Here is a 137396-nt window from a genome sequence, read left to right as displayed (position 1 = left end):
CGTCTCTCCCCCTCTCCAGTGATTATGGTCTCTCATGTCACTAAGCACTTTGTCACGCTTGGCCGAAAACCATGATGGGGGCTGGGGGGTTGTTGGGGTGCAGGAATGTCACTTTCATAGATGGACTGTAGCTGGATATGCTGCAGGCAGAGCAACATGCCCTAGGTCATGGGTTGTAGTTTTAGCATACAGATGTGAACTGATGAATATATCGTGGCTGTTCTGTGAGAACCGTGCTTTTAAAATGAAAAATATAAAATATCAAATTGTCATGATCCCATCTGCACAGTAAATGCAAAGCTACAGATAGTTAGCTTAGCTTAGCACAAAAACAATCTACCTATCAATAAATAACTGAATTTGCCTACCAGCAACTCTGAATCTTAAAAATTAACACGCAATCTCATTTGTTTAATATGTACAAAAGCCAAAGTGTAAAACCATCAATTTGCCTTTTAAGTTTATAAATTTGGAGAGACATGGTTTTCACCAGACATCGACGGTATGGTAATATGTGCTCAAGATGCTACATCTCATGTAGCTTTTTGTATCTCAGCTGCCTGTTCGGAACAGGCGGATTTCTTGGCCTCCGTTGTTGTTGCTGCTTTCTCGGGAACCGCTCATCCAACAACTTCACATTAGACTCTGCACTTCTTTGGGTCCTCAACAATACACTCGCCAAGAGTGAAGTCGACCGGGTTCGACCGATTCATGTACCCAGCTGCAATGTGGTCTTCTTTGCGTGGTGTTGCTACCACAGCAGTTGGCTTTATCGCTTCTGTGAAGCAGTCTGAAAGGATTGTGTGTTTGCAAGTTCCTCAGCTGTGCTGCTAGTGTTTGGGTCATATCACTGAGTCAAAATATCATTACCGGGGGGGGGGGGGGGGGGGTCACACCCGTGCGGGGCCACCACTAAAGCTGTTAGCAGGGTGTTGATGTTGTCGCCTTTACCCCAAGTCTCACGTGCACATAGTAACGAGGCTTTCCACTGATAGAGTTGTGTTTTTAAAATGAGGAAAAGTCTATCATAATAAACAATATAGTTCTTGAATAGAAACCAAACAAACATTTTAAATATTACAAATTGATTCATAGCTGCTTTGACTCAGCCAAGCAGAGATGATAATTGGAGCTTTTTTTTTAAAAGGATGGATACAGCATGTTCCTCCATGTTACTGCCCACCAAGACAAAGATTTCCATTCATACAGATTAACATTTGCATTCACACATGCAAGCATCTGTGACACTGACAAATCATGAAAAAGTATTATACGTTCTGGCTGTGGTTCCAACACATGTATGTACCAAAAGTGCTTAACATAGTGAGCCAACTTTCACAAAGCCCTGTGTGAAATATCACACATGAGGCCGGCCTCAAACACCTCTTCAAACATTAGAAGTCCGAGCTTGCGCTTGGTGATTGTGGTGCCTCTGAGGAGAAAGCATTTGAGTCATGTTGGTGGCTGTACTCTGTGCTGTTGAATATTCACTCGGGTGCTAATGTTTTCACATCAAATGCTTGCAGAGTATAGCGTACACTAACACCCATCATACAAATTCCCCGTGGATTAATTTCCTCATACCATTAATATATTACTCTCATTCCATCGCACATTCCATTACCGAAGCGGAAGATGGATTTGAAACGCTTTATCAAAAGTCGAAGTGTGTTTTTCTTTTGGTTAATTTCCATCGTGTCGTGTTTACGGTCGTGCCGAGTCTGTAGTGAATGTAAGAAGACCTGCCAGGAACAAGTGTGCACAGAGCTTAATGGTTGATCATAAAACTCTTTAGACTGCTGTCTTTTATGGGAGATGGTGGAAAAAGCAGTAGGACTTTAAAGGGCTTTCTCTTCACAGCTTTGGTTAACTAGAGGGGCGCTGCAGGGAAACGGACTAGTTCTCTTCTTTTTCCAACAACAGCGTGAGGCATTCAATTGCAACTGAGAGCCAGATGCGAACTACTTAACTGGCTTCTAATTGGGCTGTTTTTCTGCCCCCAATGCAGCATTACAACAAGACATATATAATTCAGGACCTATTTAGATGATGATGTCCGGTAGTTCTCATTTAGTATGGCTGTGAAAAAAGATTAGCAATATGCCAGTGATGGACCACATTACTAAAAACCGCATCATGGCAAGCTTCAAGTGGCCGGTGGCTTTTGGTTCAAAGCAGACCACGTCTTTCTTGAGAAGTCATGCAGGTCTTCAACCTGTTCGGAGATATCCCCAACTACGTTTTCCACCACATTCCTCGAGTGTCATACACTCACACACACACACACACATGCAGAATCATACACCCTGCCACACACATCAGCAGGGAGCAGAATGTAGGAGTCACCCAGAAGCTGTCTTTCCACCTCTGACCTCTTTCTCCTGACCTGTTGTAGGTTGGAGTTTTAGCATCATGTGGTTTTCAGCTCCAGTATTCCTAAATTAAACACCTTTTCATGATTACTTTATGCCAGTATGGCATGACAAAGTTGAGGACAAAATGCATGACAAAATGCTAGAAAGCAGGGCAATTTGGAAATCCCTCTGTAAAATTCTGACTTTTCTTCTTTTTCTTTTTTTTTACCCATCCAGCTGTGTCAGAGCTCTCGAATTACTCTGATACTCTTTACCACAGATGTTAAATGTTGTTTAAGTGAATGCATGTTTTTTTTCCATCGCTGTCAGCATTTAGCTTCGCTATTAGCTGTTCTTGGCTGGTGGAACCTTCAGTTTCAAACTAACGGAAGTTTAGGGTAAATACAAACAGCTGATGCTTTGTGCGTTCGTAGATTGTGCATCGACTAAATTTCATATTCCACACTCTGGTCAGTAAATAACATGTGTTGTTAAATGGCATTGTGAAAAAAGCACCAAGCTTTTCTAACAGGCTTTGATCTGAGGTGCTGTTTAGTCTGCAGATGCCTGGGAGTCACCCGATGGTCTTTGATTAACGGGTTTACCCATCATGCTTGAGTGTAGCAGGGATTATGTTTGTCAGGAGTGGTTACGATAACCTGTGTGATCAGCTAGAATGTGCTCAGTTAGTTTAGCTCTGCGTGTGTGTGTGCGCGCCTCTGCGACTCCCACACTGCAGGATCAAGTTAGATCGAGTTAGGACTAGAAAGCTGTGACACCTGATAGTTCATCCTTACTTAGCTTCTTTGAAGTAACCACTGACCTTTTATGAGATTGGACTGGTTTAGAAAAGTATTTTTTTGATGTGTAATTAAAATTTTAAGCTGGAACCAGAGAATGTGTTTTGACTGAAAAAGGGCTTAAAACGATTAATTGATAACCAAAATAGTTGCAGACCAATTTTCTGTCAACAGACTTTTCAATTAACCCGCTCTGGTGCACTTAAAAGGTAAATACTGTGTGTTTCCGCTTTCCTGTAGTGAATTCAGGTTTCGCTGAATGTGAGAATTTCAACCGACCGCTTCACCTGCGTCAGTTTTCATTGTTGTTAAAAACCCTTCCTTGTACATACTTGGTTTAAACAGCTGTCGTTACAAAGTCAACACCTGTGTCGGTGTATCAGTTGGCTTGCACTGGGCTAGTTTTCTGCTCACTATGTTTCCCTTTTGAGTTGCTGGTCTTACCTACTTAAAAACAGAAATAGAGGGGAGAGATGTGGGGGGGGGGGGTTGTATTTGAAATTGTTGTTCATTACATTGCTGAACAATGAAGGACGTCAGCGAAACATCATTTAGACATAGACCCTTTTAAAATGAGTCCGTGTACACCCAGCTTTAACCCCTGCTCAGCGTTACTTAAATCTTTCCTCTTCAGCTAGTGCCCCAGGACTCAAACACACCCCATGTCTTTGCATCTGTGGGTTTCTTTAAACGAATTATGCCAACATGGGCTTCTTATGGGATTATGCAGAACAGCTGTGAGACATTATAACCAGAAAGCATGCTTATAGTGGTACACATTTCTGTCCTACTAAAGACGCTGGTGATGTGGTTTCAGACTGAGGTGCGGGTGTGGAAGGTGGAGGGTGTTACACCAGAGACCTGTAATGAGACTCTGCAGCGATCCCCTCCAACATGGTTCCCATCAGGGAGACTTGCACTTGTGGCAGAAATTCCAGCCCTGAAGCAAATTATTTGTCTGGATTCAATCAAATCAGCTTTTGTCCAGCAAACTAAGAATACCATGCACTTTAAGTTTGATGATATTCAGATTGGTTGCTTTTAAAATGGCATATTGAAAAAGGACTTTTTTTTTAAATTTGAAAGCAGCAAAAGTTGATAAGATACAGTACGGCTTTTTCTTTATCTAGTGTAATGCAGTTCTGGCACGGCAGTTTGGCTCGACTCTGTGAGCACTTAACAACATTATTTCATGCTGTGCCAAGAGACGTCAATCTACTTTATCGCTAACACTCATTTATCATTCTTGTTTACCCCCCCAATGTAGTCATCACCCATTCCTCATGTGACACTGCTGACACCCACAAAAGCTGCTTCTCCTCTCATGGCAGTGACTTTCACACTATTCCCCCCCCCCCCCCCCCCCCCCCCCCCTCAGACCCTTCGTTTCTGAGGCTGTAGTAAAACATGCTGCTTACTCAACATTCTGCTCCGGAGGAGCAGGAGGTGACGGTGGGGGGAAGAAAACTTGTATTAACGATGAGTCGGCATTGCACAGGGAGGTGTATGGCAGACGTCCACACTCCTCTTGAGGCCGAAGGGTCGACTGGCCAGCTGGCTCTGCTCGGAGACTCCATAGTCAGGGTTCTCACCTTCCACAGTGTACTTTGAAGACGGGGCCACAAATTACAATGTGCTTGCCCCATAATAATTTCGGAAAGCAGGTGTCCCAAACACCAGGGTAAAAAGATGACTCATCACCGTTGCCATGGAAGTACAGGAGCCGATGCTCCCGCCTGGGGACCCTCACTTCCTTTCACATCAGGCTTTGCTGTGTCCAGATTTCCTGTCCGCCTGAGAATTGAAGATTAGAGAGCAAACGCGTTATTTTTCTTTCTGTCATGGAGCGTGCTCTGTATCATTTCTCGCTATCGTGTCTTTATCAGGACTGTAACTCAATAAATGCATTCAGGCATTTTTTTCCTCAAGTGTGACACTTTGGAGTTTATTTTTCATTCCACTCTTGCAAAGCCTCAATCCTCCCTCCTTTATTTTATCTAAGCAAGTCCGTGAGCATGTTTGGCAGCGGCTATGTTGTTCTGAAGAAGTAATTCCTCTATAAGGGATTTCATTGTTTTATTGATTGCTCTAAATCTCTGGTTGGAAACATCGTGCTTTAACTGAGATTACCGCGCTGATCTTCCCTCGCAGCTCATTCTTTCCACATTGTTCTATATCGTTTGGGGTCTCTTTACTTCCTTGTTTGTTCTGAGGATAGGTAATGCATGTATGTGCCTGTGTAGAAATGCACACCGGAGATCTCTACAGCTGCTGCCTGGTAGCAAAGGGGTGGGTCCCCTCTGTCAGCACAGGCAGGAATGCTCTGCACACTCAGCGTTTTATACGAATATGCACACACAGAAAGAGAGAGTGTCTTACTATTATCCTTATGTGAATCTCCAGTTCACATGCTCGCATGTCATTTTTCATACATAGGTTGGACTTGCACTTAACTTACTTGTGGAGTAAACCAGCAATAACTCAGGCCTTGGTTTTGGCATCAGTAAAGACAACTGTGCTAAGCCACACATGGACTACAATCCATATAAATGATTAGCAGGTCTTTCACAGAAAAGCTATTTTCAAACCCATCTGTGCATAGTTTGATCAAAGGTTGTTGAATGTGTAAAGCAGGCGGTTTGATTTAAAGATGTAGGCAAAGACTCGTGCACATGTTTTCTAGTTCCAGGATGGAAACTCTTCTGTTGTCAGTTTGTTTTAACTTTCCAGATCCTCCTCCTCTCAATCTTTTTGTGCCTTTTTACGGTGTTTAGATTTCCCCTTGTTGCCTTTAACATCTGTACACATGGAAGGAAGAATGTTTTCAATTTGTGTTGCCTGCATATGATGAAACCTAATTTCTTACACTTTTTGTTTCTCTGTCGCCCTTTTTTTACAGAAGAGGTCGACTATGCCAACTACGGCACCAACACGATAACTCGTAGGAAGAAGGCGGTTGTCGCACTGCGCAATAATGACATCAACCGCAAGCGGCCACACATCCGCATCGGCATGCCGCAGGACTTCCGGCCCGTCTCCTCCATCATTGATGTGGACATCCTACCTGAGTCTCACCGCCGTGTCCGACTGTATCGTCACGGCTCGGACAAACCCCTGGGCTTTTACATCCGAGACGGAACCAGCGTGCGCGTGACCCCGCACGGCCTCGAGAAAGTCCCCGGCATCTTCATATCTCGCATGGTGCCTGGAGGGTTGGCTGAGAGCACCGGGCTGCTGGCGGTTAACGACGAGGTGCTGGAGGTTAACGGCATTGAAGTGACCGGGAAGTCCTTAGATCAGGTAACGGATATGATGATTGCCAACAGCCACAACCTGATTGTGACGGTCAAGCCGGTGAACCAGCGCAACAATGTGGTCCGCAGCAGCAGGATCTCGGGGAGTTCAGGCCAGTCGTCTGACAGCAGCGGATCGACTGGTTACCCGAGTTTGTCAGTGGCGTCTGTGGGGGCGATGTCCTCTGTAGCACATGGTTACCAAGACGAACTGGAGAGTGACGAAGAGACCGATATTGTCATTGAGAGCAGCCTCAAGCGGCCGTCTCAGAGGTCCAACGCTTCCCTGGCATCCAGTGCGTCTCGCACGCACCAACAGACACCGACGACAGCTTCAGGCCCAGCGGCACCTCCAAGCCCGCCCACACGTCCTTTATCGGTGGTCTCCACTGCCTCCTTTCACTCCCAGCCGAGCCTCAACGGAGGGTCCTACCACCACCACCATCACCACAGCAGCCTCAGCTACCAGCTCCACAGAGACCTGAACCTTCAGCACAACCCGCACCAGCAGTCCCAGCACCGCCATCACCAAGTACAGCCTCCGCATCACAGCAGCAACCCAGCCCTCCGCCACAGCAACGGCAGCCTGCACAAAATCCTCAGCTCCCTGAAAACAGACCCACGACACAGCCTCGCGCTGCCCAGGGGAGGGGTGGAGGAGGACGGCACCGTCATTACCCTATAATACTTATAAACACACACAGAGACAGAAACTTCCCAACTGCTCAGAGACTTAAACTGGAATACCAGGCCGGATAAATATGAGCTTTAGTGGGTTTTGTCAGATACTCATTTTGTGACTTCTGTTTGTTTTTATGAGATCATTGATAATTGGAAGTTACAAGCCAGGAAACAAGGAAAATGTATTGTATATATTTCCTGTATTTTTTAAGGTTGTCTTTGTCTTACATCAAAAGATTTGTACGTATGTATGTCGTAAGCATCGGAACAAATAACTGTTTTTAGGCAAGTCCACTGTATAGTAGAATTCTGAATGTGCCTACAGCCTAATATCTTTTGTTAGTGACCACTTTTATTAAGATCCTTTTCATTCTTATTACTGGGACCAACTTGGGGTGGCTTATGGATGTTTTTAAAGAGTAAATCTATATTTCTTATATTCTGATAAATGCTGTTTAGAGTATGATTTCTTTTTTTTTTTTAATAGTTCTTTTATGCATTGATGAATGTGATCAAATCCTTGTATCTGTTCCAATAAATTATTCTAAGTCTGCGAGCTAGAAATGTGATGTTTGGTTCAGCAGTTACATTTATGGATAATGGTTTAATTTTGAAGGTCCAGTGCTAGAGCTGTAGTGGTTTCTTTTACCGTTAAAACTACAATTTTCTCTTAGCTTTTGAAGACTGAACAGATTCAGTGATATATAATGAAAGAAAAAACAAAGTTTAAAAGGTTTAAAGTTTAAGACATGAAAGTTTCTGTGATTCAATTAGTCTTCGATTAACACCATCCTTATTATCCTCACTTTGTCACTTAGTTGTGGGTGCATAAATTCACTATATTTTGAATTGTTTCATCAAACATTTGTGGCAAAGAAACGCTTTGTCTACTAAACATACAGGAGATGCAGGTTTACAGGGAATACAAAGACAAAGTTGCATCCTGAAATATTTCCAGCTTGACAGGGTTTTAGCATCAAAACAACACAAAACGTCAAGTTCTGTGTTGTATAAGCCCCTCAGAAACTATAGTCGGAGGCTTTTCTCCAGACTCACAGCTGACAGTCAACAAAGCAAATCATTATGACAGCAGCGTCTGTATACGAGGAATGCATAACCACAAAAGATGTCGTAAAGGGGTGTGACTTTCTGGAAATTACTAGTAGTGTTATCCCCGTTCTACAGTAAACGTGTAAAGATATTTTCATTTCAGTGACTACAACAAACTACACTGATTATTGATAATATGACTATTTAAAGTTGAACTTTAGAGCACTTTTCATTCCTTATTCCTGTAATGTAAATCTGCAGTTTGTTGCAAGTTCTTGCTTGTTGAAGGCAGTAGTCAGGTTGGGTAGGATACATAGGTCAAGTTACGTCACAAAATAATGTGCTCTATAATATCAGAAGATTGACTTCCTTTATTCAGACAAAGACGGTCTTAATCGTAATCCCAGCTATTGAACATGGACATGCAGTAGCTTTGTCCTTGGGCAGAAGCCTGCCAGCAGCAGCAAACGCCTTTCACCTCTCTGCTAATGAATGTTTGTCTGCTGCGTTTACTTAAGATGCCTCACTGCTCAAACAGCTAACAGATCATTGACACCAACTGGTCAGCTTTGGCTGTATCTGCAACACCAATCAGCAGCCGATTTCAGTGTATTGGTTGACCACAAATCCCGGATGTCACACTGTCAGTCTTTGCTATCGGTGTCTTTAACAGCAACTTTAAATCATGGGAAACCTACATATAAAGTAAAAAAGTAAATAGCAGAAGACATGCACATGCAGTAGGTCCTTGTCGATTGAAATAGTTTTAGCACTGATGAGTGAAAGAATAACTATGCTGTGCTCACATGTGACACAGATGGTCAGCTGGCAATTTGGTTATCAAGTGTAGAATGATTAAAGCTGACAAAGTCCTGTTAAAGATTACATTTTAAAAGAACATCAAAAATAAGGAAATTCCAAATTTGATGTGCACAAAATACTCAAATGGGTTCAAATGTGTATTTTATTTTGAGGGGGGTTTCATTGCTGCATCTTCTTTCCAAATAAACGGATCAATTATATTTGCTAATTAGTATGTTGACAGGTGAGACAAACTTTCTTATAACCAATGGCATAGTTAATGTCTCTGCATAATAGTACATTTCAATGCAGTAATTCTGACTGCCATCTGCTGGCCGAGACTGCAACATAACATGTCATGAAATGTACAATACAGGCAATGAAAATCAGTGTCACAAAATACTGACATCTGCATTTTATCATTGATATGACCATTTTTTTCAGATCAAGACTTTGCTTCAAACCATTTTTTTTAAATAACACATCCCAACTGCAGATGAATACCACAGTGTTAATGATTATCGTTCTGTGTGTAATTTGCTTTAGGGTTTGTGCTTTGTATTTGCTTTGACTTCAATCAATGCACGTATCGAATATTTATATGAAATCGGGACCAAGAGTAAAAGTTTGCCTCTGCTTTGTTCGCGCTGCACTGTTTTGACCCTTACGAGTCACCATCGGCCGAGCAACACACGTGATCCAGTCAGTTGACAGGGCAAAACACGGCAGTTGATCAGAAAGACGAGGCGATATGGACCATCATCGGGTCGACAGGGTGGGCCTTCTGTCTCCCCTGGAGGAGTCCAGCGCTGAGATAAGTCGGGACAGCGGCATCGTGTCGCAAAGTGCGAGCAGCTTGTCCATGGTGAGCGAAATCCTCAGCAGCGGCACCGTGTCGCAGAGCCCCAGCTTTGGCGCAGCCGCCGACGTTATTCCTCAAAGCCCGAGTCTCAGCGAGGCAGCGGAACTCGGGACACCTGATCAGCAGTACCCGGAGCAGGACGACGAGGTCCTGAGACACACCGCCCTCAGCTACTCCTCGTACATCAAGGCGACGGCTGGAGAAGAGGTATGTGTGCACATGGTTTAGCTTCTTGTTTACGAAGGAACGTCAACGTTGCACACGCTTGTATCACTGCAGTGTGTATACTTGGGTAATTGATTGCTTCAGGTAACTAGCGGTGCAGGTATGGACCAACGACTGAACATGATTGGTTTCTGGGATGTGGAGACTTCATGACAGAGATGGGACAGAGTCAGTGTCTCTCAAATAAGTGTTAGGTTAAGTCTGTAGTCAAAACTGTGAAGTTCAGTACTACTCAGTCTGTGAAACTAGAGAGAGCTCGACTATGTCAATGAATACAAATAAGTAACCCAGATGATGTCATCGTGTTATCTCACTCAGATGGATATTTCCCTCCCTTTCTTGGTTGAATGCACAGCAAAGTCTTCCCGTGTAAATGTAATAATATGTGCTATCATGATTTCCTCCAGGTAACACGGTGTGATTGGATGCTGTCAGACTGATTTAAAAGTAAATCAGTTTTTTTAGGAAAAAGCTGATTTGATACACTTTGTTTAAGGACTTACAAGTCAAAAGTCAAAAGCGAAGTCACGAGAAATTGGAGTCACGACTCAAGACCGACTTACTTGAGTCCAAGTCATGTGACGTTCAAATAAAACTAATTAGGATGAACATAAATTGCCAAACTGACTGTGGGTTGATAACGATGCATGTCTTCAGCTTAAGGAGACAGTTGTCTCGTTTTTGTAGACTGACCACATTGCTGTCACTCTTGAGTTGTCAATAACTGGAAATGCGTGATACCTTGTTTTGGCCCTGTGGTCTCAATTTAAAGGCTTTTTATTGAATTCCAGCTGGATTCTGGTGTTACGGTGCACAGAAACTGTCACATAAGTCCAAAGCTGGCTCAGTTCATTTTGTGTATTTTCAGCAGCTGTGGTTTCTACATAGTTTTCGTGACTTTTCTTTTGAATGATTTCTCCTCTAGATACTGTGCTTGGACAAGAGCTTGGAAGAAATGCTGACGAGAGTAGATGAGTTTGTTGGAATGCTGGATATGGTAAGCCAAGTCAGACTGTGACACTGTTAAATCTTATGAATGCACTGTATCTCATTTTTGTTTAATATTATGCATATTTGTCTCTCACGTCCTTTTGTGTTTTTTTTCCCCGTTAGATCCGTAATGACACCTCCCAGATAGTGAATGAAAACCTACCTCAAATCCAGCAGAAGTCGGATGAAATGAGACAAATATACAGAAGAATTGATAAGTTAGAGGTAAGTGATGCTTTTCATTTGGCAAGATTGAACAATAATAAGGTCAATAATGCTACTTGAATAATACTACAAAAACATTTAGTTTGGTGTTTTTGTAATGCACACTAGATCAAGGATTCTGCAATGAATGAACCGTGAAACCTATGATGTAACTTAATGTAAACAGGATTTGTGTTTTAGTGATAATTGACTGAGAAAAATAGAAACGGATATTATGAATGAGATCATCTTCATTAGCTGAACATTTCCTCTTCCAGTAATGGAAGTGCAGTATGTTCCTGTTCTCAAATCCTAATGTTTCATACCCACTGAGGAACTAATGAGGTTACAATCCAAAACATAGTAATTGTAAGTTATGATGAAAGCTATTGTTCTCATACATACAGGGTTGTAACTTGTCCATTCATCAATTTATTGTATTATTATTTTTAATATTGGATTCTCCTTATTCTTTTTTAAATTCAATTATTTCAAATGTATTTTACGAGTTTACTAATCTGCCCTACTATTAAAAAAAAAAAGATCAAATTAAAGTTAAACTTTTTTGAGATTGTGAAAAATTGATTAAAAAGCCTGCATGGGCTTGTGGAACTATTAGTTTTATGTCGGTGTGATGTTGAATTGTCTTCAATGCAGTTTTTATCACGAATAATGCTGCACATAATCTCCGTTTGATCAGGTTGTTGATATATTAATATTATTGTGGTGTGGCTGCAGGCCTTTGTGAAGATGGTGGGGGCCAACGTCAATGCAATGGAGGAGCAGGTCACGCAGGCAGAGGGAGACCTAGGAACACTTCCAGGTGCTTTCAAGAAGATCCTCCGCACAATGAGTGTACCGGGCTTCTTAAACGTGAGCGCGCCTTCCATGTAGTTGAAATAACCAGTGGAACATGGTGTGAAACAGAGACCCTTTTCCAATAAACATTTAAAATCTACTCCAGGCAGTGCTATTGGATAATTAGGATTCATTTCTTGTCTCGTCACTCACAGAAACCGGCCAGCCCAAGGAGACCAGCGCCACATCAGCGTCAAGAGATCCCCAGCGTGTTCCAGACGGACGATTATTTCACATCCCAGCCGGAGCAGTGACACGCTAAAACGTTCAACACATCACGTGGTTCTAACCTCAGAGGCCTGTTGGGGTGAGACTGTAGAGACAACTTGTACTGCCATCCATTGCAAGAGGATCTATTGGTGCAGCGGCCTCAAACGAAGCAATAGCAGCCTTTTCTGAACAAGTCGCTGGAAGTGGAGTGTGGGAAGACTACATTTTTTTGAGTGTCATTTTCCTGGCAGTAAGAGCACTGAACTGTAGCAAAATGATTTTTAAAAGTGCCTAAATGGGTCCTATCTCTGTCAACAATGTCAGATGTCCGATTTGTGACAAGCCAGGAGGACAAAGTCATCCCACTTGCCAATATGACGCCGTAAACAAGGTACAACAGAATGATTTGTGAAGATCTTAAGATGTATTGCATTAAGAATTAACCCAGCTTTGTTTTTTTTATAAATTACATTCCTGTTACTGGTGTTTGTAAAAACGTGCACGCTGTTAATTAATTAATTAATCTGTATTTCTAATGTCTCATCTCTCTCCCCGAGCAATATGGTTCTCATCCAGTTCAGCATATAATGTCTTCCATTTTCAAAATATTTGCTTTGTTGCTAGCCTGAGTTACTGGCTATGGATGACAGCTGCCTCATTGACATGGGGCTACATATTTGATTGCACCTTTTCAATAAAAGCACACTATAGTTGAGTTGTTAGTGTTATAGTTCATGATGAAAGTTTGGGCCAGGCTTGGAGCCGTGATGGAGTTTTGTAACAATAACTGGAGGTTGCTTGGATCTGGTTCATGGGAGACGATGCCTATGAGTTGTTATTTGATTCTTTATTTGCCAAAATAGTTAGGAATAAAGATGTTTCATTTACAGGTTAAATTTGGTATGTGTTTTTTAATAACCATTAAAGACTAATTTGAGACAAGTTCAAATGGTTTGATTCTTTGAGCCCCGAGTTCAGTTTTTCAGGCAGATTTGCTTTTAGGCTGCATACAGATCCCGCCTCCTTTCCTGGGATTGACGGCCCTAACATCCAACCATCCATATCAGGCTCAGGGCGTTGAGCTTGTTGGAGATGGGACAAATAGGTGAGAAAAAGCTCCTTACAGACCAACAATATACATTAGACTTGGCCTTCATTGGTCAGCTGTAATCGACGTCATATCTCCGAGGAAGCGGGAATGGGGAGCTGACAAAGAAGCATTACTATATTTATTCAGGGCTTTGATGAGAACTATGGATTATGGTTGCTTGGTGTACGAAGCAGCAGCAAAAAGTAATCTCGTAACATGAGAGACTACAATACAGAGCCATAAGACTCAGTTTGGGAGCAGTCAAAACCACACCCATCAATGCATTGCTGGTGGAATCCAGATAACTGGCATTACATCTGAGGAGAACTAAGACTTAACGTAAATAAAGCACCGACTGTCCTGTACAATTGTTGGGAGTACTCGACATTCTCTGGTAAAAGCTTTGGATGGGAAACATTTCAAATGAGATATTATACGACATAGTCCAGCAGCACAACCCAAGGTAAATCTACAGATATTAGAAGAGAGAAGAGAATGGACTGAGTGGAATGTTCACATCGAATACTTGGTTCAAGATTACCTGAAGAAAAGCTATTGTAGTTATCTAAATATTTTTACAGATGGATTGGAGTACATACATTCCAGAGTTCAACAAAGGAATTGTTAAAATAATTAGTGTACACAGCAGAACTAAGCAGTGATCCTCAGTCTTCAGTGGGTGGAGGAGGTTAAACCAATGAAAGTAGCTGCAATACAAAGTTTACAATCCGGGGAAACCGTACGAGAGGATCTTTTAACTGAAGTTTATATGTCTGAACTTCCATCATTTAGGAATAGATGTGCATTTCTGTTGGGTACCGGCTCATGTTGGAATAGAGGGAAGTGATGTTGCAGAGCAACTTGCCAAAAGCGCATTAAACAAAAATGATATTGTAGAAATTTGTTTTGGGAAGTCAGAAGCAAAATTAGTAATACAGCACAGAATAATGACATCTTGGCAGGAAATTTGGAATACTGACAATAAGGGTAGAAATTAGAACAAAATTCAGACGTCAGTCAGAAGTGATGGAAGTAAATGTAGAAAAGAAGGTGTTGGAAAGAGAAAGACTGAAGGGCAGTGTGGTCGCTTTAGGAAGAGCATCAAAGGACTGTTAGAGACAGGAGACAAACAAGTTCAGGTTAAAAGGGTTTTATTTAAATGTTTTGAATGGAACGGGTTTAATATCCAAAATATAACTTCTGTATGAAGTCTTTTTTTTCTTTTAATTTATTTAATTTATAATAATATTATTGTGTTTAAATAACACAATAATATTGTGCAATACAAACAATTATTCTATCGGTATATATAATATTTTAGTTATTGTGGATCTTTTAATTTTTTACTTTACTGTTTTATTTATAATACTTACTTTTGATATTGTTTTTTTCACTATGCCTCTTGTTTGTACTACACTGTATGCTGCTGTATTCCTGTACATTTACCCGCTGCGGGACTAATAAAGGATTATCTTATTTTATTTTAACACTTGTCATAAAGTCCTGATGCTACACACCCCGGTACACTAGGTGGCGCCATGCAGTTTAAACGTTGGTTTGTAGTCCGCCAATAAGCTGAAAACAATGAGAGGAAGCGGGAACTCCAGCAGCCTCGATTGGATCCATCTTCATGCAGCGGATTGAAAAAGTAAACTGAAACTTACGGACACGGTAAAAAAAATACTGTTTAAGTAAAGCTTCCCGACAACAAGTTCTGATAACATGTTTTTGTTAAGACGAGTACAACGAAGATAGAATAGCAGATCTGTGCGCTAACGTTAGCAATGATGTATTTGTAACGCTTCGCCATGCTCAACAGTGGACACGTTTTGGGGGTTAGTTTTTAGTTTGACAGTGGCTGTAGAAGCTAAACCCCTAAAGGCCCAGGCTATCTCGGTAGTACGTTAATTTTTGATGCACCCGAATCTGTTTCTAATCTTTATCGAGCGCCCTGTTGATATTAAAATGGACGTGACTTTGGCCAAATGTTTACTTCCGTAACCTCGAGATGTTCTGACCAGTTTAAATCTGTTGTATCGTTGCAACCGATGAAGAAATAAATGTTAAAGAAGGTCAAACGTTTCTCCTGATGTTTATTCGCAGCTATATCCCTCAGCAGGAAGGACGGCTCATATAAATGTAACTAACTTATATGTCAAACCACTTTTTGTTCAAGTTGAGGTTTGATCTGACTAACTATAGGTTCGCTCGCGATGAACAGCGCCTCGCCTGTGAAGTAGACGAGAGCAGGAGGCGGCAGCAGGGGGCGTTGAAACTGCTGTCAAGTCGGACAGTTTTCAGCCTTCAAAGAATAAACAGGAAGTCACAGAAACGGATACTTCCTGTTAGATCTGTAGGCTACTTGTAGTTTGCAGACTTCGTTTGGATTTATTCATGTGTGTTTGTAAATGTATATTTATGTGAAAATGTGCGTGTATTGTATGTTATCTTTTGTTCTTTTTATGTCTGCCTGTGAAACACTTTGTCGCTCGTTCTGATATGTTTTATAAATAAGCTTTATTATTATCCATCACACAATATATGTTTTTAGATTAAACCTTCGTCGTATAACAAGCGACTAATAGCCAACAATCGAGCATTAAATATTACAATTATACAGTAAATTAGGATTTTCTACAAAACGTGGTGTTTGTTGTCAAATCTAAGAGCCAACCAGCTCTTTGATCCGGAGACAGCCAAGCGTTTCCCATCATGCATTGGGTCATGCAGTCAGTGGAGAGCAACTCTAACGAGCCTATTCTCAAGTCCTGGGACCACCATCACCACCTCTGTCCAAATCTCTTAGTGTTTCTCATCATCCCACAGTTTTGTATTAATTTTCTGATGTCTATTCAACGCAATTGAAAGTAATTGTACCGAAATTCACATTGAGTTGTTGGTCTTACATACAGTCGTAGAGTGCTAAATGTAGGGTCACGTGAGACTCTGAGGTTTGGTGGATTCTCATTAACCTGCAGCAGAATAGCTTTTTCCTGGCTCTCTTTTATGAATACATCCTATCAAATTGGGCCAAGACTTTAGTCTGAGCTTTGCTCTATCGTCAGCGATGCCATGAATGTGTAACTAGGATAACTCTTTTCCTTATGCAACACAGGGTTGCACACAAAATACAGTTGCAGCCCATTTGCTACACATGGAAAACAAAACAAAAACAGTTGTGCATTCTTTTTTGAACTCAGGAGGAATGCAAACAGCAGAGTGACATATTTTACCAACTAGGGAACGCTAGTATCAGACAAATACTATGAAGTTAAACTCAGTTTAAACTGATAAATAAATACAGAATGGCTGACAAAAAGATTGCAGACTGTGAATGCGTAAATTAATAGGCTTATAATATCACCGTCCCATCTGGGGCACAGGTTGATCATACTATAATTACATGTCTACAAATAGTATAATACTGTTGGTGTAGCCTAATCTTTATCAAGTTTGAATGTCAATGTTATGAATGAAGTTTCCTACCTCCCAAAGTCTGTTTCACACCGCCGGGGTTGCAGCTGAAAGAATATGGCAAAAAAATTGCCATACATGCCTTAAGTAATAACGATCCACGTACCGAGCTTTGATTGGTCAGTAGGCGGTGCTTTTACACGAGTTGATCTCTTATCTTGATGATCGTCTCACGGTCTGCTCCCCACAAATTAATCATAATAATAATAATTAATCCGATCTCTAAGCTTCTTTCCCCGATGTTGTGTCTACATGAGTTCAGTGAATAGTCTGCAGCCTACTGCAACTTTGACGAGACTCTTCTCTTTTTTACAGATCCAAAGCTTCACAGATGGCCTGCGAGAAAGAAATATGGCAAAAGATTGGAGAGAGCTTTGTCCAAGAATATTACAACCAGTTTGACAATACCAACAGGACAACTCTGGGAAACCTATATGTAAGTTTTTAGTGTCCATTTAATGGTTGCCTGTTTTGATATACACGTGGTGTCAACACTAACAAACCAAATGTCATCACACTTGATAACCACAGTTGTAAAAACAACATTCATGGTAAAAATATATATGTATATATTTTTTTATTTGTGTGCATGTGTTTAATGTAAATAAAGGACTGCATTAGCTTGAAACCTCACTCGTGGATGTACTGATATGTTGCACGTCAGGGAGCCACAGTGTGTGGACCTTTTTTATTTCTATCAACATTGCCGTCTTGTTTTTGGTCACGTGCCTTCAGTGTTTTTTTGGATGTGAGCGTCCGCTCTACATTGCTTTTCATGTACTTAATGTTAACATGCTTTTTTCTTCTTAGAGTGCTGATGCCTGTTTGACGTGGGAGGGTTCCGTTTTTCCGGGGAAAGAAGCCATTTCTGGCAAATTAGCAGTAAGTATCTCTTCTTACTCTGTTTATATTTATCACAATCCACAATATATTTGTTTTTAAAGTACTACAGGTTAGTAGTAACAGAATAAAGTAGCAGAGCCGTGTGTGTTTTATGGTACATTTTATTAATAAATGCTGTTGTTTCCAATCCACAGAGTTTGCCATTTAAGTCTATTAAGCACATTATCACAGAACAAGACTTCCAACCCACTATAGACAGTTCTATCTTCATCATGGTGTTTGGACAGTTGAAGGTAAGCTGGAACATTTTAGCACAAACTCAGTCTGGCTCTCTTTGGGTTACCTGGCTTCATTGAGGGTAACTGCTTAGCTGGTTATCAACGGGCTGTCCTTGCTAATTGTCTCAAAACATTTTTACTTTGAATATTACATGTATGATAACAAAACATTTTTAAATACACCCTGTGTGATGTATGAATAGTACATTTCTGCTTTAGCTTGCATCACAACTTAAGTAATCATTGTGCTAACGGATGCTTTCTCTGCAACAGGTAGATGATGATCCACCACTGGCCTTTCATCAGGTGTTTATGCTGAAGAGCATGCCGCCCACATGGGTCTGCACAAATGATGTGTTCCGGTTGGGGATACACAACATACCAACGTAGCAATCTGATTTTTATTGGTTAACACTCATAGAAATCCGGCACAGAATTCATACAATGGTTAAACTGTCATTGAAAATACAAGGGATTATATGCAATAGTCCCTCCGTGTTTACAATAAGCATGCTAATTGTATTAAATGTCAAATTGCATTCCTGATAAAGAATAAAAGAGTTTCTGTCTGAACATCTGGCTGTATTTTCTTGTTTTACTCATTGTGTCCATGACAAAGACTGCAGTATGATGAAGGGTAGTGAGTGGGTGTCAGCAGAGTCTAGTTTAGTCATGAGGGGGACTTCTACCATTTGACTATGTAACGTGAGATTGTGAGGTTTTTTTAATATAGCAGGCCTAGTGTATGAGCACTAGAGGCGCTGCACCTCTGTGTGGTTTAAAGGGTTTAACCAACAAAGCTACCGCTACACACACACGCACACAATGACATGAGACAGACTACAAGCTGGAAAAAACGAATTCTCAACACCGAGACTTCCTGAGACTTCTCCCCGGGAAATGGACGTGATGAATTTAGATTTACGATCTGATAACCTTCAAGAGTCGGTAAGCTGTTTCAATACACTAACGTGACTGTGGTAGAGGATACGTAACGCTAGATAACGAGTTAACTTACATGGAGGCGTGTTAGCTTTGAGGTAAAGACTTAACTAACTAAACGTTACATGCGTTTCAAGTTGGTACAGATAAATAACAAACATTTGAGCTGTTGTTAAATGTGGCCTTGTATGCGCATGTGACGTTAAGCTAGCTAGCCTAACTGTCAGTGACGACGTTGGCGGATGCAGTTGAGAAAATAAAATACAAAATAAACATGTTAAATTGGGTTAAGCAGTTGATATAAAGTGACGAAATAGAAACGCTAGCAATTATAATTACTTCTCTAAATAAATAAAAACGAACTTATATTCGGCATGTCCCTTGTTTTGGATGTTTACTTTTAGATTTTAATACAATTTGAAGGAAAAAGTCCGTTGAGACACACGATAAAGTACCAATAATGTGTGAAATGATGTGTACGTATACTGTGTCGTGGCTCTTTGTAGAATGGCTTCAAAGATAAAGACCCAGAATGCCCAAATGTCTCCGAGAAAGAGGAGGAACCTCTGCTCCGAGAGAACCCCAGACGGTTCGTCGTGTTCCCCATCCAGTACCCCGAGATCTGGAAGATGTACAAGCAGGCACAGGCCTCGTTCTGGACGGTGGAGGAGGTGGGTACCAGCTGTTCTGCACCAGGAAATATGGTTATTTTAGTGTTTATTCAGTTAGTTTAAAGGGGAAGTTGTACTGCCCAAATGTACCACGATGAGAACACAAAAACACTTAACAGTTTCATTCTATTTGAGGTCGAATAAATACTAATGAAGTAACAAAATAAGAGTATGCCCTCCACAAAAACACCAACAAAACTAAAAGAAACACGGAGTCATCCACCTCACCAACCTGAACAATCTATGAGACAGACCGGTGCACTGTTGATGTTGTCTTTCAGGTTGATCTGTCCAAAGACTTGCCACACTGGGATCGTTTGAAACCTGAGGAGAAACACTTCATCTCCCATGTCCTGGCCTTCTTTGCTGCAAGTGACGGCATCGTCAATGAGAACCTGGTGAGAGATTTCACTCGGCTGTAACAGATGTTTTTTGGAGATTGTGTGCAATAAAAGAGAAGGAACTCGGCCACTAATGGATTGAGATCAGATGATAGTTTATAATAGAATAATGTGCCGGGGTACTTTTGTACTGATGTTTCCGTCTCATCTGACAGGTGCAGAGGTTCTACCAGGAGGTCCAGGTCCCTGAAGCTCGCTCGTTCTACAGCTTTCAGATCCTCATAGAAACTGTTCATTCAGAGATGTACAGCATGCTCATCAACACTTATATCAGGGAACTGAAAGAGAGGTTAGTTTTTCTTCTCTCTTCGGTCAAGTCCTCATTTCTGATGCTCAGTGGCACTGGTTAGATGGTAAAGATTGTGTCCCTCGGTGCCTTTAGAGCAAGTGCAGAACCATACTCTGACAAGTTCTCCCTATATATCTAATTTGATGAAAATTCAATGTACCTACAGACGAGGAAGGCAACAATTTCATCAACAGGCTATTCATAAAAAGTATTTTAACTCCATCTTTTATTGTTTTACAATATGCATTTTGTTTTACACGTTCAAATTCAATTCACTGTGTGGTCTCAAAAAAAACAAAAAAGGCAACAGTCTTTTCCTAGTTAGACAACTGTATTTGTTATGCTGGTGCTAAATGTCTATAGCTAAAGAAGGTCATTTTGTATTAATTATGTGTTTCAGGGACCATTTATTCAATGCCATTCAGACGATGCCTTGTGTGAAACGAAAAGCAGACTGGGCCCTCCACTGGATAAATGACAGCAAATCCACATTTGGTGAGGAAGATTTTAGCGACTCCTATAAATGAAAAACCTGTTAAGAGGCTAAGTAGGCTCTTAACTGTGTTCACACAATCCATACCAAGTCCAGATGCGTTTTTATGTAAATTCTTAAAACAAAAGGAATTACAAGCACTAATTGAACTAGACGGTCAACAGAAAATATCGGAGCCTAGCTCACCATCTTTGTCTGTATCCCGCCGTTTAAGTGAGCAGATTCATAAAGTGAAACCACACCCCTGTGCCAATTACCTGAAGTGATCGTAACCAAAAGAACGTGTGCAGAGATGCAACATCCAAACATATTTTAAATCACATGATGATGAGAAACGCTAACCCAGAGGAGCCTTCCATTATCTGTTCTTAATAGTCGTTTTGACACTTTTTGCCCTCAGGGGAGCGGATTGTGGCTTTCGCGGCAGTGGAGGGCATCTTCTTCTCTGGCTCATTCGCTGCCATCTATTGGCTCAAGAAGAGAGGATTAATGCCCGGCCTTACCTACTCCAACGAGCTGATTAGCAGGGACGAGGTGAGATGAATTCACAAACAAACAAAAAACACCTGTAGTTTAATCTGTCAAAAGGACCAACAATTTTGACTGCAGCTGGAATAAATTACAGTGGTGTGCAAACTGGGGATTAGGACTTAAATTGGATCTCTGGCTACAAATCAGAGCCAGTTCATTGGGGAACTTTAAGTTATCCGTGACATCCTGCAGCACATTAGATAATACACCATATCAATCTTGAAAGTCATTGCTCTTGCATAACACTAAGGTAGCTATTATGTTGGGACACCTTTGTTTGACACACCTGTGTAGAGGTTAGGCTGTGTTTTGTATTAACCCTGACATATATATATATATATATATATATATATATATATATTGATGTGTTTCCTAGGGCCTGCACTGTAACTTTGCCTGCCTGCTGTACAGCTACCTGGTGAATAAACCATCAGAGGACCGGGTGAAGGACATCATCACCAAAGCTGTTAGCATTGAGCAGGTGAGCTAATGTTGGATTGAATATGCTTAACTCTACACGACACATTATACATTTTTGCATGGTTATTATTTTACTTTGTATATATCGACTCCCATTGCAATAATAGACCAAAAGACCAAAATCTTGATAACTCATAGCAGTTCTGTTCATAAACACGTCATGTTTGTTGTTGCAGGAGTTTTTGACAGAGGCCTTGCCAGTGGATCTCATCGGAATCAACTGTTGTCTGATGAAGCAGTACATCGAGTATGTAGCCGACCGGCTTCTCGCTGACCTCGGACTGGCAAAGGTTATTATCATATAATAGAAATAATGAAAGCAGAATGGTCATTACTCATTGAACCCCTTTATACTGCTGTAGCTGTTATGTTTTATATAATTTTTGACAAAAGAAACACTTTATTAATAGTTGTTAATGAATTGTATTTTCTGTTTGCTGTAAGTGTGAAATCTAAGTAATCTTTTCTTCTCTTCTTTAATCAAAGGTATACCAAGCTGAAAATCCATTTGACTTCATGGAGTCCATTTCACTCGAGGGGAAAACCAACTTCTTTGAGAAACGAGTAGCAGAGTATCAGAGATTTGGGGTGATGTCGAGCATGAAAGACTGTGAATTCACTCTGGATGCAGACTTCTGAAATGGAGACGACATACTGTTACACAATATTTAGATCTATTTATTTACTTTGAGCAGTTACTGACAAAAGTGTCTTTACAATACTATCACAGTATTACAATGGACAAATGAATGGTTGACAGGTTAATGCTTTTAAAGGGATTGAGAATTAAGCCTGGAGTTAATTAGCAGCCAGTTTGCAAAGTGAAACGGAGGAAACAAATGGATCCTTCAACCACTTCCCATGGCTGTTTTTCTTTTTACTGTTACAATGCAGATATGTAAATAACATAAAACACAAGTTTTGGTTAAATATAAATATCTTGATTCTTCTGTACCTAATTGGGTATTTGAAGATGGTTAAAGTGGCAATCTCAAAGATTTTTTTATTTAAATAAATGTCTATGCTATACACACAATGGTGATTGAAAAAAAATGCTGTTCTGTTTAATTTTATTGTACACACAAAAAATAGAAAAATCTCAAATAGAAATTTTAAATCAAGCAAGACTGAAATCTTAAGGATTGCCACTTTAATATCTACACTATATTTTATCAAGTCTGCAGCTCTGGCAATGGATTGTTTTGTCATTTTTTATGTACATTAAAAATGTTTTTACCGTAATTAAATAGTATTTGTGATGAATTATTGCTTGTTATAGATATTGTTTGTATTTACAAACGTTGGTGACTTAATTCAGTTATACACACGGTGTTATTACACGGTTTAGGTCTGATTTAATCCACGAAACTGGCTGATATTGTCGACTTTCAATCTGTAAGAATAAATCAGTGGTTTATAGACTGTTGTAAATTCTAGTTTTGTTGTGATTCTCCCAGCAGTCAGATCCGATTAGCCACTCCTCCGTTAGCATTCGGACGCTGCTGCCAATGATAGCTAACAGTTAGCGTTAGCTTAGTGTTATCGCGATTTGGGGAAAGATGGCTCGGGACCTGCGAGGTTTTGCGCTAGAAAAAGCCGAGCTGCTTTCCAGCCATTTGAAGGAGCTCCTGTCTTCGGGACAAGGATATGTCCGGGATCAGTTCGGGGTGGATTTGGGTCTGAAACCTGACGTGTATCCGACGTGGGTCATCCTGTCCACGGCCGCGGCGGGTCTGCTGCTGCTGCTCGGTCTGTCCTGGGCCGCCGTCTGTGGCGCTCTGTCCGCCGGGAAAAAGCGGGGATCCCCGGGCACCCAGGGCAACAGTGAGCCCGTCAAGGAGGCCAATTTTGCTCAAACTGCCAAACCAGAAGAACAAAAAAAGAAGAACAAAAAGAAACCGCTTGAGAAGGTACCGTGAACGAGTTACGTACAATCACGGCTAATCAAAACAAGTGCGTCTATTCATTGACGCGACAAAAAAAACAATTAACTTCGTTTTAACGCTTAACAGAAGTGTTTATTCAGTTAACATTAGGCTTATATATATATATATATATATATATATATATATATATATATATATATATATATATATATATATATATATACACCCTGTGTATCCTCATTGTTGTATCAAAAAGTTATATGTAATGTTAGGTAGCCAGCTTTGCTGCCTCATACACCATTAGCGTTACAGCCCACTTTGTTTAAACAACAAGCTAACGTTACTTAAGTACAATCAAGTCAAAACTGACAAACTGACAAAAATATATCAGTTAACGTTAGCTAATTATACAATGAATCACGGCTTCTTGCTGAGAAGTGGATGCTATCTAGCTAGCTAACGCTAGCTGTGTGTAAACGTATCCGAATGACGAGCCATTAGCTAATGATGGTTTATGCTAGCGAGTTAAGACGTTATCGTAGGCCGACACCTGAAGTCTGATGAATGAACTGTGGCCTACTTTAACCGTGGAAATGTCACGGTTATCACACATCTGCGAACAAGGTTTACCGCTTATCAAGCTGATAGTCGTCACTATCGCTGAACCATAAGTTCAGGACTAACGGTGCGTTATTCAGACCACAGCCAGCTGTCAGGTGTAACCAATTACCCAGATTAAAAGTTAACAACCATCAAATGTGTCCCGTGTAGTTTTAGTAAAACAAGTAGATGTTTCCTTTAAAAAACTTTAATGGTTTAAATATAATGTATACTACAAATGTAGAATTCAGATTCACCTTGAAATGAAAAGGTAGTTAGATTATTTTGCTAATTAAAGCTGTGTGAAAGTAAATTTAACTGTCTTATTTCCCCTCAGAACACTCAATCCAATGGACAACCAGTGGCTGCAGCTCAAGATGCAGTTAAAGCAACAGAGGTTGTTTCCAAGCCAGCCCCACAGATCAAAACCGAGAAGGTATATGTTTGAGCAGCTGCTGCCAACATTAAGTGGTTCTTTTGTAACCCCCGTACCTTATTTCAGTATAACTGTGGTTTCTCTCTATCCACAGGTGCATGAGGTACAGGCCCCAGTGCAGGTGAAAAAGAACAAGAAGAAAACCAAGACCAATGTGAAACCAGTCCAGCATGTGTCTACAAATGATGGGAAGGAACACGATGATGGTAAGATTCAACTGTCAAAAGGGAAATTTCACAACAATCTGTTTCACCAAGTACACACCCCTCCCGTTGTCAGTAATCACAACCTTTTTTTCCTGTCGTAGCCAGCCTCTTAGTTAAATAGTCCACCAAATTTCATCCAGAGTCAATGATCTAAAATACTTCTTTATCGTTGTTGTGCACATGGCAAGTCACCTAACGATTTTATGTTGTTGTTTTTTCTGTCCACCAGGTGCGTGGGAGACGAAAGTCAGTAACCGAGAGAAGAAGCAGCAGCGCAGGAAGGACAGGGGCCCCGAGGACTCTGGAAGCCCAGGAGGGGTGGAGGCTCCCAAGAGCAATGCAGAGGCCCCCGCGGCCACAGCACCTGCCAACACCAAGAAGAACCGAGGAAACCATGGTATTCATCAGTGTGATGGACATTTATTTAGCATACAGTGTTGCCAGGGCTAAGCTTCCACTGCATGGAGCAGCTCGATGGGATCAGTTCACTCATGCTTAAACGTGAATTATTTTGTATTATTGAAAGTTTCTCAAGCTTATTGTTTTCCCACACTTGTTTCAGAGTCCTTGCAGTCAAGAGCCGCTGGAAAGAGGGAGACAGCTAGTGGAGCGGGTAAAGACAAAGACAAACCGTTACTTTGTGTGACTGAGATGGGGAAACGATTCAACGGCTCTCTTTTATCTTGATTTTGTTTTCTTTAGTTTCCCCAGCAAAGCTTTGTCTAATGTTAAGATGAGATGTAGGATATACATGAAGCTGTCTTCCTGGGTTTGGTAACTGAACAAGCCTGTATACACTGGTTTTATTTTGGTCTGAGCTCTAAAATACAGAAGCTGCTAGACTAAAGAAAGCTTCCAGTCTGACTCCCTATCCTCCCTCAATGTGTGTCTCCACAGTGTCCTCCAGCCGGAGAGAGGAGCCTTCAGTCAACGGTGGAGGTTGGACTGATGTGTCACGTCAGATGGGTTCTATGGAGGGAACCAAGTGGAGTGCCGGCCCCACTGCTACACATTACAGGGCCCCACCGAAGCCTCAGTCCTGGGGACAGGAGACACAAGGTACCATCTGGACCAGGATGAACCTTCTTTTACACGGGGAATATAGAGTATACAGAGTCTAAACATTGAACAGGGGGATTGATCAGAATTATTTAAATGAGCAGCAGGATGATCAGGGATTTTCATCCTATAATATCCTATAATTTATCCCTTTTATCCAATTCAACACAGCCAGTTTGACTGCTAACATTTTTATATAAAAAAAGAAAAAAATCTAAATAAGATTGAATTTCACTGAAAGCAAAGTCATTTTAAAAAATACATCCAACTGAGCCATCTGCTGGGCAGAAGTGGTATTGTAAGATAAATTAAAAATGCAAACATTTGTAAAGGGGCTGTGTACGCAGGAGGTGGAATCATTGAAACTCTTAAGTTGAAATCAACTGCTAGCTCAACAAAGACACCCACAATACAATATGTGCTTGATTTTATAAGCTGACATAACTTCAGGTATTACTTTCTGGAAAAGTGTCGAGTGATTTACTGTAAACGGAGCAAAGCTTTGCAGCTGTCATATGAAAGCACTGAATATGGGCATAGGGAAATAATAATAATCTGTGACAAAACCCTAAATAAGGCCTTGTTTTTATAGTGATGGAATATTTTTGACTTTGGATGGCGTTTTTATACTTTAATTGAGTGACTGACAGCCCACGGCGGTTCTCTCCATCAACTCTTTGAGTGTAGAAAACAGAAGGATAAATATATTATTCTTTAAAAAGCTAAGCTCCACTGTTTGTCTGCCAGAACAGCATTCCAGCCATATATAATCAGGATGTGTGTCTGTGTGTTCTCACCAGCAGCATGGAGTGGCATTGATGGCCGCATAAAGACCGACCTCAACCCTGTGACCTTCTCCATGCTGGGACTAAACACCACAGGTTGGTGTTGTGATCAACAGTTCGCTTTATCACCCTGTCACACACCACACTCTACCTCCAGGATGCAGCTTTTATTAAAGCTTCCAGTTGTTGTTTTTTCTAAACAATGACTAATTTTCTTCTTTTTTTTTTCTCCCATTCACTGTCCGGCTGTCTTCTTAGACCCGACATCAAACTCCATGGAGCTGCAGTGGGCGAGGCTCCCTGATGTTGATGATGAATGGTCTGGATTCAGTGAGTATTTCAGCAAGTCATTCCAACGCAGCCTTCTGCATAACAGCAGATTATAAACAAAGAAAAGTACAAAATGTTCCAATGGTTTTGTGAGGTGAAGTGTAGTTTTGAAATGAAATACACGAGCAGCAGTATCCATTCCAAGAGGCGCGTAAGCTTTTGAATTTGTGATGTTGTATGTAACTGCCATCCTGATGATGTGGATGATCTTAGATGGGATGGCAGCGGGGGACCCCAGCTCTGACTGGAATGCCCCAGAGGAGCACTGGGGAAACTACGAGGAGCCCCCTGTGTTGGTGACACCAGCGGCTCCTCTAAAGGAACAGCCTGTCCCCAACAAGGTATCACTGACACTCACCCACGTGGCTTATCACATCTCTTAGACTTTTATAAATGATCCCTTTGCAAGGCCTAAAAGTCCTTATAACAATAAATTAGGCTTTTTAGATTCTAGATTTTATTGCCTTGTTTATTTATTTTGCCACAGGCAACACAATGCCTTTGATCCTCCTTTAGGGATTTATATATTCTTGTTGTTTTCACAAAGTCCGTCTTCTTTCTACCACGGACATCACTGTTACCAGAACTTGTTCATGTCTGTTTTTCTCATGGCAGGTATCGGAGGATGAGAAGGACACCGACGATCCTTCCGGCGGAGCAGACAAATCCAAGAAGAAGAGGAAAAAGAAGAAGAAAACAGAAGAGGAGGCTGCATCTGAGGCTCAGGCAAGAAAACAAAACAAACATCAAGCTGTCAGATTAATATTTTGCACTAAAGTATCCATATTTATTCTATCTAATTGTACATATTCACATTAAATGTAGGCTTCTCTGTTTTGTAATGTCATTGCGTTTCTTTGATTGTAGACGGTGAGCACAGTGACCCCGGTCAACGCAAAACCCAAACCCCAAGAGCCTCCTGTCATGGCCGCCAAAAAGCAGAATCCCAGCACATCGTCCTCTCAGAGTAGGTGGCTCACACTTTAATATTCACTCACAGTGAGGGGGGAGAGTCACAAAGAGGACATGCCCGTTCCAACAGTCACGTAACAATGAGATGGTTGTAAATGCAACTCTCTTTATTTTTCCTTTTGCATCTACTTGCAGAGAAGTCCGAGCAGACCGTGGAGCCTCCGAAGGCCTCCCAGAAGAAAAAGGTCCGAAGGGAAACATGAAGTCTCACAGGTCCAGAAGACGCAATATGCAAATGATTGTAAAACGTGTCACATGCAATAATTACCAGGTACAGAGTTTCTTTTCTGAGATACATTAACAGTTCTTTAGTTACCGAAACAAAAAGAATAAAAGCGGTGGCTATCGCCTGCTTGGCTAAACATAGTGATGAGCTGTGGTCCTGTGGACTCAAATCTTAACTAATTTGCACTATTTGCTACAAACTGCAACCAGATTGGAGTTCCTGAGGGAGGTGGAGGTTTATGTTCATTTAATTATTTTTTATGGCATCAAACGTTTTTTTTTTGTTCGTTTTTTCCCGTCCACAAGAAAATACAAAACGGGTTTTAATTTTTTTGTAATATCAAATGTTAAATTTACAAGAGAAGTTTTGCTCCCCAGAATATTGCACTTTCTTTTGTTTGCCTTGCTTCTGCCCCGCTATCAATAACTGAAACGATTTTACAGAGTGATGGCCTTTAGATTAGAAGACAAAATTGTGTTATTGTGTCTTTATGTTTTCCCTCGTTCTCTGGCCGAGGTGTGAGGACTCCGCCCTGGCAGTCGGCCATGACAAAACCCTGACAATAAACCTACATGTGACGGCCGGGACAAAGTTCTGATTTGGCGAATCTCAAACTACTGACTTACTCTTGCTCAGAAAAATGCATTTTGTACCTTTTTTCTTTTTTTTACATTGTCGTCACTGTAAGAAAGTATTACCACACGGAGCCGGTATGGACATGAGAAATGACCTACAACTCTTTCAACAAACAGATTACATGTGAGTGTTTAAAAATAGGTTTGCCTAGCCTTTAAAGTAATACCTCAAAAACATCTTTCCTTCCAGTACAAACACTGACTGCCTGTAGGCTGTGTGTTTCTAAAAGCTCCTTTATGAAGAACGGCAGCTGTTATCAGGTTGTTTCTAAAAAAGTATTTGGTCATAGAAACCTAACTCCACTACCATCCCTGCAGCGTGATCCACCTCTTCACTGTCCGTCCGTGTGTTTGTATGTTCAATGTTTTGCCACAACATGGCTAAATACACTACTGCCTGAGCTTCAGAGCAGTGGGGGGGAGTCATAGCGAGACACTACAGCAGTGTATTTAGCCAGATCTTCTTAAAACTCTTATCAATTCGGGAATACACTTGACAGCTGAAACGTAACTAATTTATCAGTTATGGATCGGATCTTTTCTTCAAAGAAGACACTTAATTATGAAATTTGGATTCACACTGAGGACTGTAGAGCACAGTAACTGATATGAACCACCAGGAGGCAGTGTAATGTGAAGTAAAGGAGTCGGGGGATCATCCCATAAAGCAGTAGCACTATTAAGTATTGTCCCCCTGCTTTTATCATCATTCACACCCTGAGTGTGTGTCTGTCTGTATCTGACTAGACTGTGATGACTTTCTAGAGACTTAACTGTCCCCTCTGCACTCTTTTTTTACATTCTTTCCTTCCAGTTTTGTGCTAGAGAAAGCCATGCCATATGTACAGATTGTAAGGGCTTTTTCCAGTTCTGTGATTGCACTGTGCAAAAAGCTGTATTGAGTTCCCTTTGATGTTGATGACTTGTTTTTTACTACCTTTTTGCAGAATGTGAAATGGGGACACCCAGGATTTATGACGGGGGACTTTTGTTTTTAACTTAAACAGAATGAGTAATACATGATGTAGAGCAGCTTTAATTCCACATCAAAGTTGGTTTTAAACAAGACACACACACACACACGATTACAGACAAATATAAAAGGAATTTAACTCCGTTGCCTTAACCTGATGTTGTAAAGAAAGTGCATTGGCATCCTTTTTTAGTTTCCAACCAACTGCAAGTTTTGATGTCAGAAATTAATTTAATCTTGCATGACTTTGATAATAGTACTTGTGTACATGAAATGAATGATCTCTTGCTTTAACTGTTAGTACTTGGTTCTGGAGTACCACTCAGTGTATATACTGTAATAGCTTTTTTTTTTTTAATGAGACGAATTGCAGCTTTTCTGTTGTCACCCAATTTGGCGGACATGACCGGGACTCTGTTTTGTTGTAAGTCAAAGAGCCTCGGTGCATCCAGGTGTTGATCGGCTGCTGGTGATGCATAGTTCTTAGAGCTGATGGGACACGATGATACGTCGCTGTGGCTTCAGGCGTTTAATTTCTACTGATGATTCAATCAATGTATTTATATACTTGTCTCTAGGACATGGTTATGTGAATGATTTTTCTTTTTTTGAGGAGATACAAAGGATATGTCTGTTTGTTTGGTAAAAATTACAAATAAATGAGAATTGCTTGATATTACCTTGTCATTGAAATGCATTTTAGTCTCGAAGGCACACTTACTAAAGCGATGGTTTGCATGATCCATTTATGTTTTTTCTTGAAGCTTAAAGCTTAAAAGTAACATATATATATATATATATATATATATATAAAAGATAGAATATCCTCAAGACACACTGATGATTTTACCACCTTTTAATCTTTTTAATCCAAAATAACCTTAAAGTATGAATTTTAGGCATATCTTTGCAGTGGAATTGCAGACAAGCACTACTGATATAAATGATTCTTTCTCCCTGTCCTCTGGCATCTTGTTTTCATGTTTTCCCTCAAACTAATCCCAAATCTGTGATTAATACAATGAGGATTCACTGTGTCACGGAGCAAACCGGTGTGAGCAGCCAGTGTTGTGATCGTCCTGAGGCCAAACCGCATGGTACGCTCCCAGAGCCTGGCCTCCTCCGTCTCATCAGTCTCTCCATCTCTTATCTGTTTATTTAGGATTTATCTGTTTTTAAATCTCTCTCAATCTCTGGCTCACTGTCCATTCACCTTCACTTCACAGAGACATCATGTTGTTGTTGTTGTTTTTAATCATTCTTCCCTGCCAGAGGATTGTTGTACTCATTAGTCCTGTGTGTGTGTGTGTGTGTGTGTGTGTGTATGAAAGGCCGCCATGTTAAAGGTCACTCTCTAATGGGTGGTACTGCAGTTGCTCAAACCCCTGCTATGAAAATCACTCGCTAATGCTGTTTGAAAAAAAAAAAGATCAATCCAAAGTCCCACGTGTCTGAAACCCACAGGCTTCTCATATAGTTCTATCCTGAAACAAGTGGGAGTGTATTGTTCTGCGGGTCTGACAAGAAAGGATTATAAGACTTTGTATTTCCAGTCCTTATGTCAGAGCTCTCTCTCTCTCTCTCTCTCTACGCATACGTAAATACATCTGTTTAACATTTCAAACGCTTTCTTTTGAAGTAAATTAAATGGGAAAATGTTGAAAGCTGGAAAAAATGAACCATCCGTTTGTTAAGTCCTCTTCAGATTGCGTTCCAGCATTTATAAGAGGTGGCAGTCTGGTCAGTATTAAGTCATGGCAGGAGAGGAAAATCCCCTTATGTGACGATGATGCGGTCCACCCACCAGAGCTTAGAGCTGTTGTCACCGGCCCATCTGTCAGGCTTGGTCCAGGATGTCTGCACAGAGACAGAGTGACATGAAATGAAACGCCTGTTTTCTTGTTCTAACACTGCAATAAAACGCATCAATCTTTAGTCACTATATTCAGTTTGAGAGTTCCTCAAAAAGAGAAGAACAATGCTATCGTGGTGACATCTCAGTATACTGTAGGTCTCGATGGGAATCACCTGGTGTCAAGAATAGATGGAGCTAAATTAACATGACACTAATTGGGCCTTATTTTTAGAGGATGTCACTTGCTTCATGCAAAGTGTAGCAGCTGTATTGGAGCACGGCCAGATTAACCTGCTGTGGGTGGGGGGGGGGGCAAAATGGAGCTCTATTGCACTCGATCAAGGTCCATAATTCAGCCCTGCACTAGAGACAGGCATAGGACTGCTTCCTCCGGCTAAATTAAGTCCTGTGTCCATAGTAACATATGACTTATACATCTGTTTAATCACTGATCACAAAAAAAGTTATGTTTTCAGGGCATGTTCAAGGCTACATTTGCCAAAATTCATGGGATTTTCTTTGATGTGCAAACGTTTTCTTCTGGCTGGGGTTTGGAAATGGGAGTCAAAAACAGGAACTCTGGACTCATGGCTCCCAGCCAGTTTAACTTGTGACTCGAGTCAGGTGATATCGACTTCTATCCCTGAATACCAACTGTGAGAAATTCAACCCAAAAGTGGCTTTACTCTGTCTGACTTCTCAATTTAAAGAGGTGTGGTTTACTACCTTTTATCTGCATTGTTTTTTTGTTGTTTTTTGTTTGAACTTTTCCAACTCCCAACATAACACGACACAAATCACAACACACCATATCTTATACCAGTGCTATTGAAATAGTGATGATCTCTTCCGATGACACTGACTTAAATTGAACATACTCAACACATACGTGAACAATTTCTCACTCTATCAACCAATTACATTGAGGCTGTCAATGTGTTGATACACATGTTGGGGAGCTCTCTCAAATCTGTGAAGTAGTCCAAAACCATTCAAATGATCCCGATTAAGAAACCAACACTGACGAAAAGGACTTCAGTAAAAGGGTTAAACCGAAAAATCTTGTGCGATTATAAATCATGTGGCATCCGTCCCTCGGATTTTGGTCAGAATACTCCCCCCCACCCCCCACCCCCCTGGTCACGTGACTCCCGGGGATGAGAGAGCCAGATTAACGCTCCGTGTTTGTCAGGAGTCCACTCGCGGAAACAGGACAAACATCGTCTCTAACATACGCTGGATGTGGCGGTCCGAGCACCAAGGACGCCGAGTATTCCACCTTTTTTTTTAATTAATTTTTTTAGCACGTAGTAGCTTTGAATAATTCATTTCTTTCTTTTGGTGGCATTCGTTAAATAACGTGAACATCGTAGCAGGATCAACGATGATTTCTCCGTGGGACCGGTGGTACTCGACGAGCTGCTGCCTGTGCTGCCATGTACGGACGGGCACCATTATTCTGGGGATATGGTACATGGTAAGTGCAGGTTTTCATTCGATGTCAGGCACAAATACGGCTAAATATGTACACTGTTAGATTGAATAATTGCTCAATATCGATTGAGTTGGACTGAAATAGCTCAAATAGACAGCGAAATTACTGCTGTTTTTCATTTGTTTTTGTCATTTGCCATTTTGAGGATGTGCTCTGGGTTTTTAGTGGATACATGAAAACTACAGTGTTAGTGAATCAACCGCCACTATTTCCGATCAAAGCTCTTATTTATAGTATATGTATTTTAATCAAATATAGCATCAGCACATAAGATATATAGTAGCACAGGTTGTAACGTTATTCATTATAAAGCTACCGTTAAAGTTAACGTTCACTTATTGTTGTGCTGAAATAACAACTTTTACCAGCCCATCACATTTGATTTGTTCTATATTTGTAGCGGTTTAAATATAGAGTTTGTTCCGGTTTTAACCACGGGATAACCTAAAGTTTTAAACATAGTTCAGTAAGCCTGTTAAATCCCCGACCTTTAAGTCTCACTCTCATAGGTGACCCTACTACTAATCAAGTAGAAGTCGTCCAGCCAATCGCAGGAAAACAGACCATAGTGTTGCCTCCATGAGGTGTTTTGATATCCGAAGCTGATGTACAGGATCGTGGTCATTTCTTCTCATCATGCTGGTTGGGAAGATGCTGCACTGAACCTGTGCAGCAGTTCTACAAATATTAATTTCACACATCAACAGTAGTGCTGAAACAATTGGTCAAGTAATTGATAACTCTCTAGCACCTGATATTCTGCTTTTCTCCATTTTTGTGAATTAAATGTATTTAGTTTGGGGACTAAGTTGCGCAAAACAAGCACTTTGAATATGTGGCCTTTGGCTTCATGACATTTTCATTGGTATTTTTGAGACTTTCTCTAATAATGAATCAGCAAAAGAACCAATGGAGTACTTAATAATATGAATAATAACAAGTTGAGCTGTTGGCCTGCATCATATCATAAAGAGTAACTCATTCAAAAACCTGTCTAAAACTTTGTCATCTCAATTACTTTTATCACACTCCAAGAAAAAGCCCTGATCCATCTGATCAATTAATTCAGGAGGTTAACCCAAGAACCTAATAAAGGGATAACACCAATGTGAAATGTATTGTTGATATCGATCTTTATTTCCCCCACAGCTCATCAATGCGGTGGTCCTACTCATCTTGCTGTCGGCTCTCAATGACCCAGTTCAATACCGCTACCACCTTGCCAGCACTGAGCTGGGAACTGACATCGATGTCATGGACGATGCAAGTGAGTGCAACGAATCCCCTCAACGCTACATGTCTCACGTGGCATATCTTGGATTAGATGTCCTCAATGAGGCCTGCTTGTTATTCCACATGAAAAGAAGAAAAAAATACCACCACAATAATGCCAAAAGACAATTTTATTCCATGTTTATTGCATGGTGCACAATTTTTTTTGCTCTGTATGACAGTGGCCGTACAAATCAACAGCACACACAGCCCCGTGTGTTTCTGCAGCTCTAAAATCACCTCTCCTTTCTGCCCACCACTTCTTTTCCCACAGTGCTGCTCTCAGCACAGAGACAGCTGAGTAGGCTCGGCTCCATACAGAACACATCAGCGTGAATGCGTATTTTCAGTATTTTCCCCCCTCCGGCAGCTATCATCGTCACAGTCGCCTCTGGAGCACCGCAGACCCCGTCACTGGCTACTCTGATTTAAAAAACAAAACAACGAGCTCTAATTCTCTATCGGATTTAAAAGGGCCGTCTTGACTGATAGCGTCGTGTGGATGACTTTTTTTATTTTGTAGGTGTGGGGTGGCAGTGCATTTATTTCTGCATGTGTTGTTTATATATAGTATGTGTTAACATCTGTCCTTGTATCCAGTGTGTGTGGCAAGGGAGGGATTAAGATGGAAGGTTGTCATCATTTCCTGGGTCTTAACACGGTATCAGTTCTGTTCAAGGCAATGTTGCTGGGTGCTCACCAACAGTCACGATGATGTACAGACGTTGCTCTCAGTCCTTCATGAGTCAGAAAAAAACCCCACCAGGGATGTATTGATTCCACTGTTTCACCGCTATTACTGTTTCTGAATACCAAGTTTGATAACTGCCGCATGGTGCATTTTGGATCCCTTTCACCATACAGGACACATGCACATCTCCTGTTTTTAACTTGTACTCTGCTTCAGGGACACTGACAGGCATCTCATCTGTCAGTTTTTACGGCTGTAACGTGAATGTGAGAGGGATGTATTTAGCACGGCTTGCATAACAATTACCCACATGCTGCTGATCATGTTTTGTCCAAGGCGGATTGCGTGCTAAAAATAGCGAGGTTACTTAAGGTGCTTTTGTTTTGTAAAATCCACGTCCTCGTGAAGACTTTTGGTTTACGTCAGTGGACTTCAGAGTTCACGTGAAATATAATTGCTGTTTTTCCACTCAACTAGATTATCTGTTCTCACATTGTTGTGTTTGTTTGTGTTTTTGCTTCCACAGATATCTGCATAGCCACCGCAATATCCCTGCTCATGATTCTTATATGTGGCATGGCGACATATGGCGCTTACAAGGTAAATAAACAAACGATCTGACCTTGAAAACCAACAACACCCTGCCCTTGTTCTTACTGACTTTCTTCATCTATTCTCAATCTCTCCCACATAGCAACATGCGGCTTGGATCATTCCATTCTTCTGCTACCAAATCTTTGACTTTGCCCTTAACACACTGGTAGCCATAAGTGTGGTTGTTTATCCCAACACGGTGCAGGACTACCTCCAGCAGCTGGTGAGAACGATTTCCCTTCAACAGCTACTTTTAAAGACTATACCTACTACTACTACTACTACTACTACTACTACTACTACTACTACTACTACTACTACTACTACTACTACTACTACTACTACTACTACTACTACTACTACTGTTATATACTTCTGCTATATCGTTTTGTCTTTTGACTATATATATATATATATATATATATATATACATATATATGTATATATATATATATATATACATATAGTCAAAAGACCAGGCATAACACAGGTCTTAGATATGTAGCTCAGGAGTCCATTTAAGACTTGTTGCTTGTTTAGGACTGATGGTTTTGTCAGGTGCTGATTTGTAAAAGGACACTTCCTGTCTTTTGTTTATCTTCCGACATTTATTCATGTGATTTATAACCCTCCCTCCCTTCCAGCCGGGGACATTCCCTTACAAAGAGGACATCATGTCCACCAACAACATGTGCCTAGTTTTTGTGGTCCTCCTCTTCATTGGCTGCATCCTCTCCTTCAAGGTAAGCCCACAGAGTCTCTTTATCACTGCGGATTCTCCCAATCTGCCCATCTTTGGCCTTTTTGTAATTGAATCCACAACATCCCTCTGAATGACGTCTAAACAGATGTATAGCAAATGAAAATGAATTGATGATGCAACACATTACACACACACACTGGACATTTGTTCCCTGAACTGCCCTTTTTTAATATTTTTACTCATCATATTGCAACGTGATTAAGGCAATTAAGTCTCGCGCTGTGCACACCTCATGCATTATGAACCATATGGCATGTGTAATGAAATCTGCCAGTGTGAACAATCCCATTAACAATGTTCTTCATGAGATTATCACACAGTCAGAGAGCAGCAGGTCAGGGATAACGGGAAAACAAACTCCTGTCAAGCTAACTCCCCCTTAATGCATGGGTGACTCTCTAGGCGTAGCTATGCTCTGGGGCGCTGGGACGAGATGGGACAGGAAGTTCCAGTCATCTGTACAATCAAATCAGGTCGTTTCTTCTGCTCTTGACGTCCAAAGCCAGAGCCGGGGTTTTACGATGGAAAGCAGCCACTGGAAGATGCACTGCTGGACTTACAGAGAGAAGAGTTATAAAGGTCATGTCTCAGGCAGAGAGAGCCTTGCTGCACAGAGTACATGGGGTAGTTGAACTACTTTTTTGTGTGCTATAAACATAAATATAATCCGGAGGTTTGCCAAGCAAAGTGAATAGAATCCCATTTTTAGCGATAGGCTGCACGTACAGTATACATTGGCTACCGTGCTGATGATAGTTGAGTCAGTTCCCCTGGAAAAAGGCCAGATCTGAAGCCTCGGCTCTCAGCACAGAGGCAGCACCTGCTGAAGTTCCTGCCGAAGCCAACATCCTCCACTTGACTGCACTTAGCATACACGACAGATAGAGACAGGCAGGAAGAAGGAGAGCTGGAGAGAGAAGGGAGGGATGCGGCAGATAGAGAGACGCACGTGGACAGATGGTTGGATGGATACAGAAACGGGAATTATATGAGCAAGATGGTCAAACTCAGACTTTGTGGCAATGCGCAGCGCCAGCCTAGCACATTGTCGTCGTGATTGAAAATGTTAAGAGAGTTGGTATCACAGCGAAGAGGTCAACACAGCAGATGGTGAAGTGATTGGCGAGCAGGCAGCCTGGTTACTTGGTCGGTCGGTTGCGCTTACTGCTGGCGTAGGTACCGACACAGCGGGCTACTCACACACACACACACACACATACACAATGAACCTCCTGTTCTTCTGCCAAGCCAGACGGACCTAAAGCCCAGTGCTACCATAGCTTTACTGAGGGCAGGAGATGCCTGGTGAGTTGCCTTTGCTAAAATGTTAATGGTCGACCAAGAAAGGCAACATTGTATTTGTACAACTGTATCACATTTGTCATGTATCCCTGACCTTCCTTGTTGCAGAGGTAGCTAATTTATCACAGTCTGCATCACATAGCTACGTGACGCATGTCTGCCGTCAGCATGCCTAACCTTGATGAATGGGTGACATCACAGCGAAGCAGCCTCAGTAATAATGAAAAGTGGAGACAATGCTGTTAAAGGTCACTGTGTGGTCTTTGTTTTTGCACCTCTCTGGGGACAGGCCTACCTGATTGGCTGTGTGTGGAACTGCTACAGATACGTGAGCGGCCGGGGCACCACGGAAGTCCTGGTTTACGTCACCACCAATGACACCACGGTGAGTAATCGCATCCACCCTCTAGTTCCTCAGCCTCAAGGACACACTGCAAATCACCCTCACTCACGTCATAGCATAATTGCATTTGTGCAGCATTGATTTATTTTGGTGGCTTACAAGCTTTCGGTTCATTTCATAAGGGGAAGATAACTTCCATAAAGGCTTTGAAGTGTTTTGTTTTTTTTATCACTATGCTTGGAGATAATTGGGGCGGCGGGCCAAGTTGATTCCAAATTCTAGGTATTTGTCCCATTGTACACAATCAATGGGGCAAAACAAATGTGTGGTTGCGTATGTAAAGGCCTCTAAATTTCAAGCATTGGGGCAAAAATAGCCCCAAATGACCCTGTTTGGCACATTAACTTTATTACAGTCTATCAGATTTTATGTTCAGCTGTGAACCAAATTTGCTTTTGTATGTAATTGCAGCTCAATGAGTTGATACCTCTATATGTACAAGGTAAGGATCGTAGGCATTACTTGCACCATTATGATTATACAGCGTGAATTGTGCTGAGAGCAGCAATTTAGAACCTGAAAGATTGAGATTTTATTTTTATAATTATTAAATGCAAAATTCTCACACAACTTGGTTAACCTCATCCTCATATTTGAGAAGTTAAGTGAATCCATGTAACGCAGAAAGACAGGAAGGGATTTTTTGTTCCGCTTGGAAAATAATTTCACTGACAGACGATTTCATTCAACAATTAATCGACTGTTTCAATAAAAAGAGAAGAAATCTGAGCTTTTATCATCTGTATCCTCAGTCTCTTTATTTACATTCTATATGTTAAGACAAATATAAAATGTAATCAAAAAAAGTATTTTATCCTGTGCCTGTGTATATCGTGGCAGTCAAGTCATTTCCCATATCAAATAACTTTTCCGTTCCAAAGAGGTTCAGGTTAGTGAGGTCCAGCGATAAAATCATATAATATCTCTCATGTCACAGCCCTTACATACATGTACAGGTGAAGATGCTCTGTGTAGTATTTTAACCGTTAATTAATAATTGCCAAATAAGAAACGACACCAGATTGAGAGAAGTGAGAACCTGCAGTTAGAAATGTTCAGGATTTTATCAAAATGATATACTATATTACCTACACATATCACTTTAGGAGATGCGAGAGGTGAAAGCAGTCCATCTCTGTTGTGTGACAGTCAGCGTATTGACGTTGGTGCCGTGTGTAGCAGCACTGTAGGTGCTGTAGGTCGTGCTGAGGTGTGATTGGCTGGCTGTGTAGAGCCGGTTGTCGTCCATCCCACTTGTCCCCTTCAGTGTTGACTCATGGGCTTTCTGAGAGGCTTTAGCATAGTCACGGTTCCCATTTGTCTGTCCGTCTGTAATCCTCCACACTGATACATAAGACATTAATCTGTTTCTCTCAAGCTCTCGTCTCAATACATAGCACCTCATCTGCATGTCGCTTTGTCCTTGTTGTTGTTGTTGTTGTTGTGGCCCTGCTTCACACTGCTGACGTTTTTCAACTTAAGAAAGGAAAAAAAAAGACTCTTCTTGCCGGAACGAATCCAGTAGTGATATCATGTCGCCAAATATCGTGTATTATGTGTCAGTCGGGAATCTTATGAACTTAATATTTTAGCAAATGTGTTTTGGGCCAAATCAGAAACCCAAGAACACACTTGAATTTAAAAAACAAAGCGGCCGAGGCAACTAGGTCAGAGCGAAGGCCGCAGCACAAGCTGTGCGAATTTTAATTGGAGAAGAATTTAAATGCGACAAATAATCTGCGGCTCACCTTTTTACGCAAGTTAACCTCATAGAAGCACGAATAGTGACGACGTGGTTTTATCACTGCATTCCTTCTCTCCGCACACAGAGCTGAATGAATAGAGCGCCCCATCTATTTCTACTATTGGAGAGCCAGCAGTGTGTCTAAATGGCTTTTTACTGCCTCTAACATCAAGTACCCGGCTGCTTATCTGCCGTGCTTTTATATAAATGCCATTAAAATGCACAAGGGTCATCTCCCCCCCCACCCCCCTCTCTCTATATATCTCTGTCCATCCTCCTCTCTTCTTCTGGACATGTTACATAATTGTCTGCTTGTCCGCTTCATTTCAAATCCTCCCAGTGATGTGTTTGGCGGGCCTCCCTGGCTGCTTCACAATTCCATCCCCTCCGAGCATATTCTCTCTCTCTCTCTCTCTCTCTCTCTCGCTCTTGCTTGTTCGCTCTCACTGAATTAGCAGCAGTGCTGGTTTTATAACACCATTTACAGAGAAAAACCCTCTGATGGAGAGAAGGCAATCTGGCCTCTAAAGCCCAGGCATGTGTGTGGAAGTTATCCTTGCAGCTAGAAATAACCTCTGTTGGGATGGAATAAAGATGTATGTAAGAATGGAAGAAACCTGCAGCAGTTACTTGGGCTGTGGCTGAAATCACTTCCTATTTTCAATATACATTAACTGTATCTTAATTCTGAGTGTGTGCATTTCTGCATTTCATAGTGTCCTCACAAAAATTGCCCAATCATCAAAATGGATTAAGATGTATTCGAGGTATGCTTTGAAACTGAAAGACGCCTTCTGGTTATCCGTTACATTTCAGGTTCTGCTACCACCGTACGAGGAGGCCTTTGCCATACCGCCGAAGGAGCCCCCTCCCCAGTATATGGAGGCATGAGCGACGTCCTCGCTGCTGGACCCCATACCCCCAAACTCATACCACGGCTCCCTCCTCCGGCAGCAGGACCCCAGCGCTGGCCGGAACATGCTGAAAACAAGAGAAACGTCTTAGAGGCTGGTTTCAGCTTGGATTCCTGCCAACCTTTGATTAGATTAGGCTGACCCTGAGCCAGTATTGTCATCAACTGTTCCCCTCCACCACCACCACCAACACTCTGGTCGTTGTGACGTATTTTCCTCGCCTCTCGTCTCCTCTGTCCTACTCGAGGACAGTATCGCAGCAACTCCAACCGCTACCGACGCTCCCTCTCTTGGCAGCTGCCGTCCCCTGGCAGCATGTCAACTCTTGCACCCCCCCCCCCCCGAACACTCTGTCCCAACGTAATTTGCACTTTCCTTTAAGTGAAACGTGCACCGGTTTGGCCACCAACTGTTAATCCCCCAATACTGTGAATCTCCCTCACGGTCTTTGTCTAGAAAACAAACTACCTGGAGAGAGAGGGAAAGTGACAGAGAGAGGGAGAGGGAAAGCGACATACATGATCAGTTATGCAAGAGCACTTTTTTCAGAGATTGACAAATTCCTTCGTTGAATGTAATGTCGAGGTATTTTTGTATGACATTTTTGTATAACAGTAAAAAACTGAGAGAAAAAGGAGTGAGTAGTGAAAGGCTTTCCTCTTGTGATATCGTACGTGTACTGATGTCGCTTTGTAGGAAATCGTTTTGTAAAAAGGTTTCTCGACCAGTATCAACACCGTCTTCCTTTTGTATCCATGTCTGTGAACCTGTAACCCACTGACTGCCAGTGAAAAAGCTTCTTCACCCATTGATCTCAATCACAATATTCCAGTTTGCCTTCCTGTCCATTTCCTGTCTGTACCGAGATCTCGAAAAGCTGAGAAAGACGTCTGTGTAATTTGAAGCACTCAAACGTAAATGTTTCTCACACGACAGACTCGCACCCAAAAAGGCAATACACATACTGTAAAAATCTAACATGTGCAAACATTAGTGTGTGAAAATGTCTGTCTTGTGTTCCCATCGAGCTGCTCTATTGTGTGTGCTTTTTTTTTTTTTTTTTACATGGATCATGGTGTATAATCTGATCTTTTTAGTTGAGCTAATTTAGCTGGACTGAGGGCATTTTCCTATGAAGGCGGCGCAACATGCTGCTGTACATGCAGAGACCGTGTGTGTGTGTGTGTGTGTGTGTGTGTGTGTGTGCGTGTGCGTGTGCGCCTGTGTTTGCCTGCCTGAGCGCTATGTGTGACGTTATAATGTACCTCCTTGTACCTTTTATATGTAGTAACATTTCCTTTGCACATGCAGTGATATAGTGTTGTTGAGATATTTCCTGTGCTGGTGATCTCTTTTGAAATTAACAATGGATGGGAATCTAAAGCACTGATTTAGCTTAGCATAGTAGCACAAAATCAATATACAGTATATGAAGCTAGATGCTTGTCTTTTGCCTAGAACTATTCGGACAATTATCAGAAATAATAACGGAACAAACGATATTAGATAAACCTAATCCCATTCTTTCCAATAATTCCTGTAGTATTTGCTGTCGACTTCAGACTGTGCATTCAACAACTGATACTAATACTGTAGTTCATAATGTAGCCAGCCATTTGTTGGCCCTTTTGTCATTTTCCCTGTGTGAATTTTGACCACTGCTTTTGCAAATCCAACAAAGCTGAACATTAAATTGCACTTTAAAGTCAGCGTGAGCTCACTGGGAACTGATGTGTTTTTGGTTGTGTTCACCTTCAGCACGGTATGCTGTAGCTAAGTGGTTCTAAATATGACCGGCCGCCCTCTTCTGGATGGTACAAGCTTCTAAAACACAACATCAATCTATGTTGGCATTGTGTGATGCGACTGAAAAGCTGCAGATTGTGACAGAAGTGACTGAAGGAGGATTTCAGCTGCAGGGTTTAGAGAAGAGGCTTGTACAGTATCTGGACCAGTGGATGGCTGACGTGTCTCATTGTATTAGAATCACTTCAAGACTGTTCTCCATTGCTTTCCATTCACACACATCCTCTTGTTGGATCTGCATGAGCTCATGTCTTCAATTGTGAATAATAAAAAGCAAAATCAGCCGCTGTCTGCTTCTGGATTCATTAATTGAGTCAACAGTTTGTTTCTTGAAAAGAACCAATACAAATATTCATAAAGTTACCAGGTGAGAAAAGGGCATATTATTGCCACAAACTTTTTTTTCATAATGAGTCTATTGTTCTCCATCTTCTTGTTTTAAATCAAAATTAATCCTCAACATGGACATCTTTTTTCTTTCTTTTTTTTACAGCAGAGACTTTGACACAGGTGTCTCTAATAACACTAACGATGACTCCAGCACGCACAATACCAGGACCCTAAAACCATGGAATTCAGCCGTCGTTAATTTAATCATTTACACCTGTGCTCTTCCAGTCCTGCCCTGTAAAATGTCTTTGCAGGCGTGGACCTGAGGAAAACCAATGTTTGCTGGTTAGTGTGGAATGCGTGTTGGCTAAACTGGGATTCAAAATTGTCCAATATGGAGTTATGTAGAGCTGACTGAAGCTAAAATGCTGTTCTCATTCAAATTAGTGTCTGTATCTTGTGATAAGGGTGTTGGCATTTTAGGAAAAAACACTCGATAAAAATGAAATGCATCTCATAGGTGGAATTAGGCACAGTGGTTCACCACAGGCTGACTGGGTTGATTCAATGCCAAGAAATTACCTCTAAAGCCACATCTAATGCTAATCCTTTGGCTTAATTAAAGAATTACATTCATCACATTCTCTCCTATTCAACGGAAATGATAAATAATCCATACAAATTGTACACTTAATCTACTATATATTACCATAAAAACAGTCAAGTTTTGAGACGGTGACTGCTGATGCTGATGTGCGTGCATCCTGCTGCCCTCAGAAATCCAGCATCCCTCAGTGGAGAGGAACAAGCTGGCAGATCAACAAGGATTTACCCGCATGCCTCAAAATGGACGCTGGCATTACCTTGGGTCTGACAGCAGGCCACCAGACAGACACGCTCACCTACTTTCTCCCACTGGGACGGGAAGGGAGGGGGGGGAGGAACCCAAATGGGTCACACTCTGTCTCTTTTCTTGCTTGTTGGATGCAGACAGAGGGTTGTACAGTGACATCCGCTGTGAGAGGACACAAGAGCCCTAGAGTGTTTTTGTAAAAATCTGTCTGCAGGCTTTGTATAACCCGGAGAGCCTTCAAATTGTTATCTGAAATGTTGTTATAACTAAATACAATATCTAGAATATGAATAAAGATTACAGATATTTTTGCACTCTTAGTTCCCAGTAATAAACCGACTAAATGTGTCCCATGAGGATATAAAACTTTCTATGTAATTTCCTGTCTGTTATGACAATGAGAAGTTTATGATCAATGTTGTGTGAGAATATAAAGCACTTAGCGCCCTGTAAATGTTCACTGAGGTGAGAACTGTTCAATACTGACTTTACTCTAGTGAGCAACACGGCCAGACACTCTGCTGCCTTGTGATCGCGATTGATTTTTATTCAAATTACTTTGTTCTAGATAAACTGGAAATAACATCATTTGAGATCAGACAAAATGTGACACAATCAGTAAAAAACAAAAACAGTAGAAAACAAAAATGAATGTGTTGGAGGACGCTGTACAGCCCTCAGCAGGCTTTAAGTTCTATTTATGGTGCAGATTGTTTACGCTTGTTAATTCAAATCTTATTCTACAACCGCTTTAGAAATTGTCCTCATTCGGTGCGAGGCATCTGCCGCACGTGAAACGGATCATCTAGGATGATTTCATTGGATTTAATTGGGAATCAAGGAAACAGCTTAGGGAAGCAGTGAGTGGAAAAACTGGGACAAACCACTGGATGGGTGATGGACAGCTTATATCTCCGTCTCTGGGACGATGCAGTTTCAAACTTAGGCCAATGGCACTGACATCTGGTCTAGATCTGAAGTTCCAGTATTATATATCTTGTTGGTGTTCAGGTTGTTCCTAGTATTCATTTGCTGTAACATTCATATGAAGTTTCCATCTTAAATTAATTTGAGGTTTTATCAAATGTAACCAAACGTATGCGTAAGAAAATAGCAAAATCAGATGATTTTTAGGCAAGATCCTAAATGATATTTCTAATCACATGGTCCTAATGAGCACATCTTTCTCAGTCCTCATGGAGCTGTAGGTGGACTCGTTATTCTGAGGACTTCTTGTCCATTTAGGCTTTGAAGTTAAGCTTGATATGGTGAAGAGATTAAGTTGACCTTGAGTGGAGATCGTTTTGTCAACTAGTATTCAATTATTTTCTTTGGAAAAAGCCCAAACAGGCTTTAGTTAGCCTCCATTTTATGTCCATCAGCAGTTACAGATAAGGCTTTATCAACCAATGCTACCAAACTGCCCTTCAGCAAGGCAGTCTTTCACGCTATTAATCACTCTCTGAAGTTATGTATTTAACAGAGTTCCAACCCATTCGTGGTGTGAACACAGCCTCTTTCAACATAACTGCTTTTAAAAATGTACAGCAACCATGATTTGGAAGGACTGATTTTTGGCCATTCAATTTAGATTTATGGCGACATTTTTCTATTATTTAAAGTCTGCTTGGCTCAGAAACTAAACATAAATAGATCCAACAAATTCGATCCATTTTATTATTCGTTTACATCTTCTTAGTATATTCTTACACTCAAGCCAGAGGACTTCACCGGCTTGTGTGACAGAGGCAGACGTCACACTCTAAAGCCTTTAATACCTCTGAAAGGAGAGTCCTTGCTTCTTTTACACCCAGCTAATACGGCCAACCGTCATCCCCGAGGTTTACAGAAGTTAGAAAATAAACACTCTAAAAGATTTATTTGACTCTCAAGATCAACTGTTTAAAATCTGGTGTCCAGAATGATTTCTCCTACTCTTCTCCATTTAAGTCCCATATTGTAAACAGTGTTATAGAATTGAGAGGAAATCCCTCACACGAACATTGAAATTGTTAATTGAACAACGTCATCTGACAAAGTCACGGCAGCGACACTGATGCTCTCTGGTGGACACCTGCAGGATTGTCTCTGGACAGGTGTGTCATGTATCTCGATATCAGAAAAGAAATGATGGCAGCATGAACTGTTAACGCCGACTTTATTTATAACAACGGGGTGGGGGACCAGCTCTACTGAGGTGGCTGCTGCTGGTCTGGCATGCTCCTGATGATGTCAGAATCGCCTGAAGAGGAAAGGAACAAAAAGTCAGCAGAGCAAAAGAAAAATGTCCACATATACAATGCAAAGACATCCAACTATATCCCTGCATAAAAAGATTTTATATTATGTCATATTAGTACATTAAGTTAGCAATACGGGTAAAAGTACCCAACTGAGCATCCATGAACTGTCCACAAAGCACTGATAGACTTGACGAACCACCAGTCCTGACCTGGACCATAACTCATGAGCAGGTCCCACAGCACAGAGGAAACCAAGTGATTATTCAAGCGTTTTATCAAACCTCAGTTTAACCCGTAACCCAAAATATTTTAAGTTCGGTCAATAGAGACATTTTTGCAGTGTAATTTGTTGAGCTGCATGTCAAACACAGAACTGTTTCACATTAGAAGCCACTAAATTACATTAAAAACACAATGAATCTCATGTTATAAACATTTTCATCTGACCTCTCTGTCTTGAATAGATGTGTTGAATGCCATTGTGTTGGTAACAGAATACTAATATGCATATAGGCGAACATGTTCATTGTATGGAAATGCATATTCTGTCATGAATCACTTAAATATAGTGTTGTAGTTGAAAACTTTATTGGTGTTTTTAGAGGTTACGGTCTGTCAAACAGACTCGCTGGGACCACTCCTCAGAGGACAATATCCCAAAAAGCTCAATCACAAAGCTCAATGTTTGTGCGAAAGGATAAAGTTTAGAAATGAACTGCACCATACTGAGTAGGTACTCACCAGGGTCAATGATCGCCAGTGTGCACACCCTGAAGTATTTGCCGCAGGCTGTGCCGAGCTCAATGTTGTTCCCACTGTAGTGATGGACACCAGTCTTGGCCAGCATGGCATAGTACTCAATCTCAGATTTCCTGAAGGGGACAGAGACGAGGGAAACATGTGAGTCAAAGCAGCAGACACAAATACAGAAACGTTGCCCCCCCCCCCCCCCCCCAAAAAAAAAATGAGTCAGTGATTATCAGTGATTAACTGGACACATTTCAATAGAATCAGCCTTTTAGACCTGTGGTGCTTCACAACAACGGCATTGAAGCCGACCTGTGAAATGGCACCGATACCTTAACAGATAAATCAGACTAACTGGTTTAAAAGTTTTGAAATCGATCTTTGAACATGTAGCATAACTTTACACAAGCACACCAACTTGTAAAGCAGTGTGCTAATAACACGTTGTTGATGCTACATAATGACTCATTGGTCACATTAACACTCTGGTGCAACTACTTGCTAACAACTAACATTAAATATAATTGTATACATTAATAGAACAAATATGAATGTATTGATGTTCCTCATATACCTGAGGGCTGGGCAGTTGTTGGCCAGGATAACCAGCTTGGCTTTTCCCTGACGAATCATCTTCTGGGACTGTTTGTAGCCCAGGACGTATTTTCCACTCTTCATCACCAGCTGGAGACGGGAGTTAATGGACTCCATGGACTTTTTCTGAATAAACAGATATACATACCTCAAGTTAGTGACAGCACACAAGCTATGAAACGCTATCTAACCTGCACCTTTTGTTCATCGTCGTGTTCACACTACACCAAACTGTGGGAATACTACATTTACCATTTAAAAAACGAACACAAGGAGGTCAGCACATTTAATATGTTGATAACGTACAATTAGCAGGGATTGTTGACACCATATTGACATGTTTCTGTTAGATATAGCAACCTAGCATTAGCTAGTTACACTGCCGGTGTTACACCGTTGCAGTATTACAGCTACAAATGTTAGTCGACGAACAGACGGTGGATGCGAGTAAACGAAGACACGGTCGATACATGCTTTCATATATTTGCAGTGGGATTGATTTAACACCAAAAAATATACATTTTGAGTTTAAATAATACGTTTACACGGAGAGCTACATTGCTAGCTAGCAGGCCCTGACAGAAACACGTCTCCACGTGAAGCAGCAGCCTGGCCATGAAGCAGCGCGTGCATTACGGGCCGAGCCAACGCCACTCACCGTTTTCTTTGCGGCCACCATTTTTGCGGTTTAGTCCTGACCGGCCAACCTGCGGGCGAGAGGAGGGAAGGAGAAGACTATCGTTAATGTCTGGATGGTAACAAAATGTTAAATTTGACAAATCCTGGTCACTTTTAATCAGAAAACTCAGAGCTCGTCTTACTGTAAGTTAACTCCAATATGGCCTCGGAGAGAAAGGAAGTCCCATGGTGCACTGCGCTGCTATCGTTCCGCTGGCCTGCGCAGACGAGTACTGCGCAGGATACTCACTGCAGATGGTTCAGATAACTTTAAATCGATATAGGACTATTTTAAAATATATAATTACAACGAATGAACAACAGTCTACAGCGAGAATTAATGAGACAAAATCCCCCCAAAGATCTCATACTAAAATATATATACAACAACAACAACAATGAACATTTTCAGAATAATTGAATAAAATCAACTTTACCAAATGCAACGTGGACACTGATTAAAGCTAAACAAAAAACACATTAAGGCCTATCTGAGTGAACCGTTTACATTACATTTCTGTAAAGGCAGGGATCTTTTTAAAGCTGCATTCCATCTATCCATTTTACACACAAAAGATACTGTTACTTCTAAAATATACATTGCCTTATTGATTTGACTACGAATATATACGTAGGCTTTTTAAAACGACTTAAAGTAGCTACAACATTAAAATGCTGAACGGTTATGAATCAAAATTAACAACCCAATAAAACACTCTAACAGGGGCCCTTCTGATGCTTAATGGTGACTATTTATACTTTAGGTTCATTTTGGTTTTGTTAGGGATTTTATGAATCATTGACTTTTACTTCCCATGGAGTATAGTGTGGTATTGCTACATTTAGGATTTCAATGCTTACCAGTAGATTAACTCTGCGAGATTTTGCTCAAAGGCACGTCAACAGTGGGCCTAGTTAATAGTTTTTGCGAGGCCACAGGTTCCCTTTCCCCGCCCCAAGAGGCTGCACACTGACTGAATAATGTATTTTTGTCCCTGCGCCAGCCTCCTGGAAACTGCCTAAGTTACAGTACACAACAGAAGACACACTTCACCGGCATGCCCAACTGTTTCGTTACGTGTAGCCACAAAACAAATAGCTGAACGCGTTTTTGGAGAAAGAACCATGATGCGCATTTACGCACGGGACTAAAGGAATTTTATTACCAGCGTGTCTTTTTGTTCCCCTCCCGGGGATTATCTGTCTATAGTTTTGAGTTCTCTCCATTTACAGAGACGATATCTATCCACGACGTCATCAGTGCAGTTACAACCTCTCCTCAACTCGTAACTCTGAAGTTGTAACCATTCCTCTATGTGCACAGAGCAGGATGGGATGCTCCACCAGTTCTCAAACTTCAGCGATAGATACGACTCGACCCAGTGCTAAGCCCGAGGAGAGCAACGGAGCCAGCACAACAGGTGACGACAAAGCTTTACACTCATGCAATGTAATACATATGTTTGTGGCACATGTGGGAAGTACACATATATGTTATGCAGCTAGGTAGCATTCATTGCAAGCATGTTTTAAGTGGCCACACACAGAACACTGTACATTAATACCTGAAATAATGCTCTCAATATAATATTATGATGTCAAGGGTTCATTGGAAGCAATGACTTCCCAAAAAGAATTTTGACATGGACCTTTAATAATTTGCATGTAAAATAACAATAATATATTTTTGCATAGTGTGAAATTATCCATCGCTAAACATTTAAGCAGTAAATTATGACCAAGCAATATCCCTGGCTTCACTTTCAAGATGGTAATGGCTGTGACATATCTGTGTATGATGAAACCATTCAAAATGTGTGTAAAATGATTATTGACATCAGATTTATTACTAAAAGCACTTGTATTTTATTGTATTTCTGTTGATGCTATCTAGCCTAGTAAAATGTTGGTTGTAATGGTGTCATCGTGGAAGTTCACTGCCGTTTCCAACTAGGGTAACATCATCTATATAATTATACTGTGGCGAACGCTGCTCTGATAAGGACCCAGTCCCAGTCTACATGCAAACGATCACCGATGTATCTCTGTGGGTACACTATCTGATGTCTGTATTTTTAGAGAGCCGGAGCTCCACAGTCACAGGATGGGAAAGTGTATTGTCATTAGTTTCTGGCTCTGTCCTCCCCGCGAGAGACAGTGGCATGAAAGCAGATTTGGTAACGGTCTACGGTTTCAACAGGAAATGGAGAAGCCGCTTTGGACACTCCGTTGTTGTGGGTCCGAGATGGCCCGGTTGTGGTGCCAACTAGCACACATTTCAAGATAAAACACCAACACTGGATCCTGTGTTTGCATTCAGCAGTGTTAAAGGAGAGTAGGAACTTAATTTACATTCAGAGGCTGTCAAATGTGTATATTGGCTGAATCTGTGTTGTGTGCAATTGCAAGTGTTTGCAGTTCTGCCAGCTGAAGAATTATTTGACAGAACTCAAAGACGAAGCAAGTGAAAAACTGGTAAAAGATTCACTAAGTTGGATCGCCTCTGAGCAAGTGCCTCTTGCTCTGCTTCTCTCTTTGCATTCCTTAAAGAGATATTACAGGCCAATGCAATGAAAGCATGGCGACACATGCATGCATGCTCACATAAGTGAGTATGCTGAAATATGGAGACTGTACGTATGACTGTGCTTTGTAGAGTGATATAGTGAGCTGAGGAACTGACACTAATGTGTGTTCAGCCTCATGCCCTGCAGCTGACACTGACCTCTGTCCTCCCTGAAAGAAAGTTTCAGAGTTACTCTCAATAAAGTATCTCATCATTGATGTCAACAGATAATGGCAGAGCCTCTGACTTTGCTTGCAAACTTCTCTCCAGGTTTATCAGCTGAATGGCATTGACCAGCCAGGTGTTCGTCGTCTTAGAGGTCAGATGGAAATGTGTCAGGGAGTTTTCTTCTTTTTGCATCAGGCTCATTTCCTTCACCTGAGGCTACTTTTCATCCCCAAGGTAGAGAGATGACATCCATTAACCCGAGGTTCATTTATTTAAACGTTTAAAGAATGCAGTCTCCTTTAAGGAAAGTATTGTGACAAATATCATGCAAAATGAAAACAGAAAAGGTATCTCATTTATACACACTTAGACGATCGACAGTCCAGACTTCTAGGATCCATGCAAATACCTGCAATGCAAATCCAATAGACAAAATATACGTACAAGGTAGTCATGCACAGTATCAAATACACAGCAACCTGTCCATAGAGCTGTGAAGTGTGCAGTATGAGGCTGTCAATGTTAATTAACAACAATCCACATAATGATTAACCCTCTGCGTGTCAGTGGGGGGTCTATTTATTCAATTTTTTACTTCCTTCCCAATGATCTGCGGCATGTAGCCAAAACATATGTTTTATCATTTTCCCAGTCATTTTAAGGGGGAACAGTTGATCATATATGGTTACGTTTCCCGAAAAGTGTACACATTGTTGTTGCTCTTTTTTGTTTGGTCCAGCAGTAAGAGACTGGAGTTTAATCCTTTGATGTTAGGATTTAGAGACTTACATTTTTTGTGGGACACTTTTATTACAGACAGTAAAGAGATGACAGGAAACAAGGGGGAGAGGTGCACCCAAAGCAGACAAAATAATATCATTCGGGGACATGTTTACCATAGGTCACCCCAGAAAAAACAATTACTACCTTGACCTTTGACCCCGGTGTCATACTTCTTCTCACTGTGTTAAAAGGTCCTGTGCTTTATGCAAACTTGATAATGTTTCTCATCTTTATTACATTCAAAGATTTTGCCTTCTCGATCGTGATATGAACAGAAACAATATGATACATAATTCACGCACTTGACTGCAGACAAAGTAGTAATTTGAACTAGTTTTATATTTAATATATTAGTTTTACATTATCATCACACTGTCTGTTTGGATCATGTTTGTTTTTAATGCTTGTGTTCCTCACAGGGGCGGCCAATGAAAATGGCAAAGTAGCTGAGGACAGCGAAACTATTCCCGACCAGACACCAGCCGAGGGCGGCGATGCGGAGCCAGCAGATGAACCCGCTGCAGCTCCACCTGCAGGGGAGGAGCCTCAGCCTGCTGCAGAAGCAGCTGCACCTGCAGAAGCAGAAGCAGAAGCAGCAGATAGCTCCTCAGACCCTGCAGCTGCAGCTCCTGAGCAAGGTAGGTCGGAGTCAAAAACATCATTAACCTGAACCCAATACACCCAAAAGACTGCAGCTGCAGACAAACATACTCAACTTTGGATTCAGTTTTCCTTTAAGTCTTCTGCAACATCTTTAGTTGACCATCCTCACTTTATCTCAGCAAAACGACCAGTTTGAAGCCGTTAGCAGAGCCCTTAAAAAGCTAATTGTAATTGTGAGCTTTATTTTATATACACTATCTCACCAATTGAACACTTCTCAAAGGTGATAAGTGTGTTTGTGTGACACATCAACTTGTTTTCTGTAAGGGGAAACATTTTAGAGAAAATGTTACAAGATATAATTTCCTCTGTGAAACTGGTCATTGAATACTGATAGTCACAATGTGGGAAGGGGAACTTATTAGGGACTAAAGTACAATTGTTATTGTTGACCGGCAGAAACCTGAGCACCGCTTCGCCTCCTGCATAGTGAACCAATTAACGCGGGCTGCCACAGCGCCCAGGTACATAATGTCCCTTCCGCCCTTCCCTACAGTCCCACTGCAATGGTGGTAACCAGGCGGTAACCAACAACACACAGACGTGGCTTATAAGGAACACACCGAGACGGACCATTCAAATGTGTTTATAAGTCACAATCTGATTATTTAGTTAGAATTTAACTATCTGTCTCAACACTGTGAGTATGGGTTGAGTTCACCTAATCAGGTAACAGTCTATCATCAGATTGTGCTAATTGTTTTATAAATGATATTATTTTATTCAGGTGTGGACTTACAGGGGAGTCTGTTCACTGAGCTTCAGTCCTGACAATGTATTTAGAATATATTCTTCCTAAGTGTACACCTGTAGGATGTATAAAGTGGTGCGGTGGACTCACGGCTGAACAGTCTGTTGATCTATCACTAATGTATGTTGTTAAGGGCTGTAAACCAAAGATTTTACTTTAACTAGTAGGCGCAGGATTAGCTCCTGATTTGCGTAAGTTGTCAGCACAAAAATGGTTGGAAGGCATTGAATTACAATTGTCTTTAGCCAAGACAGCTCTGTTGTTAAGGGACGACATTAACACTTCCTCCCACGCTGAATACATGATGTAGTCAGGATACTTTTAAGCACATGGCATTTGTAGTCTCTTGAGAAAACACGGAACCTGTTACCTCTCCTGGTGCTCTGGTAACAGGGGAATATGCTAAATTACAAATTAGTGAGTGCAACATAACGATCCCTGCTCGAAATTCCAAGAGAGCTCTTCAGAGGGACTAGTGATGATCTCTCTGCACATGTAATGATCATCTAAACATGGAAGTGCTCCGAGGGGAGCTGTGTGACACAGTGCTGCATTACATTGACTTCCATCAGTTCACTTATTGCTTCATGATGCAAATGACAAGCATGCCGATGGGTTCACAAGATTAGCTCTTCTTTGTCTAATGCAAAGTGTCTACCACTGTGACGCAGGCCATTGAAGAAAGATGGATAAGGTAGCAAAGCCAGTACACTGTGCGCTTATGCAATAGGAGAAATACAGTACATTGCATCCTTAAGATTACTGCACATTGCCTCCAAAGATGCTGTTTTTCTTTTGTTGTGGTCTACCAATACATTCAAGCATTTATTCAGTCAGTCATCCTCTGCAGGTGCCATCCCTTCTATAGTGCATACAGGTTCAAAACTCATCAGCAGCTTATGAATTCATTTTAAAATAGTCAGGACTCTCCTTGACCTTTGTCTGCACTTGATCTCGACCCCCCTTTTGGGGTCCAACTCGCCCTCTTGGGATGGCCTGCATGCACTTTGTGTGTTTGTCTTGCCCACATGTTGTTGTCATCGTGGTCTCATTAAGGTGCAATCTGAGTCCACAGAGAAACTAGAGCATGCCAACACATACTGTATAGGGCTTCCACTGGCCACCGACCACGTTGGTGCCTTCGTTTCACAGCCAGTGGGGGGGGGGAGAGAGAGAGAGAGAGAGAGAATCGAGTCTCACATAAGCAGAGCGGACATGGCAGCTCATCCACCTCTGGATGTGTTAGTGGTCAGGGTTGAGATTCCAGTCTGTTCTCTGAATTATCCAGAGTAACAAGGAAAGAGATGCTGCTGTTGAATGTTTGACATGTCCTTTATCTGGGAACACCCCAGGCGAACCGCACCTTTAAAATGTGATTGTTTGTTGTTCCCATGTACAAATCCTTCTCTTTCTTTCTTAACAGAGCAAGTTGAGGCCACAGCGACAGAGGAGGAACCAGGTGAGTGGCGCTACAATGTCAACACAGTGACACGTGACCCATATAAAAACGTCTTCGCCACCTAAATGTGCTTCCCCTCTTTTCGTTTTCAGCTCCCAGTGAATGAAGTGCAACATGAAACGACTGCACAGATGAGTTTGTTGGAAACGTCGTACCTTGTTGTTGTATGTGCGAGTGAAAGCATGTGTAGGTGTTATTGTGTGAAAGACATCGCCTCGTTGCCAAGATGCAGACCCTGTGATAAAATGCTTTCAGTCAGGGTTCCTCAGCCATCACTGAGCCTTGTTCCCCTCATGACGGTGTATGGCTGCAATTTCTGCTAGCAAACTGTACATATACAGAGTTCTACGGCACTTAGTGTTTATTTTCAGAAGATGACATCAGTTCAGGATAGCTTAAATGATAAACTCTTTGAAATGTCTTTCATTATCTTATAGAAATTTATAGTCGCAGATTTTCTTGATTTAACTTTTCCACAAACGTATAATTCTAAAGGAAAACAAAGCCAAATTTGATTTATTAAACTGTTATTTTTGGGGTAGCTGGCTTTGATTTTACAACCATGTTTGTAATGAATATGAAGAGCTTTGAGGACTGTAAACATTAATATAAGAGCACAAATGAGATAAACGTATACATGAAAAGTTTGTTTCTGATGTGTCAGAATTTCTTACTGGAAGACGCCCTGAAATCTGTAAGAAGCTATGAACTGTCAAATAATTCAAGAGGCCACCTAAAAAGTGACATCTAATACGTGTACTTTCTTTGATATCTTAATACAGGTTAAATACATATGTCGGTGATGTTTTAGGGCAAAATAACCAGTCTGGGATCAGAGGTTTATTGGGGAGAACTGCACTTTTATAATGTGTTAACAATACGTTAATACAGACAATGAAAAACCAAAAACAGCACAAAGAGGAAGTTGATTTGACCCTGAACCACTGTGACCAGGGAATGTTAGACTGGTTGTACAGATACAGTCACACAATATCATTACGTTTTGTTTTTTCCTGGTGAATTAGGTGCTGCTCTATTGTTAAGGGTTTGAATCTAAAGTGTTATAATACTGACTTTAGTTAAGAAACTAATTAATGCGAAAACCTGAGAAGTTAACAAGATCCTAGTTTGGCCTTTAACGTGTCATCTGGAAGTACATTAAGGCTTCCACGGTACAACTATAAAGGTCACGTGATGGTTAGACTACAACTTGTTTGCGATGTGGCCGTCTAGTCAGGAGTCTGAGAGAGGACCGACAACAGCAACCGCCTCAATTTCCACCAGCCCACCCTGAAGACAAAAAGAAGGAGACAATGAGGACATAGGAAAGGAAGGCATTGTGGGTAATACAAATAACATTCGCTAATTAGCACTAAACACAGTACAACTGAGCTGATGGGAATGTATGAATTAGTTTTGCAGGTATTTTGTCATAAACAGACCTGATGATGCCACAATGAAAAGTCATGGGATCACCAAAGTTATAACAATTCATCCCGAGGGGACCATGAATGTCTGCACAACAATTGAATGGTGATCCATGAAATAGCTGTGTATATATATTACAGTCCAACCAAACAATACAATATGCTTTAGCACCACTTCCTACTCCGCTCATAGTGAAAACAGCTGCACACGGATGATGGAAAACACATGGAACGGATGGACGAGCGTGCATCTAGCTACCACGAATCTCCACAACACCATGTGTATTGATGTCTATGAACGATACCACAGGGTACTGCAGCTCTATGTTGGTGTACAGGTTTTGTTTGTACTTACTCTGGGGAGAGCAGCGACTTGGTAGGCAGCTCTGGCTGGGAAGTTGCTGATGAAAACTGGAGTGAAAACATTTACATTACAACAACACCAGGTAAATCTAGGACTCTATATGCAAATGGGGTATTTGGTTTCTGGGTACAACTTTCTAATGATGCATACTTCAACAACAAAACTAAAAAAGGACAGGAGAAAAAGATTTAGGATCGCATACGTCCTCTCTTCAGGGTCAGGGAAAGTTCCCTGGCTGTGGTTTAGGGTTGTGTCAGGAGGGAGGTGGGAGAGCTCGGAGACTATACCCGAGGGTTAATGGCCCGCGCTGCAAAGCCTGCTGGGAGGCTCGAGTTACATCTGTGTGCCTGCATGGCGGTGTCCATTTACAACTCACTGGGCACTGCAGCTTCCATTACACCTGTGTGTTGTGATCCAGGAGGGAATGCCCAGACTGAGCGGCCTGCGAGAGGAGGCTGCATTCATACAGCAGAGGAAGGGCTGAATGAGCTTGTCTGTCAGGTGACTGCTTCACCTGTCAACCTGTCATCTTCTCAGAGATGTTGGGTGAAATATGAGACACCGCATGTATGCATCGTGGAGCGTGCCGCTGGAATAATGACAGACGTTCCCAGTGTTTTATTGTAAGTTTTCAGTAGATTTCACTTCATTAGGTGGAACACGTTTTACACATCCTTCAGTTTAACGCAATGCTTTTACAGCATGGACCACACTGTATGTTTTGGTAGATGGAATATGATTTGTGTACACATTAGCTAATGGAATAACAAAAAGTTTAATGTGAAAGATTATTTTAAAATAATTTTGCCATTCTATTTTAAATTTAAAAAATGAATTAATCATTTGAAGTCATAATAAGGGAGTAGAGTTATAAATTGGCAGATTTAATAATCTTTTCATTAAATTTACTTTCAGTCTTATAATGCAATCCTGCGATTGCAGATTTGATGAATCAAATCAAATTATTAAAGGATTACAGTAAAGGTCTACAGTTATTCTGGCTCCATACATAGGAAGATGTAGCATGACCATCAATAAAGACAATTTGAGAGTATTTAGATTATAATTTCTCTGATCATACCTCCCTCCACAAAGCAAACGGTCAGCTAGGCCAGCCAACATGCCGGCTTGAATCCACTTCCTCTCCTTTAAGAGCAGTCTCCTTAACCACAACAACACACTTTATAAAGAAGAAAAGGGATCGGAAGGAACAAGCCAGCGATCCATTTGATAAAACAAAGTGACAACCCAGTCTCACGGCAAACAGTGACTCAGGTGTTTGTGCAAGTGGCTGTGACCACAGCAGTGATGCTTATATAAAAAGGAATAAACTGGGCTGCTTGTACAGGTGACATGGCTGTAACAGCAGCTCTAACAACGTTAGTTAAAGGCTGCCCCTGTGTGGCTGCTCTTATATATTAGAATAGGAGAGAAAAAAGAAAGTATTTCCTTACATGTTTTGTAGACCTCATTGACGCTGTTGAAGTCGTTGATGTCAGCGAGCAGCACTGTCGTCTTCACCACTGAAATGAAAGAGTTCACTCCGTCTGACAGTTTGTTTTGTTTGAACATTCAAAATCATATGAAAACAAATGAGCAGCAGCCGAGTTCCTGAACAGGCGGACATCTCACCGTTGGTGTAGTCACAGCCAGCAGCTTTAAGGATCTCCCCCATATTGACGAGAGCCTGAGGGATGAGACATATTGTGATCAGGTCTGTGTACGTTTTGATAGTTTGTTTTGTGGAGGTCAAAAGCATGTGGCACACATCTGAGCTTCTTGATTATCTTTCAGTTACTTATAATGTTACTACTCTGGCAAATAATGTCACACTGATGACTGAAATGGATAATCTGTCCCGCCTCACCTGTTTGGCCTGAGCCGTCACCCCTCCATCTACCAGCTGACCAGAGGCCACATCCATCCCCAGCTGACCCGAGATGTACATTGTCCTGTCCACAACCACAGACTGGCTGAAGATGAAACACACACACACACACACACACACAACTTAGATCTGGATACTTTATGTGAGAGAAACACATAGCGAACATAAATTGCAACAAAAGAAAGTATTCCTTTTTTAAAGGAATAGTATTGATTAAATAAAAGTATGTTGTATTATGTTTTGGTGTATGTTCCCACTGCTACATGTACTGCCGAATAAATTAATATTGTGTTTCCTCATTTATTAATGGGAAGCATGTAAATGTGCATGCTGATATAGTAATGGAGACGACATAAAAATGGTCACAAAAAACGTTTTTGAAGAAGCTTTTTCTGAAACTCTATCTGCACTTTAAGTATCTCAATGACCTGGATTTCATTTCTAAACCCCACATCTATTCTGTGACACGTTTTTGTGGTGGTTCATCAAGTCAAATGTTATGACAAATGAAAGACAATACGACAATGTCACCACCAGACACCAACAATGGCTAAGTAACCTTGAATCCTAGAATCTAAAATCAGATAAGTCAGAGGCCATTCAGTCTGAAGTAACTCCACCCACTGACAGCCCATTGGCCGGAGCAACAACACCCCTTACATTGTGCACAAACTGAAATAAACAAGAACACACACTAAACTGCTGTATTTGTGTCAGATGATTACTGATCATTTCAGTTAAATTGGTTTAAATCAAGTAGTTATGAACCCAAACTGTTTTTTTTGTTGTTGTTTTTTTGCATTTCTGTAGATAAAGTAAAGTATTTCACATGATATTAATCTCACCTGTAGATCCCCTGTCTAACAGGGGCTTTTGAAGTGTAGGGGGTTTGTCGACGAATAGATGCCATTTCAAGTCAGCTGTCTGTCTCTACTCTGCAGTGATTCTTCTGCTCTGCTGAAAGTTCAGCTCTGACACTATTTTTTTTAATGAGGTCAAGTCAAGAAGGTGAGTTCATTGTACACCTAAGACCCGCCCCGGATCAAACGTTGGACTGTCCCTTTGATTCCTCCATTCATTGAAGCATTTGTAAGTAGCAGCTTCTGCACGCCACGTGTCGCTATAAATAAATAGATATGCATGTTGTATTTTGTAAGTTACCTGTAAGGACCGATGGCAGCCGGGGCTGATGTAGTGTTGACGATCTTTCTCTTGAGGACAGACATGTTTTCCTGATTTAGTTTGACGAACTTTCTCCACCGCAGACTGGCTGTGACTGAAGGGAGGCGTTGTGCAACAAGTTGCAGAGAAAGCCGGAACAGTTGCCGTAAAGTTTACCGTAATGTCTGCCAACAGGTTTTTTTCTGGAGAAACATCTTTGTGAATCTCGTGCAAACGGAAAATAGAGGCGTCCATAGTAGAAGAGTTACGGTACGACAGGTGGTCGTTCATGGAGGCTTCTATTGTAGTAGAGTCCATCTCAGAGGTTCAAGTCTCCTTTTATGATCTCAGAGATAAGATGAAAAGGATTCCACTGCAGATATGGTTAACTATAAGTAACTTTTATTATTTCTTGCACCTGTTCAAAATAAAGTATTACAAAGAAAAGATAATAAATTAGGTGGTTCAAACATTAATGCTTACATTCCACTCTTCACTCTCGAGTCATTATATTGCAGAAACAGAGAAATAAATCATATAGCTACATATATCAAACCGTGATTTCAGATAACTACACATACGATGGCAGATTCTCCGCAGTGTCATGTTTCAGATGGGGGCTTTTAAAAATAGTACAGAGCAAATAGTTTCTGTTAAAGCTGAAAATCCAGCTTCCATATTAACAGCGCTCAGTTAGAAACATTCCACTAAATAGCAAACACAACTATAAACATGCATAGTCTAGAAAACGCAGAAATCAAGCCATATTCGACAAAGGGCAGAAATATTAACAGCCTAATCAGCTACCATATTTAAACCAGTGTCACAAAATGAAAAGTTTGAAACACATTTAATAAATAAATTGTGAATGCATGTGTTGCCAAAGCACCGCAGAATTAATTTATGACAAGAAAGTTAATGATTTCTGTGAAAGAGCGGGTTTAAAGAAAAGAAAGATTGGATTCAAGTGTTTTAAAGTTTCAGCTCATTTTAGCCACATTGTCCATCAGATACGCAAGATAGTGTAACAGCTCTATTCATAAGATTATATCAAAATGTTGATTAATATGCAGCGAGTATGTGCTGAACCATAAAGACTGCATATTAACATTCGTATGTAACAGCAACCTGCAGACGTATTGTACATGTAGTCAAAGTAAAAATCCATTCAAAGGGTCATCGACAGAACTAAACGACAACCAGAACAGCGCAGTTTGTTTCCCTCATGAAGAGTAAGAGCTTTCCATTTAACATTCAAAATAAAGTCCAACTGACATTGTTTTTTGGAGGCCCATAATGACAATATGTGAGAGCTGAGAATCAGATTCCAGCAAATATGTTTTTTGAAGGATAAGCACAAGATAAACTACCAGTTTGGATTTTCCCTTAATTTGCTTCAGTAAAAACAGTCGATCACTGAAATCAACAGTTTTGTGTTAATCTGTTAAAAATGAGCATAAACAGTAACAATATCTTCATTCCTTCATCAATAATCACACCTAAATGTACTGTGGAAAACAAAAACATCACATTCTCAATCATAACTGATGAAACGTTGATATAAGCTGCAGCTGATTAAGTCTTTAATATTAAAAGGTGTGTCTGCAGCTTCTCTGTTTTTCTAAAAATAAACAGCATCAGTCAGACACTTGAGTCTTTCATCTTAACCTGGTGTGTTTTTCTTTCTTTGACTACAACCATGAATCCGTTCATTGGCTTCCTCTTTCTCTTCACTGATGCTGTGCATACGAGACGGCTCCACACATTTTAGAAAGTTATATTGCAATCTGAACTTAATCAATGTGCGGCACAATAACAGAAAACATAATTATTACAACCGTGGAATAAATCTGCAGTGTTCTGGAATGCATTCGCTTGCCCTTTTCTTTTTTTAAACTTCAGAATTAATTTTGGTGCCATCTCTGGTTTTAATTTGTGTAAAGTGGATCATGTTGTCAAGTTAAAGCTCTGACTTTTAAACATCAGGGTAAGTGGTACAGGTGTGTTATGAGGCACCGAGATGCATGGAGTCAATATATAGAGACAGTGCACTGGATGTTTAAAAGAAGCCCCCCAAAGAAACGTAATTAAATAAATGATAAGACTAATAAAAATAGTTTCAAATGTTCTGATCCAACCCTGAAAACATGCATGATCCGTTCTTCACTACCGCCATTTCTCTCTCCGTCCTAACAGCTTTCCTCAGTCCACTTCCGACTCATCTCCAAGTGAGGAAATGGATTTAACCACCTGACCGGTTTTTCATTATTTTAAGGCATTCTCCACTATAAACATCATCTTGATTGTCTTTGGTCATGGACAAGCCTCCACAGCTTTTTGTTGCAGGCATTTCCAAACTAGGCTCTATATTATATTTACATTGAAAGTGAAAAGTCTGAGGAAAAAAAGACCACATGTCATGGACCGCTGTGATTACGCTGCTGCTACTGCCTGATAGGCTCCCTGATGTGATGACGGGGGAACTCATGCTGTGACGTTCAGACGTATAATAGCCTTAGTGCTCTCTTTGGCCTCAGTCCTGAGTATCATTCATGGGAAAGCAACTTTACAGGAAGTGTAGAAACAAATATAAGACTTCGATATGGTGCAACAGCATCTAGACGAAGTGTGGAAACAAGGCAGACGAGTGTAGATTCCAGGAGCCAAAATGGATGTAAGAGAGGCACCTAACTTCATTTAGAGGCCAGTTAGCAGGAAATTAGAACAGCAGACAAAGACAATACGGTCATCTTTAGTTCCTCTGAGTCAATGGGATGTAAGTTTTGTGGTGAAGACTAGCGCGAGAGGCACTCAGAAGTTCTGTTGTCGTCTCTTCTTGGCATCCATGGCATCCAGGATGGGCTGCCTTTTGGCGGTGTAGCGCTGCCTGAGCTCCTCAATCTCCCGCTCCATCATGGGATCCAAGGCAGTCAGACGCAGCTGCAGCTCCTCAAAGTCCAAGTTCTTTAGCTGGGCGACAGCACACAATTAGGAACACAGACAATGAGTCATATTTAGTGTAAGAACTGCTGCTGAGGCACTGCTGTATATACCATCACATGCTCACAGAAGACGTTACTCACAAAGTCAAAGTCTCCGTCCTGGGGCACCTTCCAGTTGTCGGGGAAGACGTTCTTGGACTGGATGTGGTAGCCGGGCTGCTCCTGCGGCTGGTTGTGGTTGTAGTTCTCCTGCTGTTGGGCCGCCTTGTTGGAGTCCTGCTTGTCAAAATAGTCCATGAAGGACGGCCGTATTGGCTGCTGAGAGGTGGCGTGTCCTGTGGAGGAGGGAGAGGTTTTCAACTCTTAGTACCCTGCATTTGCCATCCCCATATGACAATATTACAGACAAGAAAAGCTAATAACATTAACACTCTCCTGGTGGCTCGAGCATTTATTTAGCTGTTGTAGCGGCAGCGGATGTGCATCCCTTTTCTCCCCATATCTGAATCAACATTATGTGTGTGCTCACTCCTCATGGATCCCTGGTCTTCCTCCTCATCATCATCATCATCACTGTTGATGACCATGGTGCCCAGGTCCGACTCCAGCATGGTGCTGCCGTGTTCAATCATGGTCTGGGCGCCATCGCTCATGGTGCTGGTGGCCCGCATGGTTCCTGCCCCCTCTGAGCCCGACTTCACCATAGTGTGAGAGTCCACCTCCGTCTCCTCATCCTGGAAGACATTCGGTCACATGGCCTCAACATACAGCCGTTTAATTAAGTCATTAACACAAACTGTATTGTGAACGTCTCCGCGTACGTACAGAGTTGTCGTCCTCCTCCTCCAGCTCTCTCTGCTGCTCCTGCTGCCTCTTGGCTTTCATCTCCATGGCCTCAGTGATCAAGTCTCTCAGGATTGTGACCGGCTTGGCTTGGTTTATAAATGAGTGCTGGACAAAAAGCAACAAAACAGTGTAAACACAAATGGAGCATCCATGGTATTTTGTTCACCTCTTGCATGTACTTACTTAAAGTATTCCTACATCAGAGTGTCACTGAGTGCGTACACAGGGGTGTTTATGTTCTGCTCTTACAAGTTTATATCTGCGTGTGTGTGTGTGTGTGTGTGTGTGTGTGTGTGTGTGTGTGTGTGTGTGTGTGTGTGTGTGTCCGTCCTTCCTCCAACCTGTAGGAGCTGCGTGGCGGTCGCTCTCTGCTCTGGATTCTTGACCAGACACTTCTTGACAAAGTCCGTGAATTCGTCCGACCAGATCTCCGGCTTCCTGAACGTTGGAGGCGGGTTGGTGGGGATCATGAAGATCGCCTGGAGGAAAGCAAAGAGGTTTCAAAAAAAGTCAGGTGGAATCACAAAAAGTCCTGCTTCGGGTCTGAGCTGTTTCTTGAACAAACGTGTGTACACTCACTCTCATGGGATGGATGTCAGCGTAGGGAGGTTTGCCCTCGGCCATCTCTATGGACGTGATGCCCAGGGACCAGATGTCAGCAACACAGTTGTAGCCGATCTCCTGGATCACCTCTGGGGCCATCCAGAAGGGAGTACCGATCACAGTGTTTCTCTTTGCCATAGTGTCCTTCGGAGGAAAAAACAAAGCTGGAATCACAATTATGAACTTGAAGTTTGTGAAAGACTATACATTCATAGTGGAAGTTTAAAAAGAAGAACATTCACTTTGCCGTCACTGGTACAAACCATCAAGCCACTGCTATAATGTTACCGTTAGCTGTCCGGCAACTCCGAAGTCGGCCAGTTTGGCGTGTCCCTCGGTGTTGAGGAGGATGTTTCCTGCCTTGATGTCCCGATGGATCTTCCTCATGAAGTGAAGGTATTCTAGACCCTTCAGCGTTGACTTCAGGATAGTGGCAATCTCCTCCTCTGTCAACTAATGTGAGAAGGAAAGAGAAAACACGTGGATTAAATATGATCCAAAAGTAAACGAAGAAATAAGACTAACCCGGATATGTAAGGAAAGTGTGATTTTAGTACAGCCATGCACACGCACCACAGATATCTCTGTAAGCACCCACCGTCTTGTTGCGCAGTCTGATGATGTCAGACACAGAGCCGGCTCCACAGTACTCCATGACAATCCACAGGTCAGTGTTCTTGAAGTAGCTGCCATAGTATTTCACTACATACGGGCTAAAAGGAAATGCAAAACAGAGTGCTTATCAAAGGAGAAGCAGAGTTTCCGTTTAGAACGAAAACAGCAGAAGTGAGAAAACGCTCGTAGATCAAGACATCAGAGAGCTGTTCAGGCTGCAGTAGCTGACTAATGCTGTTAAAGCAAACATCAAACTTAAAGCAAAGTGAACTATGGAAGCAAATATGATCCTTTGAAGACAAAAATCTATGTGGTGAATTTGGAAGTTTGGGGGAAAGCTGCGTTCTCCTCTAACCTGTCACACTGCTGCATGATGGAAATCTCCTTGATGATCTCCTGCAGATCCGACTCCACAGGAACCTGCTTGATGGCCACCACCTGGCCGGACTCCTTATGGATGGCTTTAAACACGCTGCCATAGGAACTAAGCACAAACATTTGATATTATTAACAAATAAACGCACAACACAACAAAGGAGGTGCATCTTTAAAAAGTACAGATGGACTTAAAATAGTTTCAGACAATGGCACACGAGTGGAAACAGAGGTTAGTCATGAGAAAAACATCGTACCCTTCACCGAGTTTCTCTAAAACATCAAACACTTCCTCTGGCTGCTTGGTCAAGCTGTCCTCACTCAGCTTTTTCAGCTTGCTGAAAAGAAAAATGGAACAAATCAATTGTAACTTCAGTATAAATGTTACTTAAAAAATAAGTAGTGAAACCAATCTAAAACACTATACCATTGCATTGGAGCATCCGAAATTTAAAATCAGGGTGCTTTCCAGCACCTAACATTCAGTAATACACATTCATTAATGATTTTAAGGGAATAATTCATTCAAAATAAGGTGTTAAAATGTGTAAATAACAAATGTTTGCATATGTGTTCACTTTAAACAAACACTATATCATATTTAGGATGAGTAATATGGTCTCTGATGTGTAAAATAGTTTCAACTCACACAATTTATTTATTTGTATTTTGTACTTTTACATGTCCAAATAATAACGTAACGTTAGATCAAAACGCTCAATAAAAGGCAGTAACGAACATTAACAGTTACCCTACAACGAGACAGGCTAAAACATAAGTAGAGGCTTTAACACTGGGCGTGTGACTTTGGTTAAGAGTGAGCTCTATAATTGTTAACTCGTCTTAATTAAGTAGAATGTTTGACAGAAAACTGGTAAAGCTAACTCAGTTAGCATCAGCTAGCTGAGCGACAGCTACCGCCTACGTTAGCCTTTTAGCTAGCTAGTTAATAGCTTGCAAGCACGTTTTAAACCAGTCGGAACTATACAAACCTTTTGGGCGCAGACTGTTCCATGGTGTATAACTTCAAATAATAAAAAGCAAACGGACTAATAGTAAGTTATGGCAGTGTTGGGGCCAGTAGTCAAGATGTGAACATTGTCGACAGAGTCGTTGTTGTCAAAAACTAGCGGAGGGCCAGCTGAGTGTTCGTCAGATGATGGGCCGTTTAATGGAAACACATTCCGACAGCGCCCTCTGGTGGACCGGAGTTTAAAATAAAAATACCGTCTGTCCTTCGAAACCTAGAAACAATGAAAAACCTGCAATAAATAAACAACAAACACCATTACATACCATTGCATCTGTCATGTATTCATATAATTTACGTTGTCTTTCAAAAAGGAAAAGAATACGCTAAACGTGACGCAGAATCTTCTGACCAATCACAGACCACTTTGCTCTGAGGTGGACGACGGTTGTACGCATGCGCACATGCAGCAGTGTGTGTGATGTAAAAAGAGAGGTAAACATTTAGCGTGTTAAAACGGTGAGATGTCTTATTTGTTATCTTCACCTTCCCTGTCTTTCATATGTACTATATTCATACAGCATTTTGAGGCTTCTGAAATACATTTGTTCACTATTCTTCCAGCTTTACACTTGTCGGTAACGTTACACACCATGCTGTTTCTGTGTTAGCATGCTGTAACCACACAGATGTGATTGTGTCAACATGGCTTCTTCTGTGTTTTATAGAAACAAAAATGGATCCACAGAAAGATGCGCAACCGCCCAAACAGCAGCCTATGATCTACATATGTGGAGGTATCATTATATTGTAGCTTTTGTTGGTGTTTATTGTACCGTTACAGCCGTCACCGCTGCTAACAATGCTAATTTACCATACCTAGAGTACATACGTCTTCTATCACTGCCAGTACGTGTACGTGTGTGTTATGCATTCAGCTCTGCTCAGGATTACAAGACACCATAACATTTATGAAAACCTCACAGAAAAAGACTCACAAAGAGTCAAAATATGCACACCCACGTACTTTGTCTACAACAAAATAATAAATGCACTGCCAGAACTGATACTGTATAGATATGATGTAACCTCAACATAAACAAATTCACTTTTCTGTACACAAAATTATTTTGTTGAGTCACTTCATGACACATTGACAAACTAAAAATCCTCATATCACATTACAATAACACAGTTCACACAATCTATTTTCCTTTAAACATTTATGAATCTGCCAATGTAACCGGAATTAAAATCACTGGTTTCTAAATAAGCTGTAATACATGATTCACACTTTAAAAAAAAAAAAGTAATATACATTTTTCATTAAATTTTTATTTTGCATATAAATGAATCCCCATCAACCAACCAATCCACACCAGGCTTCAGCATGAACTGAACAATTGCATAGTTATTATAGCCTGTCAGATACTCCATCAATAGGGATCCCTTAGATGTTTTGGGTGTTGTTGTTATTGTTTTTTGAGAAATGTAACAAAGATGCGTTCATCTTGTATCTCTGGTGGACGAGCTATGTAATAGAGACACTGTTTCTAAATGACTGCAAACCTTGTTGTGCATTCCTGCTCTGAAATTTCTTGTATCAGCCGAAATGTACTCTGATACCGACGTGTGTGCAGAAAGCTCATAACGATTATCTTCTAATAATAATGGATATATAGGATGTTTTCTGTAATATTCTTTTATTGTTTGCAGAATGTCACACTGAAAATGAAATTAAGGCCCGTGATCCAATCCGGTGCAGAGAGTGCGGTTACAGGATCATGTACAAGAAGAGAACAAAGAGATGTATCCTTTGAATGCAACATCCTGTGATGGCAAAATGATTTTAATAATAAATTATACGCATCAACTGAGAGCTATACCTGTACATTTCCTTGACTCTTTGATTTCAGTGGTTGTCTTTGATGCCCGATGAAGACGAGGAGATCAGCCGTTTTGATAATTGTTTTTGTTGTGTACTATTTTTGTAGTGTATGACTATGTAAATAAATTGACTGACAACTCCATATGTTCTGACCTTCAGGTCTGACTACAGATTTCTGAATTATGGTTGAAGCTCAACATTTTCATTGCGACACAAGTAGTGCGGTTTTTTACCCAAGAGTAACAGATGAAAGGTTTTGGTTTATTAAAAAACAAGATTTTCACTAGTCTTGACTGTGTTGACTTTTTTTCTCATTTCATCACACACATACACTTAATAACCTCAACAAGTCAGCAAGTATCACCTTTGAATGATAACAACTAGACTATGTACAGTCATTTAGAAATGTTTTAATAAAACCATTTTCTCAGTTCTTCTAGATTAACATTCATTTTTTTACACTATGTGAAATAATGTTAGCGTTCATTTGTCGAGACCCTAAGGTGTTGCATATGTTTACTAGTTGTCACCAGTTGAACTAATGACTGATTCCTTCTTAAAACTATTAATTAAAAGGCTGAAAGGCCTTAAATTATCTGGAAATTTGCTTTAAATAATGCAAAGATGAGAATTAGGTTTGAAATAATTTACTTAATTTTGTGAACCTAAATCATTTCTTTGGTTTCTGAGAAATACCTATATAATATATTATATAGGGAAATAGTGTTTAATAGTGTTTAATTTGGACACTGACTCTTTTTGAGGGCCCCAACCCCTAAATTGGGAACCACTGGTTTGGTCCAGTAACATGTTAAAAAACAACTACAGCCCAAATTATTTCCTTCATATTCCTTTCAGATTTTTTTTCACAGCAGCCACTGTGCCATGTCCAGTAGGAGAAGCACAGGTGCTACTAATAACATTAACGATGGTTCAGCTCCTTCCGAGTCTGTCCAGCAAGCACAGACCTGCAGCAATTAATTAATTAGATTATTTACAGCTGTGCGGTTTCGACTTTGAACGTCCCCTTAATAAAGGACATTGGAAAAATTTCAAAATGTATAGTAGAAACAAAGCAATGCTTTTGTTTCGTAAGGGTCTAAATCTAAAGAGCATCATCATAGACAATAAAGAATAAAGAAATATATCATAACAATTGTTGTTTCCCTCTAATTTGACACGCTCATTCAGGTTTTGGATTTGTCTGCCTGTATTATGTCACCAGCACACCAGAGCCCTGTACTCTCGTGTCTAATCTGACGCTGTCCCATCAGAGCTGTCCTACTGCAGCACTGCATCGCTGTGGCACTTCCTCCCCCTCCGTTACGTCACAAATAACATCTCATCCAAGGGGGCGTGTCCTACAGAAATCCCCAGCAAAGGCTCAGACGTAGCTGCTGCTCTGCGAGAGGAAGAGTTTGAACACACTGCGGAGGGAGTGCGGCCATGGGTAACGCACAGGACAAGCCCCCGGGTAGCGGAGGAGGGGGAGGCCGATCGCATCAGGCCACAGCGGGGAACGGGACGAGAAACCGGGGCGGAAGCGCCGCGGAAAAGCCCCAGACGCCGAGAGCTCCAGGGAAGGGGGTGGCCAACGGCGCTCGGAGGGAAAACAGCCCTGCTGGTGGACAAGAGGAGCAGAGCAGCCCTGCAGCAGACACTAGTTATCTGGACGCCCCCGCCGGGGCACTTCCTCCTCACCTGGCCCGGTTCAAGAACGCAGGGAACCACCTCTTCAAAAATGGCCAGTTTGGCGATGCCTTGGACAAGTACACACAGGCCATTGATGGGTGTGCTGAAGCAGGTGAGGAGGATATCAACAGTGTGCGTATTTGATTAGACAAGTCACGCCTCATGAGCAGCATTTGATCCTGAGGAGAAACACCTCTGTTGATTAGAGACATTTAGGTGACAAAATACATTTTACTCTCAGATGTTTCTCAGCAGAAACAATTCTGGGTTGTTAAACTTGACATGCACAATATGCAGTACGACCAAGAAACTGTAATATCCTAAATTGACATTGGCAGTGGCAATATAGTTGCATGTCACATGAGATCTTATGTCAAATTACAGTAAGGAGTTGGAGTTTTTCTTATCTCTATAAATCTATTTATTGTTTGTTCTGTAAATTGTTAGAAAATAGGGAAACTGGCCCTTACAATTTCCAAGTTGACATGTTGACATTGCGTATTTGTCTTAACAATCAATCACCCAAAGACATTCACTTTACAATTGTAGAAATTGCAGAATTTCCCACAGTGAATTTCTGGCATTTTTTTTCCGAAAACAATAAAAAGACTAGTGTCATGCAGTGAACAATAATGTGCCTTCATACTGTACCCTATACTATATTCATACCTGTTATAATGTACCTGTAAAATCATCTTTAGTGTAAAAAAATGTTCCCCTGCTGTGTTTTTTGTTGAAGAAAAGACTTCTGATGGCAGTCAAGCCACTAATGTAGGAACATCAACACTTTGGTAGCACAGAGTGAGACAGAAAGTCTCTTGTAGCATCTGTGTACCAGCCCCTCGTAAGGGTATCGGATACAAGTTGAGTGTCTTCTGGGTCCACAGTCCACAGTATCCCATGTCAATTTTGAATCTATTATGCTTGTGATCGCTGCTCAATTTCTTTTCCAAGTCAAGCCTGCATGTGCTCATAATCGTACGTTATGATTCTAGTAGAGGGACAATTTGTTTTTGGACCTATCACCTGTGTGGATCAGTGATCACAAGTTCTTAGTCTAACATCAACAAAAACTGCAGTTGAGACTCGAGGCGTCGCTGGTGATTTGTGAATGCAGTGTTGGCACAAGACAACACCGCTGACCGTAGATAGAAGTCATGTGCGGGGTGCACATGGGGGGCTTTTAGGTGGGATTGAATGTCATACTGCACCTCAGCCAACTTTTACTCTTGTGGCTAGTAAGTGGAGTAGCTTTTTTTCTGCTATGCTCACTGCAAGACACAGGACAAGAGTCGACTAAACGGAGAGACTCTCAAAGTAAAGCACGGGAAACAATGTGGGATTTAGCCTTTTTATGATTCGTAAACAAATGTTGAGGAGTATCAGCAGCACTGTTGTCATCAGTCTTTGGGCACTCGAGCAGCACGTGATAACTGATGCTGCGCTGTCAGTTGTGAAACTGCAGCGGAGGCCAAGAGGAGGAAGGACATTACAGAAAACGACTACAGCAAAAGTCAAAAATAACTGTTCTTAAAATGAAGTACTAGTCTGTCTTTACGCCTATGTGTTGTACTGAAATGAAAGATGACCGGATTGTTGTTTCACCATTCAGATAAGTGCGTTTGTATTTGTTTCCCCTGCAGGCATTGATAGTCCAGAAGACCTGTGTATTCTCTACTCCAACAGAGCAGCCTGTTTCCTGAAGAATGGAAGCAGCACCGAATGCATACAGGACTGTAACACGTACGTGACACGTGTCGGCTCTGTGCTTGTGTGTTTCTTTCGGATGATTTCGGAAAATTAACCCACTAATTACCCACAATTCAATGGGACTGGCGACTGCTGGGGGAATCACAGAAGGCTTTATATGCAGTTGCACTTCCCTGCACTTGCAAACTAGACTTTGATGTGTCAAATCGGTGCAGTTCCCCTTTAAGATAGCGTTTGCTATTATTGCGTTTGCCTTTGTCTCACAATGAAAGATATCAGCTTTTGTAGTTAAATGAAATTACCTTTTTTAATATTTCAGCCTAAGTAGAGTTAAGTAGAGCATGACTTTCCTCACATGCGTAATTGAAATAAGACTAAAGACAAGTCAACCTCTTGTTTTGCTACTTTTGGTGACAAACATCATTTCATGTTAGCTTTTCCATAAGCCTTGTAATTTTTGTTCTATAAATGATTCCTGTTTTATTTTATTCAGGTTTATTTTTACTCTTTACTCTTGACACACACTATGTGACTATTTGTGGTGTTAGGAAGCTGCAGGAGTCCCTCTGTCTCAAGCAAAGACTCGCATGTTTGTGAATGGAGCGCTACGGATCAGACCAGTTACACCTGTGAGTCACAGTGAGCAGGTGTAGACGGTTTGATCCTCTGTCCCTGCATCTCTCTGATCCTCTTAGGGCTTTGGAGCTGCAGCCGTACTCCTTGAAGCCCCTGTTACGCAGAGCCATGGCCCATGAGTCACTGGAGCGCTACAAAAAGGCCTACGTGGATTATAAGACTGTCCTGCAGATAGACACCAGCGTGCAGGCGGCTCACGACAGCGTCCACAGGTCAGCTGAAAACAGTTCAACTTTATAAACGGTAGCAACTCAAAGTTGCGTCAAGAAACCTAGAGATTTCTAAGTTAAAGTTAATTCAAAAGTGTTGTTTTTTTCTGTTCAGTATGTACTTGTTCCATCCTTACACATATAGTTCTTATGATATTTTGGTTAAAACATTTGACACCATTCTTTTTATGGCTTCATGTATAAATAAATAGTCCAATATGCATTTAATAAGAGTTGAAGAACCAATTAATCTTGTGCCATCAAGGCCTGAAAGTTTGCACATCTTCATTCGGCCAAACAGCTCATTTCACTGACAAGGAGATTTTCCTAATTATGTACCACTTTCAAACTGTATACAGTATGTGATCTTTACAGTGTGCTGATTTTGCAGTTAGTATACAAGAAATTAACATACTTGGCTGTCCATTTTTATTCTAATTCTTCTAGTCGGATAACAAAACAGCTTTCCAATAAGTGTATTTATTGTTCTTCTGTTGTGTTCTTTGTAGTCGTTTCACCACCAGCCACATTAACTTGACTTTATTCGTCATGTTTCCCGCCTGTATACACTACAGACTCAATGCAGCATTAATCTGGCTAATTACACTGCATGTTGTACTCTCTGTGCGTCCTCTGCCAGGATCACCAAGATGCTTATCGAGCAGGAAGGTCCTGAGTGGAGAGAGAGGCTTCCGGAGATTCCCGCCGTCCCTCTGTCCGTCCAGCTGCAGCACAGAGACAAACCGATCAGCGAGGAAGTAGCTCAAGCCCGAGTCGCCCGGGCTGCTCAGGACGAAGGTCAGTGACGTCGCTTCCTCTGAGCTTAGTGAGGAGTTGTACATTTATAATACAAACATGTGCTAAGTGGATTTACAACCTTCTAGTCTTCCCCTAAACAAGTCACAAGCACACGCACTCGCACTCTAACAAGAATAGAGTGCGAGAGCATGTGCTTCCTGATCCAATAGAGTTTATAGCATTAAAGCTATCACTATGTATAACTGTGATTTACTTGCCGTCCAAAGCTTTTGTTCTGACATAAAAGGAATCTGCCGCCTTTTGTTTTTTTCCTACTGCTTGGACAAAATAGTTTATCTCCTCAGATAGATGCATCGTGAATTGTGGGTGGAGAATTTTTAAATAAAACCCCTTAAATTATGGAATAATAAGGCAGCATCAGAAGTCGGTCAGTGAAAATCGGTGTGTAAATGCCGATGAGCAGTGGTGAAGTCACTCCTGCTGTAAGATAGTCTGTGCGTGTGCGTGTGCGTGTGTGTGTGCGCGCGTGTGTGTGTGTGTGTGTGTGTGTCTGGGTGGATCATCAATAATGCAGAAAAGCGAAGGCGATCCACACAGACTGTAGCACTGCTGTAATGGAACAATCCAGGTCAGGTTTCCTGTAGGATGCTCCTGCTCACACAGACCAGAAGGCTCCATATATATTTATATCATATATTTAAATATATTTGTATACATGTTGTGTGGTATACCATTATAGAACACACACATACACACTAAAAGATAAATAAATAGCTTTATTTGTATGCTCTGCATAACATTTCCATACACAGGACTTTAATCTTACACAGATAAAGCACCTGACCTACACACACACACACACACACACACACACACACACACACACACAGATAAACACTTGATGAATATAGCACATTCACATTCACAGGGCTAATCTCTGAATAGCACACTGCTGTTGCTGGGGAAACAGATGGGAGGTGGTTCAGCATGATGTCAGTTTTTAACACCTCCCATTTATTTGTTAAATCCTGTTTGGTCACAGCAACATTTTAAGTTTTTAAAGGATAAAATACCATAAGATACCAACTTCTTTCTGCCTCTGTCAGATGCTCTTTTATTTCCCACCTGCTCCAGTATATATTGTATATATCTATATATAATATAGTGTGTATATTATATTGGATGCTTAAAAAAAACAAGATAACTTAATACATTCAAACTGAAAGAAAAATACTAGTGTTAGTGTGACATTAAACTATGTTTTTATCAGCTTCAGAGTCGATAGATCAAGAACACTGGTGTTTTGCTCATCAAGTTCAGCTACGGAGCAGTTTTGGGAATAAGAAGTCTGACTGAAGACATACTGTCAATGTAGTATTAGTTTTGACAGACTTGTCAGCCAGAGGAAATAAAACCGTGGGGACATGTGTGGCAAGTGTGAATTTCAAGCCTTGATGAGTCAGTTTTCTCGTCTCACTTGATAAATAATTTAGAATTGGGTACTCTTGATAAAGGCCAGGATTATCTGTGTGTGCGTGTGTGCGTGTGTGCGTGTGTGCGTGTGTGTGTGTGTGTGTGTTTCCCCAAGTCTTCCTCAGCACAGTAGAGAGCTCAGTAAGCAGGAGTTGACTCATCCCCTCTGGTCCATTCAGACTGCTGCTGATGGGATTTATTGATCACTCTTGAAAAAGTTTGTGCCTGGTGGGGAAAAGCTTCTAGAAAGACAACGTTCAATACAGTGCAACATATCTGTAACCTCAATGAAACTGAAGACGGAAAAAAGGTTTGAAGGTTGTCTGTTTTTTCTTTCACCTGTTTCGGTGTTGCATTGTTGCTAAATTGCACATTTCTGTCAACAGTGAGGAGAAAAGACGCCTGCTTTACTTTATTAAAACGGGAAGGCAACGATCTGGTCAAGAAAGGCCACTTTCAGGAGGCTCTGAAGAAGTACAGCGAGTGTCTCGCATTAAAACCTGATGAATGTGCTCTCTACACAAACAGGTAGGCAATCAAACAACCCGAGAGCGATCAACTTTAGCAAGGTGGTCCCTGAATTACACTGTGAAAGAAACGCTGTGTGCTTTAGTGTCACAGGTCGACACTGTATAAAGAAGCAGAGCTTAGGATGAAACGTAATGCTGATTCTAACCCTGGCTTATGATCTCCTTTAAGGACAGTATAACAGGAAAAACAGTAGAGGGCACCACATGATCATCCATCTCCCCAATCCATAACCTGTAGCAGTACATAGAGTGCTTTCCCTGACCCCTGTACTCTATTCTACTCTAGAGCCATTTGCCTCCTGAGACTGAATCGCTTTGAAGAGGCCAAGCAGGACTGTGACACTGCACTGCAGATGGAGCCGGGCAACAAGAAGGCCTTCTACAGACGAGCCCTGGCTTATAAGGGTCTACAGGTGCCCGTCTCTCCCACTTCATAAACACACGTTTATTTATTTGAAGCCGTTAGATTAGACAGGTGGTGGCTTTCATTTATCGGTTATATTTTGTCACCCACTCTCTCTTGATTTTATTTTTTCCAGGACTACCTGTCGGCCAGCAGTGACCTCCAGGAAGTCCTCCATCTGGACCCAAAGGTTCAGGAAGCAGAGCAAGAGCTTGAGGTGGTGACGAGCTTGCTGAGACAGAGTCTGATGGACAGTACTTCACACACACCAAGGGTAAAAGATTGTTTATATGCACACACACACAAACATCAAGAAGTAATTCAGTGATTCTCGAGGGACAAAACTGAAAAGCTTTTGAAAGGAAATCATCGTCAGACTTAATATTGTGTTACCATGATTGAGTTCAGCAGATATGTTATTCACCTAAACCATCTTTCTAACCTCATTTAATGTCCAAGAGATCAAATATAACGGGTTTAAATAATAACTATGACTGTGTTGGAATTACGTATAAAAGAAAGAAATATCTTGCACTGAAATTACAATTTAACATGTCCAGTTTTTATAACCATAAGATGTAAGAAACATATCGTTAAGGATTTAACATGAGTGACCTTTTGTGTTAAAAAAAACAAACAAGCAAGCCCTGATATATTGTGCCTTGAAATGTTTCAACAAACCAAAAACATCAAATTACTGACTTTTGCTCATTTCCTCCAGGTTTGATGTTTGTGGAGGAATGAAACAGGTATGCGCACGTACTGTTCTGTAGCAGTTATGGAGGAAAAGGACTCTTAAAGCCATCGGTTGCAGTAAGTACGACCTGTAAAAAATGAAATGACTGGCGTTGACTTCTGGGACGGGCTCCTTGGACGACCAGCTTTTCAGCTCTGCACCATCTGCAATGTGTGCAAACCACTCCTGAGTACACAGCCTTACATAACGGGCAGCTTTATTTAAAAAGGCTAACATCAAAAGGTACTCATGACCTGCTTGCACTATAAATCATTCACACTATGACGTAATGTACTGTACATACAGATCGATTGTAACAGGCTGCGGAGCGCTGTTTTGTGGTGGAGTGAAACGGGGAAGTGTAAGAGTGTATTATGTGTGCCTTATTGAGATTTCTACCACAGTCAGCCAAGATTCAACTTTGATTTGTTTTATTGATGTTGGGTTTGGTTCCATTATGTTTCAATGAGCTCACGACCCAAAGCACTGACAGAAACGGATACAACTCAACTGTATTGTGTATATAGAGATGAGGAACTCCCGGAAAGATTTTAAAAAGTTGAAAAAGTCATCTGGTTCAATCTTTTTTTTTTTCAGGGTTTCAGCTATTCCTGCTACATCTGTCACTGTTTACATGTTTTGTCAGCTGCTACATTTTAAAAAAAAGATGAGCCAACACCTTACTATAAAACATCTCTACAGCTAAAGACCCCGAAGAAGTGATGCGTTAAAACTATAATTTAAGATGCTAAAATAAGGATTTATCACGGTTAAAATATCCCATGAGCTCAGTGCTTAAGTTGTTGTTGATAATAAATTGTCACTTCATTGGTTTAGGAAATATCCAGCAACTGAAGGTAGCATTACTTAATCATGTACTGTAAGAATTGTAGGTCTCAGGTTCAATCTTGAATGAAAATAAGATGACTGCATGCGTCTTTGTGTGTGAATAGGTGTATAGTATTTACGTTTGGAAAGACTCTTATCAGAATAGTTTTAATAGCTTTTAACTCTGGATCTGTTCATAGAATCCCTCACAGCCTCCATTCAACAAAAGAATTAAACATGCGTGGTAGAGAAGTAACCTGCAGGGTGATGGATTACAGTCGATAGCAGTTCAGCCTGATAAATTGATTGGTGTCTGGCTTCTCCATCAACTAGTTCAAGTCTCTTTACAAAACAAATGTTTGGGGTGCTGCAGGTTGGAACCTACACGGCAACAACATAACTCTCCCGTAAGATTTTCATGTTTGTATCCAGACTTCAGGTCCACATTTGTGAAGCCCTACAGCCATGATCCACACACGCAGGTGTTTTCACTTTATTTGCTAATTAGAGCTCCCCTCAGGTCTGTGTGGATGTCTACAGGCAGGTGCTTGATTGACACACCTGTTCGGTAACGACTATGATTTGTATCACTCTAGCAGACTTCAATAGCTGCAGAGGTCCAATTAACTGAAAACACCGGCGTTGGTGTGCAGCACATTTTAAATATCTTTCTTTTAAATCTCCCATTCCTATGCTTTGAAACGACCCGAAAACAATGTAAATCTTTGAATAGCACAATGTGCCACAACCTTCATTTCTTTCATACTTTATTAATTAATATGTCCAACCTTTTTTTTCCCCTTGTATTGTCTAAATAAAAGCCTAAAAATCTCAACTAAATGAAAACACCTGTTATGAGGCTTGACGTGTTGCTTTGTGGAATGTGAGAGCATGTACTGTATGTAAATAGTTTGGATGCAAATGTAAATAATAAACTGCTATATGGATGCTTTAATGTGCCTTTTGTTTCTGTGGCTTGATTGTAGGGAAACAACAACAAAAATACTGCAACAAAATTGCCGATTGCTGCTCACTCGGCACGTTATAATAAACTTAACCCACACCTGTTAAAGCCGAGCAGACCTGATGTCATACAGTCGACAATAATTTTACAAGGCAGCATGAAGTGTAACTGAAGACACTACAGAAAATCATTTCCATGTCAAAATATACAGACAACAAGCTTGATTGCATTTCTTTTTATTGTTTAAGGATATGCATTTACATGCACATAATAAAGCAAATCATTTGGGAATATGTCATTTCTCAAATAGCACAGGCTTCTTTTGACCAAGTTAGAAAATAGACCTGTCACTAGTCTTCAAATAATAATATAAAACTCACAGGAATCATACAGGCATATTTAACAGAAGGGAATATCCTGCAGCTGGAGGCATGTGAGGTGCACCACAACTCTTTCAGGCTCCTGCTGAGCTCGGCTGGTTGACGTCCCAGCAAAGTAATCTGTGGTCAGGCTGGAAATTCACAACAGCTGCTGAACACAACGTCTGATACTCTGAATGCAGATTGCTTCTGATAAACGGGGGTTTATTGGCAACAGGGGCCGACTGACAACACGGGAGGACTGACTTTGGCTAATTGAGGGGAAATATGTTTAAAATATTATTCCTAAAACATAACCCCAACAAATGTTTTGGTATTGAGATTTATAGTACTGCCCCAGAATCAGGTTTAATGGCCTGCGAGCAGTCTTTGGTGGGCTAAACAAGCTAGTGTGACAGCTAATATAATTCATTCTCTCATGACTTTTTAATATTAATATTTGAAGACATACAGAATGAGGAAATAAAAACACTATACAAATTATTTTTCCCCAAAAAGGCACTGTGGGTCCAAAAAAATAAAATAAAAATATTTGCAGTAATCATTTGCGAGGATTTAAGAAAAACAACATAAAACACACATTGTAGTTAAATACACACAAAGCTCTGAATCAAAAATTATATTTTGATTTGGATATTACTGAGGGAGAATCAAAAATGTAACCCTGTTATCATCATACATTCACTACTGAATATTAAATCACTGATAGATGTATGTGCACCTTTATCTGTGAGAGAGTTTGTTTTTGCTATAGTTAGTGAGTTGATGCGTGAATAGTTATTTAAAAGCTTATTTTTCTTATTGCAAATACATCGTTTGTTTGACTTTCCAGTTTTAGTGAATGATCACTAAAACAAGCCCAACAAAAATGTAAGAAATGCTACAGCTTCAAATGTAAAGATTGGGCTTTTTCTTAGTTCCGTGAACAAAGAATAACTTAAAATTCCCTTTCTTGAATATACCTTCTAAAAACTCCACAATGTACTAAACATTGTAGTGATGGTTACATTTGCACAGATGCAACCAAAAACACACAAACTATTATTTTACCAGTGCAGACAGAGGCTTGTGAAGATGGCAACTGTCTTAAATCCACTTTATTTAAAGAGGATCTACATTTTGAACCGTTGTCAACACATCATCATACTAAAAACAGTTTGGACCCAACACAGGGCTTCAACATTAAAATCAACTTTCCCAAAATGGAAAATAAAAATGGGCAAAGACGAAAGCACGAAGAATCATGAGTCACATTTTTAAACATAAGCAACAATACTATTTTTGTTTTCTTAGAGACGATTATGGAAAAATATAAATTTGCTACTGCACGGACTGGTCCCTCTCTCAGGCTCAACAATCCTTTAGCTGTGTTGTTTCTCACGCCGTTTTAAGAAGTCACAGAATGATGGTGGCACAGCGGTGGACCACAGTGATGACGTATCCATCCCCGATTCATGCAAACCAGATTTCTGCAGATGTCCCGAGGGAGGATAGGTTCAGGCTTTATAATAGCAGCTCAACTTAGTATTGAAAAAGAGTTTAACACATTTTACTTGCTACCTATTCCGCTTCGTCACTTTGTAACGGGTCAAATCTGCCTCAAGCTTGTATTTCAGAACATCATTCAGGGGGTCAGACTATGCAGGTCAGCCCGATAACCTACTTTACAACCTGTCCACATACATTCAAATCCACCTGCTAAAGGCCTTGTTGCTCCAGTCGACGTTTCAACAGCAGGCTGAAACTTCTGGTTCACACATTGCTTGTTCTGTCACTGAAGAACAAAACCCACTGATCTGCTTTCGACTTTACTATGCTCCCGTTTAGTATATTCACTAAATCTCTCTCCAACTCTCTCCCCCTCTGGAACTGTATGGACTGACATTCACACAATATTCCCGCCTGCACCCACAGCAGGTAACAATAGGACTAGATTTAAACGTATAGCTTCAAACTCGACCACCAGCTTCCCAAGATGCATGGCGGGGCTTCGCTGAAGAGTGAAATTATGTGATAAGGCTAACTGACGCCCACGCCCAAAGAAGAGGAGAGCTTCTTCAGATATCAGTTTGTATACAGCGGGTTCTTGTTGGGCTTGCAGGCTGCGCGGCAGAGTTTTTGGTCTCTTTTATTCTCTTGTCCTTCTCTGGCTCCGCGTCTGCGATGGCGCCTCCACCCTCCTCGCTGATGTGTAGAAACGTCCCGCTACTCTCCTCTTTCGGTGACGCGGGCGGTGATGAGGACAGCACGCGGTGGGCGAAGGCTGCGTGGCTACTCTGAGGTGGATAATGCTCCAGGCGGTCGTTCTCCACCTCGGGCATGGGCGCGATGGCGATGTCATTGAAGGCGACGGCGGCGGCGGCGGCGGGATGATGGAGGTGGGGGTCCGTTGGGGCGGAGCAGGACGGATGAGCCGGTCTGGAGGTTTCAGGGTCCGAGCAGCTGAGCTCCGAGGAGAAGTGGCTACAGTGCGAGTCGGCCACTGAGGGCAGGCTGCCGCTCAGAGACGGCGAATCGAACTCGGAGGAGTTGGTGCTGCGCTGCTCCAGAAGCTGAGCCTCCATATCTCCTCGTGTCTCGCTCATCTTTGCGTCTCCTTTGCTGCTGCTGCTGCTGGCTCTTTTCCAAAGCTTTCCACTCCTCTTCTTGCTTCCTGAAGTGGGGGGTTCCTTTGACCAGGGGGACGAGGGGCAGCAGTGGCTGTCATGCTGCGCACAGCAGCAGCTGGCGGGACATGAGCACGTGCCGCCGCTTGCACCTTTAAGGCCGGCAGCGCTGCTGCTACAGCTGGCCTCATCCAGGCTGCTGCTGACGCTGCAGTGCCTCACCTTCTCCTGTTTGGACTCCGCGTCTGTCTGAACATCCAGACTATTGTCTCTGCAAAACAAGGTCACTCTTTTACAACAACTATCTTTGGCACATATGCACATTTATGGAGAAGTAACTGTTTTTATGTGCTTCGAGCATCATTTTCTACTGATAAAAACACACACTGACTTTCCTTCAAACTATTTTACGACAAGGCTTCTGGCGTAAGGTATTCCAAAAACTAGGACAAAAATAGGTCAGAAATGTGCTGCTGCAACAAGCTCTGACTCCTCACCTTTCCAGAGGCATATAGGCATTGAGGATGGATCCTGCCATGGCTTTTGTGCTTGCGTTGTCACTGATTGTCCCAAGACTGACGGTGGCCGACTCCCCGCTCAGACTGCAGCGCTCCTTCTGGACATCAGCCTGCACTTCCATCCTGGAAATAACAATTGAAACTAAATATAATATATATATATACTAAGTCAATACCATGAAATCTATCCATTAAGCCTAACCGAATATTATTATCTCAAAAATAATCAACATGGACGAAGACGTTTCTCCAGGTCCGTTACCTGTTGTAGCAGCTGCCAGAGAGGCTGCCGGTGATGCTGGTCCCGGCGAGGGCCGTGGTGCTGGCGTTGTCGCTCATGTTGTCCCGCTGAGTGGAGCTCATGCCGCAGCGCTCCATGTGGCTCCCACTGACACTCAGGCCCGTCAGGCCACCGACGCTCGCTCCATCTCCGAGGCTGGGATTGTTGAGCCGAGTCTCTGCCACGGAGGTCGTGTCTGAGGAGAAAGGAGGGGGGGGGGGGGGGGGGGGGGGGGGGTTGTTAATTTAGAGAAGCTTTTAACTGACAAATAAGAGTAATAATGTGCAGCGAAGAAACCAGAAGGAGAATGTCATGGGTAAAAAGGAGGAGGAGGGAAATACAGATTGAGTCAAAAAGAAGAATCTGGGCAATCGACTGGACAGCAAACAAAAGAGATATTGAGGTCAGGGGCGAAAGTTCGTTCTTCTGAAGTTACATCTATCGACTTTACTGACTTTTATCCCTCTTAAAAGGTGAAAGTCCCTGCTGTCATTTGGATTCATTATCATCATTCACAGTGTTGACTGAAGCTGTGAGAAACACAATCCCTTCGCCCTAAACACCTCCCGGGAAAGCAAGAGAAGCTCGACCCCACACGGCCGCCAGCTGACAGTGAAAATCCTCCGTCATTTCACACCGCTGCACATCTAAAACACTCGTCCACCGTTTTTTGCAATTCACGGGCTATGAATAACCCATATGCGTGTACACACAGAGGCACTGACTGGAGGTAGGTGTACTTCAGCAAGCCAAACTGCTGCCAGCACACACAGCTACTACAATATAAAAAGGAGCTAGACATAAATCAAGATGATTGTGGCAATAATGATGACTCATAATTCACTCTACAGTGACTGTATGACAGGAGAGAACGTGTTTATAATATATAAGCACATTTTAATCATTATGGAATGAAGTAATAAAGGTTTAACAAAAACATTTGATTGTCATTGACAAAAGAAGAATCTAATCTAATAGGAAGTTTATTGATACTCCTGTTTGCAGTCTTTCAATCTGAAATGTTTTATGGTCTGTTGAACATTAAAAACTCTCTGGATGTACATTGTTTAATGTGTGCTAACTGTTTTACATATTTTGATTGTGTGTATTCTATTTTTAAGTCTGTGTTCACTATTTTAACTGACTGAAAGACAAGTTTCCATTTGGGGACGATAGACTTCATTAAGTTTAAGTGTTTAAGTGGCTCTTACTATTCATTCTGAGTCCTCCTGGGAACACGTAGGAAATCTTTTTTTTTTTAAGAGATGCTCACCTGTGGCCGCTGCCCCGCTGCCTATGTTGTCATTTTCGTCGTCAAACTCTATTCGCACCCCTTTGCCATTGCCAGCGGACACTCCACAGCCGCCGCTCCGGCACAGTGAGATTGGTACAACTCCGTAGACGTACGCCAGCATTATGGGAACACCGATACCTGAACAACAACGTAAACACACACTTAAACAGAGGAAGTCTTAGACAGTTCAAAGCAGAATACACAAGAACAGCATGTGACGAATGTTTTAGGATTTCCAAACCAGACGATGCTTTTATACGGATTTATACTAGCAACCCACGAAAACAACAATCCTAAATATTCTAAATATTGTGGAGAAACAGATGGTAAAATAGAGTCATGAGGGAGAAAAACCTTCTTTCTTACCAACGGTGACTGCTGCTACCACAGGCGACACGATCACAGACAGCGTCACACCACCTGCTATTACCAAGTTCCTCTTGTGTTTAGAGATGTCCTTGCCCTCGTAGCGATTATGGATCTGAGGAGGAAAATCATTGAGAATCACCTCACCCTCTAGATGACATACATGTGTATCACATCTCACATTGTAGCTCGACGAAAACGTTGCTTTTGACCACAACTGTTCCACGTCACTCCTCAGCAGTCTGCTGTTAGCTGCTCACCTTCCTGCCCACGTAGACCGGGATGCCAATGATCATTGCAGGGATGGCGATGCCGGCTATGAGGGCGATGCCCACGGGCGCACCCACCAACGTGCCGAGCTGCCAGAGGATCTTCTTCTTTCTGCTCCAGGGCTTCTTCCCCCAGAATGTGCAGCCTGATGGACTGAGGGGATAGGAGGGAGAGAGAGAGAGAAAGAGAGAGAGAGAGGAAATGGGTCGTCAGGGCAAACGGAGAGAGTGAGAGATGAGCTGAGTTCTTTCTACCGTGCACTCGTCTCACCTTAAATAGTGCAGGTCGGAGATCTCCTTCATGCACAGCCAGCAGAACTCACAGCCGCAGACGGCACAGGTCATGTGATTACAGCTTCCGTCGTTCATCTTGATGATGTAGGCGGCGCAGCGAGGGCACGGCTTGATGTCGTCACCTGGTGGGCGTTGAAGGTTGAGGAGAAAGCAGAGGGAATATTTTTAGCGTACATTGAGGCTGGAAAAGGTGACGGGGTGTGCTGAAGGTGCAGATGAGCGCGGGTGTGTTTTTTTTTTTTTTGTGCGTTTACCTGCGGCTCCACTCTCTTGGCTGTAGCTGAGGGAGGAGGACCGGAAAGTCCTCAGCCGGAGGGTTTGGGCCCTTTGTTGCCGCGCGGTGTCGCACGTCTGGTTGGGATGCCACAGCTGTTTGCAGTGGTAGCAGAACTCGGTCCCACAGCCCTCACGCCCGCAGGTGATCTTTGGGCAGCTGGCACAGCCAAACGCAATGACTGCGTAACTGAGAGAGAGAGAGAGAGAGAGAGAGAGAGAGAGAGAGAGAGAGAGAGAGAGAGAGAGAGAGAGAGCGAGAGAGAAGAAGAAGAAGAAAGAAAAATCAGTCAAAATGGTGGTTAGTATTTGCTGATAGAAGAGCATGGATGCAGTAGTTTAGCACAACACTAGGGGTCAGCAGGGATGAAATTACTAGTGTAGGGATGTTCAGGAGTATAAAAGTAGAGACTAAGGAGCAATTTATAGTGTTTATCTGTACTGGCGCAATCAGTTCTGCATGACTGCATGTCTCCACAGTAACACTCGTCAATCATAACAGTGGTCTGTTCGAGAGCAACTGAGAAGCAAACGGCAGGATCGAGGCAAAGTTAGTTAGTTAACAGGACACTATAAAAACTGTTGCAGCAGACATTTACATCCCAACACCATTACTGCCTCAATAAATGGAAATAACAAAATGAATTGTAGCAATCGTCTCCCCTTGCTTGTGTCTCCGATATGGATACAATGAGACATTAATAATCATGTTGTTGAAAGGAGTACACAGCACCTGGAAGTATATGCATGAGGAACTCGGCTTTACTCTGAGGTTAATCACATACAGCCTGACATCTTTATTTATAAATGTAATTATCTGGAGCAAAGCCTCCAGCGAGACCGAGCTGCGTCTCCAGTTAGGCACCGATTTCCTAAAAGCCATTAAAGCTCAGAAAGAATTGGAGCGTAAGCTGATCAAACGCACACACCATGACTGTATGTTGATGTACACAGCTGTTTACGTACTCAAAATGAGATAGGTATTTAATCTAATAGACATGCTAACATCAGCTGATACCAAAGACACAACAGTGACAACGTTGTGGTAGTTATAATGCCTAAATTACTAAATTACACCATTTTGATAATCGATTCATTCAAATGTGCAGCTTTTCCTGCATTATAGTAAGTTGAATATATTTGGGCTTTAGACTAAACACTGGGCATTTTCAGTTCTTTATGTTTTATAGACCAAATGATTAATAAGGAAAATATTTGGGAGATTAATTGATAATGAAGAATAATCATTAGTTGCAGCCCTTGGACTTGACAAAAAGTTCTTAATCTGTTTCCCATGCAGAGATCCAATCTAGTTGACCGCAGAGCACGGAGACGAGGTTCATCAAAAGTCTTTCTCTGCGTGATTGTTGTTAAAACCTCCAACACTTTCACCCTCACAGGGTCTTTGTTTGAGGCAAAGTTAATAAAAGGATGAAAGTTGAAAATGAGGTCATGGCATCCTTTCACGATGCCCTTTTCATTAATGTTCCCTAGAAACTGACACACAGCATCAGGCGTACTGTGTGTGGGCACCATACACCTGCAGACCATTCTGTCTAGACAGTGTCCCCTCACACCTCGGTGAGGCAGAAACCACAGCAAATGGTGCAGAAGTCGTAAAGTGGACGGAAGAACTCCCAAATGGACCTTTTGGTGTGTGCACTGTGGAGTCAGGGCTCTCTCTTTACGTCAAATACTTCTTCAGAGGATTACTTACATCTGACCCAATATCTTGCACCAGTAATTATACAACAATTAGGAGCGACAGCGTTTACCGGCGGAGAGTGTGACAGCTGAGCCGGAGCTAAACTGATTAGATGACGAGAGCAAGAAGAGCTGAAACAAGCTCATGAAAGAGCCATTATTCTTACAGACAGGGTCAGCAGTGTTGATACGCAACAAAGAGAGAGAGAGAGAGACAGAGAGAGAGAGAGAGAGAGAGAGAGAGACAGAGAGAGAGGGAGAAAGAGAGGGAGAGGGGGAGAGAGGAGTACAGCCATTAAATGCAGATGAACAGTAGAGATTCTGCTGCATACATGGAGGTTGTACCTCGTGAGCACACAGAGCATAACGTCGTTAGCTTCAGTTCGGGCCCCTGAGAGCAAACATACGAGACCCCGACCTGACCCTCAACGTCCCCATCGCCTCCTCGCGAAAGACTGAAACCAGAACTACCATCTCCTCCTCAGAGTTTCAATAACATATTTATTTTCATGTAAAGCCCTTTGTAACTTTTTAGAGAGTGCTTTACAGTCAACAAAATATGAAGGAGCGGCAATGATTATCATCTTTAACAACAGGCCGATCACTCCCAGCTTTACTCATTATGTGGTGAGAAGAAATGCCAGGTACGCTCTGACAACAATAGGCATCATCATCATCATCACTTGCTGCCTTTTGGCTGACTCATGAGGCTGACAGAACAAACGGGTCTATTACTGCTACGAGTTATTTATAACTCGGGCATCAATGCAGAAGCCGGGTGAACTTCAAAAGGCCAGTTTACAGCCTTGGAGGTTTTTGAATGCAGCTGCTTGCTATGTTATTTTGGGACTTTTGTATTTGAAAAGAAGGAAAACATGAAGCGCACCTCAGGTAACCGAAATAGAAGTTGTAGCTTGTGTGGAAATAATCCCACATGCTTGATGTTTTAAGGGTAACTGGCTGTGTTGCCATTAATCGCTCTCCCCTCGATTCGGCTGGAGAGTCATATTTCATGTAAAGAGCGGGTTGTCCTCACGCGTTCATCTGTCAGTAGCAGATATAATCTCTCACGCTCTCCTTCTTACCCACAGTCGGGGGCCGGGCACCAGCGGCAGTCGGGTTCGGCCACCAGCCACCTCCTCAGCATGAACTCCTCGTACTTCTCCATGACGGCTCGGTCGCCCAGGATCATCTGGATGTCGTGGGGGTTGAAGCGCTCCGAGCACTCGGGGCAGCAGATGTTGATGCGCGACTCGGAGATCTCGATGCGCAGGTACTGTCGCAGGCAGTCCGCGCAGGAGCGGTGGTGACAGGTCATGATGTCCGGGAAGAGCTCGCGCGCGTGGCGCAGGAGGCACAGCGGGCACTCCAGCAGCTCCGACGAAGAAGAAGAAGAACCCGCCAACGACGAGGTCGATGCTACGGCCGGAGCGCAGGGGGCAGAGGTTTTATCGTGGACCGGCTCCGACTGGACGCTTTCGGCGCTGACGACGGCGTCCATGACGGCTCCGGCCTGCAGAGGCCTGGACTTGCGCTTGGGGTCGCGGTCGCGGTCGGGCCGACGCCGGCGGCTGAAGAGTGAGTGGAGGGACAGGCGGCGCTTTTTGGGTGTCTTTCTAACCGACGGGAGGCTGATGGAGGAGGCGGCGGAGTGGAGGTCTCGCTCGGAGCCTGTGCTGCCATGATGCTGCTGGGGCAGGCTGCTCATCACGCTAGAAGGGTGGTACGACCAGATATCACCACATCAGGGGGGGGGGGGGGGGGGGTGAGGGACTGGGCGAGGGAGGGAAATGTAGAGAGGGACTTGGGGTTTTTAAAGGACAGGATGGTCGGGGGAGGGGGCTGTGCTGCTGTTAGCTAGGACATAGTGGCCGGAAGCTGGTCCGGAGGCCTGTAGCGGTCCGTCCATGGTTTAACTCACAGTGACGACACACCAACCTGACGGGAGACAGAAAGAAATGGAAAATCAGGTACAGCGCCAAAGCTGAATGCATTAACTTTTAATGTTCTGCAGCATTTGGATGATTCAGGATGCATAACAAGAAGTGGAGATTCAAAACGGCATAAAAAAACAACAATCTGACAAAATGTAAGACACGACAGCTCTCATTGAAGAGTTTTCTGGCCGGCTTCAGGCATCTTTTTAGGCGCATCTTCTGTGTTTTGCGCGATTGCTTACAAAAAACATCTGCAGGCTTTCTCTGGAGAGCGCGTGTTAGTCATACGTATGTTTTTTCCCCCCATCATGCATCTCAGATGTGGCCACACCTCGTCTCAAGTGCTTCCACATGCTCTTGTTTTTTTACACAATATGAACAACTAAAAGCATAACTCTTCATCTTGGAGAGCAAGTAGTTTACAGCGGATGTGAAGGATCGCTGTTTGAAGGTGACGCCACAGAAACCAAACAAGTGTAAGTAGTTAAAGTAGTAGTGACTTTCAAGTAATGAGAAGCACATTTCATTCTGAAATAAACCAACACAGTTTGTGTGGGTGTGGTGCTATGCAAGCCTCCATAGTTGACAGATCCAGCTGATGAATTTACATGTTTTGGATAAACATCTCTGCCTTGGACTCATTCCTAAAAAGGGACCAAGTAAAGCAGAATAAAATGAGCGCTAATGTGTCACTATTTGCATTTCTGTGCTGCACCTTTTTATCAACAAGAACACCCAGTGGTAATAAAAACATCTGGATAAATACGTGGCCAGTAGGGAAATAATAGATTTGAATGCTTAGATTTTTCAGTCCTAAATCCACTTTAAAAATCAGCTTAAGTGAAGAAACTTGTTTTTTTTTGGTATTCGTGTTTGGAAAACAACAAAAACAGAGCGCTGCAGAAAAAACGACTGACATCAGCAAGAGGTGCTGCAGCTGAGGGCTCGAGATTGTTATTAAAAAATACTCTCATCCCCCAAGTGTTTGTAGTTTTACCGCGAGAGACACAATTTAATATGTTGGCTTATTAGTTCAACACGTTACCGCTGTTCAAACACATTTAGTGCCCCGGTTTAGACATCGGTTCGATCTTTATTTTAACTTCTCACAAGGTTTAAACCACAGGACGTTGAACTTTCACTGAATCTGGATTTTTTTGTGACAAACCTACAAATATGAGATGAATATCAATCCACTGCGAGACTTTGCTTTTAAGCAGAATACCAAAAGTGAAGGAACAGAAGGATTTCCCTCTTCTGAATGCTCCAAACTTGTGTCTTGAGTGTGTGTTTGTCATGAGAGACTCATTTCAGGAAAATGCCAGAGGGAGCCAAGAGGTGACTAATTAACTAGTCTGCCGCAAGTCTCGATTGGGACAGAAATCCTGCAGAGCACAGACTCTCATAACCTAGAAACCGTCTTCTGACTGGCTGCGGTTTATCTCCCCGCACGACGACAAGCAGGCAGCAGTTAAGTTTTACTACAGCTACTTTAGTGTTTGAGCTGCACGGCTATAAGCCAGAGTCTAAATACGTGACTAGTCTGCACGTGTTTAGACTCTCCTTCGTCCTCCACATCAACCAAATATTCTAAGTTGAGATAATTCAACCAGTACTGACATGCATTACACAAACCAACAAGAAGGATTTGGCCCTTTTGGTGCAGTTTATCGTCTCATCTTACTTTGAAAATTCATATTAAATTGACAATCGTGACGACTTTTTCATAACTGACCGATGCCAACTGGCAATCAATGAACAGTTCTTTCCCCGTAGTGTTTACATTCAGTCTACTCCACACACACACACCTTGATCATAACACAATAATAAAAGAGCTATAAAATGTGGGCAGTGTAAACATCAAGTCCTTTTACCTCGCTAGAGGTTCACATTCAGAGTATCAACATTTATCTGATTACAACGTAGAAGTAACTTTAAAGCATAGTCACCAAAAGTTTAACTGCGAGTCATTCAGCCATTAACACGGCAGCCATGCCGTAAAGAATAAAGTGTTTTAATTGCTCGATCTGATAGTTTTAAGAGTCACAATTGAAACCCAAAGCCTGCGTATGACATCTGTAATTCAAGCTACACGAAACACCAGTGGGTAAAGCGACATGAGGTGACGTGAGACGACACATCAGACTTCCTTGAGGTGTGTCACGAAGTGGATATCCCTCGAAAAAATAAGGGCACAACATGATGCCACCCGCTCCGAAGACATACTGCTGAATTTGGAGACATGGCACACTACTGTAGCCTGTTAAACACTTCTGTGAACTTTGTCTTGGACCAATAACTTTTAGCTTTTCTTAACCTAATAACTTCCACCGTGAGGCTGAAGTGAAGTCCCGACACTATAATTCCACATTATAACAAAGGCCGATGATGCATCGGGTCAACTAGCCAAGTCATGTGAGCAAGAGGAAAACTTTTAACGAGACAGAGAAGCAATTTCAAGCCAACCCTCAACTCGATGTGAAATTACGCTCCCAAGGCGTAATTAAAGTGGAAAAGCCTGCCGCTGCACTGTGCACAGAGTGAGCGGGACTTTCCGTGCGACTGCGGTCGTGCATTTGTGTTCGTGCACATGCATGTGTTCAAGTCCTGTTGGCTCAAGGCCAATCACACATCACATGCTACCACGGCTCTCACACACACACACACACACACACATACACAGTGGGATGGTGTCCCAGTTCCTGAGACAACCCCGGGGGGGGGGGGGGGGGGGGGGGAAACCAACGTTTTCCCCCTTCCATCCGCTCTTCAAAAGAAATCACTGAGTTTGCATCAGCTGATGCTACAGCGTGACAACCACTGTAGTAGGATCTACATTCGCAGTTTCCTCCCGAGGAGAGATGGGTCATTGTAAGGTTACTGAATCACACTTTAATTTGTTTCAAGATGTGTTACTTGGGGCCGCAGTGGTAATGGTTTTAACCAGTATGGCTCTCCAGATCACGAAGCAATAACGTTGGCTCTTGCATCGCAGTGAACTAAATAAATCCAGGTTTCCATCGGCTGTAATTTTGCAGAGACAATTAGGTACATAAGCAGACTGCAATGTTTTATTATACAGGTCGGTATCGCTCACTGTCTCAGTGCTGGAGAGAAAATGTAAGTGGTTTTCAAAAATATCAGCACACACACCAGCGAGATGTGTCGTCTCTCAGAGTCTAATCCAAATGCTAATGGTTTCACGGTACTACAGACATTAAATGGTGTAAAACTGAAACGCCATACTGGATGTTATTTCAATGTCAAATGTACTTTTAAGTCAAAGCCAGAATTAATCGCAACCGTTTACTCGTTCATGCTGTTACGTCTACCAGGCAGATACTTTGGGCCACTTTCGTAGCACATAAAGAAGCAAGTGTTTAAAATGTGTTTGTCTCTTTGGAGTACAGCCATACAGATACAGTACGACAGTATAACGACATACAAGCCAAAGTCACATTAACATAGAAGACACACAAACTATATTTTTCAGTGTGCTAGTTTGAACTCTCAGCTTACAATAACACCCTTTACAATGAACATGCGTCAACATTTCCTGAGCATTGAATTAGACTTTGGGTCTTTACAAATCCACGTCTCCTATTTCTGACAAAGCTGTAGTTGAGCCACCTCCAGTTTATCACATCGCTGACGATGCCGCAATTTCCGGAGGTGCACATCGTTTGGTTTTAGGTGAAATGGAGTGTATTTAGAAGGAATCCCTGCAGTGTTTCTCAAAGCTGCAATCCAAATCTAGGGATGGATGATGTAAACTTCCTGGGATTTTGTGGGTTCGGTGGCCGGTGCCCGCCTTCACAGACGTCCCACGTGCAATGATCGGCTTCCATCGCTGGAAACGAGAGGCGCAAAGTGTTCCTCTGCAAAGTGGTCGTCACGTACGCTAATTTCCGGTGACATTCCAGGGGACAGACTTCCTGGTCGTGACAATGCATTCAGTTATTACAGCTTGGGACAACGTAACAGCCCAGAGACTGGGTGACAAACTCAGTAAAAGCAGTTGTCTGCAGCACCAGTCATCCGTCTGAAGCAAATGAATCCTGGGGAAAGTTATTGTTAGACTGCGAAGCATTAATCAGCTGTGGGTCAACTTTCTGTCAGCTGGACATCGGAATAACCCAGCATAGCTTAATGAACCTCTATTTAGCCTATTATCTGCCAGCCAAAGTATAATAATAATATCTGACGTTCAACAGAGAGTGAGCGCCTCCGAGGCGACTTCCAGCACTATTTACAAAACAGTGTGATTTAGCCAACAGGGTAAGCGTACTTTTCCACTGCATCTGGTTCACTGTGAGGAGCCCGAGCATCTAAAGATGCAATAATTAGGAGGCAAAAAAATGGTTTATTTATTTTTGCCATTTCTCCATTCAGCACCATGGAGACACATGACGAGGAGGATAAAGGAGAGTCACATCACGGATGTATTCTAGGAGTCTAAACTCTGCTGCACATTCATTTCAATCACAACTTCATTCCTGAGCAAAGAGTTTCTTGCACTTCCTGCTTCCAGGACCGCAATCAGTAATGTACAAACATTAGTGTGTGTCAATAAATATATAATTATATTATCAAACACTGCTCTATTTTCTGATAAAAAATAAAAGTTACTAATTACAGTTATTGTTACATTGCAGATCTAACCGACAAACATCCTGGAATAAGCAGAGGACTAAAACAGGGTCTGAAAACACAAAATGTTTTCAGACATTTATTATCTATAGACATACTCTTGACACTTTGAGTACAATCTCTTAAAAACACTTTGTTTTATCTGCATCCACATGGTCGTAAATTCTTTGGAATTACTCCGAGATTAACAGAAATACCAAGATAACGGTGATAACGCAAAAGGCCAAAAGAGAAACCAGAACAGCCATCGCTCACAGTCTAAAATGATGTCAACGTGTTCCCTGGTGCACAAATGTTTGCTCGCTCGTTCATCAAGCCAGAAGGAAAAGTCAAGACAAGAGTCAACGTTTGTAGAACGTACTATTGCGGAAAAAGCAAATGTTTTCTTTCGATTCACAGCCCGTTGGTGATGGATCATGTGTCACAGGTTGCTGTCTCTCAGTCAGTTCTCTCCAATGATTGAAGGGGGACGATCGCTTGATTATACAACTACATCTTAAAATGAAATGTTTTTGATTGTCTATATATACACGATGAACTTAAAAAAGGAATATCAAGCAGCATATCTACCGGCAGTATCAGACGGGGGGCTCTTTCTAAGGAACAACAAGCATTTCTCACATTTAAATACTATTTTTTGTTCTGAAAAGAATAAACAGGACTGACACGTCACATAGCAGAGCTTATGATCATACTCAAACAAATATTTGAGTACAATCATAATGTTGTCCACTGCAAAACTGACAAAATGTAGGTAAGGTAACCTAAAACTAGTTTAGACTGGAGAATTCTTGCCCTGATTATTATTATTATTATAATTCAGGGGTGATGGTCCACGGCCTTGTGTCAAGAAGTGACAAAAAACACAAGAGTAGCTTCCTTCAGCACAAGTTTACTCTGTTCTGTTATGTAAAATATAAAATATAAGCTTTAGGATATAGGAGATGTTAGAATTTGTTTAAAAATAACAACACAATTTTGATATTTGTGTGTAAAGCTTGTGTTGAGAGATGCCACTGACAAGTAACTGAATCATGGCATGAGATGAGCTTTAGGTAATGCAACTTCAACATACACGTGCGTCCCAACATGTTACCAAAACGCACAAACTAATTTAATTCAGTTTACATTCAGAAGTTAAACAGTAACGAGCCATGAGGAGAAAGCAAAGCACTATGACTCACTGATCGAAACCTTCCAGTGAGGACGACCTGAATTAATTTAGCAGGCGTGCTATAAAAGTAACACATTAAATAAAGAAGGACTGTGCCCAGTAATTTAAAATGCATCTGTTCCACAAAACACTGTTGACTGTGCTATAACAGCTTGATGACAGAAAAACATTGAAGGATATTATTTCCATTCACTGAAGGGTGCCTAGATGGGACAAATAACACTAAATGACTTCACGAGAAGACCAAATGCTGCAGAAATGTGAAACAAAAATAATTAAATTAGCAAAATAGGGCACCAAATGATACACTACAATTGAGTCGATTATTAGAGCTTAAAACACATTAAACCATTTGTTAAAAACCCTAATCCTGACATTGTGAAGCATGTCTATACCACAGTCAGCAGTCTCTGCAAATAAATACAGGATAATGTAGTTTCGCATTAATAGAAAACCAAGTACATTTACTAGAAATGCTTTGTTTGATATAAATAATAGTGGCAACGTTAAAATAACCCACAAGAAACGAAAAAAGACCAGATATTAGTCATCTGAAGCTCGGCACAGGAAGGACCTCATTCTGTTTACACTTTCCACCAGGCTAACGTTAGCATGCTAGCTAACGACGTCTAGTAGGAAAGATACTGCCTAACTTTAATCTGCCCAGAGAGTTCATGACTAAAGCTGAGCTGTGATGTTTGCTGACTCAACGGACAGCTGACCATATGGTTTATATAAGAAAACAAGCTGAACGACCACACCACTTAATCTGGTGCCAGCAGAGGCTTTGTGCCCCCCGTGTAGTGTATAACGAGGAGTATATACACAAGCTAACAGAGCTACTAACTGCTAACGGTTAGCTGCTCGTCAGCCTCGCAGAGGAGGAAGTTGTGATCTGTGTAATATTTACTAAATTATAAAGGTTATCCCCGCGCACACTTACCGTTACGTCTACACCGGATCTCCTTTTTAATTCACAACAGAAGTGAACGCTGGTGTCTCCATCTCCCAGTAAAGCCGCACATTTGTTGCAGAAAACTTCGCCGGACAGCCTGGATACATTCCCCAAATGATATTGTTGTCAAGCCGGTGGGCTACAGACAACATTGGTACTTCCGGTCAGAGGTGTCCACTTTTCACAATAAGATGAATCCATCCGTTTCCAACGGATAGATTGCCAACAGCGGAAGAAGTACTCACATTCTTTACTAACACAAAAATAAATAAATACTCCATTACTAGTAGAAGTCATTTGAAAGTGTTCTTAAAGGTGCTGTATACTGAATCCAAAGCATATATGCATTGCCTCCACATAGCTCTCAACATGGAGCCGGGGGTCAGCATTTAAAGGCCCTTTCAGAAAAAAAACCCCACAACACTTTGTGCTCTGAAACCCATTATTTCTAATGGCTTGTGCTGCGCCTTCATTCTCTGCTCAGGTAGCCATTACTCCACTATATTTACATGGCACATAGTTGTTTGCTGCTTTATTAATGCCAACTGAAACGTGGTGGATTATCAGTATAAAATAACATACATTTTCCCCATGATGTGTTTGCTCTAATTGGTGAACCACGTTGTTCAATCCGAACAACTTTTCCTGATAGCAGCTGTTGACTTGACACGTTGCCAGAGAAGCTCATACAGATGTTTAACAACATTCTTTACACACCAGACCAATAGGTGACAGCAGCAGGGATGCCAGTTGCCCTCCAGCGGTAAACAAAGAAACCGGAAGAGGTTGAAATCAGTCCATGAATTGTATCCTCTGAATTTAATTATTGGGCCATTTGAACTTGCTGTTAAGCTGTCTGTTGAAGTCAAATAAATACAATTAGTAATTTTAAATGGGCTTTTAATTTGGACCATTGACATACAGCATTGCATGATGGAATATGCGTCTTTTTTAGTCAATTGAAACGTAAATAATCTTTGCTAGCCAAACCTGGTACCAATGTGTTTCTATTAAATTCTTGTAGATGATTGTGCCTTAATAGGTTTCTGTGTTTAGCTTCATTATTCTGAAGATATGAAATGAACTGTTAGCACATTTTTTGTTGTTGTTGTTTCACAGTCTGCTTTCTGCTGACATATCAAAAGAAAGGCAAATAATCTTAATATGACTGGATTTCATTTTCTGTTATTATCTAAATTATTTGTTCGTGATATCACATATACCAGTTCCAGCCAGTGTTTATCTAGCAGTGGAAATACTGCTGTCCTGTGGCCACTAAGAGTAGTTTTATTTCCATCATGAATTATGATCCTGCCATCTTGTAGGGACATTATACTACATGTGCACAAACACACACACACACACACACACACACACACACACACACACAAACACACACACACACACACACACACACACACACACACACACACACACACACACACACACACACACACATACACTCTCTACATGCTTTTGTCACTTAGGTATACCTGTATACCAAAAACCACATCTTAACCATAACATATAATTGTTTAACTGATGGGGAACAGCTTTTTTGCCCCCAAATGGAAGCATGTTCCCAACAAGGGCCCAAAACACACACAGTCACAAACTGTTTTCTGCTTTTTGTAATGTCACATTGCTCGCCGGCAGATATGTGTGTTTTTAAATGTTTGTCACATTTCCTCAGGGCTTCTTAATATTTGTCAGTAGTTTGAAAGAGAACATTGTCTTCAACTTGTGTTTTTCTGTCTTGTGTAATTCGTTCTCACAATATACTCTGATAAAGCCGGCTGATAAAGAGACTTTGTATGTATGGAAGCAGTAATCATCACTGTAGCCATATCACACATAATGTATCTTGTGTCACATTTGCCATGAATTGCATTTTTATGGCCAAATGATTATGAAAAGTAATAATCTAGATGGCTTCTTCATCACTTCCATGTAATTCAACATAATGTATGTCACATTTCTTGAATCTAATGTAAGGGTTTTCAACACTGCCGGTCCGTACAAGGTTGTTGCATGCTGATTACCGCTCTCGTGGGGGATCATCACATCACTGTAGGTGTCTTTATGTTTCAGGCATGTTAAAACATGTTCACCATTCAACCTAGTTTTTAAAATCACTGTTTATTTTCAGATATTTTATGGGCCAAATTATGAATTAATTAACAAAAATAAGAATAATCTTAATAGATTTTTTTGATCACTTATCATTAAATTGAACAACTATAGCTCTAACAGTTAAACAACATAGCGATCAAATGTATTAATACACAAGAACGTTCTCCCAAAAAAATACGTGTTTATAAACACGTATTTTTCTAATATAACAAAAATAATCTACAGATTTATGTGGTGAAATCATATTATTTTGTATTCCTCACAGAGGCGCTCTAGACAGTTGGTGATGGTTGTTTGACATCTCGTGCTCAGTGAATATCTTTGCTGTGTTTGTTTTTGACAGCCACCGGAGGACCTCTTTTGGCGCATGCGCACACGTCGCTCCTTCAGATGTCAACTGCACCAGCGAGATAACGGACAAACACACCACAGCGTTTAGACAAACACTAGCGAGAGCTCGTTAGCTTAGGGAAGTTATTAATCCTTTCGACAAAAAAAGCTCCTCCAGCCTGTACAAAGTAATGAGGTAGATAGTCGGACAGCTAAGTACACGTACCTTGATTACAACAGACTGGCACTGCCACGGTGAAAATGGACCAGGATTTTGAAGACATAGATTCAGAGGGCCAGTGGCAAAAACTCTACCTAGTAAGTCTGTTAGCATAGCTAGCACGAAGCTAACACAGATAGTACCTCAAGCGCGCATTAATCTAGCAAGCTAACAGGCTAGCTCATCAACTGTCCGATATGTAACCTGTCATTTATCGACAGTTTCCTTCATATTTTAGTTTTCTGCCGGTTCTATTTATTTTCAGCGTGTCTGCAACAACTAAATAAATACGGTAACGTGAATGTTACCGTTAGTTTAGTCGGTGTTATGGTGCATGTGGTTGTTGCTCACTGTGATTAGCTAACGTCTACATTACATAGAGACTTTATACTCTATTACTAGGATCTTATTTCGACACGTTGTGTAATGGTCAGTGCTGAAAGTAACTATGTATTTATTGGACAAACGCATCTCAGCTAGGTTGTTACTGGGTTCCTGCTTGCTCATATCTAACGCTAGTTTAATGCTATTCTTGTTTATAAACAATCTCACTGTCGTTTCCAGGAAATAAGGAATCAGTCCGACGAGTGCTCCTTCAAAGTGGCTAAGTGTCCAGAGAACCGCAACCGAAACAGATACAGAGATGTCAGTCCATGTAGGTACACTTTTTGGTGGAAACTTGTTCCCAGTGTGATGTTTTTTTTCTGCTAACAGTGTTTGGTCAGTTTACAGCCAATCTTATAATAATGAACGCATCATTTTCCTCTCATTGTTGCCTGCAGTCGATCACAGCCGGGTGAAGCTGGAGGGCACGGACAACGACTACATCAATGCAAGTCTGTTGGTCATGGAGGAAGCCCAGAGAAGTTACATATTGACTCAGGCAAGTCCCAGGCTTTTATAATACATATATAAATATATTATATAGCGTTTATAACCATAACACCAATGTGACGTCTTCAGATTGTTTGGTTTTGTCCAACCAAACAGATACAGATATACAGATGAATTATCATTTAACTGATCATTCAGGCGCTGAAAAAGTTCACCACTAAACTTAACAAAAGCTACATGAAAGTGTATATGTTATTATTTAAGTACTGTAATATAACGTGTTAACGGCACAGCGTTAATTGATACATTCTTGCCATTACTTTGGTGTAAACTGTTCAGTTGGAAGTCTGTAAGGCTCGTTAAGTGTTGTGGCAGATATGCCAGATAAGTAAATAAGTGTAATAAATAATAATAATACATTTTATTTGTATAGCGCTTTAAAAGGTACTAGATTGGCTGAGCAGCAGGCCGGTTGTTGTTCTCCAGACTGCATTGTGAAGTATGTGTGTACATGTCATGCCACTGAGCCTGATGGATGATAAGAAGTGCTTTTATTTACCTAAATCATAAGTGATGTGTAAAGCTTCTGCATCGCTGTGAACTGGAGGAGTGTGTGTGGTTCTGAGACACATTGTGTGTGTTTATGTAGCTACAAAGTAAAGTACATCTGGTGAGAGTGTGCTCTCTCTGCTGCTCTATCTTTGATATGTTTAGTAAATTACGTAGTAGTAGAAGTAGCCTGTTTAATCCTGATCTTTCTTAACTTTGGTATTCATCAATAATGGTTATTTATTATGTTTGTATACATACAAGCACATAAATTCATGATATTGTGATTTATTTATTTATTAATGGAAATATTTATGTAAAGGTCACACAGTATTTTGTACCTAATTATTTGCTACATTAATCTATAAACAGTTACACTTATAAAATTGCAACCTTTGAGAAAATGGCGGATTAAAATTATAATATCACCATCATGGTCTATTTTGTATCCTTTTCTGCATAAACTGTAAAAAACAATAATACCAAAACTAAGCAAGGTGATACATAATTGAGTGATAATTAAATCTTTTTTTATATGTGTGTTCTCACAACACCCTTGCCTACAGACAGTGTTAGTGTTAGCCATGAACATATCAGAATATATGTTATAACTATCCTTATTAATCAGGCCATAGATGTGAACTTTAACGTACTGAACAGAAACCAAACATCGTCTTCATCCCACACAACTTTGAACATGCTCATGTCTTCAGCAAATGAAAGGACAAAATTTACTTTTTTTCATGTAATGTTTTTTCTTTCTTGCCTGCATGACCACAGAAAACTGAGCCTGGGCTGATAAAACTGGTTCTTGCTCACCATAAACTGAATACTGTGTCATTAGTTAAAAGCCACAGGAAGTTTGCTCAAGTCGACGTGACACGACAGAAATATCAAGTTTCTTGCGATATTTGTGGATCAACAGGCAGACATTTTTGGGATGTTATCTTGCAAAAATATGAAAACCTTCTGTGCAAAAATACTGCACCATTCATCCGTATTTTGTTCAGTATTTATAATGGACCACAACACTGATAAGAGACGCTCTGAAATTCATTACTTATCAGGGTTTGAGTATTTCACAGTCCTTAAGTTTATTACCCTACGTGATGGCGTTTTTTAAAATTCCTGTTACATTTTATTGAATATACAAATGACAAAAAAAGCAACAAAAGCAACGACTTGTTGACAGTGTCTCAGCATTGCCTTTGTGAACGTTATCTATTCTGTGTTATTTGAGAGACATTTAAAGATATCGCGCCTTACAGAGTGACATTTTCTCATCTCAACCACATCGTAACCTTTAGCAGTCTTGGCCTTTTAAATAACCACCTGTTAGTTGCACAGTTATCAGATTAATTATGGCTTAATGTTATCAATGTTCAGTCAGGCTGGAAAGATTACACACACTTCAACTGAAAATGATTTCCCAGTGTCCTGCCGTGTAACTGATTAGTGTGTGTGTGTGTGTGTGTGTGTGTTTGTTGTCCACAGGGACCCCTCAGGAACACCTGTGGCCACTTTTGGCTCATGATCTGGGAGCAGAAGACCAAGGCGATCGTTATGCTCAACAGGGTCATCGAGAAAGGTTCGGTAAGTACACGGTAATAAAACGGCATCACATTGTCTGGGTTGACATTTGTCTGGTTTCGTACACACCCACACACACATAACACAGACAGACAGACTGCCGAAATAATGAATAGACCACAGAAAGACTAGTCACACATCGACCACTTTATCCACAGCAACACACGCATACTTTGTTGAAGTTTGCAGCCCGCTCACAGTGTGAAATCATTTCTACATGTTTGATTAAATGGTCGACTGTGAAGCGTCCCTCTCCGGTCAGCAGGATAACAGGAATTCACTGTTTTCATAGTGTGTTCACAGATGTACGTGAGGAACTAGGACGCAGCCGAACCTCTCAACTCCTTTTAAATCCTCTGATCCTGTGATGTGCTGATTAAACACACACACACACACACACACACACACACACACACACACACGTGCGCGTGCGTGCTAACACTCCCTCAGCAGAGCAGCTGTGATCTCTCTCTTTCTCAGTAAAGCAGCTGGATTGGATCTCGCCGGGTCATGAGATTCTCTCGCTGAGTGTTTTCTTGGAAATAGAAGATATATAAAAAAAAAAAAAAAGTACCTCGTCCACGAATATGATAAACCTCACAAGGATCCTTTTATGTAGGCCGACTCTCCAATCCTACAGAGGGACGGTTACATGATAGACGTATCCTGAACAGCTCTGGCTGTTGTCTATTTACTAAGAACAGACTGCATGGTGACGTGTTTGTTGTAGATATAACTTAAAGATATGTCAGAGTATTTGACCGCAGTACTGACAGAAGACTTGCTCTTCCCTGAATAATATTAAGTGTAATAAATCAGGAATTGTTTTGGAGTTGAGTCAAACTTCTCATCTTAACTTTATGTGAGGAAGATTTCATTGTTTCCATTACTGGTTCATAACAATAATAATAATAATCATCATTTTATATATATTTCAAGAAATGAGGTTTAAAGTGCTTTACAACAAAAAATAGGTTAAAATACTAATAAAAAGAGGAGGGAAGTAAAATAATAAAAGTTAAAAAAAAAAGTATATTATGCGTATTTTAGGATTTTTTTTTCTTGTTATGTTACAGTTTGGTGTAAGAACTGTAATCACAAAAATACCTAAATAATACTGTGAAAACAAAATATATGCAAAACATAGAACTGACTCATTTCAATTTTAGATTATTATTATAATTGCAATGTGACAAAACACAAAAAAAATGACCTAAATTAGAACGACAGATGCGCAACAAAATAGATAACAGCTGTAGCACAATGAGCTGTGTTTCAATATATTCGGTGTCACAAAGCAGAGGTTGGATTCGGTATAGATGTGTAGTTGTTTATGTTAATAGAAAAGCAACATATTGAGAGTGCGAAAGTGTATTATTATGTAAGTGTGACATGAACTGTTTGTGTGAGTAACGTGTGCAGGTTTGTGGGGAAGAGAGAAGACAAAGAGGATGTTTATCCGAAGCATTGTTTGATTTATTATCCAGCTTTTCGTCTCAGTGGAGAGGATCAACCTGTCCTCCTGTTAGTCGTCAGCTGCTTTACCTCAAGACCAGCATCTGCTTTTAATCCGGTGTATTTTGGTGTCTCTCACCACGTTTCTCTACTTTCTCCATGTGTGTGTGTGTGACAGGAAAAGTGTGCTCAGTACTGGCCCACAGCTGAGGAGAGGGAGATGGCCTTCAGAGACACTCGTCTGTTGGTCACGCTGCTGTCAGAAGACACCAAGTCTTACTACACCACCAGAGTGTTGGAGCTGCAGAACATTAGCGTAGGTTTTCGTTTACTACCAGGGACTTTCCCTTTTAAAGGTGTCAGAGAAGAAGTGAAATGGTTCACGGGTATCACACCAACACGTGTTTTCTGAGGCTTCTTAGAACTGAAATCACGTTTTCTGTTTTAACCGACGGATTAAACCGTTTTATATTTCCACACATCCAAAGTATTTTCAGTGTATGTGAGCTGTAGATTCCACTATGTAAAATACACAGTATATGCTCTAACTACTATGTTTCTCCTGTTATGATTTTCTTGAATCCATCTTTCTTATTAACTGTCAAGGTGGTTTTAAGAAAAACGAGCATGAGAACACGGCACGTGTTTGATGTGGCAAGCTTTCAGAACCTGCTTTTCTTGCATGAATTGAAACTGAAACCGTTGGAAGTGTTTGCTTAGTTCAGCTCTCAAACACTGGAATAACCTCAGCTCACCTCAAACAGAGCTGATAAAAATACAAAAAAAAATAAGCACTGACAAACTGCAGATAAATGAAAGCTTTGTACCCGCTAATGAGACCTCCGTGTGCTCTCACAGACCGGGGAAAAGAGAGAGATCTTCCACTTTCATTACACCACGTGGCCAGATTTCGGTGTCCCCGAGTCCCCGGCATCCTTCCTTAACTTCCTCTTCAAAGTGCGCGAGTCGGGAGCGTTGGGGGTGGACCACGGGCCCGCCGTGGTGCACTGTAGCGCTGGAATCGGACGTTCGGGGACGTTTTCATTGGTCGACACGTGTGTGGTCCTGGTGAGTCCTTTGTTCGTATCAGTGTTTACATATTCTGACTCAGGGGAAAGATTCGCCTTTTGTTGATTCATCATTTAGATGTGTGTGTGTTAGTGCCAACACAGACCAGGGAGCACGTCACCTTTTTATTTAATGTTATCGTCCTGGTTAGCTGAGCTAATGTAGAATTCTTTCCCGTCCAGATGGGGAAGAGGAAAGAGCCGTCATCAGTGGACATCAAAAGCATCCTGTTGGACATGAGGAAGTACCGCATGGGCCTGATCCAGACCCCGGACCAGCTGCGCTTCTCCTTCATGGCTGTCCTCGAAGGATCCAAGCACATCACGGGAGACTCCTCCGTACAGGTAGCTGCACCACACACACACACACACACACACACACTAATGTGTCTAATTCTGTCACTCAGTACACTAAGGACTTGTTCCTCTCCGTGGTGTCTCTTGTTTGATTGTAAATCCAGAAGCACATGATGTATATAAGATCAAGATCAAACACAGACTGTACTAAGTCTGTTTGTGAGTTTATCCAGGCTTCTGATTACATACGAACACAAATAGAAACTGCTGTTTAATTGATGCAGTCAGAGAGGTTAGAAGCTGACATGACTGACATTCAATTGACATTCAGGTTTATTTTACGCCCACGCTGGAAAACCATTGGCCGAGAAATGTGAATGTTCTTTCTAATTGAACTTACCTCCATTATGTATTTCACCCATTTGTCTCTATAAAGAGCAGTAATTTCCCTTCATGTTATGAGTTCCTTACCTTTTACCATTGTTCTGTTTGTATTTGTCTTTTTGTCTCTGCCTCTCTTTACCGTTGGCACTCATAGCAGAGTGGTTTATCTTAGCTTAGTTACTTTTGTGAAGGATGTCGGAAGTACCGAACTATAGTGCAACACACAAGGACACACATATGCTAAACGGGGCCACAGCAGTGGCTGAGCCTCAGGAATCGGAGCAAGAAAACATGTTTATCCATCAAACCTCAGATTGTGTCAGTGTGCTGTCAAAAGGACTCTCAATTTATTATGATACGCAACCTTTTACATCCTTAAGGACCACAAACATCCTGACTCTTGGACGTGGAGTCCCTTTACACTGATATTGATCATAATGATTGAACGTTTTGCATGCCTCCTGTGGGACAGGTCCCACAGACACTTTGCCTCTTTGCTTTAAGTGAGTCGATAAACTACCTTCCTCTTCTCTCTGTATTCCCTATTCTTCTCCCTCGTGTAGAACCGGTGGCGGGAGTTGTCCAGAGAAGATCAGGAGCCGGCAGCAGAGTCGCCCCCCTCCACTCAGCCCCCAGCCAGGTGTGCAACAGAGCGACACAACGGCAGCCAGCGGGGAGGTCAGCTGGAGGAGGGAGGCGACTACAGACAGGACAGCAAAGTACCAGCGCAGTCTCCTTGCAAGGAGCAGGAGCAGGAAGGCGGCACGACACAGTCAGTACACCGAGTCCGTAATCAGCCGATAGAGGCTCTGAATAGCTGAGAGCCGTTTACCTATTTTCTCTCTCTCCTTTTTTTTTTACACAGCAAACGACGCAGGGAAGACAGCATTTCCAAATCAGGCACAGCCAAGACACCCCAAAGCAAGCCCAGGGCGAACGACTCGGAGAAGAAGAGAAAAAGGTGATTTATATCTTTCGGACGAAACCACCTCATTGTTCACACGCAAAGCATCAATTTGTTGTCGCCTTCCACGGTGATTTGTGAAACACCGTCACAAAGGCCACTTTTGTATTCATTTACATCCTGTAATTTGTATTAATCAACACTGACCGACCATATCTAATCCACCGCAAGTGTTAAGACAGAGAGCTACTGTTGGTTCCAGACGTAGAAAATCGTCAGTGCGACATCATTTAGCATGCTTCCTAAGTTTCCTAGTTCCCTTTAGACCGAAAAGAAACGCTGCAGTTCTACTCAACAGCTCCTGTAATGGAAAAGAGATGAGTCACTTTTCAGCTTCATTTCTTTTGAGGAAATCCAGGTAGGCTTTCCCAGTGCATGACTCATCCTCCTATTGGCACCAGTTAGACTTCATACAGAGTTCAGCCCTCCCCCTCAACATTCTCAGTCATTTAGTGTGAAGCCACCTGTGTAGCTAGCTGACATCGACTTCACCTTCTCATGAAGGCAGGACGCGTTTGCCCCGACGAAGCACTTTATTTCTGATGACTGTGCACCCGGCAGAAAATGGCTCACCAAGTCATTTCCCAGCAGCCCTCCTTTTGTTGTGTGACATGTCGGTTGTTGTTCCAGTCATTTCGGCCCAAACTGCACCATTTTCTGACGAGGTCTCAACTCTTCTTCTCGGACAGTTTGGGCTGCATTTGCTGCACATGACAAGGGCTGGCCTGTCCAGCGGGGGGCCGCGTATCTTTACCCTCCCCCTCCCCCCTCTGTGACAGCAACAACCTCGAAGAGCTCATTTACAGGACGAGGTTTACCCACAGCTTTTAAAACGAACGCCCCAAGTCTTGTACAAGGAGGTGTGAGTGCACTGCTGGTGTCTGCTGTGTTTTTGTTTCTGTTGAGGTTTTTGCTCTTTCCTTTCATGATTTGCTTGGTTCCTGCGGTTTGGAGTTCGTTTTGGCTGCATTTCTAGCATGGTGTGTGTGTGTGTGTGTGTACATTTGTGGTTAAAGTGTTGAAGCTCTGAAATGTCAGGTTGGGTTGGAATAATGCAAGGCGCTAAGTTATGCTGTGCACCAAAGATTCAAATTTTTCAGTCTGTTCAGTCCTGTGAACCACTAAAGCTTTCTCCTCACTAAACAATTGCTTTGCACATGAAAGTGCTGCTAGTTTGTGATGACAAGCGTGTGTTTTAGAACAGAGAATGTAGAATCATTGAATCAAAAGAAGTAATTAAGTACTACAGCAAAGAAGAGATACTTCTTGTGAGTTTGTTGCATGTTCCTGTGTTGTTTCACGAGGTTGTTACGTCAGTTTAGCTAATTGGTTTGTTGGTGTTAAACTGCATCAGTTGAGTTCCGGCCTTGTTAAAGTTTGAATGGATGTTTGGAGGTTTCGAGATTCATCAGGAGAGTTATGGTGAGATCTAGGAGGGCCGTCGAGCAATCAACAATTCTGTAGTCTTTTGCTGTTTTGTATTGTCCAAAACTCCCCAAAAATAATCCTTTAATTAACGCGTAAAACAAAACAGGAATGTTTGGTATCTTTTGCTTTGAAAATGACCGAGAGAACAATTGAAATGATCAAAATAGTAGTTGATTAATTTACCTTCGATCAACCTATGGTGTCACCGCTATGCGGTCTTTATGCGGACCAATCAGTGTCCTGTGAGGAGCAACTGGCAGCTAGGGGCGTGGCTTAGGTGTGTCAAAAATAACAATGGCGGCCCCTGAAGAGGTTAGCGCAGACGCTGCAATAGCATCCGTTTTATTTTAATAACTGTGAAGTATTTCTTCATTGAAAGAAGAGCAGAGAACCGTACTGAAGGCTTTTCTCGATGGAAAAGACGTTTTGGCTTTTCTTCCGACTGGCTTCGGCAACAGTTTGATTGACTGATGGTTCATCCAATCACCTGCCAAGTATTTTTTTTTGAGAGTTCCCGCCCTTTTCCAAACACTTTCCAATGATGGCTTCTCAGATGATCAGGTTACATCTTTTTTTTGTTACAACAGATAAAAAAAAAACAATAGATATTCAATCTACATGATCCAATTGAGAAAAATAGAAAATGAACCAGAGAATATTTGTCATTTTTGCTTGATAATTGACCTGTTCATGAACTAATCAACTTATTGACTAATTGTTTCAGCGCTACTCTCATCAACAAACCCTCCTACATCACACTTGGATGAGTCTTAGTTCCACTCCCAGATAATCACATTTAACCACGTGTTCTAACGCTCTGCAATAACTAAATGGACGTGTAAATGTTGCAGCTGAGAGCATCTGAACACCGTGTGACGCATTGCTCACTAAACATTATTGCTGCTTTCAGCTGCATCTATACTCAATCTACTGTTGGTGTGATCAAAGTGATCCGAGGCATCGTGCCACAGCTCCTGCTAGCAGCAAAACTACCTTTTATTTTTGAGATTTTCTTCCCCGTGGTTGAGTTTGATCTCGTAAACTTGACCTGATTGTGTGGCACGACTTTCCTTTGATCACTTTTGAGCTTCACCGACACTCTGGTAGAAGATCGTGTCTCGAGTTCAACCTCTTTTAAATACTTTGTGTCTTGTGACAGGGCGAAAACCAGCGACTGCTAACTACCACCGCCTGCGGCCACGCAGCTACAGCTCTGGCAGCGAAGCCAACAACCGGCAGGGATCTCCAGCTCTCTCACAACCTCTGTGTCCTTCTTCCTCGACTCCTAACCACTCTTCCTCTCCTCCACCGCCACAACCAGCTCTCCTCCCCATCGCTTTGATTTTATTTTATTTTTTTAATGTCCCAGCCCTGAAACATTATTCAGCCACCGCTCATCTCCTTCTTCCTGGTCCCGTTAGCCGCTTGTCACTCCTCGGTCCCTTCACCTCACAGCCTTCCCTCGTCTCCTCATCCTCTCTAAACTGTTTACAGCCGACACTTTGACATTCTTCGAAGACAGCACATTTGAAAAGACAAAACACACCAGCGCTTTCTCCCCCCAACTACACCTCAAACCACAGCCTGCGCTGCTTCTGGAGTCAGAAAACCATTTTATTTTTTTTGCTTTAATGTTATTATTTGCAGCTTTTACATTCTATTATGAGTCTTTTGCATTTATGAATATCGGACTAGGGGCTAAAGCATTGACGATTTGTAATGCTGTTCATATGTGTATTTTTAGAAAACCTTTTTTTCTTTTTCCAGAGGCAAAAATAAATGTTCTATTTTTTTATAAGAGATTACTTGAAGTTTTTCAGCAGTGATGGGGCAGGGGGGAATGAAAAGCACTGCCTCCTCCCACGTGAGAAATTCAGTGGCATGTAATGTTTCCATGATGTACATAGTGTTCTTTTTAAAAAGATGTGTGTAAAAAAAGACATATTTTTGCTTGTAAAAAAAACAACAAAAAGAGACGAACGACGGTGTTACAGATTTGAATACAGTAGAAACCTGATTTGATGACTTGTTCTCCTTTTGAACTGAAACTGTCTTAATTTTTCCCTTTTCTCTTAGAGTGTAATCTACAAATAAAACTGGTATTATCTAGTTTACATAACAATCCGTCTTTGCTCTTTTTCTGGTTACTGGTCACCACAAACCTGTTAGTACATTTGTCATAAGCAGCACTTTTAATACACACAAAAGGATGTAACTTTATGCAATAATTTTATATTTTGACAAGATTGGGCCTCAACGCTGGTTATTTACAGTTATCTGAGTTAAGGAGCGTTAGCGGAATCTGACGTGTCGCACGTGTACGAGAACAAGTAAGTTTATCATACAGACTGGAAACAAAATCCATACAGGGGTGTAGAAGTTGGGGTCTAGAAATTGCTGCTTTCTTAGCAAAGACAGTTCAGGACGCCATCCATGAAACAGCAGCTTATTTTAACAAAATGTTTTTATTTTAAGGATTTACCAAACGAGATATAACGTGTACATTCTGAGCTGTAGATGAAGGTGGATTTTTGTTACCCTGGAACAGAGCCAGGCGAGCTGTTTTCACATTTCCAGTCTTTATGCTAAGCTAACAGTCTTCTGGTTATAACACTAATGTTAGCGTAGCAATTCAAACAGCATGAATTATGAATTATTATCTAAAAAAAATGCTTTTAGGGTTGAAAGAGTGTTAAGATCCCCAAAACTATTTTTAAGAAACTATTTTTACATGCGTGCCAGCAGTACTTTTCTAAATATAGACTTTTTCAGAACAAAAACATTCATTTGATGGTTCCCTCTTTAAAAAACGCTGTCGGGACATTCTTCCCCCAGAAGCAGTCCTTCACAGAATCCACTCAAAACAATGATCCAGACAGAGAGGAAAAACCACAGACTTGGCTGAACAGCTTTCACAAAGTATGAATCAGAGTAGTGTGTGTTTTTTTTTTTCACCGTGTAACTTGTTGTAACATGTTGGTAAGAAAAGAATCAAATTACAGAGGCGGTACTGCCAGGAAGACGCTGTGGCACCGAGCCAACCACTTTCGGTTAAGCGGGCTGAGGCCGAGGTTTCAGTGAGAGTTACAATCAACGTCTTGATCGTTTCAGATAAATTCACAATCTTTTATTGGGAAAAAAAAATAAATCTGTCAAACGCTGCAATACTTGGAAATAGTATGAAATTCCTGCACATGACAATGTTTGTACACACAATAGATCATTGCCAGAATAAAGGAAACTGGGATAAATGTTGGAGAGCGAGAGGGTTGGGTTGTTGTGGGGTCAGTTAACAACTCAATATAATATATATATATATATATATATATGAGACGTTGCTGCTGTTCCTAGAAGCTAATTATGAGCTAGAACTAAATATGTAGGTATCAGAACAGTGCTGGAGGAATGCCATTGCCAAAAAGAAGACTCCAGGAAGTCGGGATCTTCCACTTGTTGGGCTTTTGGCTCTGAAATGAGAATCAGGCAAAACAATAATTAAGAAGTTATAATCTGAGTAGTAGTTAATCCGAGTCTTAGTACACCGACTATGGATGAAGATACACTTCAAAAACTCTGAACTATCCCATTAGGTTCACAAAATATAGTATATTAACAGTTCTGAATCAAACTAATCATTTCCACTATGATTAAATACCATATGGAGGCAAATGTCTGTTATCTGACGTGTCACTTACAGGATTGTCCAGCAGATGAAGCCAGTCGTTGAGGTGGTTGACGAGCGTGAAGGCGTCTGGGATGTTGTCGCCTTCTGAACAGAAGAGCAGCAGCACAGCCAGCGGGAGGTCCTCTGCACAGCTGAAAGCACAATGTCCAGAAAACAATATATTATAGTCGAGAAATTGTGTTTTGATATTTTCATACTAAAAGATATTCTGCAGGTTTTCCAGCCACATTGAAGTAGGAACACACAATACTATGTAACATGACATAAAAGGTCATTTTACCTTTTAAAGTGTAATTACTGAAATGAGTGTGATGCTTTAGAAGCATTAGCTTTTGGGATTCAGCATGTTTTTTTCAGTGCAGTATGAGCAACTTCTCATAATTAAAAAGGTAGGGTTGGTAATGCTCTTCAAAAATCTTTTTGATAATTTTATTGACATTGTCATTACATCCTGACAGCAATCAATGAATCAAACGTCTTTCGGGTGGATCATTTAAAAAAATCCGGCGTACTCTTGCTAGTTTCTCAACATTACCGACCTTAGCCTGAAGAGAAAGAATGAAGACGTGGTTAGGTCATCACATGGTTACACATCACAAGCTTCTTTCTACACACAGCTGGTGCACAATTATGACTGCATCTAATAAGTAATGAATGCTGCATGCATAACCAGCTCAACGTGTTGCTATAATTGGTGAATTATACAGAACCATGACTCATGTCTCGTAGACAGAGGGCAGTTACAACCACATTTTTACTTCTTAAACTTAAGCACATAAATAATAAAATGTTTTCTTCCTCCTTGCGTTCAGTAGGAAGTGGCCAACGGGCCACTGCAGCTCTCGCTTCGCTACCTGTCCACGTAGAGTCCTTTGGTTATGCCTCCTCCGGGGACGTAGAGGCGCGGGTCTGTGTCGGCGTCCGTCAGTCCCGGGAAGGCCGCCACCCGCTCCATCTCCCTCCAGCCGAGCTCCTCCAACGCAACCGCACTCACCTTCAGCAGGGCCGGAGTGACCAGGTACCTCAAAGGAGTGCTGACATTGACACATAGTCGTTAGTAGAGATTGTAAAAAACGCTCAGGCAAAGACATGCGGTGATGGCGTGCGAGTGCGTGGTTAGGTACCCCTTCAGCTGTTGGTCGTCCCTCTGGTAGGCGTGGCTGCTGGACAGAACCACGGTCCTGGAGAACCCGCTGGCTTTGATCCAAGACACGAGCAGCTGACGGAACTTTTTGGATTTTGTCTGCAATCACAAACACAAAGGTTAGAGCTACAAATGCAATAATGCCAAACATCATTCTAGGTCCATGGAACCACAAACTACATCAGCGTGGAAGATACAAGTTGTAGTTAATGATCTCTTCAAACATCACAAGTAGATAAAACTGGATTATACAATTTAGGCCATAAACACAAAAAACACTCCTTTGGACCATCAACTCCTGCTGCGGTTTTACCTGAATAATTGGCGCCCTGATTTGAAGAACTGCCATCTTCAGTTCTGCTGCTGTGTAAACTGATGAAGAGAAAAGGTTGACCGATTTAATGAGCTGTCTCACAGTTTATTCAAAGTGTGCCGATACCAACTGAGACCATGTTTTGGTCCATTCAGTAAAGAAACGGGATTAATTTGTCACATTAGTCCTCGAAAACCAATTACTTGGAGAACAGCGTCACTACTGTGAGTACAAACTCACAATAATAAATAAAGTTAAAGATGAGTTTGACTGATAGCATTGCCATTGTTACTGTTTTAAGTTCTCCATCTACTTCACAGGTGCTCATTTAGACGGTACCTTCTGCAGGTGTGTGCAGCTCCTCAGCGTCGTCTTTACAGGTGGTGTACGGGTTGTTTCCAGTCATGGGGATGAGACAGTCTGTGTGTATGTAGCCCACTCTGCTCATGTTGAGAGTGGACACAATGAGGTCCACGGCCAGCTGGCCCACGTTACCAACAGCCACTGCTGGCTGGGGGGCAATAAACAACAATAAAGAGCAATTAGCAGCTATTTTGAAAACGTATTATTTTTTTAAGTCTTTTGTTCCAGCTTCTCATGTGAGGATTTGCTGCTTTTCCTCAATTCAATTCTTTATATGTTTGGGCATTTGTTGCTATTTACTGACTTTATACAAACCAAACAATTCCTCTAATAACTGAGAAAATAACCAGCAAATTCATCCATAATGTAAATGACTAATCTCAGCACTATTTAAAAATAAATAAAGGGTAATACATAAATGTAAATACATGAGTATTAATGATATAATGACATGTAATAGTACAAGTTGCCATTTACCTACATTGAGTACTTTCACTTTTAAAATGCAGGACTTTTATTTGTAATTGAATATGTTAACAGTGTGGTATTGGTACTTTTTCTGAAGTACAGGACCTGAAGACTTCCTGCACCAATGCAAACATGTGATACTGGGTTATATATCTAAATAAAAAGCTAGTTTGGTAATGTTTAAAGAAAGACATTTGTTGTAAAAATCTGTTGAAATTCTTTGTATTCCGATAGCAATAAATCTAATGTGTTGACCAAAGAAAAGGAAGAAAACAAATCTAGTATCTGCCTGTCTACCTGCCTGCGCGCACTCCGCCCAACACTCATTGCGCTTGCCGTAGTTGGTCCTCTACAGCCGTTAGTACTGACAGCCATGTTAGCCGCTTACCTTCATTATGATGCGTTATCGTTCATTATAATAACTTTGCTAGAGTGGCTTTGGAAGGAGGCTTAAAGAGACGGGGTGCTATGGGTGCCGATTTGGCGACATTTAGCGACTTTTGGAGCTAGTGGTGCTAACTACTCATTGGAAAAGCGGCTGCAACACTGAACGTTACTCTTGCTAGTCTCAACTTAACCAACCGTAGCTTTAAACAGCACAAGTCTTAAGAAACTAGCACTGTTAGTAGTAACACAGATAATACAAGGCAGCAATGTCTAACTTGTGAAAGTGAAAGCACAGACTGATGAGTCACTCACCAGGACGAGTGTGAAGTCTTTGAAGGAGGGCGGTGGGTTTTGTGAAGAGATAAACATGGCGCCGTTTAGCAGAAACAAACGTGTACCAAGCAAGAGACTTAAGTGTAATAATATTTATCTACAAGTATTTTTGCCCGGCTTCTGTTTTCATGCCTGTGGGGTCCTTCTGGTCTCTCACTCTTTGTCGATTGTGGATGATTGAGCGGCTGTGGTATCTGCTGTGAATGCCTGAATGGACTCTTCTGTGAATTTATTTCTGATAAAAATATTTTGTAATGGTCTGTACCGGCTGTCACAATCGGTGCTTAACGGTCTATATCTCTCTTTTAGTGTACATGTATACTTAAAATAGAGTTTTAGGAGTGTATATTATAATCAGGCATATTAAGAGTCAAACTGCAGCTCCGCAAAGATTTCCTGTGCAGTAAAGATGTGGAACCCGTCCCTTTGAAATCTTAAACACAATGAAAGTTACAATACTACCAACTACTACTCAAATAATATTATAAAAATAATAGAATGAAAATACTTATGCAACGCTGCATTCAATTTAGCCAAAATGTATACGTACAGATAAAGCAATAGAATCGCTAGTATATACAGTTTGAATTGAAAGTAATCACAAAATCCAAAATATGAATGAAAAGTAAAACAATTATATAATAATGCATGCTATAATAACAACATTTACTACCTCTGCAAATGATCAACAACAGATAATGACAGTGGTGCAACATATCCATTCAGTGTGATTTTAATTGAGCAACGTGATATTAAATATTTGCAAATGTATACATTAGGTAGTTAATAGTAAATAATGTTTATCACAGTAATTATGGCAGATTGTTAGACAGAAAAAACAAACAAGTAAAAATTTCATCTGTACCGCTTCTTGCTTTAGGTAAACACTTCCAACTACAGACAGTTGTGGTACCATCAATGAAGTCATTTTGGTTTGACTTCATTGGGAATAGATTGTCCATTCAGTACAGCCAAAGCATTGTCTGCCATCTTCTGCATCATCTTTCTTGTTGTAGCGTAAGTGTTGGTGCCAACATGGGGTGTAATTAGCACATTAGGAAGGCCAAGGAGAGGATGATCCCTGCAAAGAATGAAGAATAGGAGGAGTTGTTAGGAGCCAGCAAAGAGTTGGCAAATGTTAAATTCTGCTTCAAAAGGAAGCAGAATTTAATATTTAGATGCTAAAACTGTCTTGGAACATACAGAGCTGTATGGGTGATGATTCTCTGTATGTCCATAACTTCTATGGACATCTTTCACATAATTTATATGCGTAGTAGAAATACAAGTGGTCAAAGAGAAAACTAGACTTCTGCACGTCCTCTTGACTCAGTTTTCAGGCTTGAGAAAAATAAGCCAGTGATGTCAATTCAGAGAGAGGGCGTTTCTATTGACTGTTCTGCAGATACAAATGCGCTTGTACGTCCCTTTGGTGTGAAGTTAAAGCGAGGAAAGAGTGTGGTGAGACCTTGGTAATGGTTCAGGGTGAGTCACATCTAATGCCACCGCACAAATTGTTCCAGACCGCGAAGCTTTGACTAAAGCATCCTGGTCCACAACCGGACCTGAGGCATGGAAAGTCAAAAAATAGATTAAACATCAGTGTTTCAGAATAACTTCACAGTAACTTTTTTACCATCAGTGAAGTCATTTTGGTTTGACTTCATTGGGAATGGATTGTCCATTCAGTACAGCCAAAGCATTGTCTGCCATCTTCTGCACCATCTTTCTTGTTGTAGCGTAAGTGTTGGTGCCAACGTGGGGGGTGATTAGCACATTAGGGAGGCCAAGGAGAGGATGATCACTGCACAAGATAAAGAAGAGGAATTGTTGGGAGCCAGCGAAGAGTTGGCAAATGTTAAATTCTGCTTCCTTTGACGTTTACTAGCTAGCTGCCTGCTACTGCTGGAAACATGGTGGATGAGAGTGTAGTTGCAGGCCAGATGAACAAAGATGGACAAAGTCATGGCAGAGCTGTACAGAGCTGCAGGGTGATACTTGACTTTATGTCCATAACTACTAGTGACATCTTTCTAAAAGACTGTCTTGACACCAACATTTAAACACTTGTATCTCATTTTAAATGTATGAATGATTCACAATGATCAACTATGATATACATTAATAATAGCTGTCCTTTTACACTGCATGTAAGATGCTGGGGTCCATGAACACCTTGTGAACATGCTGCCTTCCTCTGTGATCTATTGGTTTGACGAGGTTCATTGTTGTACAGTTGTACAGAAAGTCTATGTTCCTTTTGCTGGGAATTGAATTATTATGTAAAGTAAGTAAATTCTTAGTGTTTTGAAATGAGCAAGAGTGTGTTTTCTTAAGCATGGGTACAACATTAAATTCAAAGAGGAAGAGTGCTCTTTCAACAGTTACATAGTTTCACTTCAATGAATTGTGATTCTGGGTAAAGAGTGTGGTGAGACCTTGGTAATGGTTCAGGGTGAGTCACATCTAATGCCGCCGCACGAATTGTTCCAGACCGCAAAGCTTTGACTAAAGCATCCTGGTCCACAACTGGACCTGAGGCACGGAAAGTCAAAAAATAGATTAAACATCAGTGTTTCAGAACAGAATCTACGCACACTCGAGAGCACAGGATTCAGATTACATTGTTTCTAACACTTCTACATTGAACAAGTAATAGCATCCCATGCTTTTTGTGTGTGTGTGTGTGTGTGTGTGTGTGTGTGTGTGTGTGTGTGTGTGTGTGTGTGTGTGTGTGTGTGTGTGTGTGTGTGTGTGTGTGTGTGTGTGTGTGCGTGTGTGTGTGTGTGTGTTATCTTATATCCACTACGCTTCTGAATATGACAGTGGTTTGAAGTTCACTTCCTGCAGAAGTAGTTTTTTTTTTCACATTTAAAGTTGTAATAATATATTTCGGTCCTTATTGACCAAAAACAATGCATGATAAAAATAAATACCAACAAGGCATTAAAGTAATTAAAGGGAAAACAAAAAAATAAGCTTCAACTTATACCTACCCAACAGGCCTTAACCCTTTCACTACGAGTTAAAAAAAAGAAATTCCACACGTTTCATGTCAAATAATTAAAACAAATATGAATATATGTTTACCTACTTACTTTTAAATATTAGTATGAAATACACATTCCTTGTTTTAAATATACCTATTCCCCTAAATGAATACTGTCTCACTAGAATTTTAAACAACCTCAGTTGCACAATGTTTAAGCTCTCTTCTGTATCATGAAAATTGGATTAGTGTTGGTTTTGTATGAGTTTGGCCATAATTCCACACAGTAGGTAAAGTATGATTCATATCTTAAGATTTATACAATGTAATGTTTTTTTAAACAGGTTCATACACTGTGTATTTCAACATTATTTATCATAATTTTTACTAGATAATTGATCTGCCGATTACCAAACATTATGAACTTTGGTTCGGGGGCGTCAACCTCTTTAGACTTTCATTTGGGCAATCTTGACTTTTCTCTTCAATTACTCTGTGTGCAAACAGCCCTGCAGTGTGATGCCACTTCATGGGAATTAGCAGGGCGTTTACCTATGCTAACTCGGCAATTTCAGAACACTAGTGAATCTGAAATCTCTTTCTCTTAGGACCTCTCTCAAGAAGAACTTTAAGTACAAACTTTGGAAGATATTGGTGAATGAGGCCCATGGTTCTCACCTCTGCTGATGTTGACCAGAGTTGCTGTGGGTTTCATGAGGGACAGCTCTCTGTGGCTGATCAGGCCCGTGGTTTCTGGGGTCAGGTTGACCGCCAGCATGACAAAGTCAGACTCTTTCAGCAGGTCGTCCATGTTCTCCCGGTAACTCGCACCAACCGCCTGCTCATCGTCAACACTCCTGAACAGCACAGAGAAAAGACAAAGCTGACCATTAACATTGTCTCGTTGATTTGTTGCTTTAAAATATCTGGAATAGTAGTGAGAACTGAAGATGGCAAAGCATTTTTTGGTCCATAATTAGATATTGACATATTATATCTATTATATGTTATAATTGTCATTAGTCATTTAGCACTACCTATATCTTTTGGCTGTACAACGGGTATAGGTTCAAGTACAACAGGTATAGGTTCAGGAATTATTCCTGTATTTGATGTGAATTAGTCTGAAAATGTAACGCATCGACTAAGATCTCACTAAGGAATTTCAAAATGAACCAAATGAACTATTATGTCATCAAACATTTACCTCCTGTTCCTGTTGTGATACAGGATCTTCATGTCAAATCCTTTGCCTCTTTGAGCAATTTTGCAGCCAATGTGTCCCATTCCAATAATCCCCAGAGTCGACCCTGTGACTTCAACTCCCATCAGGTTTTGCGGTATAATGACAATGTTGGGGTCTGCAACCATTTGGTGACCTGCAGATAAACAGGACATAGCCTCAAACAAGCTGAAGGTTTATTTCATCACCAATGCCCCATTGAGGCAATTAACACAGATTGTTAAACTCTTGAAAGAAATATATGATTTTGGTCTTTAAAAATAAAATTGGCTTGACTCACCTTCAACGATCCTGCGTGCCGATGCCAGAAGCAGACCCATCGCGATATCTGCAGTGGCATCGCTCACGACACCGGGCGTGTTGGTCACCTTCACTCCCAGACTGGCGATGTACGGCAAATCCAGGTGGTCAATGCCCGCTCCTCCGTTGGCGAGTACCTTCAGCGAGGGGAGCAATCTGAGCAGCGAAGGCTCGGCTGCTGGGAGATTCAACCATATTAATAGGGCCTGGATTTTTGGCCCGTGCACCAGAGAGTTCTGAAGGAAGTCTTTGTGGCAGATGATATGGAAGTGTTGTTTCAGTATGTCCATGACCTCTTCAATGTAACCTTGTTCGCCCACCTCTGAGATCAGAGCCCATGGTTTGTTGTCCTCCATTACCTGAAATTAAAGCACTTACACACTTGGTTCATCTCATATCAAAGAGGAGTATATGGTGTCTGTAACTGCCCTGGCCCCCAGACTCTCAGGGGCCAAACGTCTCTAGTTTATTATTGGCATTGTAGGCACTAAAACACATATATTGAAATATTAGAAGCATTACAAAATTTGACATTTGGGGAAATATGCTTATTTGCCAGAGTAGAGGTGTTTTCTCTCTGTAGCCTGTCACCTCTTTAACAAACTGCATTGAATATAAATACACAGTCTGTGGTATTTATACTGTGTTCTGTGTCCCGTTTATTTCTACCGGCAGAATGCGTTAAATTATTTACGTGTGTATGTTTTGAAATTCTGAAAGTGATGTCATTAATTAACCCAAAATATGATTATGGTTTCTCTTGAATACTGGAATGACTTTATTAGGCTCCATGTTTCAGGTTAAATTTAAATGATATAACTCATCAAACCCGACACTCTGAAATGATCAGCCTCACGTGACTGAATGGAAATGATTTTAATTGTATTCATAATAAACGTTATTGAGGGAAATATCAGATACAATTCAGTCTACAATGAACATATATTTTAACCAGATGGTGAAACTAGAGTTTAATCTGTGATCTGTCTTCACTCTGGTATGAAACTCCAGAGATATTTAGAAAAATCAGATCAGTCCGATCGGCTGCAGCGTCCAATCACATAACTGATGAACAATGAGAGGGCGTGTCGGCCGGTAAAAACAGTATGCAAGCTGCGATTTGGAAAGCAGTGTCTGTTCACATGTTGAAAAGCACCCACAGTTTCCAAGATGGATGCCTCTGTTTACTCAAATCCCTTCTCATTAATCACACATAAACAATCATATAATCATAACCAGTGGTGCACTCAAAGGTCACCTGTGAATAGTGATGAATTCAGTAGGAACTTAAAAACGTGTTCTCACGTGTGTTGTTTTTCTCTGCTTTTCAACCAGGAAGAACTACCAGTTCACAGATGTTCGCGCAGCTTTTGGTGTGAACACGGCGGAAGTCCTCCATATGTGGAGGACTTCAAAATAAGAGCCCCCCCCCCCCTCCTCAATAACAAAACTATTGCTCCTAGTCTTACTCATTCTACTATTTCTACAATTACCATTTAATAATAACAATACTACTAATAATACTTTTTATTGTTAGCAGTTTTCAGTATTTCAAAAGCATCTAGGCCATGGATACTTTTCTCCCTTTGTAATTCAGCAAACTTTGTTATATTTGTTGACATTTTCTTTACATCCCAACAGCTACCTATAAAACTAATGCCCGTCCAATGATTTAATTTGGCCTGAGCTAAATGATTGGCTGGGCCACCTGCCTGCCTACTTGTGCACACTCTGCCCGTGCACTCATTGTGACATGATGCAAGTAGTACTCCTCATGACGGGTGAACCGATCATGGAGAGTCCCTTAACTTGTATTTGGTTGCACTGAACTGATATAGTTGCATACACTAATTAAAATAACTAAGTTTGTGTTTCAATATTATCATTTGTCCAGATAAGTCTGGACCATAAATCAGACCTGAACCGAAAACTCATCTCTCCCTCCTATCCCATAACTGTATAATGTTACATGCTTAATTCCTCTGCGACCACAATGATTATATGATTATAAGACCTCTGATTTTAAGCCCTACACCCAACCCTTTCTTACCCAAACAAAGTTTGTTCCCTTAACATCCCCCCAAAAAACTCATAAATTGCAAATTGGATAAATAGGCCTACCTTTTTGTGTTGCAGTTGGCGTGAAGATCTGTGCATGTTTGTCACTTTGAGAAGCCGGGATGATTGTACTGGACCCCACAGTCTGCTCACACACCGGATGTAGCAGAGACTTTGCATTCTGGCTGATATTGTCAATATAGAATTGTATGTTACACAAAAAAATAGGAGCCTGGCAGTGATCATTATCTGTGAAGCTGAATAAAATATATTCAAAAGGCAATAAATAAAAGAATCAGCAAGAGAATCAGCATAAAACAGAGAGCGGTAAAGTGTTAACTCTACAACTCTGTATGTGTAATATATGTCAAAACGGGCATGTAGTTAAAGTCCACAGGTCAAATGGCTATGAATAAATTATTAACTTGTAGTTCAGCTAAACAATCCCAAATAGGTGCATGGAAAGAAAACGCATGAAATAGTCTAAAAAAAAACCTTGATGTATGTAGTGACAGTTTTAAATGGCATCAAAATTTGAATTTACTTTTTGTTTGTTTCGTCCTCACCTTTATTCTTTTCCCCCCAAGCCTGTGCCTGCTCCTCACATGAATGAGTAGAAACTGAGGGTTAGGAGGGAGGGGGTGAAGGAGGACATTTAGTTTAGTGGTAGAAGATTAAATATTAAACTTTAGATGTTGACCCAACAGCAAAGAGAGGTGAGGAGAGGAGAGGAGGAATTCAATAAGCGTAGTGACGAGCAGGCAGAAGCTTCAGTGGTGATTGCACAAGACTGCACAGCGACCAATGGGACACCCACCCGTACATGAAAAAGAAAAACATACCTTTTCTTGGCAGTTCTCCTCCTACGCTAAATCATAAAAGGGAAGAGTAATATGAACAACAGAAATATTTTGGTCACATATACAAATGCTAACAATAAGAACGATTATAAGAAATTATAACAGATTATAGAGACATGCGTGAACTCACAATAATGAGTGTCATAAAAAGTCAATAAAGTAAATGTGTTGCTGACAATTTTTTATTGGGTAGCAGCCACACATTTACACATGTTCTATTACACTTGCGACGGTCATGGAAAGTCCTCCTACAATTCCCGATCCTTCCACGAGCACGTTAAAGTTACCTGTTTGCAGCCTGCAGAACGGGGCGGCATTCAACCCACCCACCGGGATTTGATTGGTTTAATCTCTGACGCCCGCTGTCTACTTCACTCACAGCATTTGTCCATCGCGCATGTCAATCATGACGTCTCATCCGCTTTAGCAACAAAATATGTCAGAAAAATCAACATACATTTTCGATTAATTGTCGATTCATAAGGGCAGGCAGTGATGGGTGAGAATAAGCAGCATATTTATTTAGGTCACTGCAGGTAACAGTGAGTATCGTAAAACATATTTACTGTTAACTTGTTCTCATTTGTTGCCATGCTATGGGTTTTTTTATCATTTATTTGAGAGGGTGATCTGCTGATTTCTTTCTAACAATCGGAAGTGGGCCAACAAAAGGTTGAGATTGAGAACCCCTGCTCTAACCTACATTAGGATACAAATGTCAATTGATCATGTACCCACTAGATGGCAGTATTACATCAATCTGTGTCTGTGTAGTAGCACAGTGACTTCACGTGTTTGAAAACAACCTGCCTGCACTTATGCTGCTTCTTTTGTGTGGGATGGACGACCCCAACCACCGCGAGTTTTTTTGGTCTATTAACAGTTGCATATCAGTAGAATCAGCAGACAACAACAATATTGTGAAGGACATTGGTTCCCCACCTTTTTGGCTTGTAATCTACATCATGTGACCCTTTAAAGTGAGGAAATATGTGCAGGTTATGGCCTTAGTGTGGACATGAGAGTGAGTTCATATAAAGTTTCATCAAAGGGGTTTTTACACTCCTGAAGAGGTGGATTAATCTTGTACTTATTTCACAAGATCAAAGCAAGACTTATGGAAAAGTTACAAAAAATAAACATAATTTTGTGCAACAATTCTTTTACTCTCTCTCTCTCTCTCTGTTATCCCGTTAATCATCTTGTGACCCGCCTCGGAGCGGCCTCTATTCTCAGGTTGGGAGCCATTCTGTTTAATAGGCCTTTCTCACGGAAGACATTTTGATTTGTAGTAGTATAAAAAGCACATGTGTTCGTAATAACTCTTACGATGGCTCTGTTTTATTCAGGTGTTCCAGTGAGCAAGCCTGCACAATAACAGGAACCTGAAATGTAAGCAGCTAAATGGAATTCATCTATTATTAATATCATTATTTACACCTGTGTTGTTCCTACTGTGACAAGTCCAAATGTCTTCTGTAAAAAATGCCTATTTTAGATGGCCTTATAACACAGTTTGTTTTGAAACAGCTTATTTTAACTTTCAATGTATCATTCAGTGTTAAAATACAACTACATTGTGGGATTTAAAACACATCTATTTGGACAGTGTGTCTTTTTTGTTTTCATGTGGTAAACAGTGTGGAGACACTAATTCTTTAGTAAGCCAAGGTAGTTAAAGTCACATTTTTGTATATTAAGCCTGCTTTTTAGATTTCCAGACAATTCAAACAAAATGTAGATCCATTAAGATTCTCTGAAATCTTAAACTTTACCAAAGTTTGTTAGAGATATTTGTTGAGCATACGTTCTGCTTTTCATTCAGCTGCATGCATTCGCACCTGTAATCTGTTATTACCACTTTTTGACGACTGTATTTCTGAATGACCTGACTCGCTGGTGCTCAGTGAAGTTTTCACTCAAATGATTTGTACATACAAGCAGATGAGAGACCCTGCTCAGTCACAAGGTCACCTGTTGAGCTTTTAAAATGCAGCTGCCCCTTAGATTTGTCAAAAGTTTGAAATAAGGAGTTAGCGATGATGTGGTTGGCCTTAGAGCATCAGGGAGTGCCATGTGGGCTAAGCAGTTACAGATCAGCAGCTTACCTGCTTTTCGCCGTTATGTAATCTCCCCACTTGAATTTAAAGTGTCTGCTCCTCCCTCCCCCCCCACCTGCCTTTTCACACCTCCTCCTCACCTGTGTCTCTCGCTTCTCCTCGCCTCCTCCCATCTCTCACTTCTTGCTCTACCTGTTGTAACAGCCAGAGTTGTGTGATTACCGTAATGCCCTCTCCCATCCCCTCTGATGCCTTCTCTTTGTCTCTCCTTCGTGCATCTTCTTTCTTTTATCTATACTGGCCAGGAGTCATATGGCCCGTTCAGATCTCCGGACAAGCTTCGGTTCGATCCGACAGCAGGTGGCCTTTCAGCAAAGTGCTGACTCGTGTGGTAGACACAGCAGATATATACTTGCTTGCTCAGGCAGCATTTTGAATATTGTTGACAATGCTCTTCTCCGATCAAAGGAAGTATTATCCGTGTCACATCAGGAGGTCAAAGGGCAGTCATGTATGGCTTCAAGGATGAACTGATTAGATTTTGGTGGTCAAAGGTCAAGGGCACTGGGAACTCACGTCCGGTCCATTCTCATGCAAGCAATATCTCAGAAACCCTCCTTTAAAAACACTTTACATTATGACTCAGCGCGACATAACTTATTGTGTTGCATGTCATGGTCTCATGTTGGTGGACAGGTGGGGACATATACCTGTGGTGTCACAGCTGTCATGGTAGAGCACAGAGGAGACCTGCTGACGTAAGTCCACAGCCTCATCCTGACTCTGCTTATCATAGCTCTTTGAAGTCAAGTGTAGTTGCTTTTCACTCTGCCTCTTCTGAGTGGATAAAAATAAAACTCCAACACAATGCACATGACTTTGTAGGATTTTTGTAGGAGGTAAATTGCAATGAAACAAGACAGAAGGATTTATATATATATATATATATATATATATATATATATAGTAACTCTTTTCTACTGTTACTTCCAGAGACAAACTAATAAAAGTGATATAAAGAGTCCGGAATAATGTAAATTATCTAATTTAATGGTTCATTAAATTGCCTTGGTTGGGGTGCTTGCATTTATCATTTTAGAAATGTAATTTAAGTTGAATTTTACTCACTTTGTGGGACATTTTTAGGTTGTTTTTTGCAGACGATGCAATCCAGCACAGCCAGTTATCAATAGGGCTGACCTCTTAAAAAAAATTTAAAGGACAGTTCTGTAAAAATGAGTTTCTCCACTAAGAATCCACAACACAACAAAACAATCCACAAAAAGCACCACTATATATACATTTTTCTGTTTACCAGAGATGTGCTCATAAGTTTCTTGGAAATAAGTCAGTCAGCATGAAAAAGCTAAATAAATGACTAATCTACTAAAAGGATCTTAGTAGAATAAGACAAAAACAATCAATTAGTCGACTAATAAACAGTAACAATACAACAGTTTAAAAATAGTACATAAGTATTATCAGCAAAATGCTCTTAAAGTATCCAAAGTAAAAGTATACATTTTGCAGAAAAATAGCCCCTGTGATTGTTTTATAATATCATATATTGTATGAAATGTTTCCTTCGAAACCACAGGAAACATCTAATGACGACATAATCATCTATATACATAATTGTATTACATGTTTAATAACAGTGAAGAAAACTGTGCATTGCATGTTTATGGTTGGGTTTGCGTGCCTTTAGCTTTCATTTAAATTTGCGTCAAGTCACACAATCATTCACATTATGTTTTATAATGTAAATGTTTGTGTGACTTGAAAAGTTTCCTTCACGGTGTATTCGCCACTGTTTTCATGTTTGTGCTCACATCTCGTGGCCAAATCCTGCTAAACTTGCTAGCGGACATCTGCAGGACATTGTTCTAAACAATAAACTGGTTGGATGCTGCGCTATAAGAAGTGCATGTCGTCAGTGACTCAGAGGTTTATCCTCTGGGGATGTTGCTGTACAGGTTCAGAGGATTTCCCCTCCTGCAGGTGCTGTTTTCTTGCAGAAGTACAACAGAGAGTTCACACCTGTGACTGCCTGTTTTGAAGAACCTCGTCACGCAGCTGGTTGGTTATGTTCTGGTTGAGAATAAATTCCCCTGTTGTGTAATCCAGTCAGCCTGAGCATAAGTCTGCTGCTCATGACGCACTGGTCGACTAGAGTACTCCCTGTTCGCCGACTGCTGGAGGTTCAGCTGCTCATCTCTGATGTCACATATGCTTTGTCTTTTGATATGGGGGACACCTTCAGTAACACTAAACTCACTAAACATCTATAACCACTCCTCCAGCAGATCACCATATCACATATTGTTCAGTAATTTCGCAGAGCAAGTCAAAACTTAAAAAAGGAGAACTGTAACAGAATGAGTAACACAGATGCAGTCTTCCTTTTTTCTTGTGGAGAACGTCTGAATGTGTAACTTGCAGAGACCTTTCCTCAATAAAATCACTGTCCTCTGCCAGAGAGCTTAGCTCACCTCGAAACTTCGTCCTCGCTCCTCGGTGGATTCAGAGCAGCACAAAGTTAGCTCTGTGTGGTTAGATAACAGATAATCGCGGAGGAGTTTGGTTCTCTGCTGTGCATCTCAGTAGCTTCTCCATCCAGCACCAGCTACTTAACCTTGTCTCTAAAGCCGCTGTTACATCAGAGCCTGTGTAGAGCCATGGACTGGCTGATTTAGAAGGTGGCTCTCTAGTTCAAAGCCTCTTGGCGTTTGAGCTGTGGCCGACCAGGCCTCACTGGTGCGTATGTGTGTGTGTGTGTGTGTGTGTGTGTGTGTATGGATGAGTGCGGAGTTGGGGATTGCTCTCCAGTCAGATCAATGTTATGCAAACCTATTAGTCAGAGGTTGCAGTGCTAGCTCCACAGTACTCAGGGACTCTCCCTGAGGGTCAAACTCTCACTGATGAGCCCTCACTTCTGTTAAGAGTGAACAACAATCTCGTCTGCTGCTTAAAGTCAATAACAAAGAATCACTGCATTACAATGTGAAAAGATGATGCATGCATGTGTCCCGAATGCTGTCAGACATGCATTGCTTCTCTGTTATGTTTAGTTTTTGAATTCAGCGAATCATTCTATCTGTCAGTGGGGTCCGGGGTTTGCTGACTCAGCAGGCAGGAGGCCTTCTCAGTGTACTTTGTAAGGCCATTTAGAAAGTGCTCCCTGGAACACTGGGCTGAATAAGCCCCGTGGCTTTGACTTCCACTAATCATCTTAGGCAAAGCATGGCTCCCAATGTTCCTGCAAGGGAACACTTGTCCTGGGCCGCAGCAAATGCATGGTGGTTATCGTCACCATAATCTCTCTCATCATTATCATGCAATAGTCAGTAATAAATAAGCTTATTATATAGTTTCGCTGCAACAGATAATAACTAGAGGTAATATAAGGGAATGCAAAAGAATGTAAACAAAAATAAGTCTACAACTATTTAGCTTTATCATTTGAATCCCTGCAAAGCACTCGTTTGCAAATATCCCTCATTATGCAAAATAAAAACATGATGCAAGCAAAAACTATGGTTAGAAAATGACAAAAACGTTGGCAGGTGCACTGCACAAACAACTACTAGTGTATTGAACTTATCCTCTATTTTTACATTTTAAAATGCTGCTTTAAGGGCTTGTAATTGTTTTTACTTCCTATCAGCATCAAGTGCTGCAAAATAAAATATATAAAAGATAACACTTTATTCATCCTCGACACAAAAAGGATTAAACAGAGGAACGGAAATATAGAAATTAGGAGATGCACACCATAAATGAAATTAAAGCTATGAAGAGATAGTAAACAAATACAGGAGAGTGTAATGTATGTGGAGAATAAAACTAAAGCCAACAATAAATAGAAATAGGAAAGCTATATACAATTGTATGTGCGGTAATAGTTAGTGTATGCCAAAATAAGAAAACGGTTTCACTGTTCAACATTACAATTTCCTAATTCTTTGAGTTATTTAGGAAGTATCATAAAGCACACCAACTTTACTACACTGACAGTCTTTAATTCTACATAACTACAAATATTTCTGTTAATATTATAAACATTGTTTTCACGAATTTATTCTTTAGTGTTAATGTTTGAAATGTTAATCGCACGTCCAGGTGCCGGGTTCTTGTTGCTAGGACGACGCGGCCTCCCATTGGCCGCCGCCGCGTCACGTGACGAGCAGTGCTGACGTCAGCAGGAGGGTCTGCTGAGCGAAGCGGCGTCCGTGCTGCAGAATAAGCCCCGGTAGAGTTTACACCGAGAGCAGCCACGGAAAACTACCGCTCCTGAGTGGCTCCTGCAACCTGTTGCCCGCCTCGCCTCTGCAACTTTTTAACCGTTCGCTCCGGTGACGCGGGTGTAATGGACGAATAGAGGCTTTTTAAACAGGCCCCCCTCACAGGAACTTTAAAGTGAGGTAAGTTGTCGTGTCGTGTCCCCGTCCCTCCCTCGCTGTTTGTCCTCTTCCTGTTACTTTTTCTTTCTCTTTTTTTTGTTTCGCTTGCAGCTCAGTGGAGATGAGTTTACACGTTGACGCGCTCACAAACACTTGCGTAATATAACAGGAATACACTTTGCAGAGCAGCAGCGTTAACAAGACACGCGCAGCGGATAAAGCTCTACATAGATTTATTGTCGAGTGAGGATGCTTCCTCTGTCCTAAAGGAACCATCGGAGGAGCCCGGTAGAGGCGCTTGTCGTCTTCATACATTTAAATGTACGAGAGAGTGCAAGAAGTGAAAAATGAGTCCTCCTGCAACCACACAAGGCTGAGTGAGGAAGGGTATCTGGTTTCAGCGAGTACACGTCAGTCAGTCAGTGGCTTTAAGTAGAGAGAGAGGAGGCAGCATTATTGGACACTTGGTCCAAAGATAAAGTGGTGCTTTATCTTGACGAGTGAAGTGTTTGCTTCACTGTGGATGAACGCCTGTAGTAGACGTGCTCTCATTATATAGTCAGTGGTCAGTAAGAGTGTTGTAGCAGTGAGGTATATGTTTTCATTATAATGAGCTTAACAGTCTTGAGAGCTTCAGGGCATTACATGTTATCAAACAGGTACAATGTCAGACATTTGCAGGTTACAACTTCTTAAATATGAGGATTTTTCTTTTTTTGACAGCCTTTCCTTGTTTTAAAGTAACAAATACTGTAAATGTCTTTACAGGTAATCGTTTATATAAAAAAATAGGGACCAAATAAGGCCCGTCTTAATTAATTGAGCCCGAGTTGAGGTATTTAAATGATCGTATTACAACAACAAAACACCAGTTGCTACATATGTTAAATGAGAAGTTTTACAATTCACAGATGTTTTTAACTAGAGGATAAAATAATGTATTCATTCTCCTGGGCCCAAGGAGAGTCTTCAAACTGCTAGTTGTATCTACAACAGTCCAAAGATACATGCAATACAAAACACGCAGTGAAGAAGCAATTCATCAATAAACAGTTTATAGTCAAAATATCAAACATTCACGTGTTCTCAAATGTGAGAATTGTATTTTCCGCTATATAGACTAAATAATTAAACCAAAAAAAACAATCGACATATTCATCAATAATGAAAATAGTCATTAGTTTCGACCCGACATTGAGTTGATTCATCGGCGGATCACATTGGGTTCAGGTTTCCATGAGCCAATCTAAAGTAAGACTGAAGGACTGAAGACCTGCTGCCTCTGAAGGTGGCTTGTAGAATTAACAGGCCCTGTGCAAATCATACTTATGTTGCGGTGGCTTGTAGTAAATGAAGGCCACTGGTTTGGCTTTGATGTGGGATGTAAACAAGAACCTGTCGAGGCTGAATTTCCTCTTGCGGAGTGATCCGAGTTGGACACTGGCTCCAACACGACGAGTGGTTTTGCTGTCTTTGAAGCACCGTGGCTTCCCGAGTGCTTCAATATGTTTTTAGGAAATGTCAACCGAAACAGCAGTGAAATGCTCCAGTCCAGCTCACTCTCCTCGCCTCACGCGGCCGACGCAAACACAGCAGGAGTGTTTCAAGACCTGCGGAGGTGCTGACACGAGGGTGGAGTCGAGATAATAGCCCCCTTGGTGTCGAAAGCGTCCCTCCAAACAGTTCAAGATGCCGAACTCTGACAAACGTGCACTAAATTTAAACTGATGTTCTATTTTCGTGTGCGTGGGTTTTGTTTTGAGGCCAGACTGACCACACTGGCAGCATCCTCTGTAGTTATGCTCGTCTGAGCAGAAGTCGGTGCACATTTTAATTGAGTTCAACCTTCTTTTTTTATTTTATTTTAGAAAAAGCAGACGGTGAGAGTGTTTTGGAGTAAGCAAGGATTAAACTGAAGGAGCAAGGAGCAAGAGAGAGCTTCAAATGCTGCGATAAAGACACACAGATACTGTTTTTGGATAGAAAGACACATTTCACACATGCTGTGCTGCAGATATCGGTGGCAGAGAGGGCGGGAGCTGTTCAGTCATTGGACAGATTGACATTTCCATTTCCATCTCTGTTGTCTTTACAACAGGCTGTTTTCCGAGCGAGGCACATTTTAGACATTCAGTGCAAAGTAAACAGCACTCTCCTCGAGCAATCAGTGACAATTCGCTGCGAGTGAGTTTGTGTGTGTGTGTGTTCATCCTATCCTATACTGAGTGTGTTGCAGCTCTGTCTGCCTTCTTGCAAAACAAATCTTGTTCTCATAATGGCTTCTCTGTCATGATTTTCTGCAGCGTCTTGACGCACGAAGCTCTCCGGCTGACAATGGGAGCTCATGTGCGCTGCATTATGATGAAGTCTCTGCCTCTGGTTTCTCAAAAAGGGTGGCTGAGATTTAGAGGAGGGAAGGAATAGTTTAAGGAATTCTCACGCAAATAAATCCCATTTGAAGACTGCTGGAGAATAAAGAAAACAAAACCCTGTCAATTGTACCTTTTAATTGAGTCGTATTGACAGTTGTGTTGGAGAATTTACCAATAATCAGATTCCACTGATGCTCATTGAAATGACAGACGGAGGCAGTAATGAAGTATTATGATAAACACAAATATTAAGGAAGTTGTGGCTGTTTTTAAAGCTGCTATGAATGTTTGTGTTTTAATCCTGCTTTGACCTCCAGCCTCAGTTTGATGTGAAACTGTCTTATGTTTGCATGTAGAGGAAGTCGATTATTTTCCATTATAGACCAATCTGGTGATTATTGATTTTCCGAGTAATTGTTTCGTTTTATTTTGAAGTTTCAGAGCGTATTCAAATTTCTTTTGTCCCACAAAACCCAAAGATATTCAATTCACTGTCATTTACGACAAAGAAAAGCTGAAAGCAGAGAAAGTCAATTGAACAATGATCATTTGCGTCAATCAATCAATCCACAAAATGTTTCAGCTCTAAACTGGATCATGTTTATGTCACAAGACCGTCGGCATCAAAACCACTTTCACTTTTAGTTGCAGTCTTTCACTTATATCTCTCTTTCTAATCCTCGTACTCGTACTTTTTTCTGTCTTGGTGCAGCCGTTCTGCTCTGCTGAAGATGTTTAGTTTCTTCAGACAGACTCCGGCAGTAGAGCAGCACCTGACCTTCCACTAAATAACACGGGAGATAGAGTTGCTTGCAGATATTCAAGGAGCCACCAAAAGCACGCTGCGCTGAACAGAGCTCGCCACGATACTTGTAACGTGAGCGCCGGTGCTCCCGAAACTATGCTGAGCTGCAGCAGCAGCGGTTTGATGGCGGTTTCAAAATGTGCTGCTGATCAGACACGTGATTGCAAATGAGCTGCAGCAAGACGACGGTCAAACAGATAGGTGTGTGTTTGTGTGTGTGGCGAGATGTTGAGGACGTAAAACTTGAGCCAAAAGACTTCTGAGAGTAATTATCTAACACATTTGAACCCTTTTCTCTTTTATTCTACTGTATCATACTGTCCACGTTTCCGTTGGCGTGGATAGCATCTGCCCTGACATGACGTTCATGTGCAGCTGGACTCTTCAGTCGCTGTCGTGCGGCAAAATTGAAGTTTGAGGTTGAAAGAGTGGTCCTGAGTTGAGTCTTTGATGTGCTGTTTGATCTCAGTGGTGTTAGTAGAACGTTTACAACCGTGTCAGTTTGTGTCATCCTGCACTGTACTTACCTTAAGCTTTAATAACACTCGTGTTTATCTCTGCCAGAGCCTCCAGAGTCACAGTGGTGACACCAGCCAACATTATTTTTATGTGTAAACTATCTCACCGCTTGGAAATGTTCTCCACCTCCCGACATCTTTATGTAATCGACACACCTCAGCTCTGGAGGACATAAGGAAAGTACTTGTGCTTAAAGAAATGGGAGGTTTTTGGATGGTTTCTTTCAATGCTGCTGTAAACCAGCTGTTGGACTCTGTTAATCAAACGCAAAAACAGATGATGCGAAAAACCGATTAGTCGCTTAAATAGCAAGAGAAGAAAGAGAGCTGTTGTAATATCGCAATCCTCAAAATCATGTGTCTGTGTGTGGCGTTGCCTGAAATCACACTGGGGTCTGACTGGAGCTGCTTGTTCCAATTTGTTCTCCGTTTTTTTTAATATATTATTACAGCTGAGATGAAGATGAATTATTTATTTTTGACCCTTTGGGTGAATATCAGATTGCAGGTCTGATAATCGCTTGCCTGTTCGGTAGAGAATGGCCGAGCTCAGCGCTGTAGCCTGATCACAGACGGCTCATGTTTCATCATGAATGTATCATTCATAAACTCTAATCTGTCACCGGGTCTCTTTCAGTCCCTGAGCTCTCTGTTGGCCTCCCACTAGCTTCTTCTTTCTTCTTCTTCTTCTTCTTCTTCTTCTGCTGTCTCTGTTCTGGGATTATCTGTGGGACCGTTGGGTTAAGGTTTACCTGAAGGATATAAATGGAGACTTCTGCCTGTTACGTAAGTCGGCAACAAGATGTTCTCGGATGAATGTCGTGTCGAGGGCCTTTTGACTCGAGCAGCGAGATGAACGAGCCGGCCGCTCAGCTGCTGCAGTGCGACAGCTTTGGCTGCACGTACATAGTTCATACATTCACATAGATTTTATTTAGGTTGTTTACACACGACTAACGATAATTCCCATAATCCAACAGTTGAAAACCCAGCTTTATTTCAAAATTGAAATCAGGAAACACTTCCAACTAATATATTCCATTTAGGCAAACACTGATTTCATTTGTTTTTAATTGATAAAAGGATTAAAGTTTATATTCCCCAAAATAAGTTGTCGAACAAGTACTGTATTGGTATCAAGGCTCAGATATCGTAGTAGCACCAATATTTAAAAAACAAATAAAATGTTACTTAACCCTGATGATTAGTTGCTTAAAATGAATTTGCAACTATTTTGATGATCTATAAATATATATTTTTTTCAAGCTGCTCAAATCTGAGGATTTGCTGCTTTTCTTTTTTTCATGTATGACGGTATATTTAATATCTTTGGACTGTTTGAAGCCCTAGTTCTATTTCATAGAAATGAGAGCGAGAGGTTCTCTTCATGCGTTGCTGAATATGATGCGCCATCGTTGGCGTTAAATCTGTCTCAGAGAGTCCGACAGGTTGATCTCTGCTAAACGTCTCAAACGCTGAACAACATGTTTGTCCCGTCGGTGTTGTTAAGAAACCCAAAGCGGTAGCTGGTCTTCTGCTGGATTACACCACCTGCCTCATCTCGGGCTCGCGCTCTCGTCCCAGACGTTAAACATGGGCCCGGCGTTCACTCCCTCGTCTTTACCTCATGAGACGGCAGAGACTTGGCTCAACCACGTGACCCCCGTCCACTTGTCAAAGCCTCTTTTATGTAACAATGCCATCAAAGGTCTGCCAGCAGCAGCAGGTAAGAGTCTTAACGGTTGACTGTAGGCAGTGATCTCTGAGAGACAGAAATAGCTGAGTTCTTAGGGATGATAGGTGAGGGGATGTTCAGTGGAGGTCTGAGCTCGCATCAGAACATTTCCTCTTTTTTAAATACAGAGACCTTCAGCCAGGCGAGATAAAGAGCGACGGGGTGCACTGTTTCTACCTTTACTTACTGTACACATGGAGCAATACCTGCATGTCTGTGGGAGGAAATGGAAACCCAGAGGGAGTGACATGCAAACCTCACATAGAAACTACACCCAGCCGTGTAGTCTGAAGAAGTAGCAAAAATTTTTAAAACAAGTGAAATACTCTCCTGGTAGTAATGACGGAGCACGCAGTGTGAAATAAAGACCAGTTCATGACGCACAAAAGAGCTGCAGCTAATTATAATCATCAATTCATCATTTTTCCATAAAATGTCAGAAAATAGTGGGAAATGGGCATTATGATACATTATTGTAAAGCCAGTAAGAGCAACACTAATAAGCTTCCCTCCCTCGTGTCGAGTAATGGGGAGGGAAACATTTCTGCGTGTATGAATAGTGAAAGGAGTCTGTATGATTAGAGCCGCAGCTAAAAGCAAATCATTAAAAAAGCCGTCAGTCTGCACAGAAAGTGTAATTAAATGCTATTGTGAATCAAAGACAGCGTGTGAGGTAATATGTATGTTTTTTTTGACAACTTGCTGATGAAAGCAAGATGGAATGTATGGTCAGTAATTATGACAGCGCAGCCTCAGTAATCATGCAAATGTCTACAACCCATTAAAAACATTAAAATGCAGATTGCAGAGTATGTGGCGGTCCACAGCACCGCATGAAACAAAGAGTGTGTGTGTGTGTGTGTGTGTGTGTGTGTGTGTGTGTGTGTGTGTGTGTGTGTGTGTGTGTGTGTGTGTGTGTGTGTGTGTGTGTGTGTGTGTGTGTGTGTGTGTGTGTGTGTGTGTGTGTGTGTGTGTGTGTGTGTGTTTAGGGTAAACTGACTGAACTGGTTTTAAATCACTGCATTTGTATGCATTTAGACTTTGAATCAGAGACATCGAACCTTCATTTGGTTGTGATTAGACTTTTTAAAAAAACACAACATACCATTGTGAGCTCATACACTTTTAGATCAACCATTGTTTGCAGCAACATGTCAGATTGTTGTCTTCTAGAGGCAAAATAGATATAGTCACTGTATTTTGTGTTTTTTATGTGAACATCTTTAGCATAGTATTTATTTAATAATTTATGTTTTATTGTGTTTTGTGGAGTTTATTTTTAGATCTGTGGGAAAGACAAATGTCTCCTCTGGGACAATAAAGTTAAGGTTGGAGATGAATTCAGGTGAAGACAAATGTAACTTTCCTTGTGTAATTTCAAATAGTTTTCACTGTGTGCTGCTTCATTACTATCGTCTATCGTGGTCATATTGGCAAAGCTAATCGAACAAGCAATTCAGTTGCTACATCAGCTGACAAGTATGTGCTGGCTTCTTTAAGTTTTACAATCTGACAAAAACAGGAAAACCTATTCTTTCATCTACACCCTGAAAATGACGAGGATTCTGTAACAGACAATGCTCACTGGACTCTTAAATGGAAACTAGTTAATATGATTTGTTACACCTGTGCTTTTCTGGCTATGACCAGTGTGTCTGCATCCACACCCACCTGAGAGGCCTAATCAGGTAGAATGATTGAAAACACCTGTGTGGGTGCTCCGTGGGTTTGTTCGTGGCCCTTCATATGCGGATGTTGGGAATATTTCAACGGTGGATTTATTTGGGCTGCAGCTAATGATTTGTTGTCGGTATAGATTTAACCTGTGAATTATATATTAATCGTTTCGTCTATAAAACATCACAAAACAGTGACAAATGTCGTTGGATAGCTTGTTTACTATAATGAAAGATAAAGAAAAAATTCTCACATTTGAGAAACTGGAACCATCGAAGATGAAAATAGTTCCTGTAGTGGCTGATCCCTTTGGGTTTATTGTTGTATAGTGAACAGTCCCTCTCAGGTGTTGACTGTTTGCTTCTTTCTAATTTAAATGCGGACACATTTCCAGTCTGTGTACCAGACGTTCACGGTGAACCCCCGCTGTGAAGCTGCTGATGTGTTTTGTTCCAGGAGTGATGAGTACGTAAACGGGTGTTAATCTCCTTTTCACGCTGCTCCAGCATTCACGCTGGCATTGAAGTGAACTCATTAGAGGTGGCTGCCACATTGCGTTTACTCCGAGTTAATTAAAGGATTATAGCGGCGGGCTGTTTATGGAACATGCAAGTATGAAACAATTTGGAAAAGACGACCGAGCCCTTGAATTAGCAGTTTGCAAAACTACTGCCTTCCTCCCTAAATTCATTTGTGTGGAATAGTGTTTCCAAGAGCCTCTATTTCCTGTTGAGTTTGTCACTGAAGCAGCACTTTTCATTACTGCCAAGTTGTTTATCGGCAGGAAGAGCATATTCCCACCGAGGCTCTCACTCTCCTGGAAAGTAAACATGGTGGCGGCTCTTTTTCAATCAGTCAGACTCAATCAGACTAATTAATGGATCAACTGAGAGAGTGAACTTAAAACAAGTCAATTGGGAGCTTAAAAAGTCACAATTTGCATACAGTGATATTAGTTCGACAGCTAACTTTAATGGCATTATAGCTTAGGGTACAATTAGTTAGTACGGTCCTACAAGCTCATTTATTTCTTTACATTTATAAACCATCTTTTATCTAACTTTTAACAATGTGAGAGAAGCAACAGGTGACTGACCTTTATTTCCCTTCCTGGAACAAACTACCTCTACAGTAATTTGCTTTGGCCTGACCTGACATTGCTGATGTTCTCTGTCTTTATCCTCGGCTAAGCTTGGAACAGCTTCCCTCTTCTTCTTTAGCCTGGAGAGCTCAGCTAGCACAAAGTGCTAAGCACATTAGCTGCAGGGCTGCGTCTTCTCCCCAGTGTTCACTTTCTGCAACGACTAATTCAGAGGAGTGTGATTTTTCTATCGGGACACGTCACCGAGTTGGATCAGCTACGCGGCTAGTGTGCGTGTTTATGATGCACTTGGAAAGCATGAAACAAGCCAAATTGTCCTTGAGGTCAACTACGTATATCTACATCTTTTTCTGCAGGTTACATTTCAAAACCCGATAAACTATCTCGACTTTTAATACAGAGGATGTGTATGTGTGTGTTGATGGATCAGTATCGCAGTTTCTGCAGGAAATGGAAGGTGCAGCTGCAGAGCTGCACGCACAGACACACTGCAGGGTTGTAAACAGTGAATGTGCTCGGTGTGGGTGTAGTTGTGCATCAGTGGTGGTCGTGCGGTCTCCTGTTGCAGGTGCATGGCAGACTGAACGTGGCTGTGCATGTGCACAAGACCGCACACTCAACTTAATCTTCCTGCTTCTCTATTATCTAGTCAGGTCAGGCTTTTGTTTTAAAGGTTATTTGCATTTTTTAATGAAACGGCAACAAAAGATAAGTGCAGTCAAGATAAAAAGGCACCAAACTGTAAATTACATTACCGCCTTAATATGATATAAAGAGATGAGAAGAAAACACATTAACAAAAAACAAATTATAATCCACAGTTTGTATTGAATACTGTAGGTTGCTTAACACATTTGCCATCATTTACGTTTATCCTTTTTAGTCGGGTTAATAGGAGCCACTTTGACGTGGAAATGATTGAGCGGCATCTTATCTCGTGAGTAATTTAGTTGGTAGTTTATGGCCAACCTGGTTTTTTAGCAGCAAAAAAGTCAGATATTTCCATCAGCACCAAAAACTGAGCTGCAAGGAGAGTGAATATTGATTATAAGTGGTAATAAGTCAGTGTTACAGCTCGTTCCACTGCCACAAAGTCAACAAAAAGTCAGTTATTGCAGTTTTTAAACTGTATTTTTGGTGTCTTATGAGTATTTTTTAAAATGTTGTATTGGTTGTTTATGCTACTGTCTCCTTTTGTATCAAAAAAGCTCATTTCAGATTATTTCTAACATCATTTTTCGGTCCCCCTCTCTCTTTCTCCTTCTTCTTCACTGTCTGCAGTCTAAATCGCCGCTGCGCTCACCTCACAGCCTGAACACACACACACAGCGACCATGGGCAAACAAAACAGCAAGCTCCGTCCCGACGTCATGCAGGACCTGATGGAGAACACGGACTTCACCGAGCACGAGATCATGGAGTGGTACAAGGGATTCCTGCGGGACTGCCCCAGCGGCGCGCTCTCCATGGAGGAGTTCAAGAAGATCTACGCCAACTTCTTCCCTTACGGAGACGCCTCCAAGTTCGCCGAGCACGTCTTCCGCACTTTCGACGCCAACGGAGACGGGACTATAGACTTCAGGGAGTTCATCATCGCCCTGAGCGTGACCTCTCGCGGTCGGCTGGACCAGAAGCTCAAGTGGGCGTTCAGTATGTACGACCTGGATGGGAATGGATACATAAGCAAGGCAGAGATGCTGGAGATTGTATCGGTGGGTTTACTGTTTTGGTTCCTCCTCATCTTTATTTCCCTCCATCTTTTGTTCTCTCAACTTTGTGCTTAGCCTCAGTCTTCCGGCGGCCATTGCGTGCCGTCATGTTTACGCCATGTTCCGCGGTCCTAAACCTACTTCTGCAGTGAAGCAACGTTTTGCTCGTCCGTCCACACAGCAGCTGCTACATCATGTTTATCAGTCTGCGTCTGTGTTCCGCACCATTTGACTGGCCACAGCAGGAAAGCCAGCCGCGGGGTAATTTTAGAAACCAGCAGTTCCTCTCTGGCCCTCAGCCTTCTCTAAATAACACTTGACTGAGATGTATTTCTAGAAGGGAGCGGTCCTCCTCTGATCCTCATATTGACTCAGTGCTACATCCAGCAGCTGTGGAACCCCCCCCCCCCCCCCCCACACACACACACACACATTCGTTTGCTCAGCAGCTCCAGTGTTGCTTACACAGTCTCACCCAGGCTCCTCGCCTTATTGGATAAATGGTTCAGACACACACACACACACCAGCAATCCCTCCCGTCACACATCACGGTGCTGAGTGCCAAAGAATGTGTCGTCCAATCCTCCAATCAGTGTCCTTTAATTTATACTGTGTCTGTGTAAAGTGAGCATGTGTGTTTATGTGTCATGATGCCTTGATTCATTAGCAAAACATCCATCAGTCCAATAAAGGGCAACATCTCATGATTATTTTCAGTATTGATTCATCTATTTATTAATATTATGATTGAAGGGGTTGCTACAGCCCCTGCAGCACCTTCTCTTCCCACGTTTATGAAAAGTTGTTAAACATGTTTATCTCATTTACCCAGAATCCAAGGTGACGTTGGCACATTTCTTGTTGTGTCTGACCAAAAGTCCAGATCCCAAAGATGTTAAATGTACTGCATACACAACACAGAACAGCTACACATCATCACACGCAAGAAGCTGCAACATGGTTTTCTTTGCTGGATAAATTACTTAAAATAATGAAATGATTAATTTTCAGCTTTTGTGCAATAATAACCCCGACTGCAAAAACATACTCAGGCTTTTCTGTTATTTGGTAAATCATTAGTTGAACATTATTCATCATAATGAATTATTACTTATTTACTACAAATTCCAAAGATTTGATTTCCACTTTTCAAATGCTAGGAGCTACTTTCGTCTTATTACATTTAATTAGAAACTTTAGGTTTTTTGTCTGCTGGTCAGACTTTGATTGATCAACTAATTAAAAAAAAAATCAATACTCAACTTAAGCAGTTTACACAGCGCCTCATCATTATGAGG

The 137396-nt window shown here is 41.4% G+C and overlaps 17 protein-coding genes across 23 annotated transcripts in view; 11 read left to right on the top strand and 6 right to left on the bottom strand.

Annotated features, from left to right (window-relative positions):
- pard6gb (par-6 family cell polarity regulator gamma b) overlaps nucleotides 1–7681 on the top strand; it is a 28421-nt gene extending 20740 nt beyond the window's left edge. The window contains exon 3 of the mRNA XM_079176244.1: nucleotides 6054–7681. Within this exon, the coding sequence (XP_079032370.1) occupies nucleotides 6054–7132 (1079 nt within the window). The 3' untranslated portion in view covers nucleotides 7133–7681. The remainder of the gene's footprint in view (nucleotides 1–6053) is intronic.
- Nucleotides 7682–9699: 2018 nt separating this feature from the next.
- bloc1s4 (biogenesis of lysosomal organelles complex-1, subunit 4, cappuccino) lies at nucleotides 9700–13264 on the top strand. Its single transcript, XM_079175480.1, has 5 exons — nucleotides 9700–10048; nucleotides 10992–11063; nucleotides 11180–11281; nucleotides 11999–12133; nucleotides 12274–13264. The coding sequence occupies exons 1-5, from the start codon at nucleotides 9731–9733 to the stop codon at nucleotides 12370–12372; spliced, it is 726 nt and encodes a 241-aa protein (XP_079031606.1). The 5' UTR covers nucleotides 9700–9730; the 3' UTR covers nucleotides 12373–13264.
- A 1718-nt stretch (nucleotides 13265–14982) lies between these two features.
- On the top strand, nucleotides 14983–18579 carry LOC306708076 (nuclear transport factor 2-like). Its single transcript, XM_079175769.1, has 5 exons — nucleotides 14983–15089; nucleotides 17208–17328; nucleotides 17703–17774; nucleotides 17930–18028; nucleotides 18287–18579. Exons 2-5 carry the CDS (start codon nucleotides 17224–17226, stop codon nucleotides 18401–18403), a joined length of 393 nt encoding a protein of 130 aa, XP_079031895.1. The 5' UTR covers nucleotides 14983–15089; nucleotides 17208–17223; the 3' UTR covers nucleotides 18404–18579.
- Nucleotides 18580–18817: 238 nt separating this feature from the next.
- Nucleotides 18818–23173, top strand: rrm2b (ribonucleotide reductase M2 b). The gene is made up of 9 exons (XM_079175463.1): nucleotides 18818–18961; nucleotides 19462–19626; nucleotides 19908–20024; nucleotides 20183–20316; nucleotides 20717–20811; nucleotides 21210–21343; nucleotides 21717–21821; nucleotides 21997–22110; nucleotides 22307–23173. The coding sequence occupies exons 1-9, from the start codon at nucleotides 18914–18916 to the stop codon at nucleotides 22457–22459; spliced, it is 1065 nt and encodes a 354-aa protein (XP_079031589.1). The 5' UTR covers nucleotides 18818–18913; the 3' UTR covers nucleotides 22460–23173.
- A 157-nt stretch (nucleotides 23174–23330) lies between these two features.
- On the top strand, nucleotides 23331–30602 carry mtdha (metadherin a). 2 transcript variants are annotated; one of them, XM_079176491.1, is made up of 12 exons: nucleotides 23331–23730; nucleotides 24644–24742; nucleotides 24837–24948; nucleotides 25178–25345; nucleotides 25511–25561; nucleotides 25846–26007; nucleotides 26811–26888; nucleotides 27051–27122; nucleotides 27336–27463; nucleotides 27738–27848; nucleotides 27990–28089; nucleotides 28230–30602. In XM_079176491.1, exons 1-12 carry the CDS (start codon nucleotides 23380–23382, stop codon nucleotides 28295–28297), a joined length of 1500 nt encoding a protein of 499 aa, XP_079032617.1. In that variant the 5' UTR covers nucleotides 23331–23379; the 3' UTR covers nucleotides 28298–30602. The 2 variants fall into 2 exon arrangements, with proteins under 2 accessions (XP_079032617.1, XP_079032616.1); XM_079176490.1 differs by having other exon boundaries at nucleotides 26808–26888.
- A 2546-nt stretch (nucleotides 30603–33148) lies between these two features.
- Nucleotides 33149–40938, top strand: laptm4b (lysosomal protein transmembrane 4 beta; the record flags this gene model as incomplete). Its single annotated transcript, XM_079175610.1, has 7 exons — nucleotides 33149–33260; nucleotides 34428–34545; nucleotides 35768–35841; nucleotides 35936–36058; nucleotides 36480–36578; nucleotides 38190–38285; nucleotides 40864–40938. Exons 1-7 carry the CDS (start codon nucleotides 33168–33170, stop codon nucleotides 40936–40938), a joined length of 678 nt encoding a protein of 225 aa, XP_079031736.1. The 5' UTR covers nucleotides 33149–33167.
- Nucleotides 40939–46091: 5153 nt separating this feature from the next.
- Nucleotides 46092–48394, bottom strand: rpl30 (ribosomal protein L30). Its single transcript, XM_079176511.1, has 5 exons — nucleotides 48356–48394; nucleotides 48193–48241; nucleotides 47515–47660; nucleotides 46935–47065; nucleotides 46092–46192 (listed from the first exon to the last, which is right to left on the bottom strand). Exons 2-5 carry the CDS (start codon nucleotides 48211–48213, stop codon nucleotides 46140–46142), a joined length of 351 nt encoding a protein of 116 aa, XP_079032637.1. The 5' UTR covers nucleotides 48214–48241; nucleotides 48356–48394; the 3' UTR covers nucleotides 46092–46139.
- Nucleotides 48395–49271: 877 nt separating this feature from the next.
- LOC306708608 (uncharacterized protein) lies at nucleotides 49272–55385 on the top strand. Its single transcript, XM_079176475.1, has 4 exons — nucleotides 49272–49633; nucleotides 52149–52367; nucleotides 54567–54602; nucleotides 54695–55385. The coding sequence occupies exons 1-4, from the start codon at nucleotides 49543–49545 to the stop codon at nucleotides 54706–54708; spliced, it is 360 nt and encodes a 119-aa protein (XP_079032601.1). The 5' UTR covers nucleotides 49272–49542; the 3' UTR covers nucleotides 54709–55385.
- A 44-nt stretch (nucleotides 55386–55429) lies between these two features.
- Nucleotides 55430–59573, bottom strand: rida (reactive intermediate imine deaminase A). Of its 2 annotated transcripts, none has more exons than XM_079175877.1 (6): nucleotides 59443–59573; nucleotides 58261–58366; nucleotides 58026–58080; nucleotides 57848–57916; nucleotides 56385–56440; nucleotides 55430–55892 (listed from the first exon to the last, which is right to left on the bottom strand). In XM_079175877.1, exons 1-6 carry the CDS (start codon nucleotides 59505–59507, stop codon nucleotides 55836–55838), a joined length of 408 nt encoding a protein of 135 aa, XP_079032003.1. In that variant the 5' UTR covers nucleotides 59508–59573; the 3' UTR covers nucleotides 55430–55835. The 2 variants fall into 2 exon arrangements, with proteins under 2 accessions (XP_079032003.1, XP_079032004.1); XM_079175878.1 differs by lacking the exon at nucleotides 59443–59573 and adding an exon at nucleotides 59127–59260.
- Nucleotides 59574–59822: 249 nt separating this feature from the next.
- On the bottom strand, nucleotides 59823–65948 carry stk3 (serine/threonine kinase 3). 2 transcript variants are annotated; one of them, XM_079175461.1, is made up of 11 exons: nucleotides 65816–65948; nucleotides 65081–65161; nucleotides 64804–64932; nucleotides 64432–64546; nucleotides 64122–64286; nucleotides 63810–63977; nucleotides 63572–63709; nucleotides 63210–63335; nucleotides 62914–63118; nucleotides 62526–62719; nucleotides 59823–62412 (listed from the first exon to the last, which is right to left on the bottom strand). In XM_079175461.1, the coding sequence occupies exons 1-11, from the start codon at nucleotides 65836–65838 to the stop codon at nucleotides 62254–62256; spliced, it is 1503 nt and encodes a 500-aa protein (XP_079031587.1). In that variant the 5' UTR covers nucleotides 65839–65948; the 3' UTR covers nucleotides 59823–62253. The 2 variants fall into 2 exon arrangements, with proteins under 2 accessions (XP_079031587.1, XP_079031588.1); XM_079175462.1 differs by having other exon boundaries at nucleotides 59823–62406.
- A 298-nt stretch (nucleotides 65949–66246) lies between these two features.
- On the top strand, nucleotides 66247–67967 carry polr2k (RNA polymerase II, I and III subunit K). Its single transcript, XM_079176354.1, has 4 exons — nucleotides 66247–66312; nucleotides 66522–66590; nucleotides 67510–67602; nucleotides 67710–67967. Exons 2-4 carry the CDS (start codon nucleotides 66530–66532, stop codon nucleotides 67730–67732), a joined length of 177 nt encoding a protein of 58 aa, XP_079032480.1. The 5' UTR covers nucleotides 66247–66312; nucleotides 66522–66529; the 3' UTR covers nucleotides 67733–67967.
- A 1124-nt stretch (nucleotides 67968–69091) lies between these two features.
- spag1a (sperm associated antigen 1a) lies at nucleotides 69092–77590 on the top strand. The gene is made up of 8 exons (XM_079175739.1): nucleotides 69092–69485; nucleotides 71017–71116; nucleotides 71779–71931; nucleotides 72569–72726; nucleotides 74547–74688; nucleotides 74977–75103; nucleotides 75230–75367; nucleotides 75815–77590. Exons 1-8 carry the CDS (start codon nucleotides 69128–69130, stop codon nucleotides 75818–75820), a joined length of 1182 nt encoding a protein of 393 aa, XP_079031865.1. The 5' UTR covers nucleotides 69092–69127; the 3' UTR covers nucleotides 75821–77590.
- Nucleotides 77591–77841: 251 nt separating this feature from the next.
- Nucleotides 77842–94430, bottom strand: LOC306708690 (E3 ubiquitin-protein ligase RNF19A-like). The gene is made up of 10 exons (XM_079176601.1): nucleotides 94311–94430; nucleotides 86691–87543; nucleotides 83883–84091; nucleotides 83606–83750; nucleotides 83326–83488; nucleotides 83066–83180; nucleotides 82679–82837; nucleotides 81388–81601; nucleotides 81105–81248; nucleotides 77842–80878 (listed from the first exon to the last, which is right to left on the bottom strand). Exons 2-10 carry the CDS (start codon nucleotides 87311–87313, stop codon nucleotides 80059–80061), a joined length of 2592 nt encoding a protein of 863 aa, XP_079032727.1. The 5' UTR covers nucleotides 87314–87543; nucleotides 94311–94430; the 3' UTR covers nucleotides 77842–80058.
- Nucleotides 94431–96879: 2449 nt separating this feature from the next.
- On the top strand, nucleotides 96880–107689 carry ptpn2b (protein tyrosine phosphatase non-receptor type 2b). Of its 2 annotated transcripts, XR_013767445.1 has the most exons (11): nucleotides 96880–97103; nucleotides 97570–97660; nucleotides 97788–97888; nucleotides 99883–99981; nucleotides 101612–101749; nucleotides 102292–102501; nucleotides 102684–102845; nucleotides 103745–103953; nucleotides 104047–104142; nucleotides 104835–105005; nucleotides 106733–107689. XR_013767445.1 is itself a non-coding variant. In XM_079175860.1 (10 exons), exons 1-10 carry the CDS (start codon nucleotides 97047–97049, stop codon nucleotides 106752–106754), a joined length of 1185 nt encoding a protein of 394 aa, XP_079031986.1. In that variant the 5' UTR covers nucleotides 96880–97046; the 3' UTR covers nucleotides 106755–107689. The 2 variants fall into 2 exon arrangements, 1 of the variants encoding a protein (XP_079031986.1); XM_079175860.1 differs by lacking the exon at nucleotides 104835–105005.
- Nucleotides 107690–108685: 996 nt separating this feature from the next.
- psmg2 (proteasome (prosome, macropain) assembly chaperone 2) lies at nucleotides 108686–112411 on the bottom strand. The gene is made up of 7 exons (XM_079176620.1): nucleotides 112246–112411; nucleotides 111055–111226; nucleotides 110716–110774; nucleotides 110383–110501; nucleotides 110113–110292; nucleotides 109269–109389; nucleotides 108686–109040 (listed from the first exon to the last, which is right to left on the bottom strand). The coding sequence occupies exons 1-7, from the start codon at nucleotides 112300–112302 to the stop codon at nucleotides 108960–108962; spliced, it is 789 nt and encodes a 262-aa protein (XP_079032746.1). The 5' UTR covers nucleotides 112303–112411; the 3' UTR covers nucleotides 108686–108959.
- A 588-nt stretch (nucleotides 112412–112999) lies between these two features.
- On the bottom strand, nucleotides 113000–119987 carry LOC306708061 (putative 2-ketogluconate reductase). Of its 3 annotated transcripts, XM_079175750.1 has the most exons (10): nucleotides 119847–119987; nucleotides 119699–119724; nucleotides 119423–119476; nucleotides 118920–119041; nucleotides 116779–117157; nucleotides 116463–116634; nucleotides 115934–116112; nucleotides 114705–114801; nucleotides 113903–114070; nucleotides 113000–113347 (listed from the first exon to the last, which is right to left on the bottom strand). In XM_079175750.1, exons 4-9 carry the CDS (start codon nucleotides 119034–119036, stop codon nucleotides 113914–113916), a joined length of 1101 nt encoding a protein of 366 aa, XP_079031876.1. In that variant the 5' UTR covers nucleotides 119037–119041; nucleotides 119423–119476; nucleotides 119699–119724; nucleotides 119847–119987; the 3' UTR covers nucleotides 113000–113347; nucleotides 113903–113913. The 3 variants fall into 3 exon arrangements, with proteins under 3 accessions (XP_079031876.1, XP_079031877.1, XP_079031878.1); XM_079175751.1 differs by lacking the exons at nucleotides 118920–119041; nucleotides 119423–119476; nucleotides 119699–119724; nucleotides 119847–119987 and adding an exon at nucleotides 118104–118179; XM_079175752.1 differs by lacking the exons at nucleotides 118920–119041; nucleotides 119423–119476; nucleotides 119699–119724; nucleotides 119847–119987 and adding an exon at nucleotides 118057–118132.
- A 6040-nt stretch (nucleotides 119988–126027) lies between these two features.
- LOC306708424 (neurocalcin-delta B-like) overlaps nucleotides 126028–137396 on the top strand; it is a gene marked incomplete at its 3' end in the record, with an annotated part of 12081 nt that continues 712 nt past the window's right edge. Inside the window, exons 1-2 of the mRNA XM_079176261.1 lie at nucleotides 126028–126200; nucleotides 135670–136100. Of these exons, the coding sequence (XP_079032387.1) occupies nucleotides 135723–136100 (378 nt within the window). The 5' untranslated portion in view covers nucleotides 126028–126200; nucleotides 135670–135722. The remainder of the gene's footprint in view (nucleotides 126201–135669; nucleotides 136101–137396) is intronic.

This window comes from Pholis gunnellus (assembly GCF_910591455.1).
Source record: "Pholis gunnellus genome assembly, chromosome: 16".
Classification (NCBI taxonomy): domain Eukaryota; kingdom Metazoa; phylum Chordata; class Actinopteri; order Perciformes; family Pholidae; genus Pholis; species Pholis gunnellus.
This window is presented reverse-complemented; position numbering and strand designations above follow the sequence as displayed.

What these genes read in the sequence shown, in the direction of transcription:
- rrm2b (XM_079175463.1), top strand. Translation starts at nt 18,914, where the DNA reads ATGGACGTGATGAATTTAGATTTACGATCTGATAACCTTCAAGAGTCG. An exon ending in CTGATAACCTTCAAGAGTCG is followed by an intron (nt 18,962 to 19,461) that starts GTAAGCTGTTTC and finishes GGCTCTTTGTAG; the next exon opens with AATGGCTTCAAAGATAAAGA. An exon ending in AGCTGATTAGCAGGGACGAG is followed by an intron (nt 21,344 to 21,716) that starts GTGAGATGAATT and finishes TGTGTTTCCTAG; the next exon opens with GGCCTGCACTGTAACTTTGC.
- ptpn2b (XM_079175860.1), top strand. Translation starts at nt 97,047, where the DNA reads ATGGACCAGGATTTTGAAGACATAGATTCAGAGGGCCAGTGGCAAAAA. An exon ending in TGGAGCTGCAGAACATTAGC is followed by an intron (nt 101,750 to 102,291) that starts GTAGGTTTTCGT and finishes GTGCTCTCACAG; the next exon opens with ACCGGGGAAAAGAGAGAGAT. An exon ending in TCGACACGTGTGTGGTCCTG is followed by an intron (nt 102,502 to 102,683) that starts GTGAGTCCTTTG and finishes TTTCCCGTCCAG; the next exon opens with ATGGGGAAGAGGAAAGAGCC.
- LOC306708690 (XM_079176601.1), bottom strand. Translation starts at nt 87,313, where the DNA reads ATGAGCAGCCTGCCCCAGCAGCATCATGGCAGCACAGGCTCCGAGCGA. An exon ending in TCCGACCTGCACTATTTAAG is followed by an intron (nt 83,489 to 83,605) that starts GTGAGACGAGTG and finishes CTATCCCCTCAG; the next exon opens with TCCATCAGGCTGCACATTCT. An exon ending in GCCTATATGCCTCTGGAAAG is followed by an intron (nt 80,879 to 81,104) that starts GTGAGGAGTCAG and finishes CTTGTTTTGCAG; the next exon opens with AGACAATAGTCTGGATGTTC.
- LOC306708061 (XM_079175750.1), bottom strand. Translation starts at nt 119,036, where the DNA reads ATGCAAAGTCTCTGCTACATCCGGTGTGTGAGCAGACTGTGGGGTCCA. An exon ending in GGCACGCAGGATCGTTGAAG is followed by an intron (nt 116,635 to 116,778) that starts GTGAGTCAAGCC and finishes GTTTATCTGCAG; the next exon opens with GTCACCAAATGGTTGCAGAC. An exon ending in TCTGGTCAACATCAGCAGAG is followed by an intron (nt 114,802 to 115,933) that starts GTGAGAACCATG and finishes TCCGTGCCTCAG; the next exon opens with GTCCAGTTGTGGACCAGGAT.
- bloc1s4 (XM_079175480.1), top strand. Translation starts at nt 9,731, where the DNA reads ATGGACCATCATCGGGTCGACAGGGTGGGCCTTCTGTCTCCCCTGGAG. An exon ending in AGGCGACGGCTGGAGAAGAG is followed by an intron (nt 10,049 to 10,991) that starts GTATGTGTGCAC and finishes TTTCTCCTCTAG; the next exon opens with ATACTGTGCTTGGACAAGAG. An exon ending in TTGTTGGAATGCTGGATATG is followed by an intron (nt 11,064 to 11,179) that starts GTAAGCCAAGTC and finishes TTTCCCCGTTAG; the next exon opens with ATCCGTAATGACACCTCCCA.
- polr2k (XM_079176354.1), top strand. Translation starts at nt 66,530, where the DNA reads ATGGATCCACAGAAAGATGCGCAACCGCCCAAACAGCAGCCTATGATC. An exon ending in TATGATCTACATATGTGGAG is followed by an intron (nt 66,591 to 67,509) that starts GTATCATTATAT and finishes TATTGTTTGCAG; the next exon opens with AATGTCACACTGAAAATGAA. An exon ending in CAAGAAGAGAACAAAGAGAT is followed by an intron (nt 67,603 to 67,709) that starts GTATCCTTTGAA and finishes CTTTGATTTCAG; the next exon opens with TGGTTGTCTTTGATGCCCGA.
- psmg2 (XM_079176620.1), bottom strand. Translation starts at nt 112,302, where the DNA reads ATGTTTATCTCTTCACAAAACCCACCGCCCTCCTTCAAAGACTTCACA. An exon ending in TCAGGGCGCCAATTATTCAG is followed by an intron (nt 110,502 to 110,715) that starts GTAAAACCGCAG and finishes TTGTGATTGCAG; the next exon opens with ACAAAATCCAAAAAGTTCCG. An exon ending in AAAGGACTCTACGTGGACAG is followed by an intron (nt 109,390 to 110,112) that starts GTAGCGAAGCGA and finishes TTGTGCTTTCAG; the next exon opens with CTGTGCAGAGGACCTCCCGC.
- stk3 (XM_079175461.1), bottom strand. Translation starts at nt 65,838, where the DNA reads ATGGAACAGTCTGCGCCCAAAAG. An exon ending in ATCATGCAGCAGTGTGACAG is followed by an intron (nt 64,547 to 64,803) that starts GTTAGAGGAGAA and finishes ATTTCCTTTTAG; the next exon opens with CCCGTATGTAGTGAAATACT. An exon ending in TCAGACTGCGCAACAAGACG is followed by an intron (nt 64,287 to 64,431) that starts GTGGGTGCTTAC and finishes TTCTCACATTAG; the next exon opens with TTGACAGAGGAGGAGATTGC.
- spag1a (XM_079175739.1), top strand. Translation starts at nt 69,128, where the DNA reads ATGGGTAACGCACAGGACAAGCCCCCGGGTAGCGGAGGAGGGGGAGGC. An exon ending in CCGGGCTGCTCAGGACGAAG is followed by an intron (nt 72,727 to 74,546) that starts GTCAGTGACGTC and finishes TTCTGTCAACAG; the next exon opens with TGAGGAGAAAAGACGCCTGC. An exon ending in TGGCTTATAAGGGTCTACAG is followed by an intron (nt 75,104 to 75,229) that starts GTGCCCGTCTCT and finishes TATTTTTTCCAG; the next exon opens with GACTACCTGTCGGCCAGCAG.
- rida (XM_079175877.1), bottom strand. Translation starts at nt 59,507, where the DNA reads ATGTCTGTCCTCAAGAGAAAGATCGTCAACACTACATCAGCCCCGGCT. An exon ending in TGGCTGTGACTACACCAACG is followed by an intron (nt 57,917 to 58,025) that starts GTGAGATGTCCG and finishes CTTTCATTTCAG; the next exon opens with TGGTGAAGACGACAGTGCTG. An exon ending in CAATGAGGTCTACAAAACAT is followed by an intron (nt 56,441 to 57,847) that starts GTAAGGAAATAC and finishes TTTTCACTCCAG; the next exon opens with TTTTCATCAGCAACTTCCCA.
- mtdha (XM_079176490.1), top strand. Translation starts at nt 23,380, where the DNA reads ATGGCTCGGGACCTGCGAGGTTTTGCGCTAGAAAAAGCCGAGCTGCTT. An exon ending in CACAGATCAAAACCGAGAAG is followed by an intron (nt 24,743 to 24,836) that starts GTATATGTTTGA and finishes CTCTATCCACAG; the next exon opens with GTGCATGAGGTACAGGCCCC. An exon ending in GAAGAACCGAGGAAACCATG is followed by an intron (nt 25,346 to 25,510) that starts GTATTCATCAGT and finishes CACTTGTTTCAG; the next exon opens with AGTCCTTGCAGTCAAGAGCC.
- LOC306708608 (XM_079176475.1), top strand. Translation starts at nt 49,543, where the DNA reads ATGGGATGCTCCACCAGTTCTCAAACTTCAGCGATAGATACGACTCGA. An exon ending in CAACGGAGCCAGCACAACAG is followed by an intron (nt 49,634 to 52,148) that starts GTGACGACAAAG and finishes TGTTCCTCACAG; the next exon opens with GGGCGGCCAATGAAAATGGC. An exon ending in AGCTGCAGCTCCTGAGCAAG is followed by an intron (nt 52,368 to 54,566) that starts GTAGGTCGGAGT and finishes CTTTCTTAACAG; the next exon opens with AGCAAGTTGAGGCCACAGCG.
- rpl30 (XM_079176511.1), bottom strand. Translation starts at nt 48,213, where the DNA reads ATGGTGGCCGCAAAGAAAACG. An exon ending in AACAACTGCCCAGCCCTCAG is followed by an intron (nt 47,066 to 47,514) that starts GTATATGAGGAA and finishes TGTCCCCTTCAG; the next exon opens with GAAATCTGAGATTGAGTACT. An exon ending in ACTGGCGATCATTGACCCTG is followed by an intron (nt 46,193 to 46,934) that starts GTGAGTACCTAC and finishes TTTCCTCTTCAG; the next exon opens with GCGATTCTGACATCATCAGG.
- LOC306708076 (XM_079175769.1), top strand. Translation starts at nt 17,224, where the DNA reads ATGGCCTGCGAGAAAGAAATATGGCAAAAGATTGGAGAGAGCTTTGTC. An exon ending in CAACTCTGGGAAACCTATAT is followed by an intron (nt 17,329 to 17,702) that starts GTAAGTTTTTAG and finishes TTTTCTTCTTAG; the next exon opens with AGTGCTGATGCCTGTTTGAC. An exon ending in TGGTGTTTGGACAGTTGAAG is followed by an intron (nt 18,029 to 18,286) that starts GTAAGCTGGAAC and finishes TCTCTGCAACAG; the next exon opens with GTAGATGATGATCCACCACT.